Raw genomic sequence first — 121,896 nt, forward strand, 5'->3', positions numbered from 1 at the left:
AAGGACGTGGGCGAAGGCTGAGGTTCAGGGCGCTCTGTCTGCCTTTGTTCCTTTTCCCGCGGTTGTTACGCCCAATTTGAAAATCCACGAATGTTTAAAATTACACCTTGGAATATCCTCGTTGTCGTCGGGGCTCATTCATTTTCCTTTCACCCTTTTTCTTTTCATACTCACGGCGAGGTTGATTGCCTTTTTTTCGATCGCCCGAGCTTTGATTTTAGCTCCAAACGTGACTTGCCCAGTAGTCACAGCCCAATATGGTAAGACGAGGGTATTCATATTTCAGCTATAATTTTTTTTTTTTTTTTTTTTTTTTCTAATTGCCTTTCCCTTGTACGCTTGAAATGACACAGACGACAGGTCAGGATCGCTGTGCACCCACCCTTTACTACTGCGTGACACAAAAAATTTACCTGCATATACGCAAAAAAACGTCACAAGTGGTAAGCCGATAAAAGCTTGGGGACGAATCCCCGGTGGGACGAGAAAAACAGGGACGAACGCATGCGCGCTACGCTTACGTGTGCAATACGTGTGCTATTATCTGTTGCGTCTGGGTACGTACAGGTACCTGTATATACGTCCACTGCCGGTTGCGCACTTACCCCCCCTGTGTCTACTGTACGAGGAGGCCAGCCGGGTTTCCGTGCTCCGGAGTCGCTCGATATAGCGGCGTGTACACATTGACAAAATTGGCCCCTCTCGCTTATTTTGCTAGTGAAAACTCGCCAGTTGGGGGGGTGGCGATGAATTTTTTAAAAGCTTGCCAGCTCGGTGGTGTATATTTGATGGATGTAAAGGAGCTCCGTGCAAAGACTGCGGATGATGGGTTCTTTTTTTTTTTTTTTTTTTTTTTCTTACATTTTATTTTTACCGAGGAGTCGGAAATCATGCGGATGAGGGTGTTTTTTTTTTAGAGAAGTAGCGTTGCGAGGGTTGAGACGGCCGGGCTTTTCTCGGAATTAAAGCTGTCGATCCTGGTTGCGTGGAATGTTTATTTATTTTTATTATTTTCTTTTTTTCATCAATATCAGATTTCATGACGTTGTTTTTATCGAAAAAAGTATAGATATGAATTGTGGAAGGTGAAAGAGACACATTTAGTGATGAAATATTGATCACGATCACTGTACGTGTACGCGTCAAGGATTAAATTGCCAAGTACGAGTGTATGGGTTGATAATGCATATATTTTTTTTTATAAATTAAATATACGTGAGGTTTTAGGAAAATATAAAGCATAAATTGCCAGAGAAAACATTTTAAATCAACCCAAACAGTTCAAAGAGCTGGAAGCCTTTCATAATCATAGTTGCCATCCTGTATGATGATAAAGATAATTCTCGATTATTTCGCAAAGAGTGGTAAGAGTAACATATTTTAATCATCAAAATTGTTTTTAGCTTGTTATTAGAAATTTATCAATAAACAAATGGATAAACAAATTCTCTTGACGTTACGAACAAATCATTCAATAATGTGATGAGCGGTGGGTTAATTTTAACTCTCGCGATCCTGATTGACATATCGGACATTAGTATATTTAATGATGTGCCCACGTTACAGTGTACACACTTGGAAAAACCGTGCTCATCGGCATAAAAACGATTGATCGAAACACTTTGATTAAATATACATCAGCTGGTTGTAATTAATTACTCTGTGAGTGGGAAAAAAAAAATCAACGAGAAACTGAAAATTGTCAACCAATAATCGACCACCCGTATACAAGTTAATCAAACCACTTCGATAAACACGTCTCTCAATTATGTACGTTGATTTGTCGATTGCGGCTGGTCATGAAAATACAATCACCCCTGACAACTGACTCGTTTGGCGAGTAACACAGAACGGGCACGCGCGCGTACATTTGCATTTCACCGACCCTGCATTGGTACATAATCTGACGGGGGGAGGGGGTTTATTATTAATATACCTTCGTATTAATTCGTCGACTATCGATGCGACCAAATCTATTCTAGGCTCCAGCATGAAATTCGGTGGAGCGTATGATGTATTACAACAAAAGTACCACACATTATGTCCTCCAGTATGATAATTCTATACAGTGGTAAGGTTGCGAGATAAAGTTTCAAGATCAAGTTCAGAGAGAGGCGAGAAATATATGGCGGCTTCCTTTTGCGGGGAGTACGGCATTGTTTCCTTATCTCTGTGCCGCAGTATCATTAGTAGCAGAGGCAGCAAAAGTATCTCCATGTGCTGACTGGCGGGGTAGAGCTTATTTTCGCTGTTCGTGCGTTATGAAGTTTGTGTACATACGTTGTTGGAGAAAGGTGATTATGACGGAATTTGCAGAGGTGGCCTTTTTTTTACGAGGTCGATTTATGATACTTGACATTCACGATATGCTCGCCACTGTGGCCTTGAACTTTTGGCGGTATTGTGCGATTTTGTGCTCCGAGCGAGGGTCTTTCACAATGACTTGTGTTCTGAATCGAGGAGGGAATCGTAATTTTTTTTTTTTTTTTTTTTTTTTTCATTGATAACACTCATGACGTGATTGATTCAAGCTGTTTTCACTCATAAATTTGTCACGAAGGTGTATATTTACATTTTATACTAAAACTACCCTTGTCGATCCTTCCGTATAAGTTGGGTGGTAGAGGTTCTTCTATACCAATTGTGGTTTTAAAATACGATTCGAGTCTCAATGGTTATTGGTACAAAAGGAGTATATACATACACGTGCCAATCGTGAGAAAGTTATCGATAAGTTCCGAGTGAGCAATAAATTACTCTGGATTTTAATGCTGTGATCGTTGCTTGCCGATACAAAGCTCAGCGCTGACAGTTGATTTCGCTCAATTACGAGAAAAACTGGAAGAAGAAAGTCAGTCGAAATAAGGAAAAAAAAAAAAAAAAACCGGTCTTCCATTACCCCCTCAATTTTCACCCCTGAAAATAAATCCCGAAAGCAATTTCGCCCAAATGCTGCTCCAGCAATGGCGCTCGTGGCATTAAAACTTAAATTTAATTACCTCGCGCGGAGAGACCTATAATATCGCACACACTTAGCCCGAAAATCGCCTCGAATCTGCATACATCCTAGATTTTAAGTACAGGAGCGTGTTAAAGAATAAAAAGGACCTCTCGGAGGGCGAGAAGTTCGAGGTGAAACCTCCCCGAGTCTCAATGCAGTAGGAAAATATAAAGCTACAAGGCTAACACACACATGTACGTGCTTTTGTCCATCGTGTATTTACACACGCAGCGGTTTCTCGATATTGAAATAATAAATAACTGCCCACGTGCCGGGTGTGATCTTTCATTTTGTCCCGTTGGACTTATTGTGTAATACGCCACCCTTGGAAAATCGAAGCACCTTTGACCACCTAAAAGCCATTACTTGGAAATTAAATTCCTCTTAGTTTGACCAAGATAAAAAAAAAAAAAAAAAAAAGAACTTTTACACCACACGCACGCCTCGACGCTCGCCTGATTTTCCAGCTTTTGAAAGAGCTTGTCTCTTCTTTCTCCACTGCATGTATACGCCCACGGACACGCGGGAAAATGGAAAAGCCCCGAGACAATGGAGTTACTCTCCCGTACAGTCGGTGGGGTTCTTTTGTTGGAGCGCGTGGCGATGCTTTTAAGGTGCCAAGAAAGGAACTGATACGTCTGATGCGCGTAGTCGAGGATACGGAAGGAGCGCTCGTTCGCGCGGACCACGGAAATGAAGATCGACGCGGCTATAATTGAAGAATCACGAGAGGGATACATTGTATTTTTACGTAAGGAAAATTGATGGATTATTTTCATTTCCGTCTCGTCATGGTTGGTGTTGCGCAACCAACATCTTGTTAATCGATTTTTATGCGCTTCGGGTCCTCGGAACAATCCGTCTTGGCGATGGCTCGATTCGTACGACAATGGGAGACGGATGAGCGATGGGTTCATTACTGTACGCTCTCTTTTGTGCTTCATTTTTTCAATTACTTTTGAAATACTCGATACCACGAGTCAAACTACCATCACTATTTGAAAAAAAAAACAAAAAAACAAAACTGCATTTCGTCATAGCGTAAGTGTGTACTTAATACACCCCCAAAAACTTTTGGAAATTTACTTCCCAAGCCATTAGGCTCCGCCATATGCCGTGCAAATCACGAATTTACGTTTTAAAGTTACGTACTCACTATTTTGACCCGCGAAACTCTATGAATCTGTCAAGTCCATCACCTCGAAATTCAGCCGCAGAGTGCATTAGGTGACAAATTACTCGTAAAAGAGAACCACAGGGCAACCAGAACGTAACCACACCCGTCCTCGTGGACTCGTTTAAATACATCCCGACCTTCCCGTTACCATTAGAGACCTACAGTCTGAAAACTCACGCAAAACCGCCAGAGCAACAAAAGGGAGCAAAATGAATTTTTTTACGAGCTAAAATAATCCATCACTGCTCGAACGAGTGGGTGCACGGAAGCATACCTACTTGCGGGAGCAATTAATCCCGGACTCGTACCCCCTTTGAAGTTACACGCTCTCGCTCCCCTTTCAATCCTTTTTTTTTTTTTTTTTTTTTTTTTTTTTTTTTTTTTCTTTGCCACGGCAAGTACACAGCGACAAGTCAAAAGCCCAATATCTCCGGCATCAAACGCGAATTTTCGTTCACCCCCCCCCCCCCGACTCGGTTTCAAAAGCCACGCGCTTAACGAGCTCCGTTCGTCGTCACGTATACGCGTAAGTACCTGGCTCGCAAAGCTCCCGCTCGCAAGTATACCCTCGAGACGTCAAAATTAGACCGACTTTGAAGAAACTACATTCCTTGCGGAGGAATTTTGCCTCCCTTTGATCGGTACAAAGGAAACTACAGCTAAAAAGCTTCACTGATCACGACGATAAGTGCAAAAAGTGATGGCCAATCACAAAGACAAAGACTACAGTGGTTACAAGCGCGCGGCGATCCGTTAGGCCATCCAGCAATACGGTGGCATTATTAGCGTCGCGTAAGCCCAGGATCGATCGACGGCAGGGGGTGCAGGTGTGCCGGCTGGCGTACGTTAGAAGCGTCCTTTCGGAGAGTGTACAGGGGGGGCGGGGGGGAAGCTCAGGGCCACCTGGGAGGCCTGGGCGGCCTTGACCTACGCGTCGGGCAGAGGGGGGTCGAGGGCAGAAGGGGGTTGTGCGCGCCGGCGCCTTATTATTCCTTCGATTTCTTTTCCTTCTCTCGAATTCATTCCTCTCTTTTTATCCGTTTCGCGTTGATCATGCTTTTCCAACCCCTACCACCAAAAACGTGCTCGGTTTATCGGAGGGAGTGTACCTAGGCCTATTATTCGAGGCGCGAGGCTTTTAATGACCAGACGAGTCGTGAAGCGCGATTGCGTATAGAGGATTTTTTTTTTTTTTTTTTTTCTTTAAGGAAACCGGTTGGGGGAGGACAGTTAGGCACCCTTGGCACTCAATAATTCGGAGGGTAGGTGCGATGGTGGGCTCTCGATTGCACGTGAAATATTCAGAGCCGTAGGTGAAGCCGAAAGTTAAATTGCCCGAGCCCGAGATCTCGGGGGTGGCTGTTTGGTTATTTTATTTCGATGTACTTTGCAACCCTTGGATAATTGGATATTGGAATACTGGCCTTTTTTTTTATTCACGTGACTGTAGTTTAGTGGGTTTCGGGGAAGCCTGGGTGAAACTTTTCCCAGACATCTCGAGTCTCTGAAGTGTTTTTTCCTTCAACTTTTGCCATTCATTACAAAATTTTAATTAAAAAAAAATTCAGAAGTCATTTGGACCTAACTACGAAAATTTGACGTATAATTTTTAGTCACCCTTAATGTTTTGTTTTCTTGAGTCACGAAATAGTCTGGTCCATATGCTTAGCAGTGGTATCTATAAATATGAATATTGTTTGTTAAAAATTTAAAAGTAAAACAATTCTTTATCATACATTGAATTATATCATGAAAATATTTTTCACGTTTACTTCGTACCATTATATATTCTTTCAAACCTCTTCTCTACACTTGACGAGGTGTATTTATAGCTCGGCGTTGTTTTTCCCCGACGAAGTCCATAATCAAAGACATCTAATAATGTTACGACGGGATCAATAATTCATTTACGGCGTAAATATAAATTCCCCACACGAGGGATGCCTTTGGGAAATCAGCCGTGATTTTTAACAAAGTTCCTGCTCGACATCCTGATTTAACTCGACCGCAACCCTCGTGTGAACTTGGACGCGCGCGTGTGTCGCCACATGCGAATAATGGATCATTTACCAGCTGGCGTCTCCCTCACCAAAGACACCGTACTCCCGAGTGTTTCCATACCCTTACATTTTGTCTCGCCGAGCCGCAACACGCGCTCAATTCTCTACTCGCGTGATGTAGTGGTAGCGTATTAGCAGCTGACACGTGCAAGTGCGCGTTTCGGTTATCTCTTTTTTTTTATCTCTTCGAAGACAGGTACTCGAGCTCGACTGCTCGTTTCGCTTCTGTTTGACAATGTCGTATGTCTCTTTGTTATTGTCTCCTTACTTTTTTCGGTTTTTTTTTTTTTTTTTTTTTTTTTTTGTACTTCCAAAATACGGGGTCCCCCATGAGTTCTCTCCATTCTGCTGAGTTTGCGTCGTTTTCATTTTTAAGATGTACTGCGACAATAAATTAAACTTTTTTGATCTTGGTCTCTCTATAAGATCAAAAAAATTCAACTTATTGTGTCACATACAACTTGGGCAAAAAGTTGAAATATCTCCATTTATTGTATTGCGTATTTAGTTTTCTCAAGGAAATTGTAAGTGTGATCAGTTTTGGGTACAATGACTTCATAGATTTGGAAAAAAAAATCAATGAAATTTTCTCCGACGGTGTAGTGCATTCTTGTTGATGAGCAATTTTTTTTTTCGTCACCCCTCTTGGAATAAAGTACTCAACAATAATTTTTCAGCTAAAAATAATGATGCAATGTACCAGTATTTAGAGGATGAATTCTAATACTTTGATACTCAACTTCCAAAGTACACCAGATTAAAAAACCAACAAAATCGAAAGACGTCAAAATTTTATTTGAACAACGAATACTTAGTTACAAACAGTTAAACAACTCAAAATTCGGAGGTGGAATTACCCGGTTTGTGCTCGCATTTGCCCTTCCCATCGGCAATATGTTGGAACTGTAAACAAATGAAAAGCCATTCAATAAAAAAAAAAAAAAAAAAAATACCTTTATTTTATTTGTACACTCATACTCACCACACAGGCGAAACCTTCGCGAAAGCCTTTCTTCAACTCGTTCTCGCAAGCTTTGACGGCTTCGTTTATACACTCCTTGAGGAGTTGCAGGCGTTTCCTTATTATCTCCAGTATCTCCTCCAAATCCTATGGAATAATCGGTAAACAATCACCCTCACGAACCAATGATCCAGAAATCGCTCAACCGCAGGAATAGCCTTACCAAGAGTGTCTCCATTTCGTTCTCCTCCTCGTCGATCTCCATCATTTTCTGGGGCATCGCGTGAACGCACAGAACAGCGGCAAGCAACAACGCCAGGGCGCAGATGACGAAAAAGCTCCGCGAATGAGCCATTTTCCAAAGCAAAATCGATCGACCGAAGGATCCACACTCGCTGCTCCAGTGTCCGGCTCGTGGTTTATATACACACACTCGCGCGCTATCGTTCCGCGATCGATAGATATATTTTTTTTTTCCAAACAGCGCAACACCTCGTAATCGTATCCATCGTACGACTCTGGGCATCGGTTAGTCGGAAAATTCCGTCTCGCGATAATGACGATAGTAATGTTTTTCGTTTTGTCTCGGGGAATGACGGACAATGTACACAGATATTGATGACGCGATTCGCGATTATCGGAACTACATACATTGACACTGTACTCTGGTGAATCGATTAACCAAAACGATTGTCATCAGTCCACCTGCAGTTACCGAGCCATGGATGAAAACAAGGCACCCTATGTGTTAATAGGTACACGTAATCACGCGAGCAGTAATTATTCCTGGGAAAGGGTCACGCCGGAAGTGTTATATGATGGCTTTCATCTTCCATCGTAGGGTGACGAGTCACGAGAATCCGACGCGCACCCGGGAAATAACGAAACGCCAAACTTTTCTTCACCAGGATTCATACCTACGGGATTACATGGATTGTCGTGACCAAAACCCCCTTCTTTTGCCTTATATATGCCTGACAGGGATCCGACATTCAACTTGGAAGCAGTAGGTTCACTTTGCTACGCTGCACGAAAGTTTGGCAATTCGAAGGGTCGAGCTGTTTGTTGGTGGCGACGGGAGAAGTGTTTGCACTATTTATCAAGTTTTTAGGGAGAGAGAACAACTGGCTATAGGGCCGTGCTGTGGAAGACAGGCAAACGATGGGGAAAACGCACATGGCAAGGGAAAAACTTCGACACCAAAAGTTTTCTCGGTCTCACTGGTATTGGTAACGACGAATTATATCAGACACGTGATCTGGGGGTACAATTTATCGTCTCCCTGGTTATACTTTATACTTTGACGACACTAAAGATTCATCGGCAGAGGCGACTAGTAACTCAGCTGCAAGCTCAAAAAAAAAAAAAACCCCTCTTGACCATCGGTAAGCCGGAAGAAATCCCCCCGGTAGAAAAATCGTACAGGAAGGACGAAAAAAAAAAGGGTGGCGCAGACAGAGGGTGCACAGCAGCGAGAGACAGAGAGGGGCTGTTGCGCGCGCGCACTTTCGTATACAGCTGGAGAGAGAGAGAGAGAAAGAGAAAGTTGTACGATGATATCTCGAGCGGAGCGGCGGCAGATCCGCCAGTTTGTACCGCGGGCTCGTTTGGTGGGTCGTGTGGTGGTGGTGGTATTGGTTGGTGGATAGTGTTTGTTGTTGTTGTTGTTTCGCAAAACAAAAAAAGAGCGTGTAGTTCGAGGTATAACATACTTTTCTTCCTTCCCTAGGAGGGATCAGGAGATTTAGCCGAAAGGATAAACGGGGAGCGAGGGTCCGAAGGATTCTGGTAATAACATGTGGTCCGAGCTTGCAAAGTCATGCAGGTGAGGCTGTGTTTTTGTTTGGAAAAGTGCAAAGAGGTGATTGGTATATGATTTTACTTGCAGAGCACGTGTTGTTGCTCTTGTAATGGTACCAAGGATCCACAGTCACTTGTTGCTCACACGCGTGTTTTTGTTCAATTCACCAGTGATTTCCGTAAAGTTCATGGATCAAAAAAGTCCTGCTTTAAATTCAATTGCTCGGTGAACCAATTTTGTTTATCTTTCGAAAAAGTAATGATCGTTTCCGTCAAATCGAGCTTTCGAAAAGAAATTAGTCTTAAGATACGTCACGCGACGTTTCGAGCTTAATACATGTACCTGGTCTAATTTGCATTAAATTCTTTTAAATAAATAAATGGCCTATACTCGTCAACCAAGGACACAGTGGTCCATCGTAATTGTGGCAAAAAAAAAACAAAAAATGACGTGTCCTTGTACATTATTAAATATAAGTTATGGAGTATGTAGGTGTTGATGAAAATTTATTGATACGTAAAAAAACCAAAAAAAAAAAAAAAAACAAATTCAAGATTTTCTTTTCCAATAGATCAAGGGAAGAAGAAATAAAATCGTCAACCCCCAATGTGCAGTGACAGACCATTTCACTCTTCGCTTGAGTTTGTTTAAACGGACGTATGTGTTTGCCCGGCACTCGAGAGAGGCTGAGCGACGTATACGAGCCAGTTTGGCTTTTTGAGCGAGTAGTTCTGGGAAATGGGGTGAAAATTTAAACACCGCAGCTTTTGTTGCCGAGCCATGTGGGTGTCGGGGGTTCTGTTTGTGGCTTTTACTAGGTTTGACTTTGATAGGCTCAGTTTGGGAGTGAGTTTGTAGGTACTTTTTTCACTGTTTTTTACTTTTTTTTTTTCATTCAGAAAATTATATATTGACTATTGCATTCCGTTGATAAATGCTGCAGATATGTGTATTGTTTTTTGGAATCGGTGGTGTCAAGGACAGTGTTGCAATGCAATTTTTCTGAGATCAATAAAAAAAATTTAACAAATTGACATTACTGAATGTACTGGGTACTTGTTAATGATGGTGAAATATAACGTTTAATACTCATTAAAAAAATCGCTAATAAAAATATTGTGTAGTTTTTTTTTTGTACCAAAAAGTAATGTTTTATGCTCTTGTAATATGTAAAACATGTCCAACGTCATTTATCGTTTTCCCTTTGTTATTTGAACTGAAATTTTTGTAGCTGTTTCCCAAAATTACGAGACTTCCGTGCATTAGAAATGAATAATGAGTGTAATGCACGAAAAGTTCTTCTATTATCAAATGAGAGGCGGAAAAGAGAGTGTCACTGACAAATTACTTTCGCTTGCGGTTTCGTAAAAAAAAAACCCTCTCTCCATCCCTTATAATCTCCTTGTATAAATAACGATGGAAAAATATGAAATATGCATATATAGGCCTTGACTAGTTTGAGAAAAAAGTGACGATAGTTATTCTTGACACGTGTATCCTTAAAAACAAAACATTTCCGACTGTTTTCCATTAATTTAAGGTTTCACGTACCGTATAATTTTTATATAATTAATAATTTCTGTCCTTTCATTTTTTTATGTGAAAAAAAAAATGTTGTCTTAAACAAAGAAAACGTATTACTTTAATCAAGTTAATTTTCTTCCATATATCTAGAAGTCCATACAGCGTATTATACAACATCAATCTCTATTCGAGAAAGATTTAATCGTACCTAAAGTTTCTTCGCGCCGAATAATACTACTTTATGATTTTAAGGCAGATATAAACTCGGTTATTTCAAAAGACCTTGAACGTATGTTATCAGCTCCCTTCAACTTTAGAGTAAAAACATAAAATTGTGCTCTTGTACATTCATTTATGAAAGTTATTCGTTTGCCATTTTTATTTTAACACATCAAACGAATAAAATATTTGTCTACACAAAAAAAACATATTACGTACTCCACTATAATGATGGCTTCAATTTTCATGATTTTTTTCTCCTATTGACGCTCACGTCAAAAATCTAAATGAATCAGATTGTCACGCGATAAAAAAATATTTAACGTGCCTTTAGTGAACCACCGTCCCTGGATGATTTTTCAGTTCTCACCTCCTCGACGAAATAGACGAGGACAAAGTTGCCCCACGCTTTCTTGGAAGCATCGCCAAGAAAAATACATTTCGCAAACATCGCAGGGGAGAAAAAGTTCAGTCTGTTACATCCGCGAAATCAACGTACCCACCGATACTCGGGGATTTCCACGACACGCGAATCTGCGTTTAATCTCGCGCCCTTATCGCGCCCTGCTCGTCAAGACTTTGGCGAGGAAGTAAAAGCCGCGCGGCCCAAGAAAGTATATACTTCGCGTGACTTGCCTAGGGGTTTTTGCTGGACTGTTGTACACGAGGGAGAGGGTCAATGTCGCTTTTTTTTCAGACCGTGTGTAGTTAAATATATACACGTGTACACGCTTGTGTGTCGATCGGAAGGGTGAAAAAATTGCTGGCTTACCCAAGTGGTGGATTGCCTTTGATGGAGAATCTTGCTCGTGAATTGAAGAGTTGAGTTTTCAAAGAAGCTTGTGCTTGAGCTAAACAATTTCATTATCGTCGATTTCTTTATTTACATCGTTTATGTTTGGTATTTTTTATTATGTTGTTCGTTTATTTAACTGTTCGTTTGTTCATTTGATTCTTTTCGAGTGTGGAGTTGGAATTTATCTCTTGTTTGGTTTGAAAAAAGATGGGTACGTCCAGCTACCTACACTTGTCGAGGCGAGCCAAAAGTCATAAAAATATTTCACGATCTTTTTTATCGATGCAGTGTTCGATGGAGCAAAAAACTCGCGTTTGATGGCTGCCGGTGTGTTTTTTATTTATTTTTTATTTCTGGAACGTGGATTCGCGTGTTTTTTTTATATGTTCCACGTTGGGAACATTTCTTTAATTTAATCAATAAACTTTTGTTTGGAAACGATTGCTCCGCATTTCAAATTTTACTTGTTCAGTGTACGTACAAACCACGTTTTCAATGTATCGTTTTTTTTAGAAAAAAAAAAGCTATTCTCGGTTGCCGCAATGTAATACATGTTTCCTGGAAACTCGTCGTGTATTCATTCCATTAAAAATTCTTGCCAATACCTTTCTCTGTGATCTGCGGATGCTCGGAGGCAGAGTCTTTTGCTGAAAACATTTCCTGTTACCTCCCTGTGGCTTGAAAAGACAACATTTTTCAGCTGACGTGGCTGTACGTTCGGTGCTTTGCTTTTCACATTTTATTTGCGTGCATGTGACAGATGTTTATTTGCATACAAATCCGGAAGCCTTATTGCCTTGGTTATAAATATAGACCTTTGTTATGGATTTCTTTTTTTCTTTCTTTTTTTTTTTTTTTCTTTTTTTTTTTTTTTTTTTCATACTCATCACGCGATTGTGAATGTGATGTGGGTAACGAGTGTATCGATTACAGTTGAAGCCTCAATTATTTCTACACGCTTGTCCATACGTAAATACCAAATCAGTACAAAACGTCAAAATTAAAATTAAATTTTTCGAGATGAAAAAATATTTTAATGAATCTTCAAAAATAAGGACTTTTTACTGCAGAAAAAGAAGAAGAAACTTTCTCAACTACACCTAAATTGGAATGTCTTCTCGTACCTCCCCACGTACACTTGCACATCCGCGCGTGAGACTCTAATTAATTGAAATTCCATTTTCAACTTCCTCGCACTAATGACGGTCGGACGTCATCCATCGTTTTTGACTCATCCCATCTCTTTGTCAAAATCACAAGTCATACTCGCGAGTAGAAGTTCAAAATTTAAATAGACAAGTAAACAAATGAATTCCGTAATCTTCTGAAACAAATAAATACGATACTATAACGCCACAAAAAAGGCGTACAATTAACTTGGAGGAGCACCGGTAAAATCTCTGGTCCATTACCGCGCACTAATTCACAGTCCAAGCGGGCAACAGAAGCAAAAACCGCTAACTTGTACTGGCCTTTGAGCGAGCTAATCTACTGTGGGAGTGCGAGTCTGAAAATGTTCCCTCCCGATTTGTCAGGACTAATTGCGTTTCTTCATCAACTGGCAAAAAAAAAAAAAAAAAATGTACCGCCAAATAATCAGCTCAACTTGATGTTGAATTTAACTTTGAACCATCAGTCTCACTTTGAGCATATTAATTTCAAATTTTCGACACAGTTCCTTTACTTGGCTATAAAACAAAAATCATAGCTGAATCAGAGATGATATCGATTATTCTCAGTACAAACGTCTCAAAGGCACTCGCGAAAACTATGAAATCACCCAAAAAAAGCTTGGATTCTTGCCGAGCGCACTTCGCTTGGTTCGAGAATAATCACGCAAAGAATCGCGTTCTCGTACGCTTAATCTTTGTTTTCCGTACGCATTCCATTAACAAATAAAAATCCCACTACTCCAGTAGTTCGTGCACAATCAAAATACACGAATAATTCAAATAGTCAATCCATCAACAAACAGAAGCATCAAATCCTCGGCGCTGATAAAGCGCTACCTGAATAATTTAGCTCAACACCTGCGCCCCCATACACCATAATTTAATCGGTTCTCACATATGTATGTATACGTGCACATATTATGCAACGCGTCCGTGAACTTTTTAATTTCCAAACGCGTACGCAAACAGCCTCCGGTAATAATAAAAAATAATCCCCTTCGGTTTTCCCAAAGCGCGTCTCCTTGAATTCACGCGACGACGTGGTGGCCTTGCGGTTTTCTTTTCGATTCGTAAAACGAGAGATGGGGGGGGGGGGTAATCGATATAAACGCGCGCTCCCGATTAAAACGCGCGACGTCTCCACGCGGCCTCAGCTGGTGTTTTATTTCTTATTGTATAGTGCCCCCGGGCGAGGGACTCTGGGGTTGTTGTTGCACGAGAAGAAACGCAGAAACGTCATCGACGAATGTTTCGCAACCCTCAAAGCTCGTTTTGCTTGCAACAGTTTCACTCGGGGTGGCTGCAAAAAAATTGTCCGCTCCGAACTTTGCCGTGTCGCTTGTACTCCCGGAGCCCATCGATTTCCCCCGTGTACGTATTTATATTTATGCGCGAGGGATACTCGAGCTTATCATTAGTCGAGCTCTCTCTCTCTCTCTATGGTCGCTGCTTTTCTTCCATTCGGATCGGCCTTCGATCGGTTGGTGTTTCCAGTCACGTAACGAGAGGTTGGATGGGCGTGACGCGCCGAAAAGCATCGAGACGAAACGAGATGAGGGTTTTTGCAAGAAATGACGGTTAAAAGAATATCCATGGAACGCCAGTTCTGGCGTGACAAATGCAAAGCAGAAAGGTGGAAAGTAAAGAGTTGAATAATACGGGTGATGGTACTGTCGCACGACGGTGTTGATAAACGCGATATTTTCGTGTGAAAATTTGCTTTAGTATAGTTGCGTGGTGGGAGGAGAGGTTCTTTCGAAAATGAAAGTGTCAGTCACTTGAAATTGCGTAGCTAACCCGCGAGCGGATAAGTGCCTCTTGGTATTACCTTATGTATGCGAGCTTTTTTTTCATAAAAGCACAATTTCATATTCATTCCCCGAGAGCTGGGATTTCCGATGGGTTGCGGTTCATGCGCCAAACACAACTTGAACTAGAAAAAGCTCGCTCCGTAAATCAGGGTCCCTCCCTTCTTCGAACCGCGAAAAAGTTAAAAAGACAAGAAAGAGTGCTGTTCGATAAATAACAACCGGACATTCGAACGAAGAGCTTTTAATGCGGTCCTCGTTGCGCTACTGCGGGTGGTGTGCGATCCATCATCGCGACGCGTCCGCAGAGGAAAAAAACATACACCGACGAGCCGAGCTTGCAGCTGTAGATCGTGATACGTTCGGTAGAGCCGGGATGAAAGCTCCCCACCAACAGGTGAGCTTTCGTTGTTCGGGATATTTATACCGGTGCGTTTGGAAGCGACGCTTTTATTCGCGCTGGGGGTAGGAGAATAAAAAATCTTTTTATCGCCGAGCTTGCGCCGTAACGAGCTTTCGAGGTGGTTGGGCGTGAATTTTTAATGGTAATCGTAGACTGGACAGATTTATCGGCCGCTTCTGGCTCGGCGTTGTAGCCAAGTACACGAACCGCGTTATCTAACGAAAATAGTATATTCTCGCGTGGCTGATTTATGCACTTTGGTCTGTATCATAAGACGGAAGAAACTTTATTGCACGCCATGAATAAAAAAAAAAAAAAAAGTGTATCATAAATTTGATATTCCACGTCTCTGCGTCGCTTCCCGACGAGTCTCGTGCTTGAAATGCGATCCTACCAATGTACATAATATAGTTTTATACGCGTCTGTTGAAATCTCAATGGTTCCGCGACGCTGGTATCACCAGCGGGAAATTTGAAGAAATTAAAAAAAAGCAATAATTATCCCGTAACGAGGCTCGTGGAAGGCGCCATGAATAAAACATGATCGAGCTAGAGGCGTGTTTTACGCCATGAAATGAATATGGCGTGTCCGCGCTCATTGTGCAATGTGGCAACGACGGTGTGTCGTTAGCGTTTCAGGGTATCGCCGATTGAAATTTGGGGAGGACAATTCATCCGTACCAACTAATGTTCTAATTAACGCTTTGAAAGGCTGATGATTCGTGTTAAATGAAAAAAAAAAAATCTGACCCACAGAAACCACTGAGAGAGTTAAGCAGGCTATGCCTGGGCGCGAGCAGCCAAGCGGCGATCCACCGGCAGCCGGAGGCGATCCAGGCGACGGAGCTCTGCTCGGAGCCCCGGGGCGGGCTGCCGCTGTTGCAAGTTTGGCCGAGCGAGTCGCCCCGAGGCGAGGCGGATGGCCAGGCTTTTGTCTTCCCCGACGTCCAGGACAACGTCAACGACAGCGGCATCGAGTCCATCCAGGTACCCCTCTCTCTTTGTTTTATATTTTTCCTTGAACCTTTCGCGAGCCTCGATATCCTTGAACTTGTTTTTATACGCTATTGATTCGCGCAAGGGAGGCCTTTGCTTGGTGTCCTTAATGGCAGGGAAGGGGATGCGCTGTCCGTTGTTTACGCTCGACCGAGTTCGAATGCCAAGCCATTTTTTTTGTCGTCATCTGTTTTGACGACGTAAAAATCCATAGCACATGATCATCGTCTATCAATTAACAGCCTTTCCTCCTCGTACTATGCGTGCCTGAGGTCCTTTAGGGGAAGGAAAAAAAAAAAAAAAAAAAGAATCATCCCGAGACTTGGAGCGGAAAATGAAATCGAGTTCTTGAATTTATTATGGTTAAGCTGCTCGGTGGTCCGGACTAATTGATTCAGGATGAAGATAGATCCTTCGCCCGAGGATATTAACGGATTATTTGATTTTATTGGTTGTATTGTGTCTTTGTTTGAGATTCGGATTTTCACTCTATTTACCGTATTATCTTGATCAGGGGGAGGCTTTGTTTACTAGTGCGTCGAAGCTTAATTTCCTACTAGTTGGAGGGAAAAACGTAACGCATCATTTTTTGTTTTTAAAGCTTTCCCAATTTTTAATTCAATTGACAAATTCACACGAAAGCTCTATTTAACTTTTGATTGATTTTTATAATTTGAATACATAACCGGTAATCTTATATGTATATACACGTCACTCAATCACGAGCTTTTATATCTCATCCATGAGCCGATGGAGCTTGGGCATATTTTCCAAAACAGCCACCATTAATTTTCATGATCGCATCTCTCGTACGTGCTCAAAAGTATCCGTGCGACGTACTCCTGCAGGTAATTTATCACGTTTTACGCCGTGTCGATGCACGTGCACAGGTAGTGCGAAAAGCTTCCATCCTTATGCAGACCTTGGAATGATATTTCGTCTTTACGATGGAAAAAAACAAGCCTCGACGACAATTTTCATTCCCTCCGACTTCGTGTACACGTACGGGATTATATTGTGCAGCGATGCGATTTTTGCCGACGCGGAGCCATTCCGTCGGCTGGTCCTTTTTTTGTGATTGCGAGCTTTTTTCATTGCTCTACTTTCGCGTATCTACTCTTTTTTTTGTCTGGAAACGTCTAAAACAGGTGCACACGTGGAGTTGGGAGGAATTTTACTCTTTTCTTTCTTTTTCTTTTTTCTTCTTTTTTCTTCTTTTTTTTTTTTTTTTTTTTTTTTTAATTACAGCAGGTGGTGATTGTAATTTATACATTGGCCATGAAACTTTTTGCGCGATGACATTGCAATCGTGACTGTGTGTTTTGGACGTTCCATGGCGTGACTATTGTATAATTTATTCATTAATTGAATTTTTGCATATACATCTTTTTTTTTTATAAAAGCAATAAGATGTGCAGCAAAATAAACTGTATATGTTTTTAGATCATTATGAAAATTTTCAAAGATGTACCGTATAGCTTGCATCCTCCAAAGTTTGCGCGGACGGAAAAAGTTTCTCGATACTTGGACGATGCTGTATAGCGTGATTTATGATAATAATGTTATTGGAAACATTTTCTTTGAAATACGATTCACAAGAGGCGAACCCCTCGGATGTACGAAATACGATTTGCCAATGAAAAAAAAAAGTTTGCACAACGAAATACAGCTCAAGTATTGATTTTCTCGTTGTTACCGTAACATCAAGAAATGCGGTAGGTGTACGGATGTGATGGATTCAAAGTGAAATGGAAAACATATTTTGTACACGATCGAACCACCGCACGGAAACGAGTATATCCCAATTTGGCTAAAGACCACTTATGAAAAAGAATCGAATTAGAGAGCGACTGTTTTTTTTTTTTTATTCTTCTCGGAATGGTCCCACAAGACACTTTGTACACCTCACGAGTAAGAAAGGGAAAAAGTGCCATTATCCCAACAAAGCTCCCTCTTTTTATTTCCCAATCTATATGCAACCGCACCGAAAAAAAGCACAAAGTCTGAAACTCGTTCGCCCAAAGGTGTCCCCGTCGCCGACGTGCATGGGCGGGCCGGGCAGCGCCAACAGCGGCAACGGTGGCCCAAGTGGTGCGACGACCAGCGTCAGCCCTGCAGCTACGCCCCAACAGTCCCGGAGGCCGAGTCTCCTGCACCCGGACCACGCGCGTCTCCACCACTACAGCCACCATCACAGCCACCATCACCAGGGCTCGGACAGGGGAGCGAGCGGGAACTCGGGGCTGAGGTCCGGCTACGCGTCGCCCGACAGAGCCTCCATCGGCGAGGAGGACTTTGAGAGGCCGCCCAGCCCGTCCAGCTCGACCACCAGCAGTCTCAGGTCGATGCCCAGCTCGGCCGTCACGTCGATGCACTCGCACGAGCGTAGGCGCAGCAGCAGGTACGTCGGTGGCTCGTTGTTGGTATACATTATGTACAAGACAGGTTTTTTTTTTTTTTTTTTTTTTTTTTTTTTTTTTTTTTTTTTTTTTTTTTGTACTAACAGGGACCATCTTTCGGTAATTAATCCCTTCTGATGATCCATGGTGGCAGGCTTTTGTAATCCAACCGAAACCACTATCCAGTTACAATGAACTCTCAAGTTAATTAAAAGCTGCTGACTTATAATGGACCGCGCGCATCCAAGGCGTGCATTTTACATGACAGAGTGGCTCGTTTCGTTCAATTTTTTTTTTTTTTTTTTTTTGCTATTTGTGCCTATAACGGATACGCTAATCATTGCGTCTACATGAGAGTAACTGCTAATAAGCTGTGTGCTCCTTACGAACGAGCGATCAATCGCTGGCAGCTTCAGAGATATTTATACTTTTCCAACTTGTTTCATTTCTTTTTTTTTTTTTTTTTTTTTTTTTTTTTTTCTATTACTTCTGATAAATTTATAACATGCAATATTGTCGAAGAAAAAAAGTACAACGTAACGGTAATAATAACTCTGGTGAGCGGCCCGTAATAATCAGCATCGCGTCTATATTGATAGTCAGACGTGACCCATCGCTTGCTGTGGATCAATTATTAACACCCATCACCTTCAGCTCACAGTTAAAAAAAGGTAAAATTCCGTTTGACCCGCAGATACAGCATGTTCGACGCCCTGGATCTCGAGTACGCCCTCCTGCGAGCAGCGGCGCGGGGCTCGGTGGGCCCGTACTCGCTCTCCGAGTCGCTGCACAAGCTGACCTTCACCCAGAGCTTGGCCTTCCCGGCCCTGGCCCGCGGCCTCGCCTCCAAACAGTCGCACGTCCACTCGAAGAACCGCCGGGCCGACCTGCGCTCCGGTGGTGAGAGCGACATGCACGTCTTTGTCCGCGTCGTGACTGCCCTGGTGCTCGTGCTCGCGAGTGTACTCGTTTTCGGGGTGGTTTACAAGTTCGTGAGGGCGTGAGGAGTGCTGCTGGTGCCGCCGGCTCAGGTACACGCCGACGGCACCAGCGCCACCGCCGATGACTCCTCCCACGCCCGGAGAGGCTCTTCCTACCACTCGTCCTCGTCGTCTTCGTCGTCTTCGGTTTTTGTGAGTAAATTGGAGAACAATAGAGTGCTCGTAGGGTCTCGGGCTGTTGCTGGTGACGACTACTACTATCCCGATTTCGATGGACACGAGTCTTGAGGACAGGGTAGACGATGACATTGCCGAGAGTGTATGTTTTTTTATCGAAGAAACGTGATAGCTGAGCTGTCGGTTGTGCGAGTGTTTTTAGGAGACGTCGAGGAATTTAATTTTTGTAATTTCGCGCGATGGGAGACGGAGAACGTGTTTTTTTGGTGGAATCTCGCGAAAATTCCGATTTCTGTACAATGGAATCGGTAATAGATGCGTAAGCTATTGTGACGGAGAAGACGTGAAAAATAAAAGTCGCAAGATGCGACATTGCTTTGAATAATACACCTATACTTATATCTCGCTGATTGAGAAAAGTAAAAAAAAAGGAAAAATTACGACTTTGAGAGTCATTAAATGCGATGATAGCTTTGATATAAAACAAACGAATGGACAAAATTTCACGAGGTTTTAAATTATCAAATGAGTAATACGGAAATTTAAGGGGAAAAAAATATATATATACATATATAATAACAATTACAATGCTAAAAATTGTGCTGGCTGAATTTTTCTTATCTTATGCTGCGTGCCTTCTGATTCTATGCGTATTCTGACTATACTTCCTGACTACGAATTATATTATTAAAACGAGTTTCGAAAGAAGCCTTTAACTAGACAAAATTTTTATTCAAAGAATGACTATTCTGTTATGTGAAAATGCGTGCGAGAGTGTGGTGCCAGGACGGAAAGTACGTTTTTAGTTTGAAGCACATGTGAATTTTTGTGTGATTTTACTTCTTAATTTTTTTAAAATCACGTATACCTATACGATTAATGATAAAGAATATGTATTTGAAGTAACGTAATGTGTGGTGTTTTTAAAATTTTTTATTTAGAAAAAATAATGCATAAGATGAATTAATATGTTTTTAATTGCAAAAGTTTAATCCAAGCACCTACTGCATCACTCAATTTTCGCGCATTTTATGCAGTTGATCTAAAATGTTCCTCACGTGTCGATAAATATAATCATTATTAAATTAAGCTAATTATCTGCAGTATTGTACACAATGGCTTACATTCGACATTTAATTGCACTTTCCATATTTCATTTTCAATAACAAATGATTCAATTACGCATTAAATTTTTGATTAATAATTAAGCTAAGTTCATTTCGTCTTTTTAGATTTTATTTCAAAAATTTACAAATGTCACGAATGAGATAATCTTTTTATATTCTTATACTTTTGGTTAAAAAAACAAAATAACCAATTACCATTAATTTAAAATTTTAATATAATTAATTTGTTAAGAGTAATATCAATTTGCACTATATTACATGAGTAATAACAGTGAATTAATTATCCAATTTTCTCCAAATAAATAATTTATATTCCTTTCAATTAAAGTCTCATTTTTATATTTAATATACATACTATAAAATATATTTATATTTATAAAAATCTTTTGTTATTATTTTTAAAGAAAAATATTTTAAATGTCGAATGTGAATCATAATAAAATACGTATGTACAGCAAAAGTATAAAAAAAAACTTATAAATTGAACTTATTCAAAAAATCCCTTCCAAACATTGATGCTGCGGTATACTTGATAGTGTAAAAAATTTATCGCTCTCATAAACAATTTAACTACGTGTGAAATTCGATATTTGAGCTTTGTAAAAATTAAAGTGAAAAACTTTTTTATTCAAGTGTTGGAAAACAACAATAAATAAACAAAAAATTATATTTGCAGTCATGTTAAAATAGTCTTTCTTTTCATGCGTTCGCAGTCTTTTGTAAAATTGGGTATATTTAAGGCCAAGATATATAAAAAAATAAGTTATATTTTTATTGAATGTAAATAATAATATATTTATCTTTAGGGAACTTGCATTTCAATATTATTTATTTTACATTATCAAACAAAATAGGGATTGATGATGGACGAAATGGAGGGATTAATATTATCATAGAAGTAATTACAAGAAAATACATTTTAGCCATTGAAAATTGGTTTTTATTATTATAACCTGATAATTTTAAAAATAAATAATGAATAAAAAAATCAATTTGCACAAATACGATTGATTGTTCTTATAGAGTTCAAGAAAAATCAAGGACGTTTTGAAGCCCGTATTTATGTATTATACATGTAGGACTTTTTCTTGTCATCATTTTATTTATTTTTTTTTTTTTTTCGTGTCATGCAATATTACATTTTTATGATGGGGTTTCTCTCATTTTCTATTTAGGTATTTCCCCCTTTATTGTAATACACTTTGACTTCTCTTGCTCATTTGTTTTCCCTTATTCTCAAATGATTAAAATTAATATACAACAAGTATTGTTTTCTTCGTGAGCCTGTGTTTATTTTATTTTTTTACGTATTATAATTTTCCTATACATTCGAATACATTTTATTTTCTCCTGCAAGTGCTAAGATATCTACAGTGATCATTTTTTTTCGCTCAAGAATCGACGCAGTCACTCCATACATCATTTTTTTCTGTTTTTAAACTATTATTTTTATTAACGTATTAATCTTTGATACGTTTAATATTTTTATGTATTATATGTTTTTTAATTATAATTTTTTAAACATTTTTTCTTAACCCCACATTTCTCTACGATGGTTTAGTATTTGTCTCATAATACCACAATTATTTTTGTATTTTGTTTGAAATTGTTTTTCAATGATCATCAATTTAAATTTCAATAATAGTATTTTCTTGCTCTCTCGTAGTTTTTCTTACATATTATTATATACTTGCTTAGCTTTTATTTACACGTATATTAACGATTTTAATTTATTGCTAATTTACAAAGATCCGAAAGTGTCGTGACTAGCTTTGTCGAGTTTTTTAAGGTACTTTCTTTTTGTAACAAAAACAAATTTATACAGGACACTGTACTTTAACTTTTATATCGAACTAATTATTATAAAAATTTGAATATCATTAACATTTTTTTAGACTACTTTGTAGGTATCAAGTTGTATATTTGTAGCTTTTAAATGTAACGATTTAGTAAACTCATAAACGTAACTTACTACTTTCAGCTTCAACTCTTCATTGATGTTAAGTTTGTACAATGAAATTTTTAAATTTTGTACAAATGATTTTTAAATCACTAAAATTCATTAAACTTTAATCAAGGTTACATCAGTTGTAATGTTTCCAGAACGTTGGACATCACGATACACATCTGAATAAATGGACAGGTAAGAGTTTAAATTTTTATATCTTAGTTTAATTCAAAAATTTTTTTTTTTAATCAGTTGAAAATATTCTGCTAACATGATAAATAGAAATTTATGTTTGTCATGCCAAAAGTGTAATTTAAAGAGCATTACATTTTTTGTAATCATGGCATAAAATATTTGTATACCATGTGTACACTTGGAATGACTACCCAAAGACGCTTTTATAATTCAAATACAAAATTATCACAGATTTTTACTGTTTATTCAAAAACAACAATTTTTATAATGCAATAAAAAATAACCTAACGACACATCTTGACTATACATTTAAGAAAAAAAAAAAAAAGAAAGAAAATAATATCTCATCGACAAAGCTAATCGCAATAATGGAAGAATAAGAATTGTCAGCGATTATAAGCCATGTTCGTGGGAAAAGGAGGTGAATATATATACACACATGGATGTATTGTTTTTTTTTTACTTCTATGAAACGCTCACCTTCGCATGTGTCTTATACTTTCATATTTTTGCTAAATTCTCTCGATCGTTCGTCTCATGCACTTTACGGATTTAGGCCGTACTTTTGTTTGGTTCCATTCAACTTCATTTTTTGCTAAAACTTTTTCAATACACATTTTTCGATATCTACTGTTACACATACACCTGAAGGGGTACAGCTGTCTGAGATAACTTTACTCAAAACGGCCTATGTAGAAAAATAAGTTATCATTACAATCATACTATATCGGCGACCTTAGAATCGTAGATGAGAAGGTAAAGGTTTATTTTCGATACAATTCATCTCGACCGCAAAGACATTAAAACTTTCGATTCGTCGCATTATTATTTAAATCATACGGCGTGTACTTTGTCTTCGATCAAACGTCGGACCAACAGTCGAAACGTTGCGCAGCTTTGTAAAATTTCTCACTCACCAAAAGGCCTTGGAAAATGAAAAAAAAAAAAAACCCACTGGTATCCTCCTTTCGATCCCCTGCACCTTTTGTGCAACAATATCAACACATCGCTAGTACACGTGACACTCCTTTGAATTTCTGTCTGTTATCTATTTCGTTACGCGTTACGCGCTATGCACTCCACTCGAGTGGCCAACTATACTTCCAGTGATTTACTTTCTCTACACCCACACTCCCTCCGTTGCTCGGATCCATTTTTTGTTCCCTTATATTATTATTACTATTACTATTATAATTTATTTTGTTTTATTTTACTTTTTTCTTGTTTTCAGTTACGTTTCCAACCAATTTTCGTGTATCTACTTTTACGTTTTCTCACTCATCCGCACAGAACGGCTACAGTCACTTCGTTCTTATATACTTACGTTATCGTCTTTTTGTACGCAATAAATTAGTCTTTAATTCTTTGTATGCTATACGGTTTCGTGTTTTTAGATTCTGGTCGTCAACTACAATATTAAAATTATGCTTTTTGAAGTACATTGACAACTGAATAAATCGTCCAACTCGAGTTCGTTGACAGAAATTATTTTGCAAGTTATGCACTTTCTCATCCCAACGTCGCTGGCATTAATTTTTTACCCCAAACGAGCGTCAATTACAAAATTCCAGTCAAAGCTTTGTATTGTTTTATTTCTCACGCAGAAAACATCTTCGTGCTAGTTTCATTGGATACACTCAAGTATAAAAAATGCTTTACAAATAATTACCACTTGAATATAATAAACATACGTTATTACTGTGTACTTTATTGTTGTTGATGAACTAGTTATTCTTTATTAAAATATATATATATGTGTGTATATATCTTTGTGCTGTATTTATTATCTATGACTAGAAACACACTATTTTCATCACGCAACGTAATTTTGTAAAAAAAAATAAAATTATGTACGGTGTGCTCGTTTGTTTACAATATTTTTCTTATCGTTGGATCTTTGATTCTAATGCGATTGAAAATCAATTACATCTGAAAATAATGCATAAGTAGCTAAATTCATCCCGATTTTTGTATACCTAAAACAACAAAATGCAACTAAATTAAAGTTTATAAGCAATGGACAAAATGATGCATAACGTCATGAACATCAGCCATGCACTTTGAAGTAGTTGGCCTTTAATTATACTGCTTGTTATTTTTATTATTCTATTGGCGTGTTTGATGTGTTGGCGTGTGCGTTTTTCGACGTGATGGATACTTTTTTCCTCCAAAAAATTGTTTCGTCACACGGATGAAAAGCTTTCGAGAAATCGAGAATTTAAAAGCTTTTTTCTGACGCAGTGACAATTGGTTTCCTTCAGTTACTAGGATATATAAAAAATAAAAGAAAAAATCTGCTCACCACAAAATGGATGCTCACCGGCCTTTAATTCGCTATTTAATTTGAAACTCCTACGAGAGTTGCAAACGACAGTTTTTTGAGCTTCGTAATTTGGGTTAATTGCTAAAAATCCTCATTTCGGTTTCAACGACTATTACTGCTAGCACGCGTTTCCCATCCCATGAGACTTTGCACTTTAGCGTTCCTCAGATTTATTTAACGAGAGTGCAAACGTTTATCCGTAAAATCCATTTTTTGGTAATGGCCAAGTGGTGATAAATTGTCCTTTTTACCATAGAATATTCAAGCTGAACGTCGAGTTTTCAAAATTACGTAACTTTAGACTCGTTTTATCACTGTGTGCACTGACATTTCAGAAAAACAATAGATCTTTCTACACACGAGCAAAGACATTCAGGACTTTTGTATTATTATTATTTTTTTTTATATAGAAATTTGCTAAAACGTCTTCCAATCTACCCTACTACGTCCATTCAGGGTTTAGGTTCCATATCTTATTACACAGGTACACATCAACATTATTACATATGTTATAGTTAACATTCGAAGGTGCACTCCGTACAAAGTCTTTGTTCGCACTACCACTTTTTTTTTCAATTTGGAAAATAAGGAGCTTTAGATGTTCCAATACTCGAGAAAATAAACGTTCCACTAAATGCTATCATCGGCAGTAGAACTTTGGGCTACGGTATCGTCATTCCCTCTTATCAACGTTGATCTCGTATTTTTTTCCCATTAATCACCGTTTTTTTATGTCTACAAATTCATTGTTTTTATTTTTTTTTTTTTTTCATACAGCACTCTTTCGTTTAATTTATAATTTTTTTTTTGTCATGTAAGAGGAATAATATACCATTTCAGTCACATGTATCGACTAGCTCTTAGTTATTCGGAAAAACAAAATAAAAACCTGTTTACTCCTACGTATTGCCTGAGAATCAATTTCGATTTTTTTTTTTTTTTTTTTTAACAACTGGTAGATAAGTTCATGTATTACAATCGTTGGCTGCTTTGTCCACCCTAGCCCCCGATCTCGCATCACCATTGTTTGCGCCCTTTCCTTATAAGTAGGATCATCATCTCCTCAACAATGGATGACGCACGAGACCCTTGGGTGGGATGGACGACTTTTTACACCTGCCTCGCCTGTACGACATGTGTATATACAGCAAACACGCGCGCCTGTACGCTTCTTTTTCGCGTCCCTTGCGAGGGGGGGGGGGCGTTATTTTTAGACGACAATGGAGATAAAAAACAACTTCCCGATCGAAACTTCTTCTCTGCGCCCGCTGCCCAAAGTCTCCTTCCTCGTGCGATGGAGTAGCAGCTCGGTTTTATTTGTCTCGCTCTTTAAAAAAGCTCCTGGAGATTTATTTACCATCAGTCGGTCAGTGGGCGAACTCCTTTACTGGTAGATAATGGGATGAGCCGGCTCGACCGGCAAATCGCTGTCGAGGTGGAGGAGCTCGCCGTCCTTTTTGATGAGGTAGTGGGTGAGCAGCTGGCCCTTGCCTTTCACGAACACAAGACCGCGTTGCTCGAAACCGTAGCCGAAAGGCTCGAGGATCTTTCTCGTCTCGTCGGTCACCTGCGCACAAAACGACGAGTTATGACAATGGAAAAGAATAAGCGGTTGAGGTAATCGTTACCTGGAGGCAGCCAACTTTGCCGGTACTCTCCATCCTCGAGGCGACGTTGACCGTGTTACCCCAGATGTCGTAGTGCGGCTTGCGGGCACCTATGACTCCGGCGGTCACCGGCCCGTGATTGATCCCCATCTTCAGGACGAAGTGATTAAAGCTCTCTTTGTTGATGTCCGACAAGGTCCGCTTCATCTCGAGGGCAAACTCGACCAGCCGGGACAGGTGCTGCCAGGGCGGCGCGTTCTCGTCTTCAGCCGAGTCGCTTATACCCGACGCCGCCATGTACGTCGAACCGATGGTTTTTATTTTTATTATATCCTTGTACTGCTCCTTTTCCAGAATCTAAATAAAAAAACGACAATACAATAATTATACACGATCATCCGGTCCTCGGACAGATGTTTTTTTTAACAAAAAGCAACCCCATGTGAAAATGAAATTACCCAAAAGAACTTTTCTTATTTTCTAATTCCTGTGTATACACATACAGTTCGAATAAAGGATATTCATTTGTAGATCATCATCACACAACAACCATTGATTGCACCAAGGCATTGCACCGGTGTAAAACTCGCAGAAAAAAAACAAAAAACAAAAACGAAAGTTGACGATTTTTAGCTATTATATACGTATACTCACGGCATCGAAATCCGAGATGACCTCGTTGAGGAACCTAAGGCACTCGAGTCCTTGATTGTTGATGGTCTCCTCGCTGTAAAAGTCCGTGTAGTTGGGCATACTGGCGAACAACACCCCAACTTCGGCGTAGCTCTGGCTGTAAAGATCGTCGTGGTGGCGGGTGTTGCGCGTCGACAGGAAATACGTGGCCACGTGGGGTGGCAGGATGTTGAATATGAGGACGCCGTTGCGGCGCTTTATGTCAGCCGCGCGCTCCTTTTGCGCCTCGACCTCCCGTCCTCGGAGGAACAGTATCCTACGGGCTCGCTCCATCTGCAAGGACCCGATTTATGCGCACTCACTCGACGTACACGTATATACAGTGCCTCCGTCTTTCGCGCGTACGAGATCCCACTTAAAATTTTGCAAAATTCATCGCACGGCTCGCGAGGAACGGGGACTTTACGACGACCTCGTTTCGCGAGTGAGTGCTGCTGCTGGTGTATACATCACGAGCTCTCCCTCAAAAGTGGCTCCTAAATAAATCATTCGAGGCTCGGTGCTTTGAATCAAAAACATCAACAAAAAAAAAATAATCATTGGCTCCACGACAAAGAGTCTTTGAGTGTAAACCAGAGAAAAAAATTAAAATTCTTGGCATCCATAATTAACTCGTAAAAGTCAGCCTCCTCATCTTTCTTCGAGCCCGCCCCTCCCTATGGCCTTTTTCTCTCTCCTCCGCAAACGCACATACGTACTCTCCGAGACGGACAAAAGCTCCCCCTGTGACGTGGGACGAGAAATTCGAGTGCCGGCCGTTTATCCGTTAAATTAATCAATGGTCAATTCGACCCTCCCTTGCCCGTGCCAACACACACACACGCGTGGTGTGAATTTAATTTCTACGCGAGCACGTGATGGTTACAGGATGCGAGAACTAGGTCGTTGTTGGGCTCTCTTTGAGGCGAGATTCTTTCTCCGCCTGTTTTTCGCACCCCCCCCTCTAATGAGGATGCATGTTTTTTCCCCCCTCTGTTGTTTTTTCTCTCGATGCCGTGACGAGATTCCGTTTTTCTACCTCCTCTGCTATTTTTAATCATCAATTTTATTTTTAACCGTTACAAACCTTACTGCATCGGTTACTTTACTTTTTTTTTTTTTCTTTTTGCTCTTGTAACGGTGTTCTAACAATAGTTATACGACCGAATGAATGAATTTTCATGCCGTGCGAGGGATCGCAAAAAAAAGCTCGATTCTTAAATTAAACCCGATGAGAGCTAATAAAAGCCCGATGGTTATAAAAACGCCTTCGCATTATGAAAAGGACCTTGGGAGAGGTTTTTCCTTTACCATGTACGGGTGTACATACACCGCGATAAGAGGAAAAAAAAAAAAAAAAAGGTAAATAAACAAAAGTAACGCCCTGCCTGCGAGCGATGACCATTAAAACCGCTATCTCTGTGTACGTCAATATTCCAAATTCAATCGACTACGCCCGCAACCGCCATGAATTTTCATCTCTCCCGGAGCATCGTAAAATTCCCCATCGATTTCTAATCGTCTCCATCATCCCTTCCCCGTCGTCCACTCGATTCCAATCTCTCCCCCGGGAAATAGATTACTATATCCCTGAGATAGAAAAAAAAAATAAAAAAAATAAAAAAACCCAACGGCAAATCAATCAAACCCAGAGTTGTAGTTATTGCGACGCAACAAGCAAATGAACAAACAAAAACTTACGTATCGAGCGACGAGTAGGAGGACGAAGGCTATGGTGAGCTGAGTTGCCGAGAGCGAGTACTTGAGGTGTATGAGGTCCTGATCGGGCGAGGCGTTGGCCAAGTCCTCGCGGTCGAGGCTCGGGCCGAGATAAACGATGTTTATGACGCACTGAGCCGCGGCCAGCGCGTACATCATCAGGCCCTTCATCCAGTAACATATGTAGGTCGGCATCGATATGACCACGAGGGCCAGAGCCCCGATGTACGAGTAGTAGGATGGATAGGGACACCGGGGCGAGTAGCGGGCCGTCACGTTGCTGTTCGGGTTGTGCGGGTCCAGGTTCTCGATTATCCCGCAGTTTGCCTGTCGACCGTGTCATTGATACTTACGTAATGAGAGAAAAAAAAAAAAGGGCACCGTAGTCTTACCATGTCCAGCAGTATAAAGATCCCGAGGGAGAAGATCATGAGGACGGCCAGGGTGCGCCGGAGCCAACCAGCCTGGATCGAGCGGCCGAGGCAGGTGGCGCCAGCCAGGAAGACCGCGAACAAGCTGACCGCCACTGCACCGCCCCACGTGAACGGACCCCAGGGCTGGAACTTCCAGAGCGGCGAGGCGCACAACAGCACCAGCGGGCCACCCAGGAGGGATAGCGGCGAGAATGCCTCCTCCACCCCGTGAAAGCCCTTCTCCAGGCCGGGGTCCTTGAAGGCCAGCGTCAGCCCGGACGCGTGGTCCTTGAGCTCGGCCCCTCCACCCACTTGTTTTTTCATAATTTTTACTACACTTTGACACGTCTCTGTGTATAGGTGTGGAAAAGGGGGGGGGAGGGGAGGTACGTACCCCGGCTGTCTAGCTCCTTGCGCAGTCGTTGCCGGAACTCCTCCGAGTCCTCCTTGGTGCGGGTGTCGGTGACCTGGGGCAGGGGCTTTTGGATGTACTCGACGTCGTTGAGGGACGCCAAGCTCTTGGTCTTGGCCGGTTGGAAGGGCCGCTTCGCTCTCACTATGAAGTACGTGATGATGCCGGCCTTCTTGAGCGCCTCCTCGCGCATCTCCCCGTACGCCCGTTCCACCTCGAACTCGTCGTTTAAGAACTGATGAGTCACGTTCGAGATGTGCACTCGGCTGGGGGACACCGAAATCAAGGAGGGAAGAACCATTTTAATGCTGACACGGAGCTTTTTTTTCTTTCATTCCACCAAAACTTGCGCGTCTTTTCTTTACAAAATATCTGCCAGTGTGCGAGTGTATAGACTGCAGACAGCAATTTCATCATCTCTGCCCATGCACACTCGAAAACCATCAACTCCTCAGCAGAGTCCATTCGTTGGTAAATAAACGCCACGTCGAATGGCCAATAAAAGGCCACTCGAAACTTACCCCATCATCATCATCATCGTCCATATATCCCGGTATCAGAGACGGCGACGAGTTTTTTCTCCCACCCAACCCCCCGAAGAATAGCCATCGTATACCGTTAACCTCGAGGAAGCGGCATTAGCCGGCTCTCGTGCTGTATACAGCCACCCCACCCCCCCGACCGTTGGTGTAAATAAAAGCTCCGCACACGCGCGCTCGAGTATAACCACCGGCGTCAAACTTTCCGCCGCAAAAGCCTCGCCCGTTTTCCAGCTCCCCCGACTCATAAGCGTATAAATCAGGCAATTCCAGCTGCGGACGGCACCCGATATCCCCCCCCTCCCCCTCGGCTCTTCTTATACTCCCTTTGCTCTCGCGCTTCTCCTTTTTCTCTAGAGATGGCACGAACTACTTGAACCCTTGGCAATGGGAGCGGAGGGGCTGGAAAGGCTCTTTTTCTTTCGGCCCTTCCTCTCATTCTCGGCATGTGTGTGTGTGTGTGTGCGTGGCTTCCTTTCGAGTGGAGATGATGCCTATGGGCCTCGTGAGCTTTTTTTTCGTTCGAACCGAAGCTTTAAAGTTCCAAGTGATCTCAGTTTCATGTGTTTCCCATAATTATAGAGGTGAAAAGGGAAGGGTTTTATTAACGGTAAACACGAATAGAAATGTATTCTATAGTACTACTATTTGTACGTACCAAATTAACAGCGAGTATCTTTTTTTTACAAAATTTCCGCCCGAGCGAGTCCTTCCGACTCACCTTACTCATTCCTGCATCCAACGTATCACTCGAACCCTAAATTAATCGCCTCGACGAGACTCGTTCCCTTAATCACGCAAAACATCACACACACATACGAGAGGCAATTTGGCACGAGTCAGTTCGTATATACACCGAAAAGGAATCCCTGGCGTCCTGCCGGGGATGGGACGTCGCGCCAGGAGACTTTTTAATACCTCTTAGCCGACGGCTCTCTCCTGCAGCCGTGCAGTCCTTCACGCCGGCGTTGGATCTACTTGCTCGTACCCTTACTTACTCCCGGGGCCATCCACTTTTCTCCCGTCGCCTGACTTGACCCCCTCCCCTCCTTCTTTTTTTTCAACTTTTGTGCACACACCCCCTGCTCGGCAGCGGCGTCGTTTTATCGGAAAGGACGTTCCGAGTGTAATTACTCCTTTGGAGCTAAATGCCGAGCGATGCTCCAAACTATGCCGTGCTCGAGCACCGTAGGGATACAAGTCGACCCCGAGCAATTTAACTCTCTTCTTTTGACTCGGAATCGCCGCGGAGCTCACCCCTCGCTCGAATCACCGAGACAAGTTGTGAATACGTGCGCGATCGCGTTAACAAGAAATTGACGCTTTAATTGCACGTGATCCTTTTCTCTCGGCCGAGATTACGAGCTTTCGCTTAACGCTACCCTGGGTATCTTTGATCCAAATAACTCGGCCGGGTGATTGGGAAATGAATGAATGGCCGTGTGACCTCTGCCGCAACAGAGCTTGCGAGTGAGCTTGCGGATGTGTACAGGAGTAATTAATTTTTGAAAAATCATCGGTATATCTGAGGTGACACGCTTTTTAAGATTGCTTAGATAAGCATAAAAGCTGGTTAGGAGTAACAAAAAACACGTCACGATGAGAGCTTTCGAATGAATTGAGTACAGACAATAAGCTGACTCGAGCTTTTTTCTCTCCCATGCCTCATCTCTCTCGGACCAGCTACACGACTTCCGTGCCATACCATGCAGTATACCACCTACCATTGGGTTGCAAATAATGTCCATAGGCGTACGTTCACGTGCACACACGTAGAGGTGCATTTTTTTCTCTGTTATACGCTATATATACACACGCGGGTATAAGATAATGGTTATTACACGCTCTGATGAACATGGCCAGTCTATAGAGGACGGATGCAGGTGCATCGCGGGGACTTTGTGAATGGCTCGAGAGCCTCTTTGATGTTGTTTTGTCGTTCCTTTGTATACGCGCGTATACGCTTATTACCGGAATCGATTTCATTTATTGGCTTTGACGGTGAATTCGAAAAACCACTCTGTATGGCAACGCGGAACACAAGAGCCATTCATTCGGATCTTTGAAAGGAAAAGGTTTTTTTTTCACGAATAGAAAGAAAAAAAAAACCAAACTCACCCAGCTTGTCCGCTGCTTTCCATTTTGTTGGCCAGCTCGACGTCCTTGCTGTAAACGTCGAATTGCCATTGTTTTTGTCCGAGCACCCCAGCGAGAATGGCACCGGTGTGTATGCCAACCCTCATGTCGACCGGACTGTTGGTCTTCTGCTGGACGTACTTGATCGCCTCGACCATCGACAGGCCCATGTGGATGCACAGCACCGCGTGATCCGGACGCTCCTGGGGCGCTCCGCTTATGCAGTAGTAACAATCGCCCAGGATCTTTATGCGCAGCTGCTCGTATCTGGGGACACGTTGATTTTCAACATCAGACTCTCTATCGCTACCTTTTATGATTTTTACATTCTCTTTTTTTTTCTACGCGTTTGCTAAAACATTCCTAAGCAACAATCGTTCCGTACGTGATAAACCGCACCTGTCGCACTCGTCACAAATCGATAGTACAATACCGTTCTATTGCTCATTCACGTAGCACAACGCGTGAAAGCCAATAAAAAAAAGTTGAAAAACTTATCCCCAAAAGAATCGTTATATACATATAAGCACCGAATAGACCACCAAAACGCAAGGGAACAACTAACGCGTGTAAACGCCCATTGAGAAAAGAGCCAGCTCTCGCAGTGGATCTATTTTTCGCCACCTACCCTCCATCGCCTAGTCTCTTCCCCCCCCCTTTTTTTATTGCTCCTCATGTACAACTTATCGATCGTTCATTACACGCGTCCCAGCTGGCTCGGACACTTTGCTCGTCGTATTATTTGTTCAGCCCGAGAGCGGCGGACGTCCGCGGTGGACTGTCAACATTCCGGCGTGCGTTTGCGTTGTTTACCCTTTCACGGTGCGCGGAAAAGTCCGCTCTGGAAAATAACCAGAGTTGCGCGTGAGTGTTTGGATCCATTGGGAAGTTCAGCTGATGTTATTTCGTTTTTTCAACAAACACTTTTTTGGCGCAAGTAGTTTTTTTTTTCTCGAACAAACTTTCGGAATCAGGTCGTGGCAGGTACCTCGTTACTATCGTCCCTCCCAGCTGTTGCGAAGAGTGAGCAATTTGGTCGTGTGATTGAAGAAAATGAGGAAGCCCCAACCGAATAAAAGTGACGAATGGAAAGTAATTCGGGAGCCGAGTGTTGGACGAAGGTTCGATTTTCACATCTGCGGCGACTCGGCCATTTGCTGTACGGTAGCACAGCGTTTCCATTATTCACCTCGAAATAGCCCAAACCGCGAACAAGAGTTCCTTACCCCCCTGTACCCTTCGGTTTTAAGTACGGCTAAAGTGACGTATCCAAGGGGGGTAGCCGTGAGATGATTAACCCTGCAGGGCACGTACTTAGCAACGCTTCTCCCCACTTCCCCTTGCTTGCTCTCGTGGAATTTCAGCGAAATTGCTGGCACGCGTGCGACCCAATTTCTTTTTTTAACTTTTCCCCGGCAAGGGAGATTAATTTTTCTTTGGTTCTGGGGACGTTTCAGTGATCTCATTGTGCCCCGACAACCGAATGGGTGTATTTCTCGGTGATGAAGTTTCTTCTCGCGAAAGGCCTCTTGTTCCAAGTTTGTTGGATCCAAGTCCGTTTGACTGGTTACAGGAAGAAACTTTCTTTGCCTTCTCAAAGGCAAAAGATTAGTCAAAAGAAGAAAATTGCTACTCGGGTGACTATAGGAAACGTCTAAATTATGAGTTATAATCTCTCTCTCTTTTTTTTTTTTTTTTTCATTGCACATTCGTGTATACGTGTTAAGGTATACACGTTTAAAGCGTGGTAAGTGTATTATGGTAACGTTGATCAATATTTTAAGGAAATCCAAGGAGAGGCTCCGTAAACTATAATTTGTCGCCCGTTTTGTTGAAATAAACAATTTTTTTTCTTCAACGATTGACACGAGTGCAAGCTTTTGACTTGACACACTTGTATGCATATGTTAAATCTGCGACGGGCCATTTTTTTTTCACTCCACGCACTTTCTACATTGGTTTTTTCCTGTCATTTACAGTCCAAAAGTGATAACACGACGAGATTGAATGTATGTATATTCATGTAGACAACACATGTTTGTGGCGTTTCCTCCCACGTTACCCGCAAAAGAAGTCCCAAAACAACAACTGTTTAGTAAAAAAATAATTGTAATAAATGAGTAAATGTAAATTCCCAATTGACGTGGTACCGAAAGCACTGACCTCTCGCTGAGCTGGTCGAACCTAGCGAACAGCTCGTTGAGTATTTTGACGAGCTCGCTGGCCGAGTAGGTGGACGAGATGGCGGTGAAGCCGACGATGTCGGCGTAGAGTATCGAGACGTTCTCGTGCCGCGACATGTAGATCTTTTTGAACTGCGTGTCCGTCGTGGCGTCGAGGTCCTGGCGCATCTTCACGGCCACGTGCTCCGGCAGGACACTCAGGAGCAGGCGCTCTTGCTCAGCGCTCTGCTCCTCGATCACCAGCTGCATCTCCAGGCTCTGCTTCGTCTCGAGGAAGGCTCGGCGCTGCTGGAACTCCGCCAGGGAGTAAGTCGACGCCCCGAGGATTGCCGCGCACACGCACAGGCTTATCGTCAGGATCTGAAAATAATCGAGAGGATTTTTTTTTTTTTTTTTTTTTTTTTTTTTTTTTTTTTTTTGTACACGGATAATTTTATGTGGTACCGAAAAACAGCTTATTTTAGGATGTTTTATTTTTAAATACAGGATAGTTTCCAAAGTCTATGGCGCAAGAAAAAAAAAATAACTCGCATTGATAACACCCGAACACGTGGGAGTAGGACTCGACATAGTGTGCCATGAGAATAGAGTAGGGTCGCGTGTACACATGCATGTATACCGATCGGCAGGTTTTCGGCTTGACTTTGACAAAGCCTCTTTTCCAGCGCCTGTACACGTGGGACGTAATCGTTAAACGTAACCAGTAGCAGGTCAGCTGCGGGTGAAAAAAGGGGTTGGAGCAAAGTGGGGGAAGTTTTACTTTTATCGCGCATCACCCCGCCCGTGACACGATTTGTTTTTTTTTTTTTTTTTTTTTTTTTTTTCGTTCTCGCGACGCGTTTTACATACCCACACGTGATTGTACATACACATGTGCTGTTTTGCTCTTATCGTGATTGCGCTCTCTGGCAAGTAGGTATACGTAGTTACCCGTACAGTAGGAAATGTTTTCTTGATTTGTCCCCCTTTCAACGAGTCGTAAATTCCGGAGATAAGCTGTTTTCATTCTAAATACTCGAATCATCAAACATTTGACGATAAGGGGTAGTTGAGGATGGTCTCGTCAGATGGTATCGGATTTTCTATATTTACCAGGGATGCCTTGATTCACATTCCTTTTTCTTCAATACAAGTCCTCCTTACGTACGAACGTATGTTGGGGAGAAAGACTTTGAATGCTTTGCTTGAGAAATTTTATCGATGCCCCCACGCTCCGCAAGCTCTGCGGATAGGTATTTTTGCTCAGCAGCTGTTTCGAGTCGATGCAAAAACGCGAATGGATGCTGAAAGAGCTGCGAACTCGCCGAGTCGATATAACGGTGTTGCATTGAAACACAGCCACTGAAGCACGGCGAATCGATGATTTTTTTTTTTTTTTTTTTTTTTATCGAGTAGGTTCTATTGTAATTTTTTTTTTTTTTTTTTTTTTACTTTCGATCTTCAAGTGTTACAATTTTAAGATTTATGATATCTCAAAAAAAAAAAAAAAACAAAAAAGGAGAAACAACGTTACTCACTGCTGACTTCAAAACAATTCAACTGATTTAACGAGAGAACAAGCTTCTTCCTTGCTCTGTTAAATATATTCCGACAAATAAAGTAAAAACCTGGTTAAACCAAAATAAATAAGAAAAATAAAAATCGCACTATTACTTGCAAGCTACGGTCGGAAAAAAATCATCTTTGCTGGATTCAAAAGTAGTCCAAACAAAACACATTTGTACCCGATCTCTGCTAACACACAAAAAGCTGCCTTTTCAAACATTGAGCCAAATAACCCAAATTTCCCCCGAAGCGCACGATTCGCCTTCACCAAAGCGGACCAAAGCCGTAAACCCACCCGCCTCAATCAGCACACTTTTAATCACGAAAAAAAAAAAAAAAAAGAAAGAACCCAACACCCGCAAACACACAGAGCGACAGGCCGTTTCCTCGTTAGCCCAAACGGGCTGCTCTCAAAGGCCCCACCGGCCAGCGGAGCCAAAGGCACAAAGCGCCAGGTGCAGTAATTTCCAAACTCTCTCTCTCTCTCTCTCTGTGTCCCTCCTATCTCTTCCCGGCACGCGTGTACCTACTCCCTCCCTATATAAGAGTATTTTCTCCTTTGTGACCTGCACATACTTTGAGCGTGTCCGTGTAAAGCTAATGATTATTACCTCGTCTTTGGGTGCGTTTGTGCCCGCGCACGTGCAATTAGCAGAGATGTAGTGCACGCTGCAATCAAGCGCGACCGTCGATTCCATCGGACACATTCCTCTGTAAGCGTATACGCGTCGCCCACGAGTGGTGCGTATATAATACTATCGCGACGCCTTATCGTGTGTACCCTGTGGCTTTCATCATCATCATTGCCATTTCTCCCTCCTTGTACGCGGCACTCAGGACACCATCGATCGAGCTCGGTGCTGAGAGTTTTTTTTTTTTTTTTTTTTTTTTTTTGCCTCTACCCACCGTCAATAGACTAGTGGCCTTAATTCTTCTTGTTCTCCTTGCGTTCCTGAGCTCCTTGGGTGTACCTTTGATATTACGGTGTGATTTTTTCTTTCTTTCTTTTTGTCACACATGTTCAGATACCGGAGAGATCGGAAAGGTACCGTGTCGAGGAAGTGTTGCGATGTACTAGCCAAATTTAATTAGTTACGTTGTCCAAGATATTTACGGAGCTTGGGGGGAAATTTATCCACAAGTAATATAATTGACATTTTTAAAACCTCACATTTGTCGGTCGATTGCACTTTAATGGATCCACAAACCCAACGAATGGCCGACGCGTTGGACAGATGTTTGAAAAAATGCGCAAAGCAATAAAAACTCTTGCCTTTAAAACAAACGCCAGTGTGACGAGAGTGCGAACATCAACCCGATGAAACGTCATCCGTCATAAAAATAATTTTTTTCTATTTTTTTTTTCAAACTTAAGAAATCTACAGCTTGGCAGCGTCAGCCACGCCTGAATGAAAGTTTCGGGTCGCACGTGCGCGAATATAGCTGTGTGCATCTAGGCGCCAAAGTATCTGTCACGATGTGTGCCAGCGACGCAGCGAACTTTGAGCGCATTTATTGTTGAAAGAAAAACAAAAAAAAAAAAACAAAAACAAAAAGCAATATCGAGGGCTCTGCGAACTTTGGCGTTTAGGACTCCCTTTGTGTACAACACGTGGGGTGAACTAGTAGGCCGCGCGCTCGGTGATTTGTGTACAACGTTGGGGCAATTCGTAGCGATTCGCTTTCATTGAAAAACGACGATAAAAAAAAAAATTTGACAGAACAGAAGTCGACCCGGCGTTGGACGTGACTTTTCGAGATTTTTGATCTTCCGGCAGTTTCGCTCGGAAACTTTTCCCTGATGGCCAAATCGATACGAGAACGCGTTCGAGGAGGGAGGAAGCGCCTCGGAGTTTTCTTCGGTCTTCCATCGGGAAATTTCATAGTTGTCGAGCGTCGGGAGATTGACGCACGCGCGTAAGGGCGAAACGTTTGACAAATAGTTGATCATCCGACAAATGGATTCAAGCTGTTTTCCTTGCAGAAACAGCTCTCTGGAGCAAAAAAAAGAGGACCGAGGAAAGTATTTTTTCAACTCCTCAAGTTGGCGTACTGTTATTTCTGTTGGTGAGACTCTGAAGAACAAGGAAGTACTCGTAGCTGACGATACAATCAACGGTCAGGAGAATCGGTAATTTATCTCGAGAAATGGATGTATCGTTAAGCCAATAGTTTTCATCGAAACTGTTACGTTACAACGACGATTCACTATAAAAAAAAGCATGTTTTTCATAGCCCGAGTGAAATCCGAGTGAACGAAAAAACATGTATTTTACCATGCCCGAATCCTCTTTGGTTTGAATAAATAACGGCATTAACGCGGAGTGACTGATATCCACAAGCGGGCAAAGATTTTCATCCCACGGAACATTAATCTGACGGAGGATGGAAAGAAAAGGGAGGGTCGCTTCGGAAGAGCGCACCGCTCCGAAACCAGACCCCATAGGCCGAGCATTAAGCGAGAGTCCCCCCCTCGGGCTCCGATACTCGAATCTGCGTCTAAGATTACGATACGGGAATAAACTTTTGTACAATGCTCGGGAGGGGAAAAATAAAAGTTGCCGAGTATTGCTTGTCCACCGAGAATTTGATCCCAGAAAACAGTTCGGAAGTACCGTGAGCTTGATGTTCTTTGTTCTCTGATACTATTTTTTCTCGGTGGTTTGAAACATTCGAGGAAAACGCTCCCATGGCTCATATTCGCATTTGTATCCAGCAAGTTTTATTTACCATTTCGTGTGTGCTACGAGAACTGCGTAAACAGATGAATGATGGAAAAATAGAAATCTGAAAACATCAACTTTGAAGATGGAAATTAAAAGAAACTAGCTTATCACTTGTTCCCCTGCAATTTCAAATGGACACCAAGTGATACTTGAAATCGAATGGAAAGAAGGTGACCAAAATAATGGTAGTTTTCCTACGAGTTTGAAAAGTCTCTGTTTGCAAACCCAGAGGTTTGCGGCCCAAGCCGAAGGCGAGGGACGTAACGAGGTTCGTAAAGGAGACTTTTCGAACGAGTTCCGGAAAACTGCTTTTTCGCCCGAGGAAGTACCAGCCTCCCAAAACCACCCGAGGGCGGAAACATCATTTTTCATCTCATACTCTTTGAGATGTGGTTAATGTTCAATTACACTTAATTGGGCACTCTCCCGAGATGAACCTTTTTTTCTATTTAGATGCAGATCTTAGTGTCAGATACTCACTTGATCGCTTTTTTGGGTTTGCGTGTATTTTTCAAACTTGTCTCGTGGCGCTACAACGCGGGTCTGCAAATTAAAACTGCAATGATTTAGCCTCGCACGTTTCATGCGTACACAGTCGTGTTGCTGTGCATGAAAAAAAAAAAAAAAATACTTGCAATTCCAAACAGCGAAAAAAATATAACCCCAAGCTATTAATCAAGAGCCCAACACGCTCATGATCCAATTATCCTAATGAACAGGCCGTGTTTCTCTGCAGAGAGAAAAAGAGAAAGGGGAGGCCGGGAGAGGACTAACGAAGCGCGAGAAACTTTGGAATCGCACGACGGGCGTTATTCAAAACTACCATGTAACAATAATAATGACACGCAGGAGGCTTTTCAAGGGAAAAAGGGCTTTTAATCGAGAATCCACGCTTTCGCGGTACCTATACCCGTGCACACGTTGTACACGTGTATTACACAGCAGTCTCCCGCAACTCGCAATCTATTTCCAATTCCATCGGCATTGTCCCTCCGTTCGATGGAGCTGCCAATAATGGATCGGCTCTTCTTTCCCTTTTCTTGTTCAGTTTATTTCGTATACCCACGTCCGTGGCTCGCGTGACTGTAAAATTAAGACGGCGGTGCTCTCGAGAGCTGTTGGCTTTGCCGATAAAAAGTAAAGTTGTTAATTACAGGGTGGTATGTGTAGGCCCATGTAATTGGGGAGTTGCTTTTGAATACTGATAGGACAGAAATTTTTTTTCAAGGAAAATAAGCAAATACGGCACTGGTGTGAGGATTAAACGAAGTAACGAGTTTTAATGAGATATTTTTTTCCGGAAACCAAGGGGTAACATCATTAGCGCCGCTAACGCGGCAATGTTTTCAATTTCGATTTCCATCATCGCAACGAGACAGTGTACGCGGCGAAACGGACGTGTACGGAGTTAGTTTTAATTATTCGTATGATAAATTATTGTGACGCCCAGTTATAATTAAACAAAATGTCACACGAGCACCTCCGACCGTGTAAATAAACACTCTCTAATTTATGGATCGCGTGGTACTGTAACGAAAAATTTATTCGGCTCTGGTAATTTATTTCAATAAAAGAGCCACCCTCACTTTATGTGCATCGATTGAAAAATAAAAAGTCCTTTTTGAATTCCCGAATCACTCCACGCTAATTTTCATATCATCATTAGACGAATATTTAATTAAAAAAAAAAAAAAAAAATCCCAAAAAAAAAGGTAAAAGAGCAAGTTGAAGGAAAAATACCGGCGGAATATGTAAAAATAATATCTTACAACAGCGTCTGTGTGAGAGTGTAAGCTAGTAGAATCAGCAAGCGTCGCTCTAAAAAGCCCGGCTCATCCCTGTGTAACAGCAAGGGAGGGAGGAAGGGAGGCCTTATCAGCTCCCTCGCGTAGCAGCCAACGCGGAGCTGCAAATTGCAAGTTTCAAGGTTGCCTCGTGAAAGAGAAGCACAGCCCTTACGTGTACGTGTGTATAGGTTTCCACACGTGCGGAGGGGAGTCGAAGGTGTGGTACGAGCGGGAGTGTAAAACATACACGTGTACATAGCGTAGGGGATGTGTTAATGTAAATGCGACGAGCGAGACGGAGAGGGTAACGTATACGTAGTCCTTGCTCGCTTTTAGTTGCTGCATGTGCGGCTCTTTATCCCCAGGCCCTAGTTGTACGGTTTATCTATCGAGTCCCGCGGCCATTGTGCAAAACCACATACGTTCTGCTAACCGATGCAACGGTATGAACTGCTAATGAGGTCTTAAGTCAACTGCACCGATTAAAAATGCATCTCGAGTTGCAGCTTGAGCCAGTATTACCTCGAGTAAGTTCAAAACGACATTGTAAACAAGCTTAATACAACGGCCTTTCACAAGTACAGCAGGATGTGTCGATGGACACCTGATAGGTCAAGCAAAAGTTGAAGTTATTCGTTGTTGCAGCAGTCAAAGCTTGCATGGTCAAAAGGACGAGCGATACTTGAACTTTTGAGCTTTTGTGTGGCCCATCGGAAGTATACATTGTAATCTGGACCCGCCTTGCGGACAGCTCATTATTAAAGTTGCCCGAATCATTGGTATCGTTCGTACCAACCCAAGCTTTCCGAAGTAGCTGAATGATTTTACACTCGTTATGGGTGCGATGTCTTTTGAAATCGAGGCCGAGTAGACTTGCATGGACAGTATAGTCAGATTACCATTTTAGTGCTACTAGATTTTGAGACATTTTTTGACACGACTACCCGCTCGGAGGAGGTTTTCTCAAACAATTTTACGCTTTTATTAGCAAGTGAAAGTCGCAGTGAATCATTTGTCAGTATAAATGCAGGGTCTCGTTGGACGGAGTGAGTCCATCAACAGGTGTTACTCAGGACGGACAGCTAGGCCCTAGACTTGCTTTTTCTCGTACACACGTGACATAATAGGTGATACCCGGATCCATAACTTTTGTCATCAGGATGATGTTATTCAGCTACGAGTCGAATCAACTCTATAAAAGACTATACGGCATTGACCACCAGATAATGGACTGTCAGAACCAATACTGTGATTTGGCTGTCCGTCTCGCGGTGACTCTATATACCATTATTCCGCCTGTAAATAGAGCTGCTTGCTAATCGAATAAAACTTTTTTTCGGTACAAACATTCCAATTATTGAATTTTTTTTTTTAGATGTTTATAATCGATAACTAGTTGATTAGCAACATTTTTTTTACGTGTTTAAAATTTTTATCTTTTCTTTTTTCTTTTTTTTTTTTAAACATCAGAAAAATTAGTTTTTCATTTTTTTCACGTCCACTGGATTATTAAAAGTGCAAATTCGATGCAAAATCCACACTTTTAGCGGAGATTGTATGGATAACATGTTTATTATTCTCGCTTGAAAAAATACGCTAAGCGTTTTTGTTGTGATTATAATACAGCGTCAATCCAACAGCAGTGGCAAATACTGTTTGTACGGGGTACCCTCCAATCTTTTTCATCGCCTCGTACAATATCCGGCTTTGCACAATGAACTCGATACTCCATCCGTGAATTAACTGTGTGCTCTGTTTTTTTTTTTTTTTTTTTTTTTTTTTTTTGTGTATTTTTTTCTCTGTTTTGTTTGGGGAAATACAACAACATTCGCGTTTTATTAATGTTATTGATTCACAATGGACCACGAATATACGTTTTGACGAGAAAATAATGGTTCAATTTACAGCATGGCACCGTGGTGACGATTTATCGTTGCAAGCTGATGTTTTTTCATTCACGTAACGACACACAATCATTGACTCGTAGGTAAAAATATGTTTTTTGTCAAACAAATTCGAAATCCTCGCGTCAAAGTCGTAAGTCTCCGACAAAATCAAGTGCACCAGCACCTTTTCCACGAAACAATCAAAGTTTAATGAAAAAAGGAAAAACACCGAGATTCCAATAAAGCATTTTCCGCGCGACGATAAAAATACAACGGCAGATGCCACCAGCTGATACATATACAGACGGAAGCGCCGAGTTTGACGCTATTAATGCAATATCGAGCGTAATCACCGGAAAACTTCCCCTCGCCACCGCTGGCCGATCGATCAATCGTACACACGTCCCACACACGTATCGCCCGCTCGTTTGAACCTCGTGGTTTGATCAATTGTTACCAATCACGCTTCTTTTTTTTTTAAATTAATTAAAAAAATTTTTTTAAGCCAATCACCACACGGAGCTCACAAAATAGGCACACGTAGGACATAATGGTACTCACGAGAACCTCGAGGGGCACCGCGGTCTCGGGCCTGGTCAAACAGACCACGGAGAGCATGTACGAGGCCGCGGTGGCAGCCGCGACGAGCGCGCAGAAGGAGAACCTCAGCGGCAGGGTGGCAAAGTGCAGGTACAGGCCGAGGAGCAGCCAGCCGAGGCTGTCGCGTGGCGTGGGCTCGGTTTGCTTGAGGAACAGCTGCACGAGCAACTGGAGAGCGGCCACGAGCCAGGCCACGTGGGGCACGTACGACCAGAGCACGTCCCGCGCCTTGGTGCCCCTCTCGGCCCACGCGAGCAGCCCAAGGTTCACGACCAGGCAGACGAGCGTCGTCGCGCGCCTCACCGACTCCGTGTCCGGCAGGAAGAGGATGTACGCGTCGTAGCACACCGAGGCCACCAGGAAACACTGGAGCCCGCCCCTGCGCTGCTGCAACGACGAGCTGTGGTACAGGGACTCGAGCTTCGCGCTCGAGAAACTCGTTTGCAGGAGATTCGAGGGCCGACCGCGTTTCAGGTACGACTCCTCGTTCGAGGCCCTGTTGCTCGTGCTCTCGGCCGTCGGCATTTTCCTCACTTTCACCTCCTTCAGTTCAATGGTGTCCAAATTACCGTCGTCGTTGTTGTTGTTGTTGGTGGTACTCTTGGCGAGTTTGAGGCCGGTCAGGTCCTCTAGCATCGTCTCGGGATCGTCAAACGGGTCGCCGTTGCTCTCATGCTTGGAGTTATTGGCTCGTAACCCACTTTCGCTACCTGATCCTCGCTGCCCCTCGGCTGCCCGGCTCGCCGACGCTGGACTTCATTCTCACTTCCGGTCGTATATACGAACGAAATCGGCGCGCTCGAGTCAATGCCGTGTCGCTGATATCACATCCCGGTGTTGATTTCCCGAGATAGGCTCACTGTCTTTTTCACTTGTCGTGGCGAAATGTACGTATATTTCGAATTTGAAATCGACGTTTGGCCTGTCTTCTCCAATTGTTCGGATGTCCGGAAAAACAAGCTCAGGTGTGGCAGTAGAGAAACAATAATGCCCCGAGAGCACACACTCGTGGGGCACGAAAGAAAGAAAGGGAAAAAAAACTATGTAACTTCACTTCGCGGGAGCACCAAGAGCCCTTCGTTGGAGCACGAGCCCTACATCTCGCGTCAATCAACGGGCACACACTCGTAAGTTGTGCATCAGTAGGTCAAGTCAACGTTGGGGCAAACACGAGCACGGGCTACGGTAGCATCGGACGCGCGCACGCACCAAACCAATTGTGCTCGGTGCACCGAGTACAATATATTGCACAGGAGCCCTCCTATGAGCAGACGACAAAGTTTGAGAGCAGCGAGATGATGGTGTTGAGTGTGTATACGTGTGGCTCGAAGTTAACGCGGAAGCTGCATGCACACCGCCCGCGCGCGGGGGACTGGCCGGGTTACTGCTAGCGTCGTCCCACCAGCGGCGAAGGGAAAAAGCCCTCCTCGGGTCGATATCGAGCATCCCCACCTACCTACGAGCTTTCTCTCTCTCTCTCTCTCTCTCTCTCTTATTTTCTGGGTGTACAGTAGTAACGTGTCCTGCGCGCGCGCACCCGCATGCTCTCCCCCTCTTTATACGTACCTTCCTCTCTCCGTTCTGCTGCTGCTTTTTTCGCTGAGCGCCCTCGTCTTCGTGTATCCAACGGGGACGGGAAGAAAGACGTTGGCTGGCTGGTTGACGATGAGCTTTTCATTTCGAGCTTTTTTTCCTGCATTGTCGTCGCTGTTGTTGTTGTCCTCGGTGCTCTTGTTGTCATTGCATGGACAATGGCAGTCGAATCTTTTCACTATTCGTGCTCCTGCGCTATAGTTTTCTCCAACTCCCCCTCCACCACTCTGTCTCGCTGTGCGTCTCCCCATCCATTCGTGTGTCATCTTGGGATCTTAATTATCAATTCGTTCGTTAGCTTTTGGTTTAAAAACGTGGAAAAAGTCGTCTTCCTCTCTCTGTCTTCCTTGGAGCCATCTCGAGAGCCTCTTGTTCATCTCACTTGCAAAAATATACCATTGTCCTTCTGGTATCTGTACTCATTGCTCAAACTTTCCCCCCGAAACACAAGCATTTGGGGACCATTGGCTTGGGGGGAGGAGGAAAAAAAGGGAGCTTCGTCGTTTGTTCTCCTCTCGAGACAATACGTCAGATCCACGTGTGCCTTTACTCCAAGGGAGATCATTAACTCGTGACACTCGACTGAGGATGAAATATGAGAGGGTGAGACCGCGAGTGAGTCACGGCTCGATGATCTTTACATCACGGCATGCGTGCGAGGAATTTGATTTCCATCGGTTCACCCATACATCCTTTATGAATGAATCTTTCCCGAGTGTCGGGAAAACAAATGTATTCTCCAATCAAGAATCTCAATCACGTTGTCCAACCTACCTTCGATGTTTCTTTTTATTTTTGACCCCTTGCTATAACCAATAACATTCCTTTCCACCTCGTACACTCTCAAACAGTGTTTCAAAAAAGCGCCAGTCGATCCCATTTTTTGTTTTTAATTACGTACTCAAAATGACGGTCAGTTTCGGGCTGCCCTATCGAAGGTCTGACCGTACGCTGAGCCGTTCTACTGCGGAGTTTGGGGTTGCTTGCGTGCGAGGCCTTCGGATGAATATTTCGAGGACGTAGGGGCGAGGGGCTGGAGAGGATAAAAAAAGGGAAGCCCACAGTTATGCGGGCGCAACCGAGGATGTACAGTGTGAAAGGACCAGTCAAGGGGTTGCGCGAAAAGTGCGGATAAATGTTTTCGATGCTTTTTTTCCTCTACTCCCATCTTTTTTTTTCTCACGAGTTTTAAAGGCACTGGAAGGGGTTTGATTGAACAATAAGCGTGAAAGTTGCTCGAGACTCTTTGATTTCTTTTTCTTTTTTCTCTTTTTCGCTCTTGCCTGAAAGTTTTCATTGGATTTTCAGGGCATTTTTTGGGCACTCGCTTTTTTTGGATCGTCAATAAGTAATTAAAGGGTTACCAAGTTTTTATGAGAGTTTTTTTTTTTATTTAATAAAACGCTTTGACGTGGACGAATAATTGAGAGGTGGGTGTATTGATTAAAAGATTTTTCGCATCAGTCACCCGTTCGGATCGTGTTTGCATATTTGCATATTGCACGTACTTGCACAGACGAGTCGTTTCAATAATTTACAACTGACAGCATATACTTGCAATATTGGATTTTAATTTAACTGGCGAATAATTACAATGAACGAATAAATACGTTCTCTTTTTATGAAAATAATTCTTTCAACGACATTTATTTGTCCAATTTGAGCATTGGTTGAGAAAAACCTAGCCTTGGAATACGAAGAAAGAATAATTATCATTGACACAACATCCCCTATGTATCGTGCACACGTAAAAAAGCTTCGCAAAATCCAGAATACCTACGTGCCCGAACTGCTCGACGAGGCTGTCTCTTGTAAGAGCGACGCGGAGTCGTCCCATCCTCTTTGGCGTTCGCCTAATGTTATTAATTTTCTACGGTGTCTCCTCTTTTCTTCTATGCTTGTTTTTCCCTGGGATACTACACTGTCAGTAATTACGGCTTCTTTCGAGTCTTGGATCCGTCTTTTTTTCCCCCTTTCCACGCGTCTCTTTGCTGCCATAATTAGAAAAGCTAATTGGCGTCTCACAAACTTTCCTCCTATACCTATTTGTATGTTTTTAAAACAACTTTGAACGTATAATCAGTCGATGAATGAAAAAAGCTCTGTTGGCTCAAAGACTTAAAGTCCAATATATAGTTACCCCTAAGCCCCACTCTGTATTCCAGAGTGCGTGATATAATGATGCCCGACACCAGTCAATTTTCCAGAGGTTAAAATAATTCAAAACTCGATTCAATTCAGAAAGATCAATGAAATTTCCATCCCTCGTCCTTTACCTCTCTCGCCTACAAAGGTGGGCATGAAAAATCAACCGCGGCTATCGATTGATTTGTCCATAAAGATTAGATAGGCAAGGGAATCCATCGCTGTTCAGACCGGCCGTTTTAACGAGCCAAGCTTTTTTCCCTCCCCCCGTGCCTCCGTTTCGAGGGATGACGCAAGACCGTCGGCGTAATTGTGTTTGCCGAGCAAATGGCTTGGAAAAGTTCACCTTTGGAATCGTAGGGAATCTTGCCGATGCTTTTTCATCCCTCCATCTTCCATCGTGATTTTGCCTTGGACGATCATATTAATAAAACTGCTCAGTGCATCATCATCAAGTTGATTTAGCAAACTACCGCCAAAATCCGATTACCAATTTCAGCTTCATCGTTACAAATCCTCTACCTATCAGTGAACTACTTGCATTGTGGAAAATTTTTCCATCAGGGAGCTTCATTTCCACAGATAAATCCCCACCTTGGCGAGTTGCTACCTCGCTCTGGCCTGTATTTCAATAACAACATTATTCTGCAGAGGCGGAGGAAAGAAAAAACGAAGCGAAAATAAAGGATGTTGGTTGGGAGAGGCTCTTTGGATGGTGAGGAGGTGCACCGGAGATGGAGCGCATTATCGATATTCATTTAGAGGGAAATCTGGAAAGTAAATCTATTTCCTCAAAGAGGAAACTGCGCGCCGGCAAAAATCCTCATTTTCCTTTTTAATCCTGCAAGACAACATCCTTTGCGCGGAAAAAAAACAGGATTCTGAGAAAATAGAGGTATTCGAGGGGCTTCTCGTTGGTTTCTAATGTGCCGTGGGGATCACTGACGAATCCTTTTAATACAATGGATGTTCTCCGGATGAGATAAAGAACGGACCTGTGCTTGCGTTTTTTCTGAATTTTGACAAGATAAATGCGAAAATATAATATTCGTTTGTATTATCGACGACGACTCATGAAATATTTAGCACGAAAGAAATTCGTTGATCAACTTGGCGACGCGGTCGCAGAAATCGTACAAAATGTACTTTAATCCCATCCCGTGTACCCACGCATGAGAGTTTTATTCCCAGAAAAGGGAAGTGGAGGAAAAGCTTGGCTCGTGGGAGCGATGGAAAGGAGGCTTTTCTCTCAGGCCTTTTGAGAAAGAAGAGTCGTCGGGTGGAGGGACGGGGGGGTTAAGATTAGCTCAGGGACTCTTCCTTATCTCGTAACGGGAGATTATTGATATAGAGGGCTCGCCGATTGAGATGATTCTCTTTTTTTTTCTCGGCGAGGGAAAAAGGATTTATGTACATGTGGAAAGGGTGATTGCGTTTCCAGTTGGACGAGTGATACGGCTGCGCTCTTTTGTGGACGATTGGAACGAGGTGCTTTTGACGCGTTGTAATCCCATCTCGCCAGCTGTGCTAGACATGTCCCAGCCCACCGTATTCGTAATAGCTCTTTTGACAATAGTTACCTACCACATAGCATATACCAGTATGATTAGTGCTACAATCACGTGGTGTTTTGGGTTGGAGTTTTCGTAGATTCGTCCGAGTGTAGCACTCATGTTTAAAGAAGAGACCCGCTATTGTAAGAGTGGGTGAGTGGAGTGGGCGAAGTGAGTGGGAGGAAGGCACATTGTCATTCGAGGGAGCGCTGAGAATTCCCTTACATAACGTCAGGTGGAGGGTGAGAGATAGGGACAAACAAAAACGATTATGGAAAAATAAATCGAGGTTGGACAATCTGTTGTGCTCCTGACACGTTACACCACTACTGTCGAGAAGAAGTTGGAGTGCCACGAAATGGAAGGATGGGATGCGGATGGGTTCGATCACGTACTCGACATATGTTTGTATTGTACACTTTTGGCTGGAGACGGGTGGAAATAATCACGCAGTAGCTAAGGATTCGAATCCCAAGGATCCCAAGGACCATACAATTCAGGATTGTACCTCAAACAAGAAACTAGAAACCAAAAAAAATAGAATCAGTATTTTTCCAGACTATTAACTCGTTGAATTCTGGACTTAAGTAGAAACATCCAAAAGGGTCAGACAGATGTTGTAAATTTCAGTATTCCCCCCCCCTTAAAGTACTTAGAGTTTAATGTCGTAATTGAAGATAGTATCTGATTGTTTGTTCATCACCTTCATCAGTTTTTTTTTTCTAAATTGTTAACATGAATCATAGAGAAAGTCTTAAGTAGAACCGTGTGACTGTGGTCAGACAGCTGTCATAAACTCCATAAATCTCTTTGTATAAAGTAGTATGGTTTTGTTGTGATCGTCAGTAGAGTACTTGATTGTAACTACTGTTCTGTGCATTAGAAAAAAATTTAGATAGTATTTTTCCAAATGACTAACGTGCTCGACTACAGTTCCAAGTAGAAACAGCCGAGTTTAGTCAGGCAGCTTTTATAAACTCTAACAGCTCTTTTCGTGTAAAGTCATGAGTCATTCGTAGAAATATAAATGGTATTTTTCTAAATTTTTTATTCATTCAATTAAAATTTTAAGTAGAAACAGTCGATTTTAGACAGACAGCCAGCATAAACTCCAGCAGCTTCCCTTCTGCACCCGATCACACCTACATACTAAATACAAGATGTTTGTAGTAAAAAAAAACACAGATTGCATTTTTCCCCAATCGTTAGTGTAGAAAACTTCAGATTCAAGTAGAAACAGCCAATTGGAATCAGACAGCTGCAACAAATTTCTGTAGCAGCTCGTTTGAAGTAATGAGGGTTTGATATCTATTTCTAACATACTACGCTGTTGTAATTACTGGTTTGATTAAGAGAAAAAAATACGGATGGTATTTCCTAAATTATCAGCACGCCGAACTGAAGCTCGAAGTAGTAACAGCTGATTGGAGTCAGACAGCTGGCGCGTACTCCAGTAGCTTCCTCCTAAAATAATGAGTGTTTGATATTGTTTTTGGAGATATTAGTTCATTGTGATTGTTTGCTACATTATTACAAAGAAAAAACTGACGATAACTGTTCAAATTATTAATACGTCGATCTAAAACTTCAAGTAAAGACAGCTGATTGGTCAGGCAGCTGTTAAAAAATCGAATAATTTCTCCAGTTTAAAGTAATAAAGGTTTGATATTTTTGCATATGTGATATCTATTAACAATTATTGATTTTATTATTTAAACAAACCATGAACAATATTCTCTTAAATTATCAGCACGTTGATCCTAAGATTCAAGTAGAAACAGCTGGTTTGAGTCAGACAGCTGTCACAAACTCCAGTAGCTTACCTTTTAAACTGATTAATGTTTTGTATCGTTTTTGGGGACAGTTCCTACATTTAATAACTAGTTTAAATATTAGAAAAAAAATATAAACAATGTTTTCCCAAATTATTAACGCAGCGAACTGAAGCTTCAAGTCGAGACAGACGATTGGTGTCACATAGCTGTCTTGTCTTTTAGTAGATTCTTCTTATAAAATAATAAAGGTTGCATCTCGTTTTGAACATGGTACCAAATAATAGTTTATCATTAGAAAAAAATAACAATGGTGTTCATACAACCGATTAACATGCTGAACTGAAGGGGTTTGGTGTATTCGTCCCTTGATTGTTTGTTCGATTACTAGAACTACCCAATCACTACTCTTAACAATTATTAGCACGAGCTGAAAACTCAAGTAACAAGTAGAAACAGCCGATTGGAGTCAGACACCGATTTGCAAAACTCTACAATCTTTTCGTCGTGACAACCAGCAAACGGTGTCTCGAGTGGTATTTTCGTCTTTTTTCTTACACACCCAAGTGTAACGACACTTTATGCAGCAGAAAGCCGAAAAAACTCGTTAGGCCCGTAGGCTGTGCTTTTGCGTGTACCGCGTATTCGTTTGCGAGAACTGGAAACAGAAAGTGCCATGGGGGAAGGGGGAAGTGACGGAACGTTTTCCGATAGTCAATTATTGGCCACGATAAATTGCCTCGATTCCCCCTAGCCGCTCTCTTGCTCTTTTGTCTTGTTCTCTGCTCTCTGTGCGTGGCTCTTCGCGTAAAACAACCGTACGCATACACGCGCGCGCGTGTCCTGACTAATATCATTTTTACAGCCTTTTAGATCGCTTGACTGCCTTTCAATTTGCAGAGCAGCCTAGGGCTTCTACTTCCTATGCTAAGTATTAATCATCGTGGGTGAAAATATGTTTCACCTTGGTGATTCGATGTTTTGATTTTTATGTGGATAAAATTTGTTTGCATATGGGAGTGATCGATCGAATGGTGGGTACTTAGTGTTTCCCTGCCGTGGTAATTAAAGGGGAACAGATCTATTAATTTTTTTTGTCAATATTCAATCACATTGTTGGTTAACTGAGGAAGATGTAACGGAGACTGAATTGTTTTTTTACTTGAAATTTTTATTTTATTTCAGTATATAAATTTTTTTTTTCTCAAAGTAAAAAAGAGTTAATGATATTAGTATGTTAGTCAACATATACATATTTTTTCAAGATCGAACTCGAGAGTTGTGATTGCAGTCGTACAAAAATTATAAACTAATTGCGCTGCACTCGGTACTATGTTAGTCGCTGAATTGCCTTACTAAACTTAACAATAAATAAAGTTGAAACTATAGGCACATGTGTTTCAAGTCGATTCTTCGTTCAGTTATTGTCATTAATATCATTTATTTGTGTTGTTATTATTATTGTTACTATTATTTTTAGACTAGTACGGTACAATTAATGTTGTAAAATTTATACAGTTTTTAATATCCATACAAAATATAATTATTTTGATACTTCACGTCAAATTGTTATAAAAAATAGTTTTTCCGTAACTTTTGTATAAAAAATACAATTTTTTTGCTTTGTATACATATGTTATTTTGATGTAGGTAGTTCAAATATATTCAGTTAAAAAATTCTTATCCTAATTGTTACTCGTAAGATATTTCCTAATTGTTGCGCGTTAGTTTGAAAACAGATGAAAAAAAGTGATTAATAATCTTTCCTCAAATATCACACATCAGGCAAAAGAAAATCAATTACAATACGCATGTCAAATATTAAATATCAAATATTAAATAAGTCTAAAAGCTGAAGCAAAGATAACCTATTCTATCATTGATTCAACTGAATCAGTAAAAAAAAAAAAAAAAAAAAAAAAAAAAGAAAAACCCTTAAAAAGTAAACAACACAATAGAATCGCGAAAAATGAGCCAAACCGAGTAGCGGCCCACTAGAGCTTCTTAGTTTTGATTTCCTTGCCGATGTCGTCTGGAATAACGTAGCCCAAGCTCTTCATTTCCTTCACGACGCGGGGGTCGTTGCCCAGGGCATCGATCCACTTGTAGTACGGCAGCTCCTCGCGCGTGCCGCCGTACTTTTTCGGCAGGTATTCCGGTGGTATGTGCCTGTGGAGGCTCTCCATGTTGGAGCCATGGAAGAATATCTTGGCGTTCATGCGGGCGTCCATCAGTGGCTTGAATACTGCGAACATCGTATCGAAGATCCAGGACTGGTGGAGGATGTGGATGGCGTAAGTTGTCATCGGGAATGCCGCCACTATTAGCGACAGGACGATGCTCGCTACCTATTGTTGAGAATTTATATTTAATATTGGTTTTTTTTTTTTATTTTCCTCGTAAAAAAACGTAACTTTTTTTGTATTTAAAATATTCTCCCAAATCATTGTGACAGTAAAAGGTCTTACAATTACGGCAAACACTTGAATGTTCATGCTCAACATTAAATTAGCTCTTGGTTATTTTTTAAATAAAAAAAATCTTTCTCTTCTTCTTCATTCGGGCTAAAACACCAATATTCATGATATTTGCCTAAAAAAAGCTGACGTATACACGAGAAGAGGGGATAAAAATTTATGTTCCCATTCGGCAAATGAAACTTTCTCTCGAGTGCTCGAGAAGGAAAAGGTTCATGAAGCTATAGGCGCAAACTCATTTTTGATGAAATTCGATGCAAAATTCAGTACGATGCAGCTGCTCAAAAGCAAAGTTTCAGGTGCTCAGCTTCGTCGTAATTGAATACGTTTGAGAGCGTGCCTGTCGCCGTATAACACGCGTATAATGAGTTTTACTGTGCATCTAATACTATTCGGGGCGTGTAAACAGTTTCACACGACGAAGCTCGAAATTTATATTTGAACGCACGCACAGTTAACAATTGTAGAGTAATACTTATATAAATAACAAATTTTCATTTACATGCGTACGAGTATTTCGAGAAAATTTCATTGTATACGAATCATATTTTCCGATTCGCGTATTTGTACGCTACAAACGAGCCGAAATCGAGTTTCATTGTGATCTGTATTAATATAAATTTTCAACGGTCCAAGCGGTGTATATTTACTTCAAAACAGTGAAATACGTGGATATCAATTCCCCGAGGACAAGGAGAAATTCCGTTGATTAAGCATTCATTGTTTTCAAAAACAATTTTGATTGGATTTTCAATTTCCCGTAGCATGATTGAGTACCAAGTGGCACAGTACCCCCATACATAATGAAGAATAGTTTTTTTCCCTTATCATCCCCTTTGGCAACCTCATCAATCACAATAAAGGATATTGAAGAAAAAAAAAAAAAAAAAAAAAAAAAAAAGAATCATACCTGAGGCGTGACAGTCCACGCGTGAGCCATGGTGATGCCCTCGAGATCGAAGATGACGATGCCACCGAGTATCTGTGCCCTCGGCTCCAACAGGCCGAGCTCGAGTATGATGACAGTGGCCTTGAATATCTCTTCGACCGAGTACTTGCGCGGGTCCCAATTGCCCATCCTGTAGATCATCATCCGCCTGCCGCAGGGTGAACGATACGCCGGTACGGTCATTATGTCGTCGTCGCCGATGTGCCTCATCTCCACGGGATTGACGTTCTGATGGATCTCCGGGTGCTCCTCTTTGAACGTGTAGTAGCGGACTATCTGCGAATCGATCGGCGCTTATATTTTGGCGATTCAATATGAATCAACTATTTTTTTTTTTCTTCGTTCCAGGATCCACCCATTGCTCGGCTTTGAGGCCGATTTTTCTTCCGAGCCAAAAATAAGTTTCTGTACATTATTAATTAGCCGCAAGTGCTTTCCGAAGTTCATTAAGAAACAAGGCGGGCCCTGTCCATTATTACTTAAACCGCGGACGTTGTTCGAGAGCACGAGCCAAAGGGGAGGAGGAGAAAAATTCCAAGACGCACGAATTCAGACACGCGCGTCGGTGAAAAATTTATGTACACGTACAGCCGTACATTAGCGGGATAAGCGAAAGAGCTGGGCGGTAAATTACGCCACGACGCACCCCTGCTGCGAATAATAATAATTTACGAACCCCCCTCTGGTCGAAGGAGGCCAGTTTTCCGCAGCCACTTCCGGGTCTATAGATGGATATTCTCCTTTTTTTGTTGTAATTTTCAGTACCGGGTAGGTTTTACATCTTGGAACATTAGGTGTGCTACTGGTGCGACGAATCAGCGAGAGTGAGCCGGATTACGTGTAGCATCGACGAGGCACGGTTGCGTATAGTTAATTCATCGAGCCGGTGATGGAGTGCGCGTCCGCGTAACTCTCAAGGACGAGTTTTGTTCACCCGCCTCGCGGTTGAGTAAAGACCCAATAGGTGTCCAACACACGCAATTTCGATCGTCTGATTTTCCAATAACCCAGAGCACGTCACAATGCGCCATCAAGGATTATCGTGGGACTAAATCTCGATAACGCACTCTCGTCACGCCGTACATCGGCTCCCACGAGCGTTTCCCGGTGGTCAATCAATCGTTGCTTTTGAATCGCCTGTTGATGCCCTCCGCTCCCACGGGGATGAACAAACAAAGGTGAAATTGAATCGCATTCCTGCGTCCACGTATGAACGTGGCATCTCAGCGATCGTGTAAATTACGTGTAAATTTTTGGAGAAAAAAAAATCCGATACCCGTTCATCCACGTTGAAGAGCTTACAATGGAAACTAAAATTTCATCCCTGAAACGAATAGGAAATTACGGGCGCTTCGTCGGCACAACGCGTCAATTACTCCGTGGCGTTTGCGCGTAGGCGGAGGTGTGACGTTGGCGCGTTTGGAAATTCGATCGCGCGGTTATGCGATTATAGGTGCTCACGGGGAAAATCGCATCAGAGCCTCCCTATTTCGGCTGGCTATGCACAACAGATTGATATCCCCTGGAATCGTCGAGTAGGAGAGCAAACCAAAAAATTAGCTCTTCCCTTCGTTATCGCCATAAGCCGAAGCAAATGTCCTTTTTGATCCGTCGTCGAGCATCTAAGGGGACACCTGTAGGTTATACTTTTTCCCTCCAATTAGAGCGTCACGCGCGCGTCCTCGCACACTCATTGTTCCTTACTCCTTGTATGCGCTCACGACCATTAGCCGTCGCTCTCGAAACTTTCTCTCTGCCGAACCGATTTTTACCGATCTCCCGCGTGTATACCCGTACAATACTCGGGGACGCATACTTTCACGGTGGCACCGTGCGCCGATAAATAAATTTTACTCTGCCGCTGTACAGGCGCGAGAAGATCTGTCCCAGAGATAGATACAGGCGAAATAAAAAAGCCTCCACACATCGGGTACAACACACGTAGGCGTCCGTATAACTATATATACACGGTGTAGTGTCGTATATATCGCTGCTGTTTCTAATTAATTCCAGCGCTCGCGTGCGTTCGCTTCGGCAAGTGTGTACGTGTTTGTAGGTACTCTGTACACGTATATTATACGCTGCTGCTGACGGGGCCTCGGAGAGAGGATCAATGAACGACAAGGGTACGTTTCGCGCGTCGTTAGTGCTACGTACAAGGAGTGCAGGTACAAGCGGACGTGTTTTGCTCCTCGAGCGAAGGAACTGTACTCGATGATTTTTCCTCGTGGCGTTGTTCCTCGGGACGGATCGGTTTAGTGCTTCGCCATATATACACCCACGGAAAAGTAAATCGCGGTCGCCGCGTGCAAGCGGGGGATAAAACTTTTATCGGTCGCCCCCCAAGTTTCTTTTTTTTTTTTCCCCCCACGCTGGTAATGTTGTTATTGTTGGGGAGGTCACAGCCTTAGATGACTATCCTTATCTATCACACCGCGATCGGCACAGTATGCATATATATGCGCGGATGGTAATTGCGAGCTACAGCATATCGGTTCTTATTTCTTTGATGCCCCGTAAATGATGCACGGGAAATCTTCCATGGCCATTAAATCATTACGAGCAGATGTGTGGAGGGGGAAACTAATCAACTGCGGGCAAGCACTTGTAACCATGTGAATGGAAAAAAAAAAAAAAAACATACTTACTTACTAGTCGTAAAAATAATACCAAAACAAGTGAAAATAAATAAACCTCGCGCTGGTAGTCCCGTCTTTTCCACCAGACAGGGGTGCATGAAAGATTGCCGAAGCGCGCGGCGCCTCTGTCGTGCGCGTAAGTAGCAAATGGCAAACGAGCCGTAATACGATCGAATTACGAGTCATACATATATATATACACGCTCACAGGTATACTCTCTCTCTCTCTCTTGTCTCTTCGTGACGCTGCGCCTCACCTTGACACGGCTCCATAGCTGTTGTTATTGCTCACGACTATGGCTCGCGGTTTCTTTTTTGTCTTTTTTTTTTAAGCACCGATGCGGTATGCAGGTCTGTTAGGCTCGGAGATATTTACCAAGCGATCATTTCGGTTCGATAGGATAAAACAAGCGTGCATTTTTTTTTCCAATCGCAACAACGGGGCTATTGGGACTCTGGTCGAATACCACGGGACACGATAGATGGACCTCGCTGGCGCGCGCATTAGTTCATCCTCGAGTTGTACAAGGTGTTAAAAAAGTCCTCGTACCGCCGAGAAAACCCATTTCGATAAGCATCGACTAGTAGATAGTAGGAGCGTGGTATAATTGATAAAATTATTTACCACCGCGGTGTAAATATTAATTACATCGGCTTCGGTGCCCCGGAAAAAAGATTCCTTCGGCTATCGAGTGAGAGATGGCCGATGGGCTTACTCGATAAATCCTCATTTTATCCGATGAAAGACCACGGACACGCGATTTTTCAAATTCCCGCGAAGCAACGAGCCTCGGGCCCCGTAATCGACTGTTACTCGTAGACCGATGCTCCATACGCGTGCGTGTACTTAATACGCTGGCTTCACCGAGCGGGTCGTTTATTTTTTTTGTTCCTCCTCCTCCCAAATGGCACGATTAGCCCCGCGAGACAGCCGTTTTCCGAGTTTTTCGCGATTACTCGATCGAAGTATATATAGTTGGACTATTTGCCAAATGGGGACAATAAACAAGTGCCAGCCTATTCAAACACTCGCCGATACACCTGTCGAATAAAATTTACTACGAGGGAGCGAACCAACGGGCACACAGGGACACGTTGACCGAAACGAGCCCATTAACAAATTAGGTTTGCAGCGTTAACTGTGCGTCCGCCCTCCGAGCGTGAAAATAGCGATACCCCGAGCCACATACGTGAGTGTGTACCAAATGCCGCGCCCAAGCCCCCCCCCCTGCCGCCCTTCCGTACAGCCGGCGCACTTCTCTTTGCTCGTAAATCAATATTACGCGCGTGGATCGTGTTTGGTGCACGTGTATACATATTATGGATGTACATGTGTGCGGGTGGTGGCGGTGAAGGAGATGCCGGGGAGGTGTATAGTGTTTCGGTTCGCGCGATGGGTTCGTTGAGCTCCCGTTGGGCGGATCATACGAAGCGAAAACTGAACAATCGGGGCAAAAATCGCCAACTAGACGAGGGCGCGCTCGACTGGCCGAGCGGGAATACTTATAACGTGATTTTGCAACTTAATCGTCTCTGTTACTTTTGTCAAGTTTTTTTTTGTTTGTTACCCCAACGCGTGTACATACAATCTGCTTTGCATACTTTGTGCTGTGTCGGCGGGAGTGAGTATTAATTCAGCAAAAAATCACTCGACCGAGTCCCGATGAAAAATCATTCCGTTTTCCTCGAGCAAATAAGGCAGCGCCGTCGGCGAAACGTAACTCGTCGTTCCTGCAATCCATGCACAATCAACCGAAATCCTATTCACTTCCCCGCGGCGAAAACCCGTCAAATTGAAATACTAGCTCAAAAAAAAAAAAAAAAATGAAAAAAAAAAGAAATTCCATCAGCATTCAATTACCAAGCCAATGGTAGAGTGCATGGGCAAACACTTACCAGTCGGTGGGCTCGGTTGACATTGAAATCGCGGGCCCGTAGAAACCTGAGCAGGAAGTCGTCGTCCATTCGGTGGGGCAGGCACTCGCCTCGTTCTGCAACAAGAGACGTGCAGAGAAAAGAAAAATATATACACATGCAGTATGTTATACCTATTATATGTATGTACCAAGGGTAATCCATTTCTTGTTACCATTATTATTGTTATGTGATTGTTAATTTGCATCGAATAATGAATCCTCGATCTCACGGAGCTATTCAATTTATTTCTCACTCGAGACTAATAGACCGAGCTCCGGCGCTTACAAGCTTTACGACTCTTGGAAGGAGAGAAGGAAAAAAAAAAAAAAACCATGCCACGAATAACTTTCGTGTCGCGGTTATCAGGAATGCGTATCGTCCGTGAATTGCGAAAATCCGACTCTGCATGGCAGTTTATTTGACCCAAAAGATATATATAAATGTCCCTTCCAGTATCTGGGACCATTGTTTCGTTGGAAAAAAAAAAAAAAAAAAAAAAAGGAGATAACGCTGACCCAGCCCTACTGTGTATAAAACCGAGCCCACGATGGCGCACGTGCTTCCCCCGGAGCGCATACAACATACAGCCGATTGCGGAATACCTGGTAACGCCGATACACGGCCAACGCGGCTTTTCTAGGCTAACCAGTTCGCGTTTGAATGGCACGTACGACCTATCGCTCGCGCGCAGAGAAACGTTGGTGTCCTTGCTCGTTGAAAAAGGAGAAAAGTCCGAGGTGCTGCCGATCCGCGCTGGGGGTTATTTATTTATTCGCGGGTGCCGATCGCGTCCCCAAAATGTCGCGCCAGGAGGATCCGATAGCGCACGCGGATGAGGAGGATTGAGTGCTTTTACCTGTATAACCTCGATGGGAAAATTTGCGCGTACAGCTTAAATATTTTTTCGACGGAGAGATCGCTGTTTCACCGGGTTTGCTGGTGGAAAAACAAATTGGGCCTTACTCTAGGACACGGATATTTTTTTTTTTTTTTTTTCAACCACGTAGTCAGATATTGCGGACCATCATCTGCTGCACTATACTTGGGGATGAAAAAGATATTCAAACGAATTTCATGGTAGTAAGGGGACAAAAATGTTACATGGTTACGCAATAGGAAAAAAAGTAGGCAGTATACGAGTCTCATGTACTGGCATTCAACCGAATCGCCCACGCCGACAGACTTTGCTTTGTTTGAATACTCAAAAAAGTAATTGGCAACGCCACAACCTCGAGCGCCAAAATACCACGGCTCCCCGGCTCGGCGACAAAAAAACAAATGAAAAATCACGACTCGTATATCCCAACGCACCCTCGTATGACCGAGCACCCGGCGCAGTTGTGTACACGTATCGCGGGCTCAATGAAATTTTACGACTCACTCGGGACCATTTTCAATAGAGCGATAAACATTAACCGAGTCGCTCGCGTCATAAATAGGTGCACGCAGGTACATTATACCCAGGTGTGTGTGCCCGCCATAACTTTTGATAAGACGCCCCGGATAATACGCTCCCAGGGAATCAATAAGCCAACGCGCGGTCTATATCTCATCGGATGGATTCGTTAGATCCACACCGTCCGCGCGATATACACACGGGTGTGCACCGAGGCCCCATAATTCACCCGCGTACCGTTACATGGGGAGCGCAGCGAGTTATGGCACACAGGTGGGAGGGGGAAGAACCGAACGAAAAAATGGTAACTTTTAACTCGAAAATCTGATTAAACCCAGGAAAATCCCTCCCTTCCTCCTTTGCTCTGGAAAAACACGCCGGTCTTTCTCGTATGCCGATTTCTTCCCGCCACGGCATCGAGGCCAGACCACGAGAGTTATTGGACTCTTTCTCTCTCTCTCTCTGCCACCGATGATAAACAATAGCGCAGGGGGGGAGAGGCCCCCTTTTGCTGTAATTAAATACCTTCCGACTCGAGCGCTTTTCCCCCTTCTTTCCTTCTCACGGCAAAGCGAGACTTTATAATCGTAACGCGCACGCCATCGGTTACACCTTTGTTGGCCGTTTGCATATTTTCTCCCGGTGCACCTATACTTGGATGCGTGGCTATATACAGGATGAAAAAAGGAGGGAGAAGTTACGGGACACACGCAAAAGATCGCGATCGAGGCCAATCCGGGGTCATAGTCAGACGCGCGACCTATCGTGAGTACACACAAAGTACTGCACACGAGAGGGGCCATAAGTCAAGCGGCGCGCTAACACCGCGTGCTCACCGTATATCATTTCCCGGAGCTCGTGCACCGTCTGGCACTTGACCTCGTCCGTTTCCCCGAGTTGGGTCCTGGCGTACTCGAGCACCTCGTCGGGCACGTGGTCGAGGTCCAGGCTCAGCTCCTCGTCGTCCGCGAGTCCATCACCCCCTTCCTCCTGGGGCGCGACTCCCTTGGGCTCGGGCATGGCCGCGGTCTCCTCCTCGTCGCTGGTCGGCACGGACGAGCTGCAGCAGCCGCTGTCCGTGCGCTCGCGGCCACCGGGGCTTTCCGGACCAAGGCTGCCTCCTTTGGCGCTTTTGTCCACCTCGAGCGGCTTCTCTTGCTGCAACACAACCACCAATTTATCGTCCGTACATTGAGTCCACGAGGACAGAGTGCGTCGTTCGCGTGACTGGTATTGTTGAAAAAAAAATAAAAGATGATTTCTCAATACTCGTCCCGGAGAGACCTCTTGGTACATATATTATTATGCGCCTGGGTGATTATTTTTATTGATTGTCATCGAGGAAGCTGATGTAAGCATTTTTTACCCGCGCCCGTCCGTACACAATGAGCATAGTGCATTTAGTTTACCCTTTTTTTTTGTTCCCTCTCTCGTGTGTATATGATTATCTGTCACCTTAACGATCATCACTAGTATAACGAGTCTGTTTGGATGTATATATATAGGAAAGGGGGGGGGGACTAAATAATTGACCGACGTTAATAGGGCAATTACGCCTGATAGTGCACCGGCCTCGGATTTGTATTCACAATTGGCTTTGTTTTGAATGCCGTACATATACATACGCGTACCTTCGCAAGGAGAGTATTATATCCAACTGGACGTGATCAAGATCGGCCCAGCGCGTTTCCCAGCGCTCTCTCGGATCTTTTTTTCCCCCCCTGCACTCGAGACAGCCGTTTAATGGAGTCTCTCTCTCGGTTTTCCGTGGGTAAACACTGCACACGAACGACTCGAGCAAAGAAAGTAGCAACAAACGGGGAGCGCGTATACCAGATTGCCTGTTTCAAGTTCATTGGTCATTTGCTTGACCCATAAAACGTGTCGCGGGATGTTTCCCGGAAGCTTCTATTCATTTCTTGGATTTTTCAGCGCCTCCGTCGGGAGGGTGATTTTTTTCTTCAATCGCCGTTCGAGTGCCGCTGTCATTTTCGTTCTTTACGACCGGACGCTCTGGCGGTTTACCAATAATTTCATTGCTTATTAAACGAAAACTGTACTTTAGTCGCAATTCCTTACTCCATTCTTGAACATGAGTATTTTCATTTGATGACTTTTATTAGTGTTATACTTTTTTTTTCTTGTACTACAAAAACCTTATGAAGCTTCATTTTTTTTTTCGCTAAAAAGTAATTAAAAAAACTTGAGAGTCGTATGATTAATTAGCAACAAAAAATTTCAATACCAAAGTCGTGAGCCCGATTGGTCCTGCAATGACTCCATTCTCCAGTCTAGACATGAGTAATGATACTATTGGATAATTATGTTACAGAACATGTGCGTCCACTCCGCGATTTCTTCGCTTTTCGAAAAACTGTTTCAGTTCCTTTTTTTTTTTTTTTTTTGTTTCACTTGCACCTTCAGCTATATTTGATAATTATTAATACTACCAACAAAATATTTTTTAACTCCTTTTCGTGACAAAACTTTTATACAAGGCTGTTTTTACTCTGAAACAAAATACACTAAATTGTGGACACTCTTCCGGATGTCAGTGCTTTTTTCTAGAATATGATCCCAACCAATACTATACTGTAGTATAATCAAACCTTACGAATTAGCATTAAAATAACGGATAATTTTACACAAATATTACTGTGCTTAATATGTAAAAAAAAAATTTTTTTTTTTAAACCGTCGTCAAGTGATAAGTATACAAGATTCCCGATAAGAGTATAATCGCAGAGGGTCACCCGTGTAATAATCCCATTGTAAAGTCTCATTAACAGTTGCAACGCGTGTACGCGTATATTAATCCGCGATAAGCACCCCCGGCGTCCTCATAATGGAAAATCACCCAAAGCCCGCGCTTGCGATGAAGACGCGGACAAAGCCATGTGATTATCCATTCACGACACGGTTTATTGAGGTGCTAAGTAATTTCCGTCTCGCGCAAAGAGTGAAAGTCCAACTGCGTACGGCAAACCGAGGGGAATCGTGCCGCGCACAAAAATCGTGAGAAGCGAAAAATCGGCAAGCGATCGGTTAGGAAGCGCGAAAACGATCGAGCCAGAGAAAAAATTATCGTTAACCGCGCGTAGAAATTCAAAGAGAAAAAGCATGCACAGAGCAACAACAGCAGGAGGAGGGAACCGATTTTTTGCCGATCTTTCGCGCACCAAAGGAGAGTAAAAATTAAAATAGCTGCACGTTTGTACTGCACGCGAGCGCTTCCGGACGTCACAGCGGCAGGTAAAACGACTGCTATTATTGTCGATCGGACGGGCGACAGGAAAGCGAAAAGTCGCAACGAGCAGCCGGAGTTCAGTGATGCAACTGAGCCTCCGCTGCGAAATATATCCTCGGCGCGTCGTTGCGTCTACTACTCTCCGCTACTATACACTTTGCGGCCGGCTCTAGTAACAGCGGGAGATACTTGGTGAGTGTGCGTGTGCGTGTGTGTGTGTGTACATTTGCCTCTTACTCCTATTAAGGCCCAGAGAGAAGGAGACCAAGCGCTACGTTGTACTGCACGCCTCTTTTGTGCTGCTGCTGTATATCCAGCAAGCGTGTGTATGTGTGTGTGTTTAATAAGAGCCGCGCTAGTGGTTTTATGTGTATCTTAGACCTTGATGCCCCTCAATTGCATGACAGTAATTTTTTTTTTTTTTTTTTTTCTTCTAGCGGGCAATTTGGGCCCTTTTTCCTTCGGAGTTGAGCTAAATTTTTCGTGGAAGGATTTTTGCAATTTCATGCGAGTACGAGTAGAACACACGTTAGTATCATCGCGAGTGAACTAATCGACATGTCGAAGTATTCCAACGGGGGGGGGGGAATATGAATTTTCTCTCGATTATCGAAGCGATCGTTTCTACGAAGGAATCCCGCGCTCCTTTTCTCATCAACTATTTTTCCATTATCACGGACGCATTTCAGTGCACTCGCATAATACACCAAACGGGAATATATATATCCCGCGAAATTTCAAGCTAATTCAAATGGCTCTCCTCAAATTCGCATTAGCCTACACCTGTCCCCGTGCGGTGTCCCTCTCTATACATCTCCAGCTCGTCCGCGCTCGCCGGCTAAAATTTAATCAACCCAAATTCCCAAACTAAACTCGAATCCCGACAATTAGACAAATAAGTCCTACAACACATTATATACTGCAGCTTCAAAAAATACACTTGCTGTATTCACCAATCGCATACATACATGTTTTTCCTCTTTGCAGAGTTACGTTTTCACTCTGAACTCCCTTGAACGCCAGCGCATTAATCAAGCCGCGCCCAATGTGTTAGTTATGCATGGCATTGAAAATCCTCGGGCTGAAAAAATAGACGCCCAAGAGAATAAACGCCTGAATCATCGGTATATTTATCGATCCGCACTCGTATTTTTTTTGTTGCACAGCACGAACAACACGCGAGCAAGTGGATGAGCCGACCGGACCGGTCCATCCAGCTTTATGGTTTTAGGGGGGGGAGGGAAAGAAAACAAAATCTGCGTCGCATGTGAACCGAAAATTGGTATCGGCACACAACAATTGTCGCACAGAGTAGTCGATCGATTAGTTATTGAGCAATTCAAGTCGCGAGTGAGCCTTGAATGTCGAAAAAAAAAGGACACGAGTCGCAGGAGGAAAAACCAATGTCCAACGGAGGCAAAAGGAAAGGAGAGCTCATACGTGTACGCCAGGCTAGGCACGTACGCGCTTTTTACTCCCAGCCTTGTTCGCCACTCTCTCTATTTATGTCGCGTATCAATCCTTGGTTTTTTTCCTTCCCCGTGTAGCCGTGATCTTTCGAGTCCCTGGCGTGTTTATCGCCGCCACTTTTGGCGACGACACGATGGAAAATCAAGCTGGGACGGAAAAAATGGGTGTACGTCCGACTTTTGCGGGGTACACCGTTGCGGATGATGAGACGGGCATTTTACAATGCCGCTGGTGTGGGTTGCGAGACATGCCTATACGCGTGTCGTCCCGTTTCCTTCGCTCTTTCGAAATGCAACGACCGACGGCGCGCGTGTATCAAATTAATGTAATTCCATGCAATTAAACGTGTAATCAAAGTACACGCCAAGAGCGCAGTACGCGGAAAGGTAACCAACACTTTACAACTTGGGGTTTGGTAAGGGGACGAAAAAGAGCTGAAATTTTGTTTCTTTCGCGTTTGACCGAATGAAGTGATCGTTGTACTATACCATCGGCAAAACTCGATGCTGCAATTGATTGTTCAGCCGGCATGGTATACTACAATTCGGATGTGTTACGCGTAAGAGTGTTACAGTCATATTTGATGATGGACGGTATCGGAAACGCGAAATTATACGGCTGACTCGTGTGTCGTAAAAAAAGAAAAAAAAAAAAAAAAAAAGAACGAGGATAATGCGAGGGTATCGTTGATAAGTGGTTGGGAGATGTTTTTCCATCGGCCGATCGCACAAGACGAGCTCTCTTGTTTTTGTTTCCATTTTTTTGTTTTGCATTTTTACTCTGCAGTTTACGAGGCTATAGTCGTAAATGATAACTTTTATATAGGTGTTTCCTCGTACGTTGTTGGAAAAACGACAGAGTCTTTTATTTCTGTCACGGATGACAAAACACTTTACTCAATTATTTTTAAAACACGTAAATTCCACTGGCACCCGAATACCCTGTTCACATCAACAATGAAATAAGAGGATATTCAATGATTGATTTTAAGGATCATCGTAAATACGTGCGAAAAAAAATAAGATTTTAATTTCAAGATGAGAACTTCTAACTGACAGTAAGTCTTGAGCAACAATCACATCAAATTCCTCATCTCCAGTATGAAAAAAAAAAAAAAAAGAAAATTTCCCACACTAGATTTCATCAGAGCTCCACGCATCCGGTCGCCTAATATACTCGGAGCTTGTACCTCGCAAACGACCCAAAAGCGCGGCAACGGAAGCAGAAGTATAGTTAACAGCTGACACACGTTGATAAAATACGCTCGTGTTCTCACCACGAAGCGAAAAAGAGAGGGGAAGGATGACCCTACGCAATATGTATTATACACGCTGGGCGCACTCACCGCCGCGCTCGCCGATTTAACCCACGTAGAGACGATACCCAGCATTTCTTTCTCTCTCGTAGTATACCCCGCGCTGCTGCGGTCGCCGTTGCGATGCCAAGTTTTGCCAGCCACCCGTGGTCCGGGCTACGTGTCCGTCCCTCTTGAAGCTTGCAGCGGGAAACAGAGTCGAGATGAAGAAACGGTCACTAGAGCGAGTATCTGATTTTTCTCACCCACGCGGGGAGAGTTCAACGACACGGGGATCGAGCGAATGGGAATCGGATCACCCTTGCGAGAGATTCACCGTTCGCTAGCTCGTTCCCTTTTCACTTTCGGTTTCACTCGAGCGGTGGTACCAACAGCACTATCATTTTCTACGCGGCACCGCAGGCGCTCGCCGGGAAACAAGCGGTACGCGGCTGCATCTCTTCGTTACACCGTGGCGTTGTTTTTCCCTTTTATTTTCCTTACGAGGGGAGAAACTCGACTCTCCGCAGGCGTGCACGAATGAAGACGAGCGCGATAAGCGATAAAGAAACAAAAAGGATACGAACGAGGGGGAAGAGAGAAAAGGGAGAGTAAGGCCCGCAGGCGAGCAACCGGTTTGCCGGACGCGTTTGGCCTTGACAGCAAACTTGGCAGCCCGAAATATAATAGCTCTTGACGCCTCGTGTATATACATGTACATACATACCGAGCGACCGATTGGGAAAAGGAATTTGCCGAGTTGGTTTTTATTGCGGGGGGGAAATAGAGTACCTCTACGGTGCGAGTGAGTGATTGTTGGACGGATTACGTCTAGAGTTATTTTTTTCTCTTTTTTTTTACGGAACGTTTGATCAGAAAGAAAAAAACAAAAATTTTTTCCAGTACTTGGATCCACTGTGACTAAGTTGTTTTCGTACATCAGTCAATCGTCGATAAACCGCGTTATTTTGAAATCGAAAGCTTGAAAAACCAAGCAGGCCACGTATATAGGCTTACAATTTTTGCCTGAGCTAATGATTTTGATCTTTGGTAGAACTTATTCGCTCTCCGAGTGAAAGGTGCGGGTTTATCTACGTTGCATCGTTTTATACTCCACGCCAAACTGATAAGTAGAAAGAGTCGAGTACGGTAAGACACGTGGAAACGAGCGTTAACATGCCTGTAGCTTTTTTTGTTTGTTTTTTCATTAATATAACTATCAATACACGTATAGTTACGTTGGCGAAAATTATACGTGGACGAGACGAAAGTCACCCACTTTGTTCATTACCCTGCACGGGAGTGGCACTTTTACGTAACTGCATAAGCGATAGAAAGGAACATTTTCCTAAATCGGCAAGCTCGATCGAAAGAGATTTCTTCCGTTCGTTATTACGTAAGGTTTTTATCAACCACGTGCCTTACTAGGTACACTGTATGCATACATAATAGCATCCGGTAAAAAAACGGTAAGCAGCACTAACCTGTCACCTCGACCCCGGCCCTCGAAGTAGAGTGTCCAATCAAGCTAACCACCAGAATTCTGTCTCGGTCAAGTAACAACCTGCGCCTCGAATCGCGCACTCGCGACTTTACTCGCGGAGTATAGTTCCAGAACTACCTCGCGCGCAAAGAAAAACACCGCCCCCCCCCCGGAGAGCGCATATTCAAGGGGCCCCCCCTTCGATAATACAATCTACCGTGGGGGGCCCCTCCCCCCTTTCCTGTAGACTAGACGACCCGGCGCTCTTCCGCGTTTGTAACACCACCGATCACTCGGTGAGAAAGTTGCGGCTCACGGTACAATCACCTCGGCGCTCGTTGTTGCTGCTGCGCTTTGCTCGTTTGCCGCGGTGCATTAGCTGCCCCCCCCCTCTCACCTACTCCCCGTGTATTTGCTTGTTTGGTTTGTGTGACCGTTGGCCCGTTACGGCATCGAAAATGCACGCCGGTGACCATTGTTCGGGTTATTGTAAGCAGATTCGTGAGTCTCGATTTGGTCGGATGAACAACAACCATGCATTGCTCGCGTGCAGTAGGCTGTTTGTTTATTTCGCGATTATTTTTGTTTCCCTTCCTGGCATTTTTTTTTTTTTTTCAAACAAAATATCGTATTATTCGCGGACCACACCGAGAGCGAGAGAGAGAGCAGTGGTAGTCGCTTCGACAGACTCTTATAACTGCACATGTACGAGAACAAGCGTGTGTTTTCTTTGGGCTCGGGGAGACAGAGCGTGCGGCTCATGAAATTTTCAGGACCCGCCAATGTCGTCTCGCAAACTGGAACGGCTTGTTTTATGTATTAATTTTTTTTCCCCTCCACTATCGGTACCATAAGTCATTTCCTCCGATGCTCTTTCGTTGTGGAAACGATTCATCCATCGAGAAATAACGCATCGGACAGTTCGATTAAAATTCTCATAGTCCTCTCGCGCTTCGGGAAGTGGTAATTACGTTGCTTACCCACAGCTTTACTTACGATAATCAGTGGGTTCATATCGCGCGGGTAATAATACTGTGATATACTCGAATTAGAAGATGCATAAATTTTTCTCGGATTGGGTGCACGTTGGGCATAAGTAACAGTGAGATCCTGAGTTATAAGGCACCGATACCGTTGTCCGGTTGGACGGACGAAAATCGGTAAATGATGACTGTAGGGGGAAAAAAAAAAGTTGTTTTATTTTTTCCCATCCGTTCTCCAAGACTCTCGCAGCGACTTTCTTCGGGTCCCACGTGGCCGTCATTTCTCGGGACAAAATGTACAAATCAATCCTCCGAGACAGATCGGCATCGAGTTTTTCCTCCGCGTGAAATTTTCCCCTTTCCACCTGAAAAATCGTTTGACCCTATACACAACACGGAGCTTCTGACGCATCGCCCCTTTAGGCACAGCTCTCCGGCTTTCGTTTCCAAAACTACAGGCCCCAAGGCTTGAAATATCACCGGTGCATCGGATGTGGCGTTTGAATCAAAACTCTCGTCGGAGAATTCCGCGATCCTGTAAGAGTCTCGTTTGACCTTCATGCCCTAAAGAGGCCGGGGAGCTGCAGCGCCGAGAGTGAAATCTCCCTAACAACTTACAAACCGTACATGTACACGCACGAGCGCTCGATGGAAATCGGAGATACGCGTTAATGGTGCGTGCGCGTATATGCCTTGAGAGTTTGATGCAAATTCGAGGGTACAGCTGTGGAGTTGTATCGGTTACAAATGGCCGATAGGCCATCTCGGCTTTTATGCGGGAATCTAATTTTCTGACGACCGGGAGGCCGGGCATGAAGCTTCGCATTAATCACGGGGGGATTTCTTATACCTCCACGAAAGAGGTGTGTACGCGCGAAGATGATTTATTCGCGGGATTTCGGCGGGGAAATAACACAGCCGCGTGGAAAAGGATCGATCGTCGAGTGTGCCTTGGAATTTTCGTGGTTGAAATTTATCGCGATCCTGGGAAATTTTTCGAGCTTTGATACGGTAATGGTCTTGGCGAACAGGCAATCGAGATGCCAGCTAGTTCTTTTTTTTCCCCAACTGCTGGATTTCAGCGCGTGTAGTGCCCATGTTGTGGAGAAATAAAAGCGTGGAAATGTTACTCATGCGTGTTTTCGTCGGATCGAGATTTAGGGGAAAAATTACATCTTGTCCGTAATTCTGACCTCACGATTGAGGCCCCACAAAGACGTACAACTGTGTATAACTACAAATAAGTTTCAATGGTTCCCGAGTGGTAAAAACTCTGAAAAAAAAAAAAATTTAAGGAGCCAGTTACTATTTCTCATAAGCATATTGGAGGGCATAAAATAAAATAATTAAAACTTGTGGAGATTAGAATGCGTGGCACCTTGAACTATTGCGGATTTCTTGATTATGCTTACACCTCATGTTTTCTCGATCAAAGTAATCCTACATTTCCCGTACAAAAAAGCAGAGACAAATATTATTCCTCGGAATGAAAAATAAGATTTTTGTACAGTTGAAAGCTGTTATTTTTAAGTAAAGAGAATGTATTTCTAACGCGTTATCTCAACATTCGTGAAAAGCTTTCTCGACACAAGGAAGCAAAAAAATAAAAAATAAAAGACATTTTTGAATAAATCAGCCCAATCATCAATACCGATTATTCATCCCAACATCGTCGTTATCCAATGCGCGCCTACATCATCATCCGTGGACTTTCACGTGGGGACTGCCAATACGTATATAATATACATCCACACCGTAACAACCTGGCTCGTAGACATCTAAAATTCGATCCGCGAGACTTGCAAGTGCACGACCTCGCTCGTAGCACGTAAAGCCATTATAGTTACAGTCTCCTCCAAGGCATTTCAAGTTTTGCGCAATACAGTCACGAGAGTGCACGTCTATGGTGTACATATATATACCATACACGATACGGGACATCGAGAAACGTATACACACGCAAACCGTGCGCACGAGCTCGCGATGGCAGTCTTCTGCCGGGGAAGTTCCGCGAGATGATCACGTGCATACATACAATCACACACACGTAAGTAAGTGCATGAAGTTCGGAGCGAGAGCGAGAGTAGCCGCGTCATCCGCGACTTTCTTTTATTCCTTTCTACTGCGCCCGTATACTCGCGTTCCTTTATTCCTGTCTCTCTTTTTTCTTACTGCGCCAAAGACCGGCTTTATCTTCGTCTCTCCCACGCACACGCCAACGCATACACGTAAACTTATTTCCTCTCACAATATGCGCATCGAGTGCGCACAAGCTGTTGGAAAAAACAAGTTCGCGCGTTACTTAACGCCTCGTTGGGCCCCGGGGTTAATGTAACCTTACGCAAGCCACCTTTAACATGTCCCTCGATTATTTAATGGCTCGGTGGTTCTCGTTTGCGGTGTACTCCCACGCCCACCTACGTTGCGCTGCTGGTATACGTACGTGTGCTTTTTTCTGTGCTTAGTTCTTCATTCAATTTCTGAATATACTCTTCTTGACATTGACAGCAAAATTATTAAGTCTTATAATTGACCGATAGTTGCGTACGTGTGATGGTAATACAATTTGAAAAGTTTTTTACCTACTTTTTCAAGCCTACTTTTTATGTAAATTATTGTTGAAAATTTTTCAACATGCTATATTTAACATGTAAAACCGTGGATGCGAGCCATGGCGAGTCTGAAAAGAGTTTCTTCGCTCGTTATAGCTTATCTCAGCTGGAACTCCGATAACATCTGAGGGGGACTCTGTTAATATGACAGCGAGTACTCGATATTCAAATTACAAACTGTAATCTTATTTACTTTTTTGCGTAACACAAGTGAGGAGGTATAGTTGTCGGGGATAAGTACATAAATCTCGAGTTTAATATCTTTATTTAGAGTATCTTTGTAAGCAAATGCTTTAATCGTTGGAAAACGGTTGAATAAACTTTACAGCTCCAATGATAACAATGAACCGATGAAAATTTCAAATGTTGCTTCCTTTATGATTTTTGTTTCTTTTTGCTTCTTGATGATTATCATCATTCATGATAATTGTACTGATGATTTTTAATTTTTTTTAAGGAAACGGGCAAATGTAAATGTGACAACAAATGCTGTTCTGAGCTGCAACAAAAAAATTGAATGATGGTATGATTACAATGTATTTTATCCTTTTTCCTTGATAATTTTTCACAAACGTCGATTTAAAATATTGTAATACGGCATTTTTGTCACCAGATAGTATTTGTGTTTACAAATTAGCGAAACAAAACTCAACTGTAGTACAAAGGTCTATTTTAACGTGAGGTAAACAATTAATTACGATTTTATTGCTTTTTTTATGATCCAAGATGGTGAGATGATCCATGAATAAATAAAATTGAATAAATAAGAATACTGTCTTTATTATTACTTTTACAACTTTTGCACTTCCTCTCCATGTTCTTGTATGTATTTAGTTTTCAATATTATGACACTTTGTTGCGACGTATTACTCAAACGACAACGTGCACCTGACTATTTTTCGGTCTTAATAGCTTTTAGTGGACTTTTCGTCAAACTTATCAACTTCTCCCCTCTGCACTCTCATGCCCTGACGTCGAAGCTGTGAAACAAAGCTGTGTACACATAGTTACTTAATTTTACTGGAAAATAAAAACTACGGAATATTTTAATTTTCATGAGTTTTATACTCATTCCGTGCAAGTGCACAGCTATACGATTAAGTGTCAAATATTGCCATGTGTTAAATTGTTCATAATAAACTAAAAGCTTTGATGATTCAAGACAAGAGAATTTCAATACATAAACATTTTAGAACAGTTTGGTTTTTAGTAAACGTACGTTACATCATTTTCTAAAAAAGTGTGACTATTAATTTAAGTTCAGTAAGCGATAAACCACACAACAGAAAAAAAAGAGGGTAATCAGTTGATTATTGCTCTGAGAGTATAACGTGACGTAGCTTGTGCTTTTTTAGTCAGTAGCTCTATAGTTACACGTTATGTGATACTAATTAAAATGATCAATTTGGGGGAAAAAAAATAATAAAAAAACCTGGGGGGAAAATTCTAGATCAGATTTTCATTCAACTATTTTGTTTTTTAAAGAAAAACAATTACTTTTATCCTATTGTATGTTGCTGACGAAAATGATGAAAGTTCGTTGAGACTCGACATTTAAATTTATATGATTGAAAATTTATGGTTGGCGAAAAGAAGATTTAGTTTTTGTAATGAACAAATAAACATAAATCCGATTTATCATTGCGTTTGAGGATTGAAAATTATTTTAACTCTCTACTTTAAATCAAGACTATTAGTATTCAGGAAAAGTGTCTTATCTAAAAAGAAATGCTAAACTTTTCCCTCGTGGTTTCACCAAATATATAACTTCACTTATTTTATTTTAATCTTGTTTTCATCCAAATAAGTTGTAAATTTCACTAAGAGACTGTTGGAGTATTCATTTTGTGCACACAGTACGTTATAACGTACATTTTCATTTAATTAACACTTTCTTCAAATAATATTTATTCCACCCGTAGCATTAATAAAATGTTTTTGGGTGTAAAAAATTAAGTACATGAAATAATTAATTGTTTCAATAAAAATTATTCAATCGAGTAAAAAATTGGGCAAGTAATAAATTACAAGATACACGCGTATGCTTTAAGGACTTTACCGTTTGCGATCGGTTAGCGATACCATCTCAGATATACTTAGCACTCCTTCAGACGTGTCTTTTACAGCGGATAAGATTATAGGCAACGTATCTTACGTAAGGTAGATCTGGCAATCTAGCTTTCACTTTTTTTAAAACTTTTTTTCCACTAATTACAATCCAATCTAAATACTACACTATTTTTAGGATTGTGAAAAGAATCTTCGAACATAAAATGCAGTGCTACTCCTACGACCGTATGATTTGCTTATTAACTTTTAACTTAAAAAGCCTCACCTCATAACACCATGTATCAGTATGTAACATGTCTTCAATCAAAATGCATCCTTTAACGGGACATTAAATTCCACAGACCATACTTTGTCAGACGGCACATTATTTACATAACTTCTAAACTAGTTATCATAAATTTGTATCTATAGTTTTGAACTCTTTCATTGAGTAAGCTCATGTGTGGTTTAAAAATATACTTTCACCTACCACAACTTTTTTGCTGCTTTAATTTTCTATACACGAAAATTCACTTCGAGCATTACTTCATGTGCATTTCATGTACATTACGTAAAGATGTTTGGAAACTCGATAATTTATTATTCATTCAGGTAATAAAAATGCTCATTATTAAAGTATATACTTATTGTCCACATGGAAAGTTTGTTGAAACGCTACCATATTAATAAACAAAAAAAAGTGGGTACGTATGATTAATCAACAAAGCTTTACTGCATAACACATCCATGATTCCGGAAGTGATGAGTCGTTTTCATCTCCAGCGATTCCACGATTTTTCCACGGAAATCAGAGCTGAACATTAAGTTGTCCGTCGTAAAACGATTAGAAACCAAGCGAAAACTTTTTCACGTGAGCATGTACGCCTTGATAAATCACCAGCTATTTCCATCCCCCCCGTCCGGCCAATTATGTTCGTGAGTAAGTTTCCATCCCCTCGCAACTTTCCTTCCACATGGGCAGGTATACAGCCCCGGTAATTGTGATGATCGTACGGTGTTTTTATGTTACTAACACGCAAAGACATTACAGCACCTGTCTTAGTACCTCCACTAATTTTCCATCCTTCGCGTCGATCGATCCTCCCATTGACACACCTAGTCGCGTGACTACTTGTAGTCAGACTTCTGGCCTTTTTTTTTCTCCCCTCCAACTTGGCAGACGTTGATCGTTTTATCGCCAACTTACGTAACTTGTGATGAAAACAAGTGTATGATTTTTCGAGTAAAGTCGAATTTTTTTTTTTGTTTCACGATAACCAGCTGTAATCGGATCAAACGGAAACTCCGAACAAAACCCTTCGTGATCCAATAATAATGGCGGCGCGGAGACTGTAACGAGAAAATCGAGTTGTAACTTTGCGTAGGTTATAGGGCAAGCATGGGTCCGTCATGGAAAATTGCAATAGTTGCGCAAAAACCATAAATTTATATTACAGCGAATCGCGATGTCAATTTTTTTCACCAGCATCGTTGACACAATGGGTTGTTGAATGATAACACTGCTGATTTTTCATAATTTTTCCCGTTGATCGTTTTCAAAGATGAAAATTGTTTTCAAACGCATCCGAAGCTCATTCGATAATTTTGGATTGAATCAGTTGGAAAGCTGCTTAGTAGTCGCCTCGCAGTAGTCGACGCTCGATACGCCGCTGTACCGCCGGTTGTCGCACTTCAAGGGGAGCTTCGATCGAGCTATACCCGTATGCACAGTATTTACGAGGAAAACGAGTGCCAGAGGACGTTAAGCAGCCAATACTTGGATGAGAATTCTAATGCGGTTGCCAGGAGAGGCGACAAAAAGGTGATCGAGGAACAACGACGGCGGAAAAATTGAAATCGTTAATCGATGGTTGAGGCCAGCGGGTTTTTCGAGCCCTGGCCTACATTGAGCTCTATCAGTGCGTATGAAAATATGTCCGAACAATAATATCATGAAACAAAACTTACACTTTAATACATGTGTTACTATATAGATCAGTTGGCAGAGAATGAGTCTCGAAAAAAAGTCAATCGGCTTCACGACGCCTTGCATTTGCGAAAGGGTCAGCGATGTGTATTGCAATTAATGATCACAAACAGAAATGATATTTACTAATGAATTTTCTTATCCTTCGTGCAGGGGATAAGAAACCGTGAATAAACATTTTTTTGTTGACATTTATAGAGTTAAAATAACGGAATTAAACACTGTTTTTGTGATAATTCTTGTGGACAAATGAAAGTGATGGAAAAAGTGCTAAGCAGTGTTTCCTGAACTTTTTTCTTGCCAACCCACGATACGACTATTTTTACTGCCAGAAAGTCGCACATCAATCATTAAGAGTTTGACGTAGCGCAAAAGGTTTTTCACTAAAAAAAAAAAAAAAAAAATTAAAAAATTCATTGACGCAATTCATTTCGACTCTCAACAACTTATTGATGTACGCGGGAGATAATTATAAAATCTTTCGAAAAAAACCTTTAAACTCTCACCTTCGTTTCTTTTTTCCTTGTGAAAATTATGTAACTACACCACTCAATGACGCATCCGTGAAACTACGCCCAGTCTCATGTACAAAAAGTGCCGAAAAAATAGTAGACGGTCGTTTCTCTCGTCGCTGATATTCTCAATTGAAATAGATTTGCGAAACAACGATAAGTTTCACGTAAAACGCAAAAAATAGGAGTACGAAGACAACTCGAAAACATTCGAGGACCTCAAATCTGATCGAGTGGTCTGGTAGACAAATACCAACTCGTACGGGAATTGTTTTAATTACTGTCTCGTCAGTGGCATCGAAGAATTCGGCCCAAATGCTAAATTAAAAAAGTTTTGTCGCTCCTCCACTACAGCTTGTATGTCCCACAGACACAATACGGCATGTTTGTAAGGGTCGAGGTTGGGGGGGGGGTCTTTTAGGATGTAAATTTTGTTTGTACGCGCTCGAGCTGGTGGGTATATTTTGCATCAGGATGTGTCCACTCAGCTGCTTCATTTTGTTTCCATTTGAAAGAGAAACGATTTTTTGACTTTATGGGGAAAATTTACACTTCTTCACTTTGCCAAAAGTACCATTTTTGATAAAAGCTTGAGCGCAACAACTTTCGAAGACAGGTGTGAGTGGCCTTACGGAAGAGAGCATATTTTATCCACCACTTTTACGTAACCAAGTTACCAAGTTCGGAGATCAGTCCGACTTTAGAATCTCCGATCGGGATGATCTGATGACAAAAAACTCGGTGTCCATGGCCGATGTGTCCTTAACTGTGTATTATTCATGATTTATCACTGCATCTTCTTTTCTGCAGCTCAGTTCATCCTTGAGTTAAAGTTTGCTTATCTATTTGTTTACGACTAAAGTGCCATTTGATTTTCAATTTTTTGAATACTTTTTTAATTTTTAAATTCATCACTACCTATGTTTAGTGCAACATTAAAAAAAATTTTTTAAAAATAAAATCATTAGAAAAATTACGGCGTTTCCGAGCATAAGAAAAAACTTACGATGCGTATACTGAGATGATTTTTCATTCATGATGGTTTAAGATTTAAGATCAATACATTTTTTATTTTTCAAAAGTCACATGAATTTTTATTTTAATAGCAATAGTTTTTATTACGTATTAGCTAATAAAGTACTTGTAATAAGCAGCTTATTACAATACGTAATAATAATAATAATATGTGTGCGCGATAAGAAACGATTAGGCATAAATCGATAAAAAAAAGAATTTCGCAAAAAGCTCATCAAAGTTACTCTGTTTCCTCGTCTTGCACATTGATACTTTACATCAAAGATAACTCTCCAACTAAATTTAGATTCAACGTATTCTTAATAACACAGATAACGACTAAGATGAACTTCCGTTAGATATTAACTTCTACCAACTCATCATTCCAGTTCACAACTTGAATTGTACATTACTCAATAGTATGATAATTCATACTAGTTATAAAAACTTTGTAGATGATAAAATTCATCAAAATCAAAAGTTTAAAGAAAAGCTTGCAAGCTCGAACGATTTATGTTAGCCTCTATAATTGTCTCGAATAAGGAATCTTCGTTGTGCATACATAGTCAATATGTCGAAGCACCATTTCAAAAATTATGTATGACTATCAAGTTTTAATCGCAGCTTGACTTTGTCGCCTAATGATATCCAAAGCACCAGACAGGAGACACGTGTATCATAGTCAGCAGATCACCGCCAACCATGTTGTAATCTCCAGCAAAGTTTTCTCGCACAAGCCAAGAGTAAGCATCGGCAAAAAAATCGAGCCAATCTCGCTGGCGATCGGTAAAAAATCGGCAAAAAATTATCATCACGCGCATCGCGTCCGTACGCGTCTACCCCCCTCGGCCTCTTCTCGAACTTATAAAACGAGAGCCGAGGGGACGCAGCTTCCTCAGTAGTGCACGTTATTGCTGCGGCGCATCAAACTCGAAGCGAACAGCGGCTGTGACGCAGAAAAACACCAGACTTGAAAAAAAAGAGCCCGTGACACGAGAATCCATACTCAAGGATATAAAACAGATAGACTTCGACCCCTTCCAGCCGGCCACGCCGATCGCGTGTTCACATAAAAGGTGAGAGGCACGACGGGGCACACGCAATTTACCATTTCTTCGGCCACACTCGTTTGCCCTCCGGGCGAATCGCGCGAACGTGTCTGTACAACTACACGCACAAATACGTTCACGTGCGCATAGGAGGGCGATCGGTAAGCGATTTGATTCTCGAGGCTTCTTAGTGTGCCCGCGCTACCTTAACCGATCGGACACGGGTATACATTGGACGTGTAAAGGCTCGCGTTCTCGACCGTATTTTCGTGGTAGAAAGTTTTGTTGTTGTTTGTTTTTCTCGAGGATTCGCAGGAAGTGCGTGCAAGTGGAGCCGACAGGATGCTGAAGGGTGAGTCTGATGAAGTGCACGAGTACACGAGAGGGTCAGTTTCGCGGCTGTCGTGTCTTTTTCTTTTCCGTAGATGGCGTGAAACTTTGGTCAGACGTGCGCTCACACGTCACCGACCGTTTCTCGTTTACTGGTATAATCGCGGCTGACGTGCCGCCGTTTTGTTCGTCGACCTCGGTTAGTTCTTCCTCTGGACTTTTCCAGTTATTTTTGGAAAAATTTTAAAAGTCCAACCATGCATGTACATACATTTGATGTTTTTGACAGAAATTTGATTCCCGGTTTATCGAATCGGCGTTTTTGCAGGTGGATTTTTTTATAGGGTGATTGATACACTGAGAAAAAATAACATTATGCAAATTGTTGTGCTGGAGTGCTATAAAAACAATAAAAACCACTGTACCTATATTTCCCGTGAAAATTACCATATACGACAGTTAAAATTATTGTAAAAATTGTAAAAAATAACACAAGAATAGCAAAAAGTTCGATTAACTTTGTAGCACAATAGTTAATACAATTTTTATCCTAACAGAAGTAAAGAAAAAGAAGCGCTTTTATAGTTCAAAAAAATAATTACCCTTTTTTTTTAGTGGAAAATGTACTTTCAGGCTAGTTTAACAAACTTCGATTCACGTGTCAAGCTGCATTTCTTTTTTTTTTTTTTACGCAAGATAGAGAAAACGTGTTCATTTGGCATAACGATGGGTATAAAGTGCTATACTGTTGCTTGTTTTTACGTTAAACAGAGCGCATCTCCATTTATATTCTTCACAGCTATGGATTTTCCGTTTTACGCACATAGTGTACCGAACCAGGATTTCATGAATTCTGATTGCTCCAACTGTTTTTAACATAAATTAAAAAAAAAAAAAAAAAAAAAAAAAAAAAACAGTCATCCCATAAAATAGTATAGATACAGTAATCATTATCACATTAAATTAGACTCGACACCAATCAGTTGCCGCGATCATTCAATCAACTTGACTATAATGTGTCTGTCGCCTGTGTCAAAGAGAATCGGATCTCCAGTTGTGGAACAAAGCTCAACTATCGCAAGCTCCGCGTAATACATCTGCCGTAACAATAAGTATTCAAACTTCCGAAACGCCGTGCGAAAGCTCACCCGCCCGAAGCTTGCAGTTGTCCGACTATATACACTATTATGTACACGTGTACGCGCAGGCGTCGATGTTGGGAGATTGCAAGTCACTTCGATCGGCTTCGACTGGCGCACGCAAGTGCCACCGCCCACGCAAGCTCTGTCTTTCTCTTACCATCAGCTTCCGGGACTTGGCCGTGTGGATGTGGTGTGTGTGTGTGTGTGTATATTTTGTCTCAAGCTCACCGTCGAGTCTGTCTTTGCACGTTGACGAAGTGAGGTTAAGCGAGTGCTGGTTTTTGCTTGTTTGATAGCACACAGACAATGTTGGACAGCTTTTATTACTGTGCCACGTGCAAGCTCTCTTTTGTTTGTTTACGACGACATATTGGGGTGAAGTGAAACTTGTAGGATGGCGAGGATGCCTGACAGATGACAGTAAAGCGTTAACAGAAAAGAAAAAAATAAGTTTGAATTCATACATTATGATTTGTATGAAATAGTCTTTTCGGATTATCGGCTCTTCTTCGAGGGTATATGACTTTGTAAGTACAACAAATTATTTCCTGCTTTGGTGTTTATTTGCTTGAACGGTTTCATGATTTATCACTAGACAGGGAGCTTCGTAACTTAATAAAAGTGACAGTTTTTGGATAACTTGAGGTAAACATGTGCTGAGTTATAAAATTATTAGAAAAAAATGCACTCTTATCGGAGTATCTATTTTTTATGAATGCATGCTTGCATTTAATTAGGTTTAACTTTGAATTTTGAAACTATTTGTTCATAAACGAGAATTTGGTTTTTTTTTAGTGGAGTATTAAATAAATTGATCTGTCTCAGTAAACTTTTTTTTTTAAATAATAGTTTTATTAAAAATAAAAAATTAAAATAAAATTAATAAACAATGCAAGTCTTAAACATTAAAAAAAATAAGGTGCCGATTTATTAAATTGTACCAATTAATGTTTCTTTTTTCTTATCGATACTTAAACGCTGGGTTACGTGAATTTAAGTCTCCTGACTCTATTTTTTAATTTCTTTTTTGTTTCCAAGGATGCTTGTTAACTTAATTTTACAGTTGCATTATATTATAAATTTAATTGTGAAAAACGTCGTAAATAAGGTATGTGCTAGTTATGTTAAAATTAATAGTTAACTATTATGCGTAAGACTAATAGTAAACTGAGAGGAATTTCATAAAAATAACTAGTTTTTTGAAAGAATCATGATTTAAAATATCCACCTCCGTAGCGATATAAAAAATTGTTTAATCAATTAAATTATAACTCGCATCATCCCAACACATTCGTAATATACTTATTCCAAATAAATTTGTTCTGCATTTATACTGTGACTCTTAATTAATTTGTAATTTTTATCAGTATTTCACAACATCAACATACATTTATATGGTAGATCCATTATCGTTTTGCTCAATATTTTAAATAATTATGAAAACGAATAGTGACGCACTACTGGTTTCATTTCATGTATACTTGAGCGTATACATATTACGCTTACGTGTACGCCCCATTACGATTCGAAGAATACATTAATAAAAAAATGCTACACGTACACAGATGATTGTGTATAAATATTTATATTTATTCCACTGGTCAAAATATATACTACCAAAATAAGCAGATTGCGTATGTACTTATTATTTCCATAAGTTTTGTAATCAATGGAATGAAACAATTTTTTGTTGCTTTTTTAACTTAACACATTAAGTCACTCAATTTGGCATTCTTTGTCTTTTAAATAAATGTTAAGTTAAAAATTTTAACATCCCATCTCGATATCGTTTGATGCAGTCTACCAACTTGTGGTACTCGTACGGTTTTTTGATCGTCCAACTACTTGCAACTTCTTCAAAATTTTTTTTCCCTCTAATGAACAGATGATGCTTGTAATTTCAACGTCGAAAACGTCGCTTCTACGTACGCACGTGCACACACACACACACACACACTTGTAGGCACTCTTGGCGACGACCTTGTGCACGCCATAGTGAACGCCGGTGAGCGTATCTACATCGCAAATGGCCAGTTTCTCGGGCAGCCTTGATTGATTTCAAATTTGGCTGCACGAGTGTACACTCCAAAATAGGGGATTAAGTTGAACATTTTTTTTTATTTTATTTTATTTTTTTATTTTTTTTTTTTTATTGAAAATCATTAAATTTTTCCGTGACAAATCAGGTAGCTCTTGACTGTAAAATATGCGCTTAATGAGCCAGCAAGCGAGCTTACTGAATTGTTTTTGTTGCGCGTAATTTAGTGCAATTTAATGATACGAAAACATTTTCCCTTGAAATTGTGAGCTGCGAGTATGACGCAAAAATGCGTTTTTTAAAACTCGAGAAAAAAAAGATACTTACATTTTTCAAGAACTCGTTGATACAAGAGTTTGGTGGACTTTCGTAAATACATTCTGCATAAATTATATCAAAAAGGTGTTCTTGAATTGGCATAAAATAAATTTTTTTAATCATTAAAATAAATTACATCTTTCTATAAAAACGATACACAGGCTTGGTCTAGTTTTCCGATATCATAAAATACCTTTCTGCTTATATCAAGTAGGGTCTTCATGAATAAAATAAAAAACTAAAACTATAAAAATCTTTAAACAAGTGATGTCTCCATTGGAGCCATTAAAACGATCCAAAACAAATGTCCCAAATAATATTTTGTTTCAGTAATTGTATTACGATAAGTTATAATCTTCTGTTAGACTTTAAAAAATCACTTTAAATAATACAGAAACAAGCAAACATACATTAGTAATATCTGCCAACATTAATTGATTGATTTATTGACATTCGTTTCTTCCACGTAGACTCAAACTTTTGCTTGTCCTCGTGAATCCACGTCATTGGGGGTTTAATGAATAGAATAAATTTGACGAGAGTAAAAAGAATCTTGTACACAAATTATACGACAACGTGAGAGTTAAAAAGTTAATTAACGTGAGTGCACTTTAATTACGAGACTTGTTTCTCGTCTTTTGCCAAGACAGAAAAACTTTTAGCTGGAAATAAGTTGCACTGCATTTTTTAAAATTATTTCAACTTAAATTTAAAGATATTAAAAATCAGTAGTTTCTTGAGTTCACTAACTTGTTTATGTTCCTGATATATTTTTATTTTATTTTAACCTTTTAAGAATAGATTATTATTAAAGAAACTTCTTTGTTCAAAAATAAGCATACCTAGATATGATGAATAACTGGGAAAGTTTCTTTTTTTCAGTCACTAAAATTTTGGTTTACCGAATATTACAGCACCTTAATACAAAAAAATAAGAATCAAGAACGAGTTTTAAGAAATTCACGTTTATAGAAACAATTTTTTATGCATTTAAAGTAACGAAAACAGCTTTCAAAAATGTTAGACGTGCGTTTATTTTTTACAATGTCATTGAGTCACGGCAATGAGAAATATACTTTGGTGAAAAAAAATTTCTCGCACTACATTTTTATTCTTGAAACTCATGTAAAACCTTTTTTTTCTGTAACAAGTGTAGTGTAAAAATTTTAATTTTAACATAAAGAAAATAGAATACAGTACACTTATTAAACTGCGTGTCTTTTGTAATTTTATTTAAAACATTAAATTTCTAGACGTAAAAAAAATATTTCTGAACAGCTATTTCACGCATCAAACAATAACGTAGTATTTGAAATAAACTTTACGCCTAAATAAATGCCAAACTTCAACGCTCGATTGTAGCACTGAAAACAACAGTTGCATAATAATATGTGACAGGCGAAATTTCAAGCTGTTCAAAAATGAATACTAGCTGTGCGATGGCACGATTTTTTTTGTCACGCAAAACTAATCATGCACCAGTATTTTTTCAAGTCACCTATACACGCAAGATACCTACTCGTTATATATAGCAAGAGCTCGCGTTTTTCCCATATATCTATATATACGTACATGGACATCGGAGGCTTCTGTTACGGGAGAAGGAGCAGTAATAGAGACTACCGAGAGCGAGTCTCGTTTGTCGCCCCACTACCTCAAAATAGTATAATAATGCTCGAGTTGTGTGTTTGTCCGTCTGTAGGATGTACACACAAAAAGCAAGACAGCACGCGAGACCAGCTTGGCATTTCGGTAGAGGACTCCTTGTGCTCGGATTGTCAGTTTACTGTTCTCCAGTGCTCTGGTTTATATTTTTATCGCGATTACATTTTTTCTTGTTTTATGTTGAAAATTAGTTTTCTGAAAGAAGGAGGCATATATATATTTTTTTTTTTAATTTGTGGCTCGTTAACTTGATGGTCGATTGTGTTTTTGGATTTTTGGGGTACTAACAGACAATTTCTGTACCCATATCAAATATTTTTTAATACGTAGAAAACGTTTGGAATAAATATGCATAAAATTTTATTCTAATAATCCATTTATTCTAATTACAAATTAATTAATATGTAAAAATAATCATATAACAATAAAGACACTTTATGCGTTTACTTTTACAGTTGATGTATCAGTAAAATGCATCGAACTGATTTCTTTTTATTTTACAAATACACTACAAAGTCTAGACACATCCTTTGATTGCTTATGTAAAAGTCAGAAGATCTAAGAGCAAAGTGCTGTCAGTGCTACTTATGAAATTTCAAATATTTATATCCCGTGCATCGAGTACATTCTCTATTGTTGACCTTACCCATTGGCGAATAATATTTGATGGTTATTGCTTATTGGTACTGTCCCGATAAATTTTTTTTTTCGCACGCAAATAACGTGAATATTATAATTCTTGTTTACCCATGAGAAAGTTCAGTGTTTTTAGCAAAAAACCAAATGATCCATTCAGGTTTTATTATTAAATAATTCAGTACACGTATTAATTAATCACAGGAAAAATGATGAGAAAAAAATAACGCAAAGTCGACCGAATCCAAGCCACAAATTAGACAAAAAAATTGCCTTTATTTTTCAATGGTCTTTTGAGTTCTGAACTTTAAGATCGACGCCACCGAGAACATAGCACTGAAGCGAATTCATCATCATCACCAGCTCCGCCACAGTGCACTGCACACGCGTTTTTCTCTTTCTCCTTCTTTCTACCTCAAGGTGCGCGCGTATAATCAGAACAAGTGTGTTTGCAGTCGGGCAGCGTCCGTCCTATAGATTGGTATACCGGCTTCCAGACCACGATGGACCCCAAAAAAATAAGTGAGTACCCACGCCGTTCCCTACGCTATCATTCGGTATTTTTTCTCTTTGGACGTACCGGAATTTTTTTTCAATTAAAAAAGACCCTTTTAGCAAAAATAATGCAGTATATTTTAAAGTAAAATAATTTTGACTATAAAGTGTTGAAGTGTATTTTTTTTTTAAGCAATGTTTAATGAACTTTATTTTCTAAAAATGCATCGCACAAGGGAAGGGAAAAAATTTAATAAGTTTCATGTTGAAAGTGACGGTAAGAAAGGTTACTTTAGCAAATAAAACAAAAGGGGATTCTGTTTGAGTATTTAAAAACTACTCTAGTTATTGTCCTCAAGTTTGTTGACATGAATCAACGATTGAAAGAAAAATCACTGAACGAAAAAAAAAAAATCAGCATCAAACAGAGCTTAGACGCTCATGTGCACTACGATAGAGTGTCGTGCACTGCAAAAAAAAGATCTAATGTTGGTAGACAAACAAAAAGTTTTGATTGGCATATTTTCCACGTATGCTAGGCTCATTACACGCGCTTCTAATTTCATCACACATCACTGTACACACCACGAACAATCGATCGCAAAGATGTCACGTTTTATTATTGACGTGCATTGGCACTTATTAGCGATGATTCGCAACCACCGCACAGCTCAGCTTTTATGTCTCTGGTGTTTTATCACGTGAATTACCATTTTTCTTGGCGTCAAATAACATTCGTCAATCGTAGGCTGACGTTTGTTGATTTTGGTTTTTTTTTTTCGTAAATATTCGTATCTTACAAGTGATTTAAATTTAAAATTCAATAACCGTTTTCAATTGAAGTGTTAGTTCTTGTGCTATTCTGCTGAGATAGTAAATTAAAAAGGGAAATAAAGAAATTTTGTGACACCCAGTGTACACCCAAAAATCCCATTTATCTTTCCTAGAATCAACACGTCTCTCTCCTGTTTGAGGTGCTCAAAGTGTCCAAGCGCGTGTCAAACAATATTTGCAGCCCCGACTCTTGTGTGTTTGAAAGGATGAGTCGGTGGACAAATTTTTTGGCCCCAAGTTGAACAAAAGGGACTGATTTTCCATCGATGGGTGTGCGAAAAGAGCGAAAATTCGAATGAGAACGAGAGTTTGCTCATACCCATTTGGTTTTAAGAAAGTGTTACTCGCGACCTCGTAATATACACCCGAAAGGCCGAGCTGTGACCTTCCCTCCGGCCAACTTGGCTATTTACACACTAGTCGCGTTGGCTTTACTTTTCCTTGACACTGAAAAGCTCATCCACGGTGTAATTGAATTTCTTTTTTTTTCTTTAGGAAAAAGGCAACCTTACGTTTATTTATTTACTATATTATTTACACAAAAATGTTAATGTTAACAAAATTTGGTATTCTTAAGTCGAGTGCGTCTTTAATCCTTTTTTCTCGGATTTCGTTTCGAATAAAAATATACTGCAAGAAAGCGAGGACGCGTCTGCGCGAAAATACCGGTTTGCAGGGGAGAAAGGAGTCTGAAGGAGGGGAAACTCGAGAAAATGGTAGAGTCCCAAGGTCTCTCTGTTGGTGTGGTTTTTAAGGCTAATCAAACTTTTGGCCCACGTACCGGAGTTTCTCACGATAGTTGGAGTAATATTCCACTGGAATTTCATTACGGTGCTCGAGTTCGTGTCTCGTGTGTTCGTCATCTAATAGTCGATGGTTGCGTTGGATATTTTAGGTAATACCAATAAAATATCGTTCCACTTAAATGAAGGGAGTAATGCTACAAATAAATTTTCGACATACAAAAGAAAACATTTTCTTTTGACTATCAATCATTAACCAAATTCTCACTAAACTCGCAAAAAAGTTGCCTTGGGCACCAGAGTTTTTTAATTATATACTTTGAGCAAGCAGGTCGAGCAAATATTGACCCTTGCGGTCGACGTTTTATCTCTTTCGATCGTCTTGATTCGCCGATATTTTTCAATCTCACGAGAAAAGCGGGAGCAGTCGGTCTCTCGCATTTAATTTTCGCTCGCGTTGCCCGACGAGAACAGAGCGATGACGAGGGAGGGAACAGGTCCCGCCGGGAAATTTATCGGGGAAAAGCTGGCCGCAGTCAATTTTGTTGTACGCGGGCCTTTTATTTTTCTTCGGTTTTCATCGATTTTTATTTGTTTTTTCGTTTATTTTACGTTACTCGACGGCAATTTCCCCCGTGTCAATACACGATATTAAAAGTAACTTGCCAATTGATGTTTTAGCGTCACCAGCGGTGCAATGCCGTTTGATTAATTTTCCGACTGTGCAAACATTGAGAAACAACGTCATCGAGTTCCCGGGACGAGCAAACAGAGCTTGTTTCGAATTAGTTTCAATCGAACGTGTAGTTCAATATTTATCTCACGAATAACAGCTTTTGTAGAGCCAAGTTGCACGAAAAGCACAAAGACAACGCGTTAAAAACAATGCAAAGATTCGCGGAAAATCGCGTGATGGATCTCCGAATCCGGCTTTTGGCGAAATATCCACTGTCGAGTCAATGGGCGACCCAATGGGACTGATCCACTCTTGTCAGGCACCTCGTGGACTCGAGACTATTGTACTTGGTGTGCGGTGGTGGTGGGAACAGTGGAAAGAGGGAAACGAGGCGGAAACACTCGACTCCGGGCTCGAGTAATCAAAGTGTTTGATGGTGTATACATGGTGAGGCTTGCGTTGGATTTGCGGTGCAATTGGGATTCATTGAGACTCATTTGAACTGGCATTAAGAGGCTTCAAAATTAATCGGTAGGGGTCGGTTAGATACTTATCGTATAGACGAAGATAGAAAAATTGGAGTCACTAGAATTTCATACATAAGCGTATTTACTCCTCAATGGCCTATTTAAATTTCTGTATATATAAGTATAGATATTCTTATCGAAATCCGATAAAACAAACGCTTTTGTGAGTTTCCGATCAATGTTTTTCAAACTATCGTGATCTTCGCATTTATAGTGGCTTATTTGCGTACTTTTTTGGTCTGAGTTATAATTTTTATTTATTTTTTTTATTTAATAGCAGAAAGTTAACATAAGATTTTTATGTTGCTTGAAATATTCTCGATCAATAACTGTCCTTTTAAGTTATTTCATTAAAAAAATATATTCTTCTTTTACAAGTACATTTGATAGCATTGCGAATCCAAATTCATTGAATGGCACTGATTGTATAAGAATTCATAAAGAAAAATGTAGGGCATCATCGATTTCATTTATCTAAAATCTTGAATAGCAGACTTGCTTCAAACAATTCAATAAACCATCGTTCAATTTGGATAATTGTGTATGCCTATAGCATATCGTTTAAGGTTGCAAAAAGGAATATAGGTACGACTAGCTTTTGGTACTTTTTACTTTTGGTACGTTACCCACCTATTTTTAGTCTGGTAATAGCTTAGCATATTTTATAATGCCTATGAGGCGAGTTACTGGGGAACGTGAGAAAACAAATTAATTTTTTCGTTCTCGAGTGGTATAGTTCAAATTGAGATGGCTTTTCACACCTGTGTATTGCTTACAATGTTTGCTTTATTTGATAATGTGCAGTTAGTTATTATTATTTTGGAAGTAACAAGTTGTGTGTTAGTATTTTGTGTAGATTTTTAGTTACCAACTTCCCATCTTTGTACAAAATATTCCTTAGAAACAACGACACACATTCACATTTTATATTCATAGTTTGACATAAGAAATTTGCGTTACAGTGACATCTCAAATTTTGGGTAGAAACTTTATGTGTTTCAAAGAAAAACTTCTTCGAGTAATGTTTACGCCTGTGATTCATAATACTTAAGGACGACAAATAAATTTTCATTTTTACGTTCGTCTACTGTTTATTTTCATACCAATGTTTCCGAGATAACGTGCTGCTATTCGTTAAAAATCAACCTTTGTGTTGCTTGATTAAAATAGTTTTTTTCTCAAATGGAAAACCGGTTACCACGTTCATGTAAGCGCTTTTAGAAATATTCCATTCGATTATGTGCAAAAAAAAAAGAACGTCATTGGATTTGCACGTAAGTTGTAAAAAAAAAAAAAAAAAAAAAAAAAAAAAAAAAAAAAAAAAAAAAAAAAAAAAAAAAACAAGTTGGATGCAATACTCTCTAGCTTTTCTTTGAAGCAAAAAATGTTATCTCATCGAACGGTCCATTAAATAGTTTATTCTCTTAAGCGGCATTACCGAAATTCACTGCAAATTACTCTTGTCGAATTTCACGAAAAATTCACTCTCCCAAGCACGAAAAATCTCTATAAAAAGCAACTACATTTCCACTCCATGGCATAACAAACTTTGCATAACAAGCGTGCCATTAGCCTAATTTTTATCGACGTTTTTCTCGTGCATCGTAGCCCATTGGCAAAACAATCACGCGCGACATTGTGTAAGTTGCCCATTTGGCTGTACCTTTTTTTTCGTATTTAAATTTAGAATTTTATTGAGAAAAATAGTTGTATGCATCGCACGAGTTTGCTTGCAGTCTTACAGCAATTTAACAGCGATACGGGCATGTTATGAAATTCGATGACTGCAACTATATTTATATAGTTGCTTCTTATAATATAATTCCTTCGAGAATGGCAAAGAAATTTCCGATGTAAAAGTATTATAAATAGCGAAATCAGTGAAAGCTGCCATAATTGATTTGAATAAGATTAAAAAGAAAGTGCAGTGTTGTAGGAAAGGCAATAGTTTTACTGAGGAAAGCATTACTGCTAATAACATGTCATTCGATTAATTACGAATTATTTATCTCTACCGAGCGTGTAATGATCTAATTGCCGCGTGAAAGGAGGCCTTGATCCATTGACTTTAGATGTTTGCAAAGAAATATTTTTATCATCAAATGACTGACGGATTATTTTGATATTGCAACAGAAATCGCCAACATTTTTGCTTCTTTGACTGTAATGATAAAAAAAAAAAAAAAAAAAAAAGTTTTTCTCATGCAAGAGCAGTGCCGTCATGTTAATTGGATCGATTGGAATTGTTTTGATGGATAAACGAAATGATACCACGTTACAGCTTCATTATATATTTGTGACTGTGATTTTACAATCATTGCCATTAATATTCGTATAATGTCGAGTACGCAACGTGTGATGGTACGTTGATGAATTTGAAAAAAGCTTGTTATTTCTGAGGCATAAGTTATACTGGCTTGTGAGGTACCATTTCTTATTACCAAAATTGAGAAATTGACTGTACCCTGATGGGGGGTACAATATCATCTTTTATAGTAGAACTAGTTTCACGGAAACATTTAAATGACACTCTAAAAAGCTATTCGTGTTAAAATCTGGGTATATACTCATTTTCTAGAGAATCTATATACTGATTCAACAGAAAGATACGTTACTTTTGATAATGAGGATTTTTATTCAACAAGTAGGTAGATTTTTCAACATTTTTAAAAAGAAGAATCGGATTAACTATCGGTAAAAAATCAATAATTTCATTTTTTTTGGGTCACACGACAGTCACAAAAATGTGTGTACAGGTATCAATCCCTGGAAAAACGATGCTGCACTTGCGTTATACAAAAATGCGTCGTCTTCGATACATACAAAGGTATAAAATATATGAAGGGTACCTACTCTCTGCAACAGAGTGACCGGAATAACGAATTTCCAGCGCTCAAGTGAGTCATGCCATCGGTGGGAGGGATTGTAAAATATATGTTACGCGTACTTGGCATCGGCGATGGTGCTAGGCGTTGTTTGCGAGTACACGTAAATAAAAAAGATAAATAAAAAGTCACTGCTTTGACGAATGCATTTTTTTTTTTTTTTTTTTTTTTCAACTAAAGATTAACGACATTTCCCGAAGGCTAATGGACGCATTAAAATTGTAGATTAGGCAAGATGTAAAACGAAGAGCAGAGATAATATTTTATTCTCTGATCGACGATGTTTCGAGGATTAACATGCGCATGAATTGTTTTCTTTCTTTTTTTTTTTTTTTTTTAAATCACAGTTTGACACTGTACACGTATCATTCGGAAAAACCTTCATTAAAACTCGAGTCTACACGAATCAAGTGCCATCCAGTGGGATGTACCTCAAGTAAGGTATTTGCTTGGGAATCCTTTTTTCCCTTGCAAATGCAAGAATACGATAAACAGGGAGGAGAAATACACAATCCCGAGATCCTCAATAATCTCGTAAGCGATCAGCCTTGCAGGATTCCCCCTTTCCTCTCCCCTTGATCGTTGTTGGTAATGTTCACAGATATACCTGATGAATTGAAAATCTCGTACTCACTTGGCGTACGCCTGCACTTCTTGCACAATACCGTAGCCATGTGTGTATCTACAGTACGAATCCTAATATTTTCGTAAACATTTGTACAGGTATTTTAGTTCCGTCACTTGGATGGTCTTAAATACTTTCATGCGTGTAATTTTCAAATGTTGTTTTTTACATGATTTACAAATAATCACATGAATGTGTTTAAAGTAAGTGACAAAAATTTAAGTATTTTATTTTAAGATATTTGAATTTTTTATGTATATGGATAAACATATTTTGATTAGTTATATTCCAAATAATTTTTAATTTATGATAAGATTTATTTTGAATAATTCGTGGTGTTAATAACGACGAATAAATTATTAGAGACATTATTTCAGAGATCTGTGATTACTGGATCCCTCGGCAACAATAGGTCTCTTTACGACTCCGTTCGAGTTGGCTCTCATTTTTATCAAATGAATGAGTACACATGTAAAAGTCTCATACATTGTCGCATCGTAAAAAAAAAAAAAAAAAAAAAAAACCCCAAGTGGGGGAGAAGGGCGATCGGACGTGAGCTGAGCGCACGGGCCCCCGCGATAAAAGCATCCTGCGTTCGCTTTGATTCGGCTAGTGCATCGCCGCCGTCCGCACTTGCTACTTCGCGCCACCTGTACTTGTGATTGTACCGTCCACGAGTGATTTTCCTTTGTAATTGTCAGTTTTCGTTGTTGTTGATTTTTCCTCAGCTGCGCGGCCAAGGGGGAAAAACATGATGCTCCAAAGGATTACGTATCCGGAAGGTAAATCCGCGACTCACGATCGCCAATTTGTGCATGTGCGAGTGTACGTTTTCATCGGAGGCTTAATTGTCGGGAGACGATCGGTAGTTGCGTGCAAAACCGCGGTTCTGCGGTTTCTTCTCTGATGTAAGTTTTGGGTGACGTGCCATTGTTATATCTGCTTGTCAGCCACGGAGTTTTGCGGATTCAGGAGTTAGGAATGATGGTGCATTGAAAAAAAAATTTGGATAAAAAATTATCTCTTTGTATTATTTGCGCGTGGAGTTTTGCAACTACAATTTTTTAAACACATCCTTTAATGTGAATGTAAAGTTGTGCTGAGTTTGTAAGATATCCGAGACGAGCTATTGGATGCAGAACGTTGCTGTCTCGTGCACGGCCTGATGCTCGCACTCGACATATCGTTGACGTTCAATGTTTTGATAAACACGAAATACTCGCGTGATTCCGTGTGTATTTATCAATGTGGAACTTGCTCGTTATCTATACCCGGTTGTTTGTGTAGGGCATAGAAAAAACTTGAGTGGAATTTTAATTATCTCGTAGCAGAGTTCTCAATAATTTACCAAAATTCACTTTGCATTAAAAGGTATGAATGAAAATTAAATTTTTTCTCTAATTTGTTTGTATTTTAATTGAAAATTATATTAAAATGTTGAAATTTATTTTTTAATATTTTTTAAAATTGATTTCATTAATGTTTAGTGATGTTTAATTAATTTAACATAATTAAAAAAAATTTAATTACTTTTAAGGAAAATAATAAAAAATTTTAGAAAATAAGTTTTCAATGGATTTGTGTGGTTTTCTCATAATATTTTAATTACTTTAAAATAAAATGAAAAAATTAAATTTATATGTATATTTTAATTAAAATTGAGTTATAAAACTATGAAACGATAATTTTAAAATAATAATTAGAAGATATAAATTTAACTTTTGATTAATATTCGAGGGTGCCGTCCAAATGTAAAAAAAAACAAAAAAAACGATTAAAGAAGGAAAATAAATTTGTTTTTTAATGTAAAATCGTAGAGAAAAATGAAACGTAAATCTTTTTTGACGTAATATTTAATAAAAATCTATATCCAATTATTATTCAAAATTACATTCCAGTCCCAGTAAACCCTATGCCTGATTTTTAAATTTGAATATGATTTTTCCACCCAGTAAATATTTTTAATAAATTGTAACGGTTTGATTACGAAATGAATAACTATAATTAATCTCAGCACTGTTAAAACATGGCCATAAAACCTCACTTATCGCAAATTTCGCACCATCGTAAATTCAGAAGAGTAAAAGTACGCGGTACAAAAAACGACTCACCTCCGGGCCAGTCATCCCGTCGTCGCCCCGGTCAGGATGTGACTTTGAAAAAAGACCCAGAGCTTACAATGAATGATCATCTAGAACGGCGAGCAGAGGAGACGGAAGACAACACCAGAGGGGCCGTCGTTCACCCTCGGTGACAATAAACGCGCCGAATCGACGATTATACGCAATTGATCACACGCACGTATAGAGTGCGAGTATCTGGTTCTGCACCGAATGATCAATTAAACGACGGGGGTTGAATATTCAAGCAACAGCTGCAACAGCAGTCCTTCTGTTATCTCTCGCGCGCCCGTGAGTATAATAATATTAGCTTCAACGAGAGCACGTGCGTTATCTCTCGGGTCTCTGCGGTTGAAACAGCTCTCGCGCCGATGTAGCTGATCATGTAGAGAAGACCGGGTAGTGCACTCGCTCCGTTAATCGCCGTAGAAAATTCGTAATTAATTACCAAAGGGAATCCGTACGCAGAAGTTTGTATAAAAAAAAGCCAATTTTATCTCTTTCAAAGCAAACGACTAGCTATACGCACTCATCATTGAAAGTCTGGATGTATGGACCACCCGAGTCGACCGATCAGACTGTATAAATGTAACTACGTTGTTGTTTGTTGCAGGCACGATGCTGACGGACATGGAAAAGTTTCCGTCCATCAAATTGGGCGACTTTACCCTCGAGTTCGAGCTCGGCCCTCCTAGTGCCGAGATCCAAGAGGTCGCGAGGAAGGAGCTCCGCGAGAGCCCCGAACTTCAGAAGCAAGCCGTAGAAGAGCTCAGGAAACTTCTCCGAGGTAGGCTTTCGAGTATCCGATTCCACAAAATTAAACGAAAAATTGAAAAAAAAAAAAAAATTATAATAATAACAACAATGAAAACCTAAAACAGCGGAGAGTAATCTAAAGTGCCCGATCGACAACGACGTGTGGCTGACGAGGTTCCTGCGGCCCTGCAAGTACCACCCGGATTCGGCGCTCAAGCTCGTCAAGAACTATTACCAGTTCAAGGTGAAACACGCCAACGTGTACGACGGCCTCAAGCCCAGTCGCGAGCGCAACATCTTCCAGCACAACATACTCACGGTGCTCCCGAACCGCGACCAGCATGGCCGGCGTATCCTCATTATAGAGCTCGGCAAAAAGTGGAAGCATAGCGAGGTCACCCTCGACGAGGTTTTCAAGGTATCCTTCGACTATTTTAGCGGGTTTTTGCGGGGATCCAAGGATCAAAGTTAATGGTGAATCGGGGGTGGCTTTTTCGGTGCTATACGTGTTTTTTCCATTGTAAAAAAATGTTTGTTGAAACAAATCACGATTCGGTTAATGAGTTTTTTTTTTTTTTTATGGGGGATCAAATAATTTTAAGTTAGAAAGGAATCCCCTTTGTTGTTATTGTATTTTGTGAAATGTTTTCAACCGGTATACTTCATATAAGCTAAAACTTTAAATAATTGGTAAGGCCTCTTGGCGTCACCCATACACGCCAAGAGCTAAATAAGTCAGTAATCTGCTTTTCAGGGCTGCGTCCTGTACCTCGAGGCGGCGATGCTAGAGCCAACGACGCAGATAGCCGGTGCCATCGTGATTTTCGACATGGATGGCCTGTCCATGCAACAGACGATGCAGTTCACGCCGCCGTTTGCCAAGAGGATAGTCGATTGGCTGCAGGACGCGGTACCCCTCAGGATCAAGAACATACACATCATCAACCAGCCGTACATCTTCAACATGGTCTTTGCGCTCTTTAAGCCCTTTCTCAGGGAGAAACTCAAGAGTCGGGTTAGTCTTTTTACATGCTCGTGTTGACTTTTTTTTTTTTTTTTTTTTGGCACGTTTTGTTAATCCGTAGGTAGTGATGGTTTTTGTGATTCGCGAGGAAAAAATCCATCAAATTTTAATGGTAAAAATGGCCACTTTAATAAAATCGATTCGCAGTACTTTTAAGGCGTATTATCCACGGTGGGTTGGTGTAAAACTTGTCCCTGCGGCAGTTGATCATAATCACTGTGGGTCTTGTCCTGTATACCAATAATTGATGACGAATGAGTCGTCGCTGCTTTGTTTCCATTACTCAGCGCGAGGAGACAGTGGAGATGAAGAAATACGCGCTTTCGGTCGACTTTATTGATTTAGCTCTACGCGCACTGCGATAAATCTTTATCATATATCTTTGATGTACCCTCCTCAGATCATCTTCCACGGCAAGGATCGCAAGTCGCTTCACAAGCACATATCGGCAAAGTGGCTGCCCGAGTGTTACGGCGGAACTTTGACGATCCCGAGGGTAACTGGAAGTCAGTGGCTGGAGCTGCTCTTGCTGTGTGACCACGAGTACGAAGGTAACCGATGCACGAGCGACTCCTCCTTGGGTAAAAGAAGTTTTAATAAATGTACTTTTCTTTTTTCTTTTTTTTTTTTTTTTACTTTCCAGCCATCAACTCGTACGGATACAACAAGACATAAATACTACAAAGGAGCATCAGAGGAACATCTCAGCGCCGATGATCCGAGAAAAGTATTCCTGAGCCTTGCGAAGGATTGTTCCTTTTTTTTGTCTCTCTAAAGTTCTACTGGTGCTTAACATATTGTTATTAGATCATTGACTGTTGATCGGTCGGTTACTTGAAACACGAAGAAAAAAAATTAGGAAAAAAAAAAAAAAAAAATAGAAGAGAGCGGTACACTAATTTTGGACTTTCAAAGTATAGAAAACTGCCATGTTACACTGAATAAAAAAAAAAAAATCTAATCAACTAATACGTGTAGTCACTGCAGTAAAACGTGGAACGGTTCTTGATATTGTTAATATTATTAGTCATTGAAAGCGCACAGTTGTGTGATATTTATTGTTACGCGTACGTTGATTGTTTGTTAAGGTTGTGCGATGTGTTTATACATGTGTACAAATATTATGGATAATGTTTGTATATGCGTTGCAAAAAGTAAGCATGTGAGAAAGAAAAAAGTAAAAATTTTCGATATTTTTGTAAATTATATTTCCAGTTTCTCTGATTAAGAGTAGATGGCCCAATTATCGAGAGTATCCATGATTGTTACATAACTGATGAATAGAGTGTGATTTATAAATAAATTTTGGTTTTTTACAAGTCAAAGTACTCAACGACTCGGTTTATTTTATGTAATTGTTACTTAGAGCCTTGTTGATAGGGAAAGGACTTGATAATTAGATCATCTACCTTGGTGTCGATGAAAAAAAAAAAAAAAAAAAAAAAAAAACTTATCGAACGATGTCTGATGGGGTCTCTCATTGAATTTACAATGTGCGAGTTAGGGGGGCACGTATTTTGTGTAATCGTATAGCTTAAAACGTAGTTAGGAAAAACAGACTAGCGCATGTACTGGTGCTGTAGTGTCATTGCATTTGAGGAATATGGGAACAGCCTTTTTCAATGTTAATTACAATGTCATTGTATAGAAATTTTTTGTTTTTACTGTTACTGTTACTATTGCATGAACAATATGCAGTAGAGTTGTACGTTTTTAAAAACTTTTTTTTATTTAGCTAAAAATGGTAAACATTCGAAAAAACAAAATAAGAGTAGACTAAAAAACAAGTTTATTTCTTTTTTATTTCATCAATCTTCGACCCAAAACATTAAAAAAATATCACACGTGCATAATGTTTAAATTTTAAAACTAAATAACTTGTAACAATTTCAACTATTTATATTTACATGTTAAGAAACATGTTTAAAATTAATGGCACACTTGTTTATTTATTTATTTTTTTAAATAAAATAAATGATTTCAAATATCAATATGCTATCAATATTATTTGGTAATAAACCTATTAAAATTTTAACTCGCTTTTTACGTATAATTTACAGAAAATTTTACAGTTCCCTGAAAAATTTATTTTAGCTTACATTTTACTTACGTATTTTTTGTATATCCATACTTTCTGATTTCTGAAATAAATCAAATCAATATTTAATTAAAATATCATACTTTTGTTAAAAAAAAAAAAAAAAAAAAAAAAAAAAAAAAAAAAAAAAAAAAAAAAAAAAAAAAAAAAAAAAAAAAAAAAAAAAAAAAAAAAAAAAAAAAGACTATACTAACCAGCAAAGTAATCGTCAAATGAACTGGAGAACTTGTAAAGTTTCTCGCCAACGTTCGTAGTCTCAGAATCATATTCACCACCATATTTCTTTGGCAAACATTTCGCATCAAAATAAGCCAGTATCGACGATCGGTCATTGCCGTGAAAGTATATTCTATCACGAAGTTTCCCCTGAGTAAATTATAGAAATAATTTTAATTAATTCTACCTATTTCTTGTAATGCTAGACAATTTTAAAAATAAACAAAAATTGAGGTTTACCTTCAGAAATGGCTTAAAAAACGCAAACACCATGTCGAACACGAACGACTGATTAATAATGTGAACGCCCTTTAGTCGACAGGGCAAGCTCCGCTGGACGAAATCGACGATTGCAGAAGCGAATTTTGGCGAGAAATAAGTGACTTGGCTCAAGCTCAAGCCTTTCATGTCGATGATCACTCGAACCCCAGAAACCTACGAAATTGAGCGTGCGACATTTTTGAGAAAACTGATTTTGGACGAAAATAATTTTTTTAATTATTTTCAAGCCAAATTTTAAGGATTAGACAATTTGATGAAAAATAAAATATATCTATTCGTCAAGCCAGTAATTTTTGCTATGAATTTTATAATAAATTTTAAATCGAAAACCTACGAAAATATAATAATATCTTGAAACATTAAAAAAAGCATTTAAAATTGAAAAAAATAAAATTTATAATTCATCATGCAAAAATGCTCCAAGACATACATAAAATTTTTATTTAACTATTTATATTTTAATTGTTCGATTTATTTGTAAGTATTCTTTGATAAAAATTGTTATTGATTTTGTATACATTTAAAGAAAAACAAAGTTGAAACAAAAATTTCCATTTCTTTCTTTGAACAGTCTCATATTTTCAAATTCATTAATTATACAGTTATTGTAATGGTTTACGAAGTATAATTTTTCTTTAAACGTTTTTAAAATATCTAAGGATGAAAAATGTTTTAGTTATAAAAATTGGGTACTTATAAAAAATTTGGAAAAACCTTAAAAAATTTTTTTTGAATCAAAGCAGAAAATAAAATATTCTAAAAGCATTTAAATTTTTAAATATTTTTTAATGATTTTTTCTTTGGGTCGTATTTTAAAATTTTGTTAAAATCAAAACAAATAAGCTGGTGCTCGAGAAGAATTTTTTACTAAATTTTCAACCATACATAAATCATGCAGAAAATATTGCGGATGTATACAACTACGAAATTTTTAATACAAATTTTTTAGATGGAATAGTATAAATTGGCACAATCATTATTTTCACTAGCTCAAATTTAATTTTTTTGCTTGAACCACTGATGGATAAATTACGTACATAAATACACTATCATAAAACATTATATAAAATACTATAATTAGTTAATATTTTTGTTTACGAAAATACATTTATCAACGTAAGCACAAAATTTTAAACAATAAAATATTGCTTTCCAAAAACTATAATAAATTGATATCTGGAACTTTTGATTACAGTATGGTATTTATGAATTTTTATTGTATTTATAATTAGTTAAGTACAGAAAAAAAATTTTAATTTAATTTTTTATTTTTTGATAAATATCCACGATACTATTCGATTCTCTCGTGTTTAAGTTTGTAATATTTACCACTTTTGTAAACAGAACTACATTACATTATTTTCATGTTGAAAAAATTTAACGTTTCAGATTTTTTTTTTGCGTACACCAATGATTTATGACCAATTTATGACGGAAACACGAATGTCGAAGAATATTCATTAATATTAAATGGAATTCATGTAAAATGTTTGGTAATAAATCATTTTCTTGACATTTAAGATAATTGTCTTTCAGTAGAGTTAAAGAAACCACTAACTTAAAGTTAGTCAATTTTCAATAAATATTTATAGAACCTGATTTAGTCTTTTTTAAATTCGAGGGTTAAATTCTTCTGAAAAAATACTGTACGTATCAATAATCAAACATAAAACGTAGTTACATCAGTCTAACGATTGTTTCATTTATAATGATAATCACTTAACGACTGGGATGAGTATCACCTGCGATATCGGCTCTGCTATGGCGACTTCGAGGCATACAATAACACCACGAAAGAGCTGATTGAGTGTGACTTGTTTGGGATTCCAGGTGGCACCCGCCTCGATGACGACGATCCGACAACCCTCGGCCGTACGCCGTGGTAGGGGCAGTATACAACCAGACAGTAGGCACGACCGTTCCTTGGTTGGTACGAGGTTCTCAAAGTATTCCGGATGGTTTTGCTGGTACTCGTAGAAGCGCTTGATCTGGCGAATCGAAAATTCAGATTAGTCTAGCGGAAGCGCTCGGCTTTCGGGTGCTGAATTATTGAAGCGCATTGTGCTAACCGTCTTATGTTTTATGCATTGAGAATGCGATGGGTTTTATTTTTTTCTGCCAACAGAGCCGATATCGTACGAGCGTTGACGCGAACGATTCAATGTTTTCTACCATACTTTAGTGTTTAAATTGTTTAGAAGCACACGCGTTTTCACGAGGAATATTGTTTTTGATCACCGAAAATGTTCCTCGAATGTTGATGTCGTAAAATATTTGTGTTTACTCGAGGTGTGAGCGTGAATGATAGAAAATTTGATAAGTGGGGCGAGCTATGACGTACCAGTTTGAAAGCGCTTTTCGGATACCACTTGCACCGGCGTAGAAACTTTTGCAAAAACTCCATCTCCAACGGCACGTACAGGTCATCTTCTTCTGTGGAAACGACAATTTATGCTTTCTCAGTTTGTTGTAAATTTACGGTTGGCATTATGATTCGCAGCAAAGTAGTTTGTAGATGCGACAATGTGAAAAAAGTGGACGTTTCGCAAAAATTGTCTAATCACGTGTACAGGTACAACAATAGCGACGTCCGAGTCACGTGCTAGCTAACGTCGCATCCGCTTAATTCTCAGGTGATTTTTTTAAAACGCAGATTTCAACAAAGAGCACGATTGCAAAATTGAGAAATCCAAGTTAACAAGGAAATCGTGAGAAACAGAAAAGACTTTGTGAAACAGCTGCACTAGTGTTTTAAAACCATTGACGAAAATCGGTGGAAACTCAGCCATGGTTGACTCAACAAATTTATATGGTTGATTCTGCTCAAACGGAGATTGTTGAAACTGTATTATTCGTAGGACGAATTAGATACCGTAAATTGGGTTTGATGGAAGGAATGACTTTATTATTTGGCCCACCCACAGTGAGAATATTTACCATCTAACGATTGTCGTAAATACCAAGAATTGTCATCTTGAAATCATTCAAAGCCACAAGCGTTGTGTGCATAAATAAGTTTGTACTTTTAGCATGCAAATAACAGTGCACTGTAAGATAAATACACGAGACGTGTCCGTCCATTGCGAATGCAAAAGTACACCTTTTCACGGGTAATGAGAAAAACGTCCAAGTGACTGGTAAATTTTTCATAATACACCCAATACTCCAAGCTCTTGCGTAAGCGTGCTCGTCTAGTTTTTTTCCCTACAATTTGATGACTCAGCCCAGCAGTGCTCCACATCGACCAGGCATACCTACCGGCTTAGTGACGGATTGAAAAATAAAAAAAAACTACTCGTATCAAAATATGTACTGGAAAAAAAAAAAGGAAGGAGGAGCAGATGAGGTGTCGGGAATGCCACGGCGAGGCCAAAGTGTCTCTGACCTCCAAGCAGATCACAGAGGACCTTGAACGCCTCCTGTACGACTTCGGGCGTCTCTCGGAGCTCCCGCTCTGCTTTGGCCAGCTGGTACTCGTCCAGATCCTCACCACTGTCAAACGTCAGCTGGCTGTCACCGATCATCAGTGGCTCCACGGCGTTCACCTTCTCCGTCAATCGCTCGATCAGCGACATTTTTTTGGCTCTTGTGGATCAATGACTCTCTGGGCTCTGCGAAATAAATGACACGGCGATATAGGCGCGTGCTGTATTGTATGACTTTTCGATCTGTGAGAAAGTATTGAAATCAGATGCATAGTCGAGTGCACCGCACGATTGTATTTTTGATATGTACGGTGTGTAGTCAATTTTTCCGTCAAAGTGAAAAAATTAATCGTAGCTCGCTGATTGCTTCGGAGAAGCTGTTTTTTTTTTCCACGCGTATATTATTTTACAGGATAATCAAAACGGAGGAAAAAAATAATTATTACGGTCAGCCGGTATAACGAGGCAGTCATTTATTTTCCTGCCGAGTCTTCGCTTCAGTGTTTTATTTTTATTAATTATTGCGATTTTCATTATTATTTTTGTTCAACTAGTGTTTGGATTGTGTGGCGTTGTTACGTTAATGAATCATCGTGATTTGACCATTGCAATAAAGGAACCGAGTTATTCAAGCTTGTAGAAAATTTGTGAGAAATTTACATAATTTGGAAACGATGATATTTAAGCGTCTCATTGATTGTCCGTAAACATTTTTCTACGCGGTATTACATTTTTTATAAAAATCCTATTATTAAATGAGGATGAGTGCAATAACGTCAAATCAATTAATATTAAGGTAATCGATCACAGCCGTGAATCCATTGTCTTGATATTAGTAAAGAATCGATTAGAATTATTTCCCACCGACATGTCATTTTATACCTTGACCATTTTATACTCTGTTTTTTTTTTTTTTTTTTTTTTTTTTTTTTTCATCCGAAATATATACTTAGGACACACTGAAATCGATAAAGTATTTCGAATCCACTCGATTGTTACAATATTATTTTTCTCAAACAGGAAACAGTTGAATGACTCAAATCAAGCTTTGAAATAATGAAAAATAAAAAAATGAATTTCCCTTCCTCGTTTTTTTCACGAGTTATATCTTTTGTTATCTGTAAAAATATTTTATCACACGCTTGTTTGTTTAATGTCATTGACACTCGTTCATCACCGCGAAATCGCGGGCAATCTGAATCACGAAAGTTTCTACCGATTACGTCTTATCGCAAAATTATAGACGTCAAAAACGTTGTTTTCGTCGAACAAAGAGAGCCACGCGCAAATTTTTCCGAGTCAACAATCACACTACGAAAATATTTTTAAATGCCTTTTCTGATATAATTGAACCACTATACGACGTTTTCGAACGAATTTCCCGAGCTCTCGTTCTCTGAGCACAAACAGCGAGATTATTCAATTCAGAGCCATTCATTGCATATGAAACATGACAAAGGGAAGTATAGCACTTGAAAGCCTCGCGCAGGTCACGATGATGATTTAAACAACACATCAGATCTGATATTCGCACACAATTGACGTATAGCAATCATACTTAAACTGATCCACTTTGTCCATTATTTCGGCAACTTTTGCCAAAACAACAATTAAACACTGCAGTAGTACAACTTCATCAGATTAAAAAAAAAAAAAACAAAAAAAGTACAACACTTGGTTGTCCCAATAAAATATTTAAAAAAAAGAAGAAAAGAAGTAGGCTTTGCTAATAAATTCACCAAAAACTCAGACAATCACCTTACGCGGACCGAACTCCTCTGCACGCGCGTTCTACTCAAATGTGATTGAGCGCTTTGACCAAGCAACGAGTCAAGAACTACGGTCTCTGCGTTCAAGTGTCCGATGCATCATCAATTGAGCGTGTGCGGTATGGACTGCGAGCTCGTCACGGTCTTCTCTCTCTTTCCCTTGCACGTCTAGTGCGTTCATCGTATACAAACGAGCATTGCATACCCGTATTGTGTGAACTTTCTACGTAAAGGTACGTCGCGAAATTTCTGGCTCAGTAAAACGTTTTACTTTTCCGGATACAGGTTTCCTTGCTAAGGGTCCTGAAGTATATCATAGATACGATGAATAGTCATGAAGGAGCAAAGTGTGTTGAATTCGCTCCAATGACAAAGTTGGCCAACTCCTTCTCGCGCTGTATCCGCGGATTTAATCAATTTTTTGGCATTTTTTGTGTCCCCTTTCCATGTTGCACACTTTAGTATTTTCAAAAAGTCTGAATAAAATTTTTAGAGTATTTCGCATTTGAGTAAAAAAAGGAAAAAGAAATCAATTTTCAAAAAACTTTATGGATACAGTCGAAAATGGATATTCATACGGGACCTGTGTATATTTTTCAAATAAGATTTTTTGCTGAAGCGTAAAAATTTTACAATCACGACCCATAGCTTGGGGCACTTTTTGGATCCACGTTGTACATGTATGTATATTTATCTTACCTGTATACGTGAGCTGGTGCGTTTTCATTCGAAGCCAAAGTGTTATTTGTGTCTTTTCGTGGTTTATAATAATGGTACTTGGGTGTATTTTAGCAGTTGGGAGGATATAAAATCTGTTTCAACGCTTGAAATGATAAGTAAAAGAAGCGAAAAAATAACAAGACTAGAGAAACTGATTTTCGTTTTCACAGCAATACCGGACGAAGGTAACTACAGTCGTTAGAATCGAAAGGACATAGATAATTAAAATTCACACCCAAACGCAACGCCATAAAAGCGCCCCTTCCACCGAAAAAATAGTTCAATCGCTTATGACACCGACAGTTAGATCAGTTCGTAAATACATACAGTACACCTTACGAGATATAAGCCCGCCGCTACATTAGGTATGCATAAAGTGATGCGATTGGCTTGTCATCGCTTCGCTTCGTTCAGAGGATGAAGGAGGAGGAGGAGAGAAGAAACCTTGTGGATGTACGTGTGTATGTATATATTATACGAAAGCGGATTTCAGAGCTGCAACCTTCGTCTCGAAGATTTAGTAGATCCTTCCCCGATGCTTAGCAAATTGTGAGTCTCTGCGTATTATTTATGAGCATGGAGAGCCACTTGCGGTGGGGGTTCTGGTCTGTGGGGAGAAATGTATGGTCGAACCTTTGGCTGCTACCCATGTAATCTAATTTTGGGTTAGATATAAAAAAAAATTAAAGTTGAATACTTATTTTATCAATTTAAAAAAATCGTGACCACAAATTATGATACTATTTTGATAATAGCAACAATTTTCAAAAGCATAGCGTTTTCTTCTGAAGTTGGTAGGATGTCAGGTCGTTGAGAGGATGTGGGTGAAAAAGAAAAAAAAAAAAAGATTCAAAACAAATAAACGTCACTCGGATGAGCAAAAAACCTTCGCCAGCCATCAAATGAAAGCGCTTCCACCGAGAGGGTGAGGGGGGAAAAAAAAGAGAAGCAGAAAGGAGAATGAGATCCAAGGAATTTTAATATCCTCCGGAGCTCTGGAATTATTTTCCCGCGTTCCGAGTGAATTTAATCTTAATGCAGTTTCCGGCGCGGTTGTTGGCACAACGCTATCGGACCGTACCGATGACTTTGTCTTTTTTTTTTTTTTCCTCCCTCCTCCACCCCCACGGCTCATTCACCGCTCGTGATACCTTTTTCTTTCATTAGTCTCTTCGTTTCCATTTTCTTACCATTTTTCTCCGGAATAGGACGGAATATTTGTTGATTCAACGAAAGTCGTTCAACGAGCGGAGAAATTACTTTTCATGGTAATGACTTCCTTCGCGGTCATGGCGGTATGTGCGTACTATACATCAATGTATTGTATTGATCTTAAACTCGGTGTGATAAATTTTTGTATTTTTGTATTTTTTCTTTCACACAAGATATTTGTCACCCTTTAAAGTGCAAATATTTCACTTTTTGCCGCACTCAAAGTGCCTCGATAAAAAAAAATTATACAGACTACGCGCAAATGACTAGTGGGCCACTTTGAAAAAATTTACGAGCCTCAAGAGCTATACGCTTGTACTGTGCTTGTATGCTATCTACGACGTACATCGGTATATTCGTAGAAATTTCCTTTCACATATTTATATTGTTATCAAGAGGACGCGAGTTATTTTGAAAAATATCCGACAATTCTGTAATGTAGGTATGTAGCAAACGGAGATACGAGTATGTAGGGTAGAAGTAGCACGAAATTTTGCAATAAATTCATGTATACTTATGCTTACTCAAGTTATCCCCAAATTTACCTTATGTATTGAGAAAGTTGGTATATTTGTTCACAACTACAGCTTTGATAAACTTTTTTTCAAGTATCTAGCAACTTTTATACAGTTAACAAGTTAAAGATTATTTGAATGTAAGAATAATTATAGGTATAACATGGAACAAAGAATTAGCTGGACAGTGAAATTTTTCAATTTATCATTAAAGCTACATAAACATCTAGTAAGATTTTCCGCTGTTTCAATATTTTTACTTAATATTTTTCGTAATAAATTTTTCAAAAATTACTGTAGTATGGAAGGAACTTCACGTTACTCAAAACTAATGTTGACTTTCATTCCTACGGATTGAAAATTCTGTTTTCATGTAAAGTCGATGTTTACCAATACACGATTTCTCAACGTTTTAGAGAATAAAATCGGTAAACTCGATCGACAAGCATCTCGGCGTAGAATCATGGGACTCGTAAAAGCTGAAACGACGCCCCAATGTATGTGTGCACAGACGAGCCACGTGCGATGAGCAAACTCCAGGAGCATTACATCTGTAATAAAAGCCCGACTGTGTCCCAAACAATGGATGGGTGCACGGTTTTTGAGATGGTATATTTTTTATCGATTGGAATTAACGTAAGCGAACAAATGAAAAATGCTTAGATTGTCGAGTGAAAAAATAAATAAATGCACGAATGAATAAATAAGAAAAAAAAAATAAAAGGATGAAAAATGCATCAAAACCCTGGACTTGCTCCTTCCTACTCTCGCAGTTCAGCCACGTTCTCAGCAGGAAATATGAAAAGTAGGCGTACGCGCAAAACTTCATTCCCCCATGGTTATATCGAAAAAAAAGTGTGAAGGGGGGAGGGGGAGAAATAGAGACAGTGACGGAGGGGGTCACAGGAGGAAAATTGAATCCAGTCATTCCCTCATTATTTTATCGAGAAGCGCACGGCCCGGCCAATATACGTGCCCGACTTAGCGAAGCTTCAACTTTCCTTCCCCGCCCTTAGGACCAAGTTTTCCACGGATTGTCGAGCACCGCTGCTCCACCACGGTGTACAGTTTGTTTACCCGTCCTCCCTTTTTTTTTTTTTTTTCATCCCTTCCTTGTTAAGAGCTTTTTTCTTTGTACCCCCACCTCCCCCTGCCTTGGTTTGCTAAGTAGTGCGTGAAACTTTGCAGACTAACACTTTCACGTGTTTACGCGCTGCTGGGGACTTCAGGATGGAATATACATGTAAATGGCCATACTCGGGACATACAAAATTCCATTGGCCATACTTTGGTTAAATTAATCAAATTTACATTTAAATGGTTTATTGAATCATACTGGGCTCCACCTAAGACTATGCATACATTAAAAAGTGAGATATTATGTATTTTACTCGTAAAAGCAAAAAGGAAAACTATTCATTTTGTACACAATGTAACGAGGGGCATTGGTTATAATGGCCGGAGCGAGCACGAAACACGTTTTACTTACGTGTCGTTAAACCAAGCGCCACTTGATAACGAAACTTTATGTATCCAACTTTGGCAAGTAGTGTGCACAGTAAACAAAAACCACTCCATAATCCAAGTGCAACAACGGGCTTGTAGCAATAAAAAAAAATGTATTGGCTCTGATAAAGTAGGATATTGTGAAAGGGAGAGAGAGAGAGTGAAGAAGAATATATGTAACAAATCGGTGACCCAAATAAATTGAGCCGAGCACGGGGGGCTGGTGGTAATGCAACAGCAGCTGCATTTCGTGAAAATCTCGGGACATTATTTACAATACCAGCGTGAAATGATAAAGATGATCGACTTGAACTCTGTTGTATACGAGAAGATAAGAAACCGTACGATTACATTTTTGTTGTGTGAGTAGAGATGAAGCATCGAGTGGTATTTGAAAATGTGTTTGTAGCATTAAATGAGTTGACGAACATTGGAAGAGGAAAAGTTGCAGCTGCTGATTTGATTCTCGTGCTTTTTGGCAAAAGTATACAACGATGCTTGGATTACTTCATTGAAATCACTGAAATTTTGTTTTTTGTTTGAAATGACAATATCTTTGAATTGGTAAAATAAAATAAAAAAATGTCAAGTAGAATCTCTTCTGTGCAAATTTCGTTAATTTGTTGAAATCCAGGAGTTTAAAGCGTTTAAAAACGATTATCAAATCATGAAAAATCTTACAGAGTATGAAAATGTTTCGTTATTTTTTTATAAAACAATTAAAATTGGTATAGATTTTCTGTAACTATTTAATAAAATTTTGTGCATTTGTTTCGAGTTTGTGCAACACCATTTTTATATCAGAAAAAATACACATACCTTAGTCAATAATCATGCATTGAAATAGTCATGTATGATCGCGATTTTAAAGTTCTAGTCTGGCCGAGGACCACAAATTGATTTTATCAAAATTTGTTGTGCATACATTGAAGCGTCCGTTTCTAGAAAGTTTAAGTTAAAAAAAAAAAAAAAAAAAAAAAAAACTGTATTCCTGATACAATGTGAAAACGCGTGGTGAAAAATATCACATTTCCTAATACAGTTTTCCAAGTGCTTCCAAGTGCAAACTTCAGGCAGAGACCTGCTCTTGGAGAAAACTTTGCTGGTAGAACTCCTCTCCTACTTTCCTACAGCCATTGTGGGTACAAAATATATTACCTGACTTTTTTTTTTGTTCTTTGTAGTTTCATTGGGTAATGGGCATCGTGGGCCCAAGGAAACGAGTGTTTGATGAAAATTAAAAATTCATCTGGTGCTGAAAGTTACGTGGCTCTAGTATGGCATGAGATAGTGTGCTTGAGTGTAATAGAAGATGGTTTATTTGTTGAAAATTCATTTCAAAAAACAAAGGATTCAACGTTTAATGATAAGCGTTAGTTCCTGAAAAAATCATTAAAATTTCGAGAAAGTAGCATTTACCTTTATTTCAGTAAGGCACGTGGTATTAGTTTGTTTACTTATCAACCACCTGTAGTTCTTCTTTTGGCCCCAAATGAATAAATAAGTATGACAATAACTGCGTCGAGATTAAATAATATTATCATACCCACTTTTATTTATTTATTAATTTTCCTTGCGGGAATTTTAAATAATACACTTATTTAATTGCTATAATCAATATTTTGAGCTGAATTGCAAAAAAACTATGCAAAAAATAATATGTACATCTGACAGTTTTATTTATTCAAATGTTGAAGCTACTTTTTTTCCTCCATCCAAAACATAATTGTATCAAAAGTTTTATTTATTTTAGAAAAACAAGTCAAACGGTAAATATTAGATAGCCTTTTTTTTATTAATGTACATGTTTTTAATTAATTTTTAGATAAAGAAAAAATGTGTAGGTTCATCAGAAAGCTTTTATATAATTGTAGATTATTACAGATATCATTATTTTAAATTAAAAAAGCTAATGCGAATCAGTTGATGTTGACTTTGTAAACAGCACGTGTACGTTGTTTAAGAAACGTCAATGATTAAAAAAAAAAAAAGGAAAAAAAAAAAAGAAATCCTCGGTCAATATATAAAGACACCAGCTCTGAATGAATAGTCAGTAAAACGTAGGGCAACACAGTGTTATACAGTATAGTGTTGCGTAACATAGCATACAACTCCACGAAACAATAGCAAACAAAATGTGTTCGTTGGTGTCGATCGCGATAGTTTTAATAATAAGCTGTGCACCAAAATGGACATGTGTTCAAGCGCACCCAATGCCTTTGGACAGTCGGACATTTGGCGTTAAAGGTGTGTCCATTGTTCCGTCTGTCACTGTTGCTGAATTCACGGTGGGCCCTGGAAGTGTTAATATTGAACAAATTTCATATGTTGCCGGTCCAAACACATCTGGATCTGGGAGTGTTAATATTGACCAGATTGTAGTTGTTCCTGGATCCAAAACACCGCGATCTGGAAGTATCAACGTTAAACAGATTGCATCGGTCACTAGACCTCCTGCATCTTCATCCGAGAATGTTAATATTAAACAAACTGCAACTTTTACCGGACCTGCACCATCCGAGAGTGTTGACATCAAACCACCTACGGTATCTCCTGCTGCTGTAACTAATGATGTAAATACGTCGACGATCAGTTATCAGACACACGACTCTCATCAAATGCATTGTCGATTTTTGAGGTGTTCCACTGGATCTACGTGCGTCAATGGTAAATGCGTAGCTAATGTAAAAAAGGGAGTTTAGGAATTGAAGTTTATCAAGAGCCAATCGACTTATTTGTAAGTCAATGTGAACCCAAGAAATAAATTAATTGCACCCAAATAGTTAATCAAACGTAATCGCTGAGTCATGAAAAGAAAGAAGTAAACACTTATGACAACATTTTATAGAAATTATTGCAGTGCTTTCAAGTGATATTGGTGTTTAAAGTGCCGTAACGTGAACGAGAATTAATAAAGGAGTTTTCTGTAATTGCGGTTTTATTTTTTTATCATCCCATCATTTTACAGTATTATAAGATAATCCTGTCCAAGATACGTTTGAATTTTTCTATTTTGAAGTGATAAGAGGCGCATTACGTTGATGAGTCAATTTAGACACAATGATGTTAGTTGTTAATTATGGATGCAACGCACATATTTTTTTTTGTTTTTTACCTCTAAACATGAGTTTAACTAAGAGTTGTTCAGAGGTTTACAACACTACTTAAGTACGTATTAAAACAAGAAATTTTTTACCCATTCTTTTTTTTAAAACACTGGTTCAACAGTTCCAGTTTACATGAGTGAAAATAAATTCAGCTCCTTTTAATAAGTTAGTTTGCATCAAGATAAGCAATCTTATTTATTTATTTATTTCAAGACACTTGTTTTTTGTTTATTTCCAATAAAAATGATAATTAAAAAAAAAAGAAAACATACAAAGTGACTGTAAGATACGTGACAAGATTTATCAAGCAGTGTAAAAATATAGTTCATATGAAATATATAATTCGATTTATTATTTAGTAGTATGGATGACGAAATTTGTCAAAAAATATGAAACAAACTTGAGCTAGGACAAAAAAAGAATACAAGATACATAAAAAATTATAAAGAACAATTATCGTCAATTATTATTGTCACTATTGCTATTTCCAATTTTGATTATTTCTATTTAATTTTTTAAAATTCAATACTAGATAGTTTAACTAATAAAAACAATCAACAAGTTAATGTATGATTACATAATTTAATTTTATAACCTCATAAAAAAGTTCTGACGGACAATTACATTCATTATATTATTGACATTTGACAGCTTAGCATTATACCAAAATACAACAGAATACAATATAAAATATTTGACTATTCTCATTGTAAAGAATTTTTTTCTTTTTTTTTAAATTTAAATAAATTAAGAATTGCCACCACTCAAAATCTTAATTACTCGTAGATAATGAATACTTTTTTACGGAAATTTATTGCACGAGGAAAAAATATTGAGGAAAAAAATTATGAATAAATCAAGTTCTCGTTGAATGTACAGAATATAAGAACAATGAGTGGAACTGGTTTCTATCAGTACCCCAACAATCATTGTTCCGTAAGCCTCATATAAAATCGCGTAGGCAACGATGGCACCAACCATGAAATCTGCCACATTTTTTTTATTGTTTGTTGTTTTGTGCCAAATAATAGTTGGTATAGAAGCTCAGAACTGCCAAGTTGTCCCTTGTCCAGTCAACAAGATGTGCCTTGGACCTGGAGTGTGTGTGCCCCGACCTCCAAGAGGTGCACAGTAAACTGATTTTCATTCACATGAAAACTTGGATAAGTTAAAAGATACACTCATAACTGCTGTTTGTTTCAACTAAGGAAATAATTTTTTTTTATTTAATAATTTGTTTTACGCCTAAATATTGTTTTTCTAGTTTATTTTTTCATGTATCGAAAGAAAAAAAAAAAAAAGAATAAAAGCATATAATCATTGCTCTCGATATACAATTATTACTCTCATATACTTTTATGTATTTCAAGTACAACGAGTAAATCTCTCACCAATCGCTCCTCGCCTGAACATCACACTAAACTTCACTAATACAGCAAATCAACTCCAACTCGATTAAATCCCAACTTCATTTATCGCGAGCTCCTTTCGACAAATACAAAACACATACCCACACAACGCGCAGTCCAGACTAATCTGAAATTCAAAAATATATTATACACGTGCCCGTTAAATCTCTCCACGCCAACGAAAAGACAAGGCGTATGGGGGGTAGGGGCCAAGTCAATCACTGCGTTATAAAGCCACGGGCACGCCTCAAAGACTAAGCCAGGGCCGTGCAGCGGTGTGGCCTTCCGCAGCATTAATCCAGGCACGCTCGATCCTCCCCCCCGGTAGCCCATAAGCCCGTACCGACCTACCTTCAAACCGCGCAGGCAAACTAACCGGCTTGGCGCGGGGGTTCGACTACATCTTGATCTTTACTACTACATTGCCGGCCTTTCCATTCTCAAACCCGTTCTCGTCAGTCACGCCAAGAGTGGCTTAAAGAGCAACGGGGTGGGAGCTAGGAAGCAGCTGAGATTATACGGGGGATGTTTTACGCTACGAGATGCTGTCTTCGCGAGGCCCGTGTGCTTGAGGTGCGTTTCAAAGTCGCCTGCAAATAAAAACAAAAAAAAACAACGGGTGTATTTCAGCTGCTGAACAAAGTTCCTTTCGGATTTTCTATAGAAAGAAGCACCTTAGCTGCTGCATGTGCCGAAAAGAGGAAAAAAAAAATCCCAATAAATAATCTTAAAGTATTTCGTTTATTCAAAATGAGGCTGAAAGCAGAGCTAACATCAAAGTATGTATTTCTGTCGAGGAAAAAAAAAAGCTCGGGGCTCGTAGATGCTCGATTTCACTTGAAAGGCGAGGCCCGACAGCAAGAGATCGGAAGTCGAGCGGGCTCTCTTTGAGCTCGTTTACCTACGCCGCTGAATTTTTAATGTGCGTAATTGCTTGGGAAATGACGAGGAGAAGGAGGAGGACTCGTGAAATTTTCAAGCTTGTGTCCTCCGTTGGTTTGGATCCTTTGGAGTTTCCCTCCTCTTTCTTTTCGGCACAGAATTCGTATCCTGGCGGGCGTTCTCTTTGTGCTCCTTTAAGTGAAAGCCAGTTAGGAGCTTTTTTCCCGCCCATCAAAGTTTACGCTTGCAATTGTTTGAAATTTACCTGCCTCATTCAATAAATTGAATCGATATTTTTGTACGTGAGGTAAGATAATAAATACTGTATCAGGTAATTGCAAGTTTGATGTAGAGAGGGATGCATTGCTTGGTAGCTTTTTGAAACTAAAGGTAGAATAATAAAGAATATTTAATTACGTCTCCTGAGGTCATTGGGTACATAGCAATGTTTTAAAATCACCATTTTTTCAGCCATCCATCACTTAATTAGCCAATGTCCATCCATTGGTGTATTTTTATTTTCCTAGTTTAATTCTAGAGAGTGATTTTCGAGAGTCCAAGGGGATTTCAAAGTTTGGGTATTGTTGGGTCTCAAGCTGGCTTAATGGCGAAACGAGGAAAGAGAGGATCAGCCGATGCTTTTACGTCCAAATCCAAGGAAAACATTTGAAATACCCACTACTTACGTTTTACAATAATCCCCTTCGCATTGGAGGAAAGTTTGTTTGCTTTACTGATAAAATTGAATCGTCGAAGGTTGCATTGTATTGGAGGAGTCGTAATTTATCTACAATAAAATCATTCAAATTCGTGTTAATGTAAAGGGTATCCATACAAAGTTCTTGGAGATGGATTTACAATTATTAATTTTTCAAGGTTTCTTACACGATCGTTTCATCATTATTACTTGTATTTTTCGAACGTTTGCAATAATGTAAACCAAACAGCGTTTGAAACTTCACAGGACCTTCGAAGCAAGTACAAAAAGGATTCCCAGTGTTTCTATATGGTAATGGTATTCGCAAAAGAACGTCAGAGCCGGAACACGTAAACAAATAGGAAAGAGAATGATAGTGTAAGTTACGGAGTTGAAGATAAAAGAACCCAAAGGTAAGAGAACGAAGGAATGGAAACTGCAAGATCTTGTATGTTGGAACACAAGTTTTCTCACCCAATCTCGCGATATGTACGTATAAAGGGTAGGTGCGGGGAAGGGGGGGGGGTGGGGGAAGAAGAAGGAGGTGGAATTCGGATATTCCAAGAAGAACAATTTCCATGGAAATGCAGCTCGGCAGCGCACTTGAAGTCCGGTCGTTATTCGCGAGCAAAAAGCGAGAGAAAAGGAACGGAAAAAGATAGAGGAGAAAAGTCGAGTGGTCGGGTGGGAAGGGGCGGGGGGAGGAACAAAGAGAGGTCGTACGTAGACGACGGAAAATTATCTTATACAAATTTAGTCGAGGTTGGAGAAGTTATTGATAGTTTGAGCTTGACATCAATAATTTATCATATTCCCATCGATGAAATTGTACTCAAGAAAGTTTCGTATTTTAATTTTTTTTTCTGACCAGCGTGTTTCTATAGTGACGCCAAAAGGAAAAAAAATTAGCCTCAAGCCACTGCGCGTACGTATGCTCTCCGGATACAGCGAGGAGGGCTGCCGTCGGCAATTTCCGTCGTTATCGTTGTCCCGCATCTATTCCTCGGTTTACACTCCCTTGCGCCAGTCCACTGCCCATTTCCCGCCAGGACGCGAAATGACTCTCGCCACCGTAACCTCGTTTACTCTTCTGAAAATATAATTTGCCCTTATACATACTCGTACTAAAAATTATTTGACACCAATTTGCAATAGATCAAAACGCTTGGTCCCCATAGTATTTCTTTATCAACAATAAAAAGTATGTACATCAAGTTACGCGCAATACCCTCGAAACAACTCTGCCAAAGGTGGTGTAGACATTCTTGACGTATTTAGTACAGGGACCTCGACGCCGTGTCAATCGAGCCAATGTTGTTAAGAAGATCGATTGTGACTCCTCACGATCAACACGTGGTTCTTGCTTGTTTTGAGGTCCTTGAGGTCAGGGTCTCCGGGTGATTTACCTTTTACGTGTCTAGTGGTACCATTTTATCGATGTTGAAAAATAAATGAATTCGTTTGATAGAAAAAACATCTCCAATTTGGTCAATAATTTACGTAGATGTACCTACCTACGAGTATCACTCCCATCTGCATCTCTTAGTACTCGGGAGAATCGAATTGAATTTTCCCTTCGACACAAAAAACGTACACTTGTAGACGCACGTAACGTTAGAAAGAGAAAAGAATGCCCGCATTACATACGCGTTCGTGTAACGACACCAATTACTTTATTGGTCAGGTGAGCGAGAGCACGAGTTTCACCTCTAACTTTTTCAAGTGCACGTGTCTTGGTATGTAAGGGCTATTGTTATTACAGCAAAGGGAGATGGGTACACGTTATTTCAAGACGCGTTATCATCTCTATGCTAATAAAAGGTGTACTTTAACACTCCAGGGATACTAAATAAAATAAAAAATGAAAAGTTCCAAAGATGGATGGATCTGGTGTTGTAGTTCACAGGTGTGAGAAGGGAATGTGCAAAGCGGTGTTTGCGCGCATACAAATGGTCCTCGTGCTATTGCTGTTGTTGTTGTTTCTCCGGAATGTTTAATTTGGGTGCTCAGGGCGAGGTTGTTAATGATCGCGAGGATTATACTAATTATGCTCGAAACCAGCCAGTGCTCGACGCGTGGCAGTTGCAACTATTCGAGTAATTGGGTGTCGAGGGGATCTTTTTGATTCATTACCACCGAATTTTCAGAACGAGTTTCAAACATCGAGCCCCAAAAAATCGTCCGATGTAAAATTACGAAGCTATTACTCCGTAGTATGGCTCGTTAAGTCAAGCGTTTTGCAATTAAAGCCGATTCTTTCGTCGCAACTGCTACAATTATCTTCATTTTGTTGATTCTTCTTTTCGAAAGCTCCCGACTTAATTATTCAAAGGGAAGAAGTCGGCTGTAAACGAGGACTGAGTGTTTCAAAAGAAAGGAGAAGCGAGGCCGCGAAACAAGAATGGATTTTAAGGGAATTAAAAGGGAGCGTGAGGCCCAGATTTTAACGAAAAGTTGTATAATTGTACCCGTCCACGATTATTTTTTTTTCCTGCTTCGTCTTGGTTGATTGCAGTATTAATGTTCTCCTCCGGTTCCCAAAAACTTTTCCATGTTTCTCATTTGTATTTTTTTCCCCTGGTTTTCCACAAAGTAGCTGAATAATACAAAAGATACTAATTGTAAGTATGGAATGCACGAATCGTGGAAACATAGAAATATAGTTCTTAGTTCTTAGGGAGGGTTTTCATAAGTCTCCATGATGAATTAATACAAATCAAGTCCCAGAAAAATGACCATCCTGGTGGGGTGAATGAAGGGACCGTTAGTTGAGAAAACGAGGTAAGAAGAACAAATCCAAGAATCAGACAGAGACAGGTGGAATCGGAAGGAAAATTTCGTCCGTCGCTTTCAAGGAAGGGTTTCTACCCCCCTGGTCCCAACGCGCAAAAGCCCCCGAGTCGCGATTTATTCCAAAAGCCGTTCCCATAATAGCGTCTCACGAGCCGTACCCTTTTCTGGCAGTCCAATCGCCGCCGGTTTAACTCGAATCTAGGTGTGCGTGGCATAGATTACCACCCCGGGACCGGCTTTCCTTCACTTCACTTCCCAGAAAAGAGCACCGAAATCTTCCCCCCTCGGCTTTTCATCCCAATTCCACGCTTATTTCTCTTTTCGCCTTTTGGCTTTGGCACGTATAGTTTTCCGTAACGGGTGCAGCGGAGAAATCCGCTTGAAAGAGACCGTCTCGCAAACCCTAGCGCCTTTGTCCAAAGTTACTTTTTGCTCCTGACTTTGAAGCTCCATTTTTCAGGCCCCTCTGCGCTTCCCCAGGTATCATGGCGCTGATGGGTATTAACGATCCCTCGGTATCTTCGTCAAGTTCTCAACTCGACGTCACATGTATACACATCAGATCAATATAATGTTAACGAAAAGTTGACCGTAATTTTGTCAGCAATCCAAGTACAAAATTTGAAAAAAAATCCATCCCACCAAGAAAAAATAAGTCTAATCCCAAGGTGCAATGACGCGCCCTATTCCCTTCCCGATTTCGCGGCTTTTCCTCCGCCCCACTTCAATCCGTCTCACTTCTCCTCTTCCGTACTTGCGGACGCTGTCGCTTCCCGGCTTCCGTTCCCGAGGAGGACCGGTTTTTTATTCATGAGAGCGGCATTTAAAATTCCATCGACAAAACTCGTTCACGGAAGAAGAGCGACTTCAATCGAGTTGACGGGAAAACCGGCAGGCCAACCACGTCTCCGTCGGATGTGAGGTTGGTCTCGGCGCGAATTCTCTCGACTGTGTGTACGTGACCGTTTGTTGTTTCGCTCCCTGAATCTCGAGAATAATGGAAGAGAAACGAGAATCTTCATCTCGGACCTCTGGCCGAAGAATCGGGTGGAAAAATAGAGAAGCGAGCAATATTTCGTGACTCGCTGAAATACCCAATGAATATCCATTGAACTGTCGTAGCTGCACCTGTATATCTTTCAATTGTTTTCACCAACCAGCGCATCCTCTATAAACGGACAATCTCATCAGCTCTTGAAGATCAAAGTCTTCTGTGAATTTTGGAAAAACCATCGCACCTCGTGAAAAGTCGAATTTTAAGTAGACGGTCAATCCTAAGTAATAACGTCACCATAGTTACGTTCGTACTAAAAATATGTGGTGACTTATACTTTTCAAGTTACCAATGTCTTTAGAAGCGAGCTTTTGTTGGATATATTTTTTTTATTTATCGCTGGAATTTTGGTGCCCTTTATTTCACAGAAAATGGGCCTCAGTTAATTGCTCTCCGTAATCACGTATGTAAAGACTTGAAACATAAAAAATCACGTGGTTATAAATATTGAAAAAAAAAAATCTACAGCAGTTCTCCAACACTTTTTGTACCAGGAAATCAAACCCGTCATCGAAACACCTTGCGCGCGTATATCACGAGTCCCTCAAGCTCGTCAAAATAACGATCAGCTTGCTCGTAGACACACTCACTCACGAATACTGTGTACAGGTAAACCACGCAAGGATAGGAACTTGACACACGCAACACAGCGTCAGAGCGTTGATCGACTTGGTCCGAGGAGCATTGGGAGGGTGGGAGTACCTAATACTCCAATTAAGCTCCTCGAGCGTGCACACGCATGTATATATATATATATATATATATATATATATATAGGTAAGCGCATATTGGCGCTCGATCATGCAGAAAATGATAACTACGTTTGCCTTTGGTGCATGCGCTGCACGTACATACGTACAAACACATATTCAAGAAGGACCTCGGGAGCGTAAGCTATGGGGCTCTGGAGCCCGACGGTTGGGGAGGGATGGAGTTTCGGTTCGTTACGTGTTCCTGTATTTATGCATAAACGATCATCTTACGCTGGTTTGGATCCCACGGAAGACTTGCTCGAGCCTGTAGGTGCACTTACAAGTTGGTGTACGGCGTTTGGATGGAGGTAATGGTAGGGTTATTATGAAGGTGGTATTAATGTATCAGATTAAAGGGACAGATTTTTCAACTTAAAATTAAATGTTTACCTTGATCAACGGTACCAACTGATGAAATAAACAGTTTTTACTTGGAGGTATCGATTGCGTATGCTCATGGGTTCGTCGAGTAGATACAAAGTTGGTGATTTTTTTAGTGCACCGCAGCTGTTAATTTTTCAAATGAATTTTATAAGTAAATTTTAAATCGTTATAATTATACAAGAGAGAGGAAGCTCCGTAATACTCAATTGAAACTACATTGCATAGACTCTTTAATGTGTAAGGAAAATTATTATCTAAATTATATATTAATGGCACAAAGTTATCATATGCTCAGTATCAAAAATTGTCACCAAAGACTTGTAAAAAGTATGTTATATAAATGTTCAAGCTGTGATTTGTGTAGATGGATTTTTCGGTTTAATTAATAGAAAAAGAGAAGCATCAGAATGAGCAAGTCGAGTACTGAATGCATTTTTTGTAATCAAGAGAGTAAATGTTTTTGAGTGTAGTTTGTAAATTGTTTTCGAACACGGAATGTAACGGAAGCCTTTCTCCTGCTAATCTTATCGATTGAGTTAGCCAATGAGGCATTATCACACACTGTTCTTACAAGTTTTCTATTTGTTCAGACCTTATAAATAGGTACGACTAATTTGAATGAATGACATTTGCTCTTCATATTGCAGTCAAGATGTTTCTTTTGAAGTTTCTTGTGTTATTACTGGTGAATCAAGGTAAGTTTTTTTAGTTGTCTTTAAGTGTTTTATGCATAAAACTTCCACAAAACTGATTATAATGTCTTTGAATAATTTTACGTATGTTAGATCAAAAATCAAACAATAAATTTAAATTGTCAGAGTAACGTTTTATCATCCCAATTCTTTGAATCAAAGAAAATTTTTTTACCCTCATTCCGTTAAATATTTTCTTTTAATTGAAACAAACTTAGTCGATCCAAAAAAACATTTCATACAACTAAATGAGAAATTTGTAATTAAAAAAAGGAAATTTTAATTTCATAAAATATTATTTTTAATTATCTTATATTTTTTTACTCATAAGAAAATATTTAATAGAATGAGGGTAAAGACATTTTCTTTGATTCAAAGAATTGGGTCGCTCAGTGTACTTCTGATAGTTTTTCTATACAAAAGTCGGCAACCATACAATTTTTTTGGTTTTTACTGGTTTTTTAACTTCACCTACAAGTTCTATTTTAAATCTGCAGTAGGTGAATAATTTTTGTATCTTTTAGTAATTTTGTAAATAAACTAATGTATAAGGATTTGGAAAGTTGTAGTGTTCAATTTTGTATTTTGTAATACGTTCAGTAAAAAAAAAAAAACTTTTATTTGAAAATATTAATTTATGGATGGTATTTTGAAATTTGGTTTTTATCTCAGTTGCATTTGCACAAGACGTGATAAGTCCATGTAAATTGGTAAATTGAACGCAAAACTTTATTTCAAAACCTCATGCGATTGCTACCGGAAAGTTTATTTCCACATCTAAGCGATATAAATGTGTCAACTTTTCACTTTGTACAGTTTGTTAATTGATTTTTCAAAGAAATCATTAATTTTTTACCATACTGTTGCAATAAAAATTTTTTTTCTAATCAGCTTTTATCCCAACGTAGTACGAAATTTCACTTGCATTCTAATACTGTTTAGTGAGTATTCTAATTATACTTTATACGTCATCGGTGACACATTATTATAAATGAACTGTGTGACACAATGTGTGGTGGACGTAAAATTACAAACTTTTGCTCAAAATACGCTAATATACTGCAGTGTTTTTAATTAAATATAACTTTATCTTAACACAGCAATGACGGCAGAAGAATATTGGCCTCAAACAGTTCAATATCCATTTTTCGCATTAGTCGTACATTGTCGAGAAAATAAACCACCTCGAGCCAAATGTAGTGGTGCACTTGTTACGAGGACCCATGTTATAACATCTAATAACTGTCACGTGAAAAAGAGTAATTTTGTTACTTTTCGTCAAGATGATTTTTCTTCCGATAATACCTCACTGATTTCTATCAAAAAGGTTACAAGGTTTGACATATTATTTGATTAAAGTGTGGCTTGCAAATGATTGAAGCTGTAACTAAAAATTACAAACGTTTTTACAGTAACGAAGCTAATTATATTTATGGCATATCCATTTTGCGGTTGGCAAAAAAAGTAATGTTTAACATTAAAAATTATGTTGTTCACATACCCGTGCCCAGCATAGTCTTTAATCCAAAAGCAGAAAATTTTATTGTATATCGTCCGAAAAATTATATATCCAACAAGGTGATGTATAATTCGTCGGCTGACCTCACGATTAATAGATCTTGTGAAACTTTAAAGTCTCATTTTTACCTGATTGTGGTACAAAATCGAAATAGCGATATGCCTCCTTCTAAATTCTGTATTACTGCCAAGGATCAGATCATAAGTGATCATGTAGGTATTAAAAATATATATATATATATATATATATATTGGTTTTACAAAAATTTGGGAAAGCTCACTAAAAATGGTATACATGTTTATAGCTGGTTCCTGATAAAATTTTGGTTCAAAAAGTTAATCACCGTAAGTATGTACTCATTGGAATTGATTCTATAAAAAAAAAGAACACATTCGTCAGTATAGGAGGATATGCAGATTGGATACAGAAAATAATAAAACCCATGAGGCGCAAGAAAGGTCATGTGAGGTAATTTATTAAAAATTGTATTTGATACTTGTATGTATACCTCGAACTAGACGAAAAAAAAGTTACCTATTGTCATAATCTAAAACCGTTTTGAATGTTTTAGAGAATAACTCTTGTATTTGATTGTCATGTCATATTTTTTCGCATTTATGTAATTTACTGGCTTTTGTTACTTATTTATTATATGGTTTTTTTTCTTTTTTTTTTTTACATCGGTAAAGACGTACGTATTTAACAATAAGTAATTATTAGTTTTTTAATACTCATGTATAAAACTTTTGTCATTTTAGGCATCACTTAAAATTTTCTCATCGACGTTATACTTAGGAGTGAAGAGCTTTGCCGAGACGTCCACGCTCTTTGTCCTCTTACTAGTATCTGGTCTGCTGCCAGCGTGTCAAAACAGTGTTTTAAAGATACAATGTAAACACAAGAATCAAAGTGTATGAGAAATAATATTGATACTATTATTTTGAGAAATCTGTATCTTAAGAAATAAATAAAGTTTAAAATATTTTAAAAAATAAGAAACGATCTTCAAATGAGAATTTTTAAAGCGTTTAGAATAGGCTTACTTTCACTACCTACTAAAGGGCTTTACTTGCACTTTCCCGATTGTGTTACGATTGTGAAGTGAATTACATGTAAAAAGTAGACAAAGCATTTACTCTTTTAAGTGATTTAAATGATGAAATGAAATTAAAATTTTTTATCGCTCTAGTTGACAACCTTAACTTTTCTGCCTCAAATTGTATAAGAGCTGTAACAAAACAGTGAAGATTTTCAAATTAACTACTGTTGTGAGTACATGCCACGCGAATACTATTAATAAATAAATTAGCCTAAATAATATAGACTACTAAGCGCATCCAAAGTGTACTTTTTCAAATAAGCCTCTGTTTTACGTTAAAAAATTTGTTTAATAATATTCAGATTATGCAATCAAATTAACAAGACATTTATACTTTTGAAAAATTAAAAGAATTCTTCATAAAAGTACTTATTGACTCACTTTTATTAAATTTTAATGCACTAAGGGATTGAATTGAAACTCTTACAACGACACAAGACATATAAAATGCTTCAAAAGTTGAATGGGAAAGTTTTAAGGCATTATTATATAATTAGCAATAGCATTATAGAGTGTTTTTGTACTGTCAATGGAAATAAGGTCCCGCAACACCAATGGAGAAGAAACGAGCGTTGTTTTGAACAAAATGATGTTCACTACATCAATCGTTCAAAACAATAATTGGATTTGAGGGGGCGCATACAACCGAGATCGAGAACTGACTTCCCTCGTACGTGTGATGTATAATACACGCGAGGGCGAGGGGTCCAGCCGTATATCCTCCACACCACGGGGAGTATAATATAAATTTACCCCCACGTGCATCGAGACTCACACGTACGGGCGAGCGAGTGGACGCGTTGTCCTGCGATGCTCGTTAAAATTAATTGACCGCGGATATATCGGAGGGGGGTTGACTGCGCGGTGGAGGCAAGAACGAGGGGGAAGCAGAACCTGTCGGGCATCATCGAGTTCTCGGCCGCTCTATATCGCCCCCCCTCTGAATTTCATGTATTGCGCCCATACACACTCCCCCGCCGCTATTATCATCGTATGTGTGTGTCTTGTAACACCGACCTCGCTCTGATGCGTTGTTTTCCAGAGATCGCAAAAAGTGATAGAGCCGGCTGGAAAGTATACAACACGATGCCCCGTTATATATTTTCCATCCTTCTCCTACCCTCTTTTTTTTTATCCTCAAATGTAAAACGCTGCTCGCTTATGCATACGTCGTTAAGGTGGCACCGCGTTTATTTTATATACGAGCAAGGAGGAACAGCTTCGGGATGAAAAAATAATGATGACGACGACGAGACTGAGAGTGTTGGTGAGATCCGATGATGCGTTTTTTTTGGTACAATTTGGGACGCGACTATGCCTTGCGAGAGTTTGAATCCGTTGACTGGGTGGATTGACATTAATTGGTGGTATGGACTTTTGGGTCACGTTTTCAAGACTGTATTTACAATAAAATCAGAGTTTCGAAATCTTCGGTGTGAAACGGTGTAATTTTATCAATCTGGAAAAAAAAATCGCCTCCAAAGTAACAGCCGTCCAAATCGACGTTTAGTACCAACCGAAGCAAGAAAAATTGATCATAAAGTTAACGAGGAGCTA

General features: G+C 40.0%; 6 protein-coding genes and 1 long non-coding RNA gene across 11 annotated transcripts; 3 read left to right on the forward strand and 4 right to left on the reverse strand.

The window, feature by feature from the left end:
* Positions 1–7,043: 7,043 nt before the first annotated feature.
* LOC106642568 (uncharacterized) lies at positions 7,044–7,606 on the reverse strand. Its single transcript, XM_014357384.2, has 3 exons — positions 7,423–7,606; positions 7,221–7,346; positions 7,044–7,141 (listed from the first exon to the last, which is right to left on the reverse strand). The coding sequence occupies exons 1-3, from the start codon at positions 7,552–7,554 to the stop codon at positions 7,073–7,075; spliced, it is 327 nt and encodes a 108-aa protein (XP_014212870.2). The 5' UTR covers positions 7,555–7,606; the 3' UTR covers positions 7,044–7,072.
* An 8,045-nt stretch (positions 7,607–15,651) lies between these two features.
* On the forward strand, positions 15,652–19,423 carry LOC106642559 (uncharacterized). The gene is made up of 4 exons (XM_089594627.1): positions 15,652–15,909; positions 17,943–17,959; positions 18,008–18,319; positions 19,012–19,423. The coding sequence occupies exons 1-4, from the start codon at positions 15,652–15,654 to the stop codon at positions 19,319–19,321; spliced, it is 897 nt and encodes a 298-aa protein (XP_089450753.1). The 3' UTR covers positions 19,322–19,423.
* A 6,877-nt stretch (positions 19,424–26,300) lies between these two features.
* Ac3 (adenylate cyclase 3) lies at positions 26,301–44,564 on the reverse strand. Of its 2 annotated transcripts, none has more exons than XM_089594165.1 (9): positions 43,221–44,564; positions 34,690–35,069; positions 32,509–32,793; positions 29,834–30,117; positions 29,419–29,750; positions 29,009–29,353; positions 27,290–27,601; positions 26,657–26,992; positions 26,301–26,595 (listed from the first exon to the last, which is right to left on the reverse strand). In XM_089594165.1, the coding sequence occupies exons 1-9, from the start codon at positions 43,887–43,889 to the stop codon at positions 26,413–26,415; spliced, it is 3,126 nt and encodes a 1,041-aa protein (XP_089450291.1). In that variant the 5' UTR covers positions 43,890–44,564; the 3' UTR covers positions 26,301–26,412. The 2 variants fall into 2 exon arrangements, with proteins under 2 accessions (XP_089450291.1, XP_014212888.2); XM_014357402.2 differs by having other exon boundaries at positions 43,215–44,564.
* A 7,746-nt stretch (positions 44,565–52,310) lies between these two features.
* LOC106642541 (alpha-tocopherol transfer protein) lies at positions 52,311–62,091 on the reverse strand. Its single transcript, XM_014357353.2, has 5 exons — positions 61,940–62,091; positions 60,531–60,852; positions 58,278–58,372; positions 53,704–54,018; positions 52,311–52,664 (listed from the first exon to the last, which is right to left on the reverse strand). Exons 1-5 carry the CDS (start codon positions 61,991–61,993, stop codon positions 52,311–52,313), a joined length of 1,140 nt encoding a protein of 379 aa, XP_014212839.2. The 5' UTR covers positions 61,994–62,091.
* A 9,106-nt stretch (positions 62,092–71,197) lies between these two features.
* Positions 71,198–100,409, reverse strand: LOC106642576 (alpha-tocopherol transfer protein-like). Its single transcript, XM_089594832.1, has 7 exons — positions 100,190–100,409; positions 99,146–99,237; positions 98,547–98,792; positions 96,763–96,957; positions 96,501–96,672; positions 96,319–96,349; positions 71,198–71,282 (listed from the first exon to the last, which is right to left on the reverse strand). Exons 1-7 carry the CDS (start codon positions 100,377–100,379, stop codon positions 71,198–71,200), a joined length of 1,011 nt encoding a protein of 336 aa, XP_089450958.1. The 5' UTR covers positions 100,380–100,409.
* Positions 77,256–95,061, forward strand: LOC106642575 (alpha-tocopherol transfer protein-like). Of its 4 annotated transcripts, none has more exons than XM_014357397.2 (6): positions 77,256–77,421; positions 93,042–93,215; positions 93,310–93,602; positions 93,939–94,199; positions 94,609–94,759; positions 94,852–95,061. In XM_014357397.2, the coding sequence occupies exons 2-6, from the start codon at positions 93,047–93,049 to the stop codon at positions 94,881–94,883; spliced, it is 906 nt and encodes a 301-aa protein (XP_014212883.1). In that variant the 5' UTR covers positions 77,256–77,421; positions 93,042–93,046; the 3' UTR covers positions 94,884–95,061. The 4 variants fall into 4 exon arrangements, with proteins under 4 accessions (XP_014212883.1, XP_014212882.1, XP_014212884.1 ...); XM_014357396.2 differs by lacking the exon at positions 77,256–77,421 and adding an exon at positions 77,600–77,746; XM_014357398.2 differs by lacking the exon at positions 77,256–77,421 and adding an exon at positions 79,145–79,393.
* Positions 100,410–119,398: 18,989 nt separating the features above from the next.
* On the forward strand, positions 119,399–120,146 carry LOC149374248 (uncharacterized). Its single transcript, XR_016293190.1, has 3 exons — positions 119,399–119,452; positions 119,545–119,708; positions 119,999–120,146. It is a non-coding gene; the product is annotated as an uncharacterized LOC149374248 (long non-coding RNA).
* The last annotated feature ends 1,750 nt before the right edge of the window (positions 120,147–121,896 follow it).

Source organism: Copidosoma floridanum, unplaced genomic scaffold (genome assembly GCF_036245765.1).
Source record: "Copidosoma floridanum isolate Cflo_tuat_1 unplaced genomic scaffold, Cflo_Japanese_pri ptg000021l, whole genome shotgun sequence".
NCBI classification, from domain to species: Eukaryota; Metazoa; Arthropoda; class Insecta; order Hymenoptera; family Encyrtidae; genus Copidosoma; species Copidosoma floridanum.

Excerpts from the sequence above, each read along its gene's own strand:
- Ac3 (XM_014357402.2), bottom strand. The coding sequence starts at position 43,889 with ATGCTAGAGGACCTGACCGGCCTCAAACTCGCCAAGAGTACCACCAAC. Across the intron at positions 30,118-32,508 it reads GAAAGCAGCGGACAAGCTGG|CCGAGTGCACATCTCGAACG; the intron begins GTGAGTTTGGTT and ends GGTGTCCCCCAG. Across the intron at positions 29,751-29,833 it reads CAAGGAGCTAGACAGCCGGG|TGGGTGGAGGGGCCGAGCTC; the intron begins GTACGTACCTCC and ends TGAAAAAACAAG.
- LOC106642541 (XM_014357353.2), bottom strand. The coding sequence starts at position 61,993 with ATGTCTAGACTGGAGAATGGAGTCATTGCAGGACCAATCGGGCTCACG. Across the intron at positions 58,373-60,530 it reads GCTCCGGGAAATGATATACG|AACGAGGCGAGTGCCTGCCC; the intron begins GTGAGCACGCGG and ends CTCTTGTTGCAG. Across the intron at positions 54,019-58,277 it reads TCAACCGAGCCCACCGACTG|ATAGTCCGCTACTACACGTT; the intron begins GTAAGTGTTTGC and ends ATCGATTCGCAG.
- LOC106642568 (XM_014357384.2), bottom strand. The coding sequence starts at position 7,554 with ATGGCTCATTCGCGGAGCTTTTTCGTCATCTGCGCCCTGGCGTTGTTG. Across the intron at positions 7,347-7,422 it reads ACGAAATGGAGACACTCTTG|GATTTGGAGGAGATACTGGA; the intron begins GTAAGGCTATTC and ends ATTATTCCATAG. Across the intron at positions 7,142-7,220 it reads GCGAAGGTTTCGCCTGTGTG|TTCCAACATATTGCCGATGG; the intron begins GTGAGTATGAGT and ends ATTTGTTTACAG.
- LOC106642559 (XM_089594627.1), top strand. The coding sequence starts at position 15,652 with ATGAAAAAAAAAAAATCTGACCCACAGAAACCACTGAGAGAGTTAAGC. Across the intron at positions 18,320-19,011 it reads GAGCGTAGGCGCAGCAGCAG|ATACAGCATGTTCGACGCCC; the intron begins GTACGTCGGTGG and ends TTTGACCCGCAG.
- LOC106642576 (XM_089594832.1), bottom strand. The coding sequence starts at position 100,379 with ATGTCGCTGATCGAGCGATTGACGGAGAAGGTGAACGCCGTGGAGCCA. Across the intron at positions 98,793-99,145 it reads CGAAAAGCGCTTTCAAACTG|ATCAAGCGCTTCTACGAGTA; the intron begins GTACGTCATAGC and ends TCGATTCGCCAG. Across the intron at positions 71,283-96,318 it reads TATGGATATACAAAAAATAC|CTCAGAACAGCATTTGTTGT; the intron begins GTAAGTAAAATG and ends TTTTTGTTGCAG.
- LOC106642575 (XM_014357394.3), top strand. The coding sequence starts at position 91,060 with ATGATGCTCCAAAGGATTACGTATCCGGAAG. Across the intron at positions 93,603-93,938 it reads CCCTCGACGAGGTTTTCAAG|GGCTGCGTCCTGTACCTCGA; the intron begins GTATCCTTCGAC and ends TCTGCTTTTCAG. Across the intron at positions 94,200-94,608 it reads GGGAGAAACTCAAGAGTCGG|ATCATCTTCCACGGCAAGGA; the intron begins GTTAGTCTTTTT and ends TACCCTCCTCAG.